Source organism: Osmerus eperlanus, chromosome 11 (genome assembly GCF_963692335.1).
Source record: "Osmerus eperlanus chromosome 11, fOsmEpe2.1, whole genome shotgun sequence".
In the NCBI taxonomy this organism is placed as follows: domain Eukaryota; kingdom Metazoa; phylum Chordata; class Actinopteri; order Osmeriformes; family Osmeridae; genus Osmerus; species Osmerus eperlanus.
In genome coordinates, this window is record NC_085028.1 from 10,441,920 (window position 1) to 10,559,492 (window position 117,573).

At 42.7% G+C, this 117,573-nt stretch overlaps 8 protein-coding genes across 17 annotated transcripts in view; 4 read left to right on the top strand and 4 right to left on the bottom strand.

Annotated features, from left to right (window-relative positions):
• The window catches only part of akap1b (A kinase (PRKA) anchor protein 1b), a 13,122-nt gene extending 1,192 nt beyond the window's left edge, over positions 1 to 11,930 (bottom strand). The window contains exons 1-12 of one of the 2 annotated variants that reach the window (XM_062472473.1): positions 11,746 to 11,930; positions 5,727 to 7,504; positions 5,515 to 5,553; positions 4,998 to 5,128; positions 4,099 to 4,225; positions 3,724 to 3,851; positions 3,258 to 3,435; positions 2,945 to 3,095; positions 2,522 to 2,589; positions 2,294 to 2,367; positions 1,817 to 1,882; positions 1 to 1,611 (exon numbers count right to left, since the gene is read on the bottom strand). The exon at positions 1 to 1,611 is cut by the window's left edge and continues 1,192 nt beyond it. In XM_062472473.1, the coding sequence (XP_062328457.1) occupies positions 1,549 to 1,611; positions 1,817 to 1,882; positions 2,294 to 2,367; positions 2,522 to 2,589; positions 2,945 to 3,095; positions 3,258 to 3,435; positions 3,724 to 3,851; positions 4,099 to 4,225; positions 4,998 to 5,128; positions 5,515 to 5,553; positions 5,727 to 7,479 (2,778 nt within the window). In that variant the 5' untranslated portion in view covers positions 7,480 to 7,504; positions 11,746 to 11,930 and the 3' untranslated portion in view covers positions 1 to 1,548. The remainder of the gene's footprint in view (positions 1,612 to 1,816; positions 1,883 to 2,293; positions 2,368 to 2,521; positions 2,590 to 2,944; positions 3,096 to 3,257; positions 3,436 to 3,723; positions 3,852 to 4,098; positions 4,226 to 4,997; positions 5,129 to 5,514; positions 5,554 to 5,726; positions 7,505 to 11,745) is intronic. The other variant, XM_062472474.1, reaches the window with a different exon arrangement.
• A 2,460-nt stretch (positions 11,931 to 14,390) lies between these two features.
• Positions 14,391 to 71,669, bottom strand: LOC134028604 (neurofibromin). Of its 5 annotated transcripts, XR_009931559.1 has the most exons (59): positions 71,421 to 71,669; positions 68,689 to 68,835; positions 68,331 to 68,414; positions 67,146 to 67,336; positions 66,595 to 66,701; positions 66,207 to 66,274; positions 65,731 to 65,806; positions 65,395 to 65,552; positions 64,972 to 65,145; positions 64,445 to 64,573; positions 64,243 to 64,317; positions 63,953 to 64,069; positions 63,679 to 63,816; positions 63,071 to 63,184; positions 62,753 to 62,832; positions 62,386 to 62,509; positions 61,918 to 62,164; positions 61,583 to 61,656; positions 61,365 to 61,448; positions 60,768 to 61,142; positions 60,353 to 60,492; positions 60,113 to 60,235; positions 59,374 to 59,457; positions 59,042 to 59,158; positions 54,324 to 54,505; positions 53,950 to 54,161; positions 53,684 to 53,845; positions 53,151 to 53,248; positions 52,903 to 53,038; positions 51,125 to 51,187; positions 48,922 to 49,080; positions 48,371 to 48,468; positions 47,915 to 48,061; positions 47,167 to 47,313; positions 46,943 to 47,053; positions 31,281 to 31,713; positions 30,607 to 30,947; positions 30,206 to 30,408; positions 29,573 to 29,766; positions 28,765 to 28,905; positions 27,253 to 27,532; positions 26,610 to 26,824; positions 26,433 to 26,494; positions 26,143 to 26,284; positions 25,786 to 25,887; positions 25,233 to 25,373; positions 24,741 to 24,867; positions 22,071 to 22,202; positions 21,627 to 21,762; positions 21,312 to 21,472; positions 21,099 to 21,221; positions 20,736 to 20,854; positions 20,348 to 20,448; positions 19,607 to 19,749; positions 18,940 to 18,986; positions 17,960 to 18,176; positions 17,169 to 17,306; positions 16,711 to 16,766; positions 15,908 to 15,982 (listed from the first exon to the last, which is right to left on the bottom strand). XR_009931559.1 is itself a non-coding variant. In XM_062472229.1 (58 exons), the coding sequence occupies exons 1-58, from the start codon at positions 71,478 to 71,480 to the stop codon at positions 15,827 to 15,829; spliced, it is 8,373 nt and encodes a 2,790-aa protein (XP_062328213.1). In that variant the 5' UTR covers positions 71,481 to 71,669; the 3' UTR covers positions 14,391 to 15,826. The 5 variants fall into 5 exon arrangements, 4 of the variants coding, with proteins under 4 accessions (XP_062328213.1, XP_062328214.1, XP_062328215.1 ...); XM_062472229.1 differs by lacking the exon at positions 17,169 to 17,306 and having other exon boundaries at positions 14,391 to 15,982; XM_062472230.1 differs by lacking the exons at positions 17,169 to 17,306; positions 51,125 to 51,187 and having other exon boundaries at positions 14,391 to 15,982.
• Positions 28,105 to 34,069, top strand: LOC134028605 (uncharacterized). The gene is made up of 2 exons (XM_062472234.1): positions 28,105 to 28,231; positions 31,815 to 34,069. Exon 2 carries the CDS (start codon positions 32,603 to 32,605, stop codon positions 33,272 to 33,274), a length of 672 nt encoding a protein of 223 aa, XP_062328218.1. The 5' UTR covers positions 28,105 to 28,231; positions 31,815 to 32,602; the 3' UTR covers positions 33,275 to 34,069.
• On the top strand, positions 37,604 to 41,597 carry LOC134029573 (protein EVI2B). The gene is made up of 2 exons (XM_062473734.1): positions 37,604 to 37,681; positions 38,175 to 41,597. Exon 2 carries the CDS (start codon positions 38,175 to 38,177, stop codon positions 39,594 to 39,596), a length of 1,422 nt encoding a protein of 473 aa, XP_062329718.1. The 5' UTR covers positions 37,604 to 37,681; the 3' UTR covers positions 39,597 to 41,597.
• On the top strand, positions 42,609 to 46,084 carry omgb (oligodendrocyte myelin glycoprotein b). 4 transcript variants are annotated; one of them, XM_062473804.1, is made up of 4 exons: positions 42,609 to 42,777; positions 43,009 to 43,102; positions 44,319 to 44,534; positions 44,700 to 46,084. In XM_062473804.1, exons 2-4 carry the CDS (start codon positions 43,089 to 43,091, stop codon positions 45,682 to 45,684), a joined length of 1,215 nt encoding a protein of 404 aa, XP_062329788.1. In that variant the 5' UTR covers positions 42,609 to 42,777; positions 43,009 to 43,088; the 3' UTR covers positions 45,685 to 46,084. The 4 variants fall into 4 exon arrangements, with proteins under 4 accessions (XP_062329788.1, XP_062329791.1, XP_062329790.1 ...); XM_062473807.1 differs by lacking the exon at positions 43,009 to 43,102; XM_062473806.1 differs by lacking the exon at positions 42,609 to 42,777 and having other exon boundaries at positions 42,792 to 43,102.
• Positions 71,670 to 71,802: 133 nt separating the features above from the next.
• Positions 71,803 to 74,207, bottom strand: lyrm9 (LYR motif containing 9). Of its 2 annotated transcripts, none has more exons than XM_062472823.1 (5): positions 74,134 to 74,207; positions 73,233 to 73,388; positions 73,065 to 73,157; positions 72,316 to 72,746; positions 71,803 to 71,989 (listed from the first exon to the last, which is right to left on the bottom strand). In XM_062472823.1, exons 2-4 carry the CDS (start codon positions 73,356 to 73,358, stop codon positions 72,729 to 72,731), a joined length of 237 nt encoding a protein of 78 aa, XP_062328807.1. In that variant the 5' UTR covers positions 73,359 to 73,388; positions 74,134 to 74,207; the 3' UTR covers positions 71,803 to 71,989; positions 72,316 to 72,728. The 2 variants fall into 2 exon arrangements, with proteins under 2 accessions (XP_062328807.1, XP_062328808.1); XM_062472824.1 differs by lacking the exon at positions 74,134 to 74,207 and adding an exon at positions 73,530 to 74,123.
• Positions 74,208 to 78,410: 4,203 nt separating this feature from the next.
• nos2b (nitric oxide synthase 2b, inducible) lies at positions 78,411 to 87,329 on the top strand. Its single transcript, XM_062473913.1, has 25 exons — positions 78,411 to 78,469; positions 78,719 to 78,814; positions 79,219 to 79,367; positions 79,521 to 79,683; positions 79,792 to 79,883; positions 80,277 to 80,418; positions 80,512 to 80,651; positions 81,353 to 81,527; positions 81,642 to 81,743; positions 81,897 to 82,091; positions 82,271 to 82,353; positions 82,731 to 82,875; positions 83,054 to 83,158; positions 83,284 to 83,333; positions 83,441 to 83,615; positions 83,907 to 84,039; positions 84,266 to 84,344; positions 84,587 to 84,777; positions 84,967 to 85,136; positions 85,275 to 85,485; positions 85,602 to 85,689; positions 86,011 to 86,132; positions 86,345 to 86,493; positions 86,718 to 86,912; positions 87,169 to 87,329. Exons 1-25 carry the CDS (start codon positions 78,419 to 78,421, stop codon positions 87,211 to 87,213), a joined length of 3,246 nt encoding a protein of 1,081 aa, XP_062329897.1. The 5' UTR covers positions 78,411 to 78,418; the 3' UTR covers positions 87,214 to 87,329.
• Positions 87,330 to 87,946: 617 nt separating this feature from the next.
• On the bottom strand, positions 87,947 to 111,604 carry nlk2 (nemo-like kinase, type 2). The gene is made up of 11 exons (XM_062473912.1): positions 109,962 to 111,604; positions 100,649 to 100,778; positions 99,784 to 99,839; positions 96,425 to 96,531; positions 96,129 to 96,214; positions 95,415 to 95,624; positions 94,457 to 94,558; positions 92,578 to 92,664; positions 92,111 to 92,309; positions 91,255 to 91,348; positions 87,947 to 90,524 (listed from the first exon to the last, which is right to left on the bottom strand). Exons 1-11 carry the CDS (start codon positions 110,423 to 110,425, stop codon positions 90,470 to 90,472), a joined length of 1,590 nt encoding a protein of 529 aa, XP_062329896.1. The 5' UTR covers positions 110,426 to 111,604; the 3' UTR covers positions 87,947 to 90,469.
• Between the last annotated feature and the right edge of the window lie 5,969 nt (positions 111,605 to 117,573).

Sequence of the window (117,573 nt, forward strand, 5' to 3'; positions counted from 1 at the left end):
GTAGTGTGATTGATGCTATATGCGAACCTTTCCTCACTGCTACCTTGTCTGGTTTGCATTGTGGACACACAATTCACACACAAATCAAGACCTGACACGTTGATTCCTGTACCCTTGACATGTACCAAGTCTAGTGTAAATAGATAACACATGTAGGAGTCAACACAGTGAACATACAGGCGTAGCTGGGTAGATTCCAGGCATATTATCATGCATACAGACAATAGACAAACTGGATTTGAATATCATCTACCAATTCCCTTTTAAAAGCCTGTAGGACTGGGCAGACTCTAAAAGCAATTACTTGTGTACCAGGTTAGGTGGCGAGGCCTTTCTGGGAGTGTGTATTTTTTCTCAAGTGTTACCACAAACACTGCCATGAATTTAATATGCCGACTCCCTCATGAAATCCTCAGAAAGCTGCAACGCAAAATTGGTGGGGCTAGGAAGGGAGTGAATAGGGAACCCTTCCTCTACATGTTCCCAAGTGCCCCCCCCCCCCCCCATGCACACACTGCTGAAGTCCAGCACCTGTAGTGTATGAAAATGAAGTGGCCATAGTGACGGTACAGAAGGTACAGGATCTGTGATGCCAAGCTTAGGTAAAACCCACCATTGGCTCACCCACCCCCTCACCCATCTCCACAGACAAGAGTGTGCTGGATGAGGAACGAGGGCAGGCCTGCTGCAAATTGGACACGGTGCAGAGAAGGAAGCCCGTTCTCCATAAGGCCACAGTGTTGTCAGGAGGAGGCAGCCAGGTCAGGTGAGCAGGCCGTGGCTCCTAGGACCATTGTTCTGCACCCTCCCAATGCGTCCATATCGACGAGGGGCTGGAGAGTTTTCCCGTTCTTAGGATTGGGGTTATAATAAAATCCAAGGCATGGATCAAGAGGTTTGTCTTCACAGACACAACTCAAGAAACCAAAACAGAACTGAGAGCACCTTCTATACCATTGTCCACCGACTAATCCACAGTTGTTGAAACAAATCCAGACAGAACATGACCGTGAGAGCGCTGATGTGTCTCAGGTAGTCTCACTTGACCCTACCAGAAATCCCCCCCAACGGTTTCATTGAAAAACGATTATTATGTTTACTATACTGTGCCAGTGTATAGGTAGTTAGATTTAATGAAGGTGAAGTTAGTTCCCCATTCATTGAAGGTTTTCTTTTTCCTATGGAGTCGGATACATCCACAGCATGATAATCCAGTCAAAGTTGTGCAGAGGCCTGGAGAGAAGTGTCACGGCAGGACGGAAAACTTGGATCAACCTTTATTCAGTTACAATATATAATTATTTTCTTAAAATGTACAAGTACTTTCTTTTTTGTCTTCAAGTTGAAACCAAAACTAAGAAACCAAAAATGGAGAGAAAAAAAGAAAAGAAAATCCCTAATCCAGTGGTTGAGAGTTCTCCTATTGAAATGTGTATGGGGGTGTTTCTGCGGGCGAGGAAGGATGGGAAACTCCAGGTATCAGAGTAGACAGGATCCAGAGGGGATGTAAGGAAAGCGGGAGGGTGGTGGGGCCGGGGACAGCCATGTTCAAAAGCTGTCCACCCAGGTGCCCAGTCCTCTCTCCGCCAGAGAGCGATTCACTGATACCAGCTGGAGATGTACAAGAGACAACAATCAATTAATAAAATGGTGATTTGGTAGCAATTTGCATTTTCCAAGATGTGGTGTGTTTACCCTTGTTAGGAAGTTCTACCTTCCTTTTTACTATAATATGCATTAGGAAATAATGTCAACAAATAATATCAGCATTCAAATATTTATAGATTATGTCTACACTTCTTGATGGCAAACGTACCTCATCTCCAACCATGTTCCACATTTGCACCAACGGGACACCAGTGTTGTTGTCATAGTTCGTAACCTAGAGGAGAACATACTCTGCTTTGTAACTCCAAACCCACAGAAATATCTATCCAGTGGATATGCTTCATAGTTCACTTTTTGAGAATGAATATGACACTGGGCATATGCATAATTGAGCTAGACAAATCCAACATTACTGCCAATAAAGTAGAGACTTTTGCAAGCAAGTTAAAACGACTTGGCTATGGGTCAGCATCATTTTATTTCAAGTCTTAAAAGGGGGATTCCTGAAGACACCACCAGGGGGAAGAATCAATATTGTACCACAAACTGGTATGAAGCGTAAACGGAACTCTTTTAAGTGCCCCCCCCCCCCCCCCCACCCCCAAATCATTGGCTGTCAGACGGGTTACCCATCCAGCTTCTCCCCAAAGCCCCCTGCAATTGTATAATTGTTTCTTTGCATTACCTGTGCAAGCAGCGCAACTCCTCTGGTCATCTCCTCAAGTGCAGTGCTGGCCTCGGTAGAAAACCTATCCTCTCCTGTAGGGTGTAATGTTATTGCCGTGTTAAGACCATTGATGACAGTTTTATGTTCCATCATTCACAGGAATTTACATTGAGATGTACCACCATTACTAGTGTATTGACAAGTGGTTAGTGAATTGTCAAATATTAGTATGGGTATGAATTGCACCTGGTAGAGGAGCGATGTTATCCAGTAACACCTCAGCACCTTGGAACGGTAATGTTACAAAGTCCGACCTGAGGAAAATGATATTCAACAGGACGGATGGTCAGAGCACTGCAGAAGGCACCACAATTCCCATTTTATTGATTGACTTGTCCATTTACCATGGACAGAGCAATAAAATCCACATTATACGTATACAAGAAAGTGCTAAACAAATGATGGAAAATTGACTTCACAATGATAGTTTCACTTTCCAACAGGGAGATACTTTTATTTTTGGGGGATTTCACAAATAGTTGACAGATTACAGCGCAGCACTGCAGCCATGTAATTATTTAGCAACTGACCCTAAAGGCCGAACTCATTTGGCCCATCAATCACCAACACATTCTTGAAATACATTTAAAAATTTAACAAGGCACCTACCTTATTTGCCGCAGGGTGTCGATCTTGACTCTGTCGTATCCGCCGTAGTCTACGTATCGGATCTCCACCTCGCTGGTCTCTTTGAAGAAGGAGATGACCTGAGCTCTCCACCAGGCTCCTTCTACTGCAGGCGCTGCACAGATCAGTCCCACTGAAGTGCATAGAGAGAGGGGGAGACAGATCTGAGTGTGCCATACCCACAAATACACACATCGCCCTCTTCACTCACGCCTCAAAAACAAGACAAAACCAAAAAAGAACCCAAGGATAAAAGGAAACAGCCCCTGTAACACACATCCATCCATGGTCGTACCCTCTGCTGGCGAGGGCAGGGCGGGTGTGCCCGGCTGGGAGTAGCAGAGGAACATCTGCTGATCCAGGCTGCGCAGGACATGGAAGGTGGGGTGCGTATGCTGCTGCACGAACATGTGGCCTGCGGAGACGATGTTCACCACGATCACCTCCACCGTCACCCCGGAGGGCAGCAGGAGCTGGGGACGAGACCATCGCCCAGTCAGCAGGGTTTGTATTTTGAAAGATGCACACATGCATTAAAACCCTGCATGTGGTACTGGTATATTCATTTGACATCAGACTGCAAATGACGGACTTCTTCCTTAACAAGGGAATCTTGCAGGGTGTCTATAACCATGTTCAGGTGACAATTTGGGATAGGAACAGGGTAGGACACAGATTTCAAGGACAGGAGAGGCAATTGTCTCTCTGTCTAATCTTTTTTGTCACTGGTGGTTTGGGTTGGGAAGGTTCTCTGGCCTTACCCAGGAAGTCATAGGGAGCGAGGGGAGTGTGAGCGGCAGAGATGGGGGTGCATACAGGTTGGTCAGGTCCAAGTCCTTGAACTTCTTCCCAATTAAGGACAGCGCTTTGTCTACCTGCTGCTGGGTGCCTGGAAGGGTGAACAGTTAAGCCAGAAAGAGAACATTTTAGGAACTTTGTATCTTTTAGCCATCAACAATATTTTGTTAGAGTAGTATCAGAAGATAAATGATCAAGATAAATGCAAATTATGCAAACAACCCCCCCCCCCCTCATCCTCCTTTGAGGGTTTTGATTAAACCTTCAGGGTCCTTAAGGGTCCTTCAGGGTGAGCAGCTAATAACAGACATTTTGTGATGGAGTGTGGCCTTACTTACCCTCTATGTGGCAGATCTGAAACTCCTGTGTGTATGGCAGGGTGGAGATGTAAATCTTTGCACCCGAGCTTTGCTTCAAGAAGCTCACGTATCGTCCCTGTTTCCCGATTAACCGTCCGACCAGATGCTTAGGAGGAGAAGACAACAAAATGTTCCACGGTTCAACATGGATTCATAAGAGTGGCCTGTCATGGAGACCCAGTTAATAAAAAATACAAAGTTATATATGTTTAACACTTTCATCCAAAGCGCCGAATGAATAGTGCATATAGTAAGTGCATAGTAAATCATCAAGGACTAAACTTGCACTTCGAACAGTACTATAGCAGTTAGTGTTAAGGAACATTGGTATTTTACTGGACACAGTGCAACAATAACTTGATTTCAATTACAGTATTGCATAACATCTGATACCAGAATACACAAGACAGGAGAAGATGCTCCATCAATCAAATTAGCTCATGTTCAGGTCTTCATAATCTTGGCCCTTGTATGAACTGGCGTGGGGTTAATAATGAATCAGCTGAGAGTTCACAGGTCAGACTCAGTGGCCTGGTTTCCCTCAGTCTACTACTTTGAGTGAATCTTGTTGACGTCTGTACATAACTTTTGATGAAGTGTGACTGAAGTTATATGCATTACATTTACATTCAGTCATTTAGCAGATGCTCTTATCCAGAGCGACTTACAGTAAGTACAGGGACATTCTCCCCAAGGCAAGTAGGGTGAAGTGCCTTGCCCAAGGACACAACGTCATTTGGCACGGCCGGGAATCGAACTGGCAACCTTCAGATTACTAGCCCGCTTCCCTAACCGCTCAGCCACCTGACTCCCGGCAGAATGGCAGAATAAGCCACCAAGTGCCCCTGATGGAGCCAGGGTGTTTCGACCAGACCCACCTTTGGCACCTCAATCTCCCACACGATGAGCTCAGAGTTGGCTGCGGGGGTCAGGCTGCTGCTGTTCTGGCTGTCCCCAGCCCCCATGGTGCAGCCACTGTCCACCGAGTCCATGCTGTTCACATCAGAACCTGGACACATGCCAACAGAAAGGTCATTGGTGGAACTGGTATTACTTGTTCTTAAAAATACAAGTGTTAAACAATATGCATTTCTTGTATAGTACTACCCACTCAAACATACACAACACATGTACTGTAGTGACAGAACAAACAGGCTATTATTATTATTATTATTATTATTATTATTATTATTATTATTATTATACACCCAGAACACTAATAGAAAAGCGTTCATCACCAGTATAAAAATGGAGGTGTAAACAAGTGCGTGTGAGTTTGTAGCTGAGGGACCACGTTTGAGGTGCTGTACACTACTGTGAATACCGCCTTTCCATACACAGTACACATTAAATAGGAAAAAGTGCTTGAAAAACTAGAAATGAATCCAAATTCACCTGAGGTATTGTAGGATGTACGACCATCTTTACATAAAACTGACGGGAGAGGAGGGAGACGGCTACAGATCAGTTATGGGGAGCGTCCCCATATCCACATCAAATCCTACCCAAACCCTCAGAGATTACAATGGAAAACCTCTTAAAAAAGGGGGCTGGATTCTAAAAGACTGTCCTCTCGGCTATGAGGCATGAGTGGGATGTGAGCTTACCTCCGGACTGGTCCGTCTCAGCCTCGCTCGCCCCGTGAGCACCGTTCCTGAGGCCCACACAGCTGAGCCTCTTCATCTCACACATGGCTCCCAGCGAGTGCTCCCCCGCCAGCGACGTCACCATTACCACCGCTGACTCCACCACCCCCCCTGAGACCCGTGGCCCCAAACATTCCCCCTCCTCTTCCTGTTTGTCCAGGCTGGCCAGGGCGGGATCCTGAATCTCTAGCGAAGTGCTCGGACAATGGCTATTCTGCGCGTTCTCTGTTGCCCTGCCTCGCTGGCCGTTTATAGGCTCCCACACCGGCGCAGACAGGCACCCATTGGGCACAGCTTCTTCTTCCTGGTTTGCTGACCCCTCCCCCTTTGACTCAATGCCTATGGGAGAGGGCCAACTATCCCTTCTTATTGGCTCTTGCTCAGAGCATGGCTTCCCATTCGCCAGAGGCGTGCTGCTACTGCCAGGCTTGGTCATCTCCGAGTCTGATTGGTCAGTGTCTTGGCAGCAGGTGACGCTGAGAACCTGAGCGGTGGCTGCAGTGATGACATCAGTGATCAGGCCTGCCGCCATGAGCTCCAGCTCCGCTCCGCCGGTTCCGTTCTCCTGGGCCGGGCCTTGGTCGAGCAGGGAGTCTACAGGTGCTGGAGGGACTTGTATACTTGTCATGACAGTGTGCTGGATACCTTGTGACGATGTGTTCGTTTCCAGGATGTGGGGCTCCTCTGGGGCTGTTCTCTGGTCCTGGGCTGGCAAGCACACCAGTGTGTCTTTGGTGGAAAGGGTTGTGGATGAGGAGGAATAGGACAATGAGGGGGCATCTTTCCCTGAGACCTCCCCCTCTGGCTCTGGTCTCTCTGCATTGGCCAGTTCTGCTGCCAGTGGTGTAGCTGAGACCATGGCATATAGTACATGGGAAAGCACCACCTCTGCTTCTGCTGTGGGATGACTGGGTTCTTCCAGCTCTGGCTGTTCAGGCTCTGTTACCAAAGCAACAGCAGAGGGTGGGCTCTGCCCAGCGCTCTCCTGCTCCCTGTCAAGTCTGCTGGTGGCGGAGCTTTCTTCCTGACTCTGTGGAGGTGATGGTGGCGTCTGTGTCACGCTGGTCCCGGCCGAGCCGAGGCAGCTCACAGTGGCAGGGTCCGTCTTCGCTCTGTCGTGGAGAGGGTCGGAGTAGGTTTGGGGGTCGTAGGGGGTGTGGGGGTCGTAGGGGGTGGAGGGGATGTGGGGGTCAGAAGGGATGTGGGGGTCGGAGGGGGGGTGGGGGTCGTAGGGGGTGGAGGGGATGGAGGGGTCAGAAGGGATGTGGGGGTCGGAGGGGGGGTGGGGGTCGGAGGGGGTGTGGGGGTCGTAGGGGGTGGAGGGGATGTGGGGGTCGGAGGGGGGGTGGGGTCTCTCTGCGGTTGCTGATGCTGCGGGTGTGAGGGTACGGTGGACTTCTACTGGCGCTGCTCTGATGGTGGGGACCTTCACTTCTACTTCCTGCTCGCTTGACTTTTTTCCTTTAACAATGGGGGGGGGGTCTCTTCCGGTGATTTGGTGAGTGGAGGCGGTTGGGGACACGGATGCCTTCTCCAACAGGCCATTGCTGCCCTCGGTGGGGGATGTAAGCAGGCACATGGCCACCGCCCCCTCCTCCTCACTGTCGTGGCTGCTGATCTGCTCTTTCTTGCGTGAAATGTACCACCACCAGCCTATCAGCGCCAGCACTCCGGGCAGCGTGTACGGGACAACAGACCGGAACCTCAGCGGCATCTCCTCAGGACCCTAGCAGCTACACCTGGAGGAAACACAGACACAAGGGTGCAGAGGTTAGGCTAGCCTAGGACTAGAAAAAGTATTGGGCCTGACCGCTTTTGTTTGAATGCAGTGTGATACGGAAAACCCACAACCCCTGATTGCGAGAGTCCAAAACATGATCAACCAAACCAATACAGAAGAGAGGCAAAGTCTTTTAAACAATTGTAGACAAGCCATTATCAGAGCTGTGGTCTAACAGGAGGCCCAATGTTTCTGAAGCTGTCTGCAGAAGAGCACATAAGGACACCAGTCCTCTAGTGTTCACAGGCGGATCCTGGTCATATACACAGGATGAGAAGGGTGCGTCACTTTCGACAAGGTTCTGAGTTCATTCTGCCTGTTCACACAAATTTGACAACCAATGGCATATAGACGCAAGTGTGGCGGCATTGTCAAGTTAAATGAATTGCAATTATTGCCATTTTAAGATCTGTAGTTCAGAAGTTTAAATTTGATTTACGATGCCAAGAGTACAGCAACCTTTGATATTTCATTGAATCATTATCAGTAAGTTGACAAAACACAAAATGTGTGTATATTAAATCATTATATAACTTCAAAAGATACAGGCTTTATCTACTTTCCCAAACTAACAACCAAGCACATGACGAGGCCAAACTACCAGTATCACCCGGTGGCATACAGTTACCCTTAAAACACTCAGCAGCATACTGGGCATGCCCAGTTACTCTCACAATGATTGGCTGTGGCAGACAGCCATTCCATATTTAAAAGAGAAGTCCAAGCATGCCTTTCCTTAACAGAACGGTAGAGGCCTTCCCTCTAGAAGGAAGGACTGAATCACAGGGGTGACTGTTGCTCCCAAGACAACCCCATTCCCCACCCTCTAATGTCAGTCGGTATAGCAGGGCTTCCAATGGCACTTAGTCACACACACACACACACGGAGCCAGGACAGAGTACACCTGAACCTGGACTTTGACCTCTAAAAGTGACAAACATGCAGTTCAGTTAAGCAAGCAGGGAGGGAGGCCATGGAATACACAGTTTCAAATAGCTCTATGAAAACTCTTAACTAAGCATTAATGGGAGACAGCTCCTTTCAATAAAATGGCATGCACACTTCATCACATCAAAAAGGGGACTTTAGAGGCTGTGTTCAATATTCCTGGCTAACTTCTCATCGTGAGAGACAGAAATGCACCAGAGGGCACATTACTTATTTCTTGTAACTTCCACAATTCGGGTCAGGAAGGTGTGAGAACTTCAATGAAGTAGTTATGGAACCAAGCTTACATGTCTAAGAGGCTCAAGTTATGACTAGAGTAAAGCAGGATTAGAACAGGGCGATGGATAGTAGACTGTGCTAATGCTAGTCTCAGGTAGGAAGGTGATGGGAAGAGACATGAACGTGTTAAGAGTTCAGAGAGGGAGACATAAGCCCACTATCATTGTTGTGCCCCATTTTACACCCTTATCACAGTTAAAACATGGATGAGTGAGATTGTCAAATAAAGGAAAAGCTGGTCTGGGATACATCTGTCTAAGACACTAACCAAGTTCAGAACAGGAGAAGACACACAGTAACAAAACAGCTACAGAATAACAGGGACACTTTTCCTGGTGTGATCCTCATTTCACAATAACTGTGCGCCAAATGGTGACAACATCAAGACATTTAAAATATATAAGATGAATAATAAGCAAACCAAAAGAGTTTGCAGTGACAACCCAGGTAATTTAAGTTGAATTTACTAGTCAATGGACCCCTTCATCCAAAAATTGTATAACAAAACATACTGTTTTGTTATACAACATCATGTCTGAGTCTGACCAGCTTGTCAGACAACAGCCCATATGACATCAAAATATAGCAACCGTCATGTTATTTAAATTCTCTAAAATCGTATTTTGATTTTTGAAGGTTCCCTGCAAATCAAGTAGTGCTATTTTATATTGACTAACATAGTGACACCAAAGAGAAGGTTATTGTATCAAAGATCAAAACAAGCCTCCAGATAAAGCTGCAAAAATCATTTTTTCCTGTATGTTATGGAAATAGGGGCCTCCTGGAATTCCAACGTTAGGATTCCTGCAGCGAGTTGGTGGTGTTGTGGGAGCAAGGTTAGGGATTAGGGATGGGTCAATCAGATAGAATTAGTCTCTGACTGCCAGGACAACCCCCCCCCCCCCCCCAACCCCCTGTGGCTTCTTACTAGTATCAGCAACCAGTGTGTATACACACACACACACACGACTAGTTGAGAAGCTGTGCGATTCCAGTTTGTCAACAGAGAGACTACATTGCAGGTTAGCATTTCTACTAAGAAAAAAATAATCTTAATTTTACAGACATTTCATGTCTAAAAGGTAATTTCATGTAAAACAATAAGGACATTGCTTCCTTGGCAGAGGAGAACACACCACATGGTTATGCCAGACCTAATATAACGGGTTGTACAGAGGGGGGTAAGCTGCATGTACTACTTCACATTGATGGCTGCGAGGCCGTTTCACAGATTCAGGTAAACGAAATAGTTTCAAGGTGCAACGGTTGCGGGCATAGCAGTTATTAAAACAAAGTCTGGTTGTTATTCCAACGTTCACCTTCGACAAGGTTAGACAAAACGGCCACAATCGTTTGGACTTTAGTAGGCCAAAAGTGTTCAGCTAGTCTATGCACACATCAGACCGCGTGTGGGACACTCCACGGCCTGTGCGAGTTAGATAGGCTACACTCGAAAGTCAAGAATCAAGCTGCGCTGCTATACGACCTTGGGGGCAGATAACGTAAGGGTCACAGTATAAATTGCATGTAACAAACCGTCCAATACGCAAAGCAAAGAGGGTTGTCAAAGCAGCTTATTATATAGCCTCGCTGCACTTGGAACACAGGACAACATTAAACGAACACGACAGGCTCAAAAAGATAACTATCCACCCATGCACGGGTTAAGTTATGTTGCATTCTAGCTAGATCTTACGAGTGGTAGGCTATCCTTCAATTCTAGTGCCGGAATCTGACACCTCTGAGACCCTACTCTGCAATTCGATTATCTAAAATGTACAGTGTTTCCATACGTTCTCATCTGACAGATCTGAGAACCATGAATACAAGTTTCATCCAATAATGTAGACCAGGATACAGCCTCGAGGCTGTGATGAGCTAAGTGCATGTGCGTCCCTACACGATAAAGCTAGCTACTAACATATTAAATAAAACAGCAAAAGTATCATGTGTCACTAGCCAACTAGCAAGGTCTGGTGACAATTTATCTCGGAACAGTCAGCGGTCAACAAAAACTGCTACAAAATATGTCAGAATGAGCTAGAATACAACTTGCTAGCTATGACCTACACTATCCGTAATAAAAGCATGGTAGGCCGCAGCGCATAATGAATTACAATGCATTAAGTTAGCCGGCTGTGTAGACAATCGTTAAAAGATGCGCAGAAATATGCAAAACAACCATGCATGTCCTGTTTAAATGGCAAGATGGAACGTCTGAATTGACAAGATGCAGACTGAATAGAAGCTTGGTTAAACGTGTCCATTGTCGTGGCTAAATCATTTAAGCCTCTTCGTTAAGGTTAGCCATCTTCGTTGAGTTGGAATTCAGTGACTGACACTCCATTTACATCGCTGCGACAGTCACGCAACAAACTGTCCAGCGCTACAAGGTGTAGCCTACCTACATATAATAGAGCATTACAATGATCTTAGCCTATATTGGGTAGCTCGTGACCAAATGTCGCATCTAGGACGTTATGGTCGTGATATATGCTTCTCTGCAACTTGGGCCTCGAAACCTTCACGTTAGCTTGTTAGCTGAACCTGACGACAGGAGAGCTAGCTTGTGGCTTACCACATTCGCCTTTCACATCTTTCGAGCGAATTCAGGCACAATGATGAATCACCGACCCAAAAACAGTTATGTTATTGTGTGATTCATTTATGTGAATATGACAAGCTAGCCGATAACTGCTGGTTTGCCTCTGCCTGTGCACGAAATCAAGCTAGGCTGCTCAATGACATGGAAATGATGTATACTAGAGCTGTGTAGTTACGTAGACTTGACACCGTGTGTCCAACGGGCTACAATTTCGTTCAATGGGTGACATAACCTTATAGTGCAACATTGTATCTTTACAAGGAAATATCTCGAGCTGTCTTGTTACAAATGATGCAGGCTACATAACCAGTTGCCGTGGTCTCAACTGCCCTCTGCTACACACAGCTAGCTTGCAGAGTTCACTTACAGTATGTACGCGTCCTCCACGCCGCCACGATGAATTGAATTATTGAAATATAATGTTAAGTATTTCAGACTGGACTCTATCCCAACGTGTCCCCGTCTGGTCTCTTTCTGTCTTCTCCACGTGTTGACCGACCAAGCACCGGACTCTAAAAACAGACCCAACAGCTGTTAAAGCCTCGCGATAACGGCGCAGACGCGAGTAGAGATTGTAGTCTCGCGGAGTCACACTTAAACGCAGTCAACTTTTACATGAGCAAGGGAACTACCTAGCCTACTACCTTTTTTTTTGGAAAGATGTGTATTAGCGCATCGAAAGTCATCAATCGCATGTTGAATGTCCATTGCAATTAAGCAATTCATACGGTAATCCATATCAGGAAGGCTTTTAAAAGGTTGGTTCGTATGAAAGTGTAGGCTACACATTTGATCCCTGCTACGCCAAACGTCATCCGACCAATCGTTTCGAAACGCTTAATTTCCAATTGTCCAAATTCATGCATTGGTTTAACCCAGACAACCCCTTTTAATTGGCCAACACATACATTGATTATGTGGTCCCATCTCGCACGTTTTAAAAATAAAACTCTTTGGTTTGATAATTTTGACTTTCCCTATCAGATTCTCAATAGACAAGACCATAGATGATGCAGCACAGCCTATTCAACTGGATTAACAAGGAACATATTTTTAATTTTATGAACGCATGCTTGTATAAAGCAGATCAATCATGGACAAATAATTAAAGGAATAATTTAAAAATGTGATATGACATATTCACCAATAATGTGAGGCCTATTATGGGAAAACTGTTTAACAGACGTTAATGCACACATATTACTCAACCAATTGTAACCGTTGTACAGATAATGTTTTTGTGTGAACAATATCATTTTACACAAGAATGGGGATAAAACTTTTATTACTAACACTGGAATCATTGAATTTGCTCGTCATACATTATACAGCAACTTACTGCTTTACAAAAAAAAGCGAAATATTACGATATCACATGTATGTACAGTTTAGTAAATATAGGCTACTTTTTTTCAAAATCGTACACAAAATATTTACAGCAACACATCTTACAAAAAAAAATCCTGACCAACACTCCACATTAGATTTTGCATAACATTAAATCAAACATGCAATGTTGCAGGTTATTTGTTCTTCACAAAACCTTTGACCGTGATTCAAAATAGTGCAAGTCAATCACTCGTGTAAGAAGTTATGGGCACTCAACATGCATCCAACTCACTCAAAGGACTTAATGGAATATGTTCTTGTTGCAAGGTGTACATTTCTCAAGTACGTATACCAATGAGATATTTAACGTATTTTTCAGATGATGAATGGCCAACAATAAGTATAGTGTGGAAGTGTGATTTGGCAAAACACGTTCACTGTGGATGCCACAATACTAACATTTGTACACATAGGAGTCATTACCATATAATAATATATTTTCAGTTTTTGGACCTGAATAAAATATAGAGAAATGCATGAGTAGTGACAAACAATCAGACATACCTCAACACAATCAAAATAGCAGGATGACTGTGAAAAACAATGATGCTAAATCTATGCTTTACTATCCAAGTACTGTTTTGTTCCTGTTACACTGAACAGTTTTTGTGTAAATGATGGATTTAGGCCCAGGCTTTTGGCTCTCGAGACAGTGGTTGGTGAATACAGTAAACATTGTTTAGTCAGGATGTATTTTCTTGGTGACCTATACTTGTATTATGCTCTCTCCTCTGATTGTGTAGGTAATAAATTAGTTTCCCCTAAACATTGTGGGACTAAGTTGCACTAAACACATGTTAAAACAACAAGAGGTCTTCATTATTCAAAGCAATAAACTGTGTTAGATCCATGTCCTTTCACAAACCCTTGGTATCCCAGACAAAAATAAATTTAAACATGCAAATTTAAGATGATTGACCAAATACATCTTAAGTTTCCATTTGTAAAACTAGTTGTCCCATGTATAGTTTACCAACATTTTTATTTTGAGATGAATTCAATGTCCAAGCTGATGATTAAATCAACATAGTCCAAACATTGCCTAAACCATCAATTCGGCATCATGTGTGATGCTGAAGTAAAGATCTTATTTGTTTTATAATTAAATGTTTGCGTACTGCAAAACGTATGGTGCTCTGTGGAGAAATCCAAGAGGTCACAATGTAATTCATACCAGCATGGGGTGGACAAAGCAGAACGCAATACAAAGGGAAGGAAGATTCATACACACACAATTTACATCAACAAAAGAGCATATACCATTGCGTCATCGTCCATATAACATGTTCTGAAAATGTCTTTCCCTTCACATAGTGCAAGCTAGTCTTTGGTGAAGTGTCCCTTGATCTGCTGCAAGGGCATCAGGGATGGATACCCTGTCTTGACGACATGGGAATATATACCAAATATGGTGTATGTAGGTCATTGTGTCTTCAAGACTGAAACTGGCCCATTCCACATTTAGCTTGGTCATAACAAGAAAATGAAACCTGACCATGAAACACCTTTGTGAGAAAAGGTAATCATAAACAAAGAATGGCATTTTATCCACCAGGTCAACATAATCTGGTTGTCTCTATTAAATGAAATAAGACTTGTGCACTGCAATCAAGAATCACAAAGTATCATTACAGTGAATATTTAATCCTCATGTAGTCTTTTATATGGGCTGGATCAGATTTAGTTTGGTGGCCAAACTGTAAACAAATCAAACATACAAAGGTACACACAGGAAACATGATTCATAACAATAAAATAAAGGCCATATACTATTTACAAGTCTGCCTCGTCCCTCTAGTGTTTCTCAGATTATAGTTTGTATATGTCAAGTGTTAAAAAGAATAACTTCATAATTCATAAAGCCTATCTAGCTCTACAGGTTAAATACTAATAGGCAACAGGGTATTGATGATTGTATATTTGACGATAATTAGATACCGTTTAAAATGCAGCTCTTTTCCACATGTATGCTTAGTGTGAACATGTCTTCATAATTAGTACCTGTTCCGTTTCCACAGAATACGATTTTTTTCTTTATTTTACAAATTATACACATTGGAAAACCCTAATGAAGGCACACCATGGATAAAACGTCAACGTGTGAGACACAACATTGCCATATGGAATAGTGTGTGTATATATGTACATATATATATATATATATTTATCACTTTTTCTATATTATATATATACATATTTTATGTACATATCTGGGAAGAATAAAATTGGCAAATTCATACAAATACACATACCAAGATGGTGAGTTAAACAATACTCCATGACTTGTGGTCATGTGACTGGTGGCTCCACTGAATCTTCATGGGTGGGAAAAGGTAACATAGGGTGGGGTTCAGGGAGCTCAGACTGTGGGTATACTGTGGTCTGTATCTTGGCCTTCCTGTCACTGGGACTGCCTCAGCAGTACACATTGAGCCGCACATCTCCCAACCACCGAGTGTAGTGTCCCTCAGGGTCTGGGTATTGTAGTTCTACGTGGAGCTCGGAGTACTAACAAAGATAAAAGGTCTCTGTTGCCCATATGTGCAAAAAATGAGGATCAACACATCCCAAACCTTTGTCATGCATTGCAGCTATTCCCTACAACATGTAATCTCATGTTCATAAACTGTGTGTATGTACACAGATCGTTTTTTATCTATATACACACAGTGTGTATATGTAGATAAAAATCGATAAATTAAAGAATGGCTTATTAATCATCCTCTGCCACACCTTGATGATTTTCAGTACTCTTTGCAGTTAGAAATATCACATAAAAAAACATAAATGGGTTTCTACACAATCATGTAGAAATGTGTTCCCCTGACATCTTTCCCTCTGTCTACACTCTTGCAGAGCTTCTGATAAAAAAAATCGGATCGATAAACGTAAAATGTAGCCAGTTCAATCAATTAAACAATCGTCAGGCAGTCTTGACCATCCAAAAGGAGACAGGTGGGGCGGGGAAGAGGAAAGAGAAAGAGTACATTGAAAAAGTGCAGCATAACGTCTGGCACAGTCGACCAGGGACCTTTGGAGGGCAATGTCCTATCCATCTTTCAGTATTCTGGCTCATACTCTTTTCTTAATGCTGGGCCGCTTGAAGCTTCCAGCGCTGCGCTGTTTCTGCACCTGGCTGGCTGAACCGTGGCGAGTCCGTCCACTGGTGGACAAGGCAGAGCTGGGGGAGACTTGGACATTCTCCTTGTCCACACCTAGAGAAAATGAGGAAGGGAAAAGAGAGAGAGCAAAGAATCAGACACAATGCTGACAAAGAACAATCAATTAATCATTGACAGTTTATATCATATTTATCATACAATAAAGACTAATGTTAACAGCACACTTCCTGTTCCAATCGAACAGCAGAGTTCACAACAGTCTACTAGTGTGATGTCCTTTTCTAATCTAGTCGCTGATCATACCCCTACAAACTATGAACAAAGCTCTAAGATTCAATTCAAAAGGTTTTCAACTAGATAAGGTGCCATACCACAGTTGACCATGTCAGTGACATTTTAACTTCCTCCTTGCTATATGGGTCCCAATGCTTGCTGTTGGCAAGCATTGGGACCCATAGAGACAGAATAGACACTGGATGTTTTAGCTGAGAGGCAGATCCTTGAGGCTCCACCCTTAATCAATGTTAGTGCAGCCTGTAGGTGGCGCCAAGCACAAACTTGGGTCTCCCTGACAGATCCTTGGTTCACTGGGAGACTAAACATCCTTAACATCCTGTCTTCTCTGAACAATCTTTTATTTGTTGATTGACTGCTACTAATGCAACTAATGCTACTAATGCTACTGACTATTTCAGGGGTCTTTTTCACTGTTTATGGCTGTTCAGTTCTCCCTTTTCTGGTAGGACATTTTCTTAATGAGGGGAGTGAAGCAGCACGCTTGACCTTTCTTGACCACTAGGGGAAAAAGGGTAGGGATGTACCTGGGAGGACGAGGAGGTGTGGCGAAAAACGGCAGACTTAGAGAAAGGTAGAGAGGCTTCGCACAGTGAGAGAGAGAAAGCAAGTAATGTAGATTGAGAGAAAGAGGAGAGAATGGTAACATGAGTAATGAGAAACAAAAGTAAAATCTGAAAACTGCATTAAAACCAATAAATCACAACAAGGTGAATATTTGGCATGGGTAGAATGGAAAGATTTTGGCATTACAAGATGTGCAGAAATCATAGCATAAATAATAACACGAAGACAATGCTTATTTGCCCTTTGCTAAGACCAGGATATTGTATATTTATGATCGATATACTGTGTTAATGTCATTATTAACAACTAAGGAAATGTAGTGCTTGTGACCAAGCTATTGTAAAACAGGAAAAAGCTTAGTAGACAAGATGGAATACACAATGACAACAGCACACAGAAAAATGGATATGTAAGTTACCACAACTTGCAACATATAGGCCACAGGGGGGTCATTAGCTTCCCAGGGACGCTCTAAAGTTGGGGTTTGTACCCGATGTTTTCGCTGGCGTCTCGTCGAGGGGCTTGGGATGGGACAGTGTTGGGGACCGTCTATAAACTACACAAGCCCCATTTGGATACGCATGGAAATGTTAGCAGACAAAGCAAGAGAAGAGAGTGACTGGGTTAAAGTTAAAAGTTGAGAGAAGCAAGATAGACATGCGCACACACACCCCGTGTTTGATGGCACGCCCTGCATTCCCACCTGTCTCATTGCATTGTTCAGTGTTGACGTCACATTAATTTTCAGTAAATGAATAGTACTTCCTTGAATTAAAGAACTGCTTTTGAATGACATATCTGTCAAATTACTGCCCGAGTTGAACTGAATTTTAAATTAGGAGGACTTGGGAAATTATTTTCATGTTACATGAAGACTTTTATTGGTATTTGCTATCAGCTCCAAATGCAGTTGCCTGACAATACTCTTAGGACCCCCGAGCACAGACACATCTTTAAGTGGTAAGAGTTGTTAGACTAGAAAACAATTTTAGATGCAGAGTACAAGAGCAAGTTGACAGAAGATATAAAATAGACATTACAAACCACATGACCTAGCTTCTAAGCACAAACAGTAAAAATACCAAAACGTGTGCAATGTGGAGACGCACGTTAGAAGTTAGCCACATCAGTGCAGTGTAACGCACGTGGTCATATATACCAAACTTATACCAATGCGGATACTGTGTGTGAGTGTGTGCGTGCGCTGACCTGGCGAGTGCTGGGAGGTAGCCAGTGAGGTCATGGAGTTGGAGAGGTTGAGGTTGGCGGTGATGCTGAGCTGACTCTGGGTGACAGGTGGGTAGGGGGAGGTGGGGGTGCGGAGCTGCTCCTCCACCCTCTCGTCCTCCGTGCCTGGCAGGTAGCTCTCAATCAGGGCCTCCAGGAACTTCACTATCAGCTCGGCGTAATCCGCGATCTGGGTTTGCTAATGTGTTGACAGGAAAGGGAAAGAGATTAAAAGGGAGATAACGTTGAAAAGGAAGGAAGAGAGATTGATGGAGAGAGACAGTAAGAGGCAGAAAACGAGTGAGACAAAAGCGAGAGATTTAAACACAAAATGCCAATACGGTCCAGCACCCTACCTGACCTACATCACAGGTGACAGTGAATGACAGCTTTTGGCCCGGCCTGAATGCGCTTCCTAAGTATCAACCAAAGAAGACCGACGTGTTTCCTTACCTTTAAGACAATAGGATGTGAGCACTATACAGAATGACAACCTAGAAGAAGTACAGGACTCCTAAGTACCCAATTAGAGCTCATTTTCCTGACTACCATGAGGGCCACAAAATGCAGTCAAGTAACCAAGCCCTGTAGTAGTCAGTAGTGTGATGGTTCACTGGGATAACAGTTAACAGGGAGGGATCATAACAGATCCAGGCTAGGCCCAAAGTAGAGCTATCCTAGAGTGTCCCTTTCCTACCTCACGCAACGCTTTTCTCCCTGCTGCTCAAGGCTCAACACAACAGTCATAAAGACAAACTGAGCTGGCCAGAAGGAGGTTTGGAGGAAGGGAGAGAGGGGAGGACGGTGAAAAGGCTCAATAAATCTCCAGGCAATCGGCAGGCCTCCTGATGCTGGAGGGGGCTGTAATTGCTTAGCAGGCGGAATTTCTCTATGGGCCGCTGTCGGTTCCTGGCTACCTTGGGAAAATGAAAGGGACATATGAAGTGAGCTATGAATCATACCTTTGAGAAGGGCCCGGCAAACCTCCAAAGTCCGTTGAAGCCAAAGCCTGTAGAGGGGGGGGGGGGGGGGCAGAGAGAGGTACAAAGGAAATAGGGAGGGAGAAAGTGAGAGGTATAGAGAGGGAAGGAGAGGAAGGAGTTATAATTATTTGTGAATAATTTTACACCCATCTAACTAGGTAGAACATTTAATATATTATTACAATTTCTTATACAGAAAATATTTAGGTTCAATATGAACATAAATCTCAGATTTATATCCCTTGTTTTCAACCTAAATAAATTGCAATTGACAACAGCAATGATGAGATGTTGGTGTAAGAGAGACAGGTGAGAGAGAGAGCACAGAGAGAGAGAGAGAGAGCACAGAGAGAGAGAGAGAGAGCACAGAGAGAGAGAGAGAGAGAGCACAGAGAGAGAGAGAGAGAGAGCACAGAGAGAGAGAGAGAGAGAGAGCACAGAGAGAGAGAGAGAGAGAGAGAGAGAGAGAGAGAGAGAGAGAGAGAGAGAGAGAGAGAGAGAGAGAGAGAGAGAGAGAGAGAGAGAGAGAGAGAGAAGGGGGGGCGAGGGGGGGTTGAGGAAAAGACTAAATAGCGCAAGAGAGAGACTGTGAAAGAAAACAAAAGAATGTAAGAGATGGAGGAAAAGAAAGGAAAAGAGACTGTACTTTGTAAGTAGGAGGGCTGGTACTGTGGGGGTGACTCTTCATGGTAGACAACGCTCTGGATGATGCCATGGATGGGGTTCAGCAGGTTGGCATCCTGGCACATGGACAGGAGTGTATTGATCTTGGAGTCCAGCAGATTGTGGCTGGAGAAAGAGGGCATTCATTCTGAATTCATAACTGCCAAGTAAAGCTTTAGGAAAATATGTATGCGCTCACATTCTTGCGCACACACATTCATGCATGCATAAATGTATAGGCTGTATATATATATGTATAGCCAGTATGGTCAGTTTAAAAACACAGTCTCTTGAGAAAATATTTCTAGATAATCTAATGATGACAGATGACAGTATAATTTTAACCAGATACGCAAAGACAAGGTTACATGCTAAAATAATCATTAGTAACAATGCAGCTCACTTTTAACCCTTAGATTTATATAATAGTATAATTATTATAGTATAAAAGTATAATTTTTAGTTTGCAAAATCAAATACATTTCCCACCACATCTTGGACATTGTTCCTCATAATGTACCGCTTTAAGATGTCCCAACAAAAATCTACATTAGTTCCCAGCTCACTCAAGGTCCTTCCTTCTGTGCAGTAGTGAGTTATCGTACTTCATACTGGCTTTGTAATATTAGCAGCAATATGCAATGAAATTAACACTTTGTTTGAATCTAAAAGCAAGGTGAAGTTCAGTCTTGCCTTAGGAAAAGTACTTGCATGGTTTACTTACACAACAGGAAAGACTTTAGGGAAGACAACACTTGCTTCAGCCAAATACTCATACAAGATTCTCTGGTCAAAGTCATCTGTCGTATATTTGACCTGGGTGGCCTAAAAATAGATAAACAACAACATAAATGGTTCAAGTAAAACAGCGTTAACTGATTTAGACATTAACAATCATTAGGGAATTTAACTACAGCACTGCGGTGAAATAGTCTAGCCAGAAGACCAGGGTTTGGGACAAATATCAACAGAAATGCTACGTCTCTGTGCAAGCTCTTAAGCTCTGACGTTGCATGTGTCCAACTGTATACATACAGTATGGGAGTATATGCATGCTTTTCTGCATATACCTAATGTATGTAGCTGTGTGTCATTAGAGGAGGTCCACTCACCAGCACAGTCAGCAGGAGAGCCTGTACTTTTGGATCAGTCAGCACCTCCTCGTCCAGGAGAACGTTGGACTCTGATACGGACACCACACGGACATGGGAGTTGCCTATTCTTTGGCTCTCTGAATGGGACAGTAGAATGACAATGCAGGGTCATTCAACAGTCAATTTACTCTTGAATATAGAACGTAACTGCATAGGTACTGCCTCCCAAGTTCCTAAACTAAAAGCAACATCCACGTCCTTTAATACTTCAACTTCCTAATTGAACCCAGTCAAAGTTAAACTAACCGAAATCTATAACATTAGAGCTCTATAAACCCACGCTTAACCAATAACACTAGGCTCAAGCCTGGAAGAACACACCGATCTCATAATTGTTCTCTCCAACACGCCTGATCTTGAGAGGGGTGGTCATGCCGGACTCTGTCTCTTGTCTCTTTGGTGCTTTAGAGTCCGAGATTAGGTGGTCGAAGCTGTTCCTGGTGCCTAAGAACACACGGAACAACAAAGCTTAGAAGAAGAAAAAACTTAAGTGAATTCTAAAGGACAATGGTGTCCAGTTAAGGGAGGCCATACCCAGCAGTTTCTTGGTGTTTGCGTGGGAAGGCTGACCCATGTCCAGGCTCATGGACTTGCGGGTGCGAGGGCTGACCTGGCCCACCGTGGGGTAGTGGTGTGGGGTCAGGTAGCGCTCCGACACTTTGGGAGAAGCCCACGGCTGGTTCTCTCGTAGCGTCCTGCATTGTGGTGGTTGGACAAACCCTTTTATCAACTCATCCCAGTTCACTTTCCCCGACCAGGGCATGATTATGATAAACGTGCTCCAAGTCAAGATGACATTCATAAATACAAATTAAAAAAACAAATGAGAATTTATCTTATTCATTTTACCTGCAGCTTGGGTCACTGTGGTAGAGAGAATAGGTATCCATGGTCACATTTTCAATGGCAATGTCAGACAGCAGGAAGGACTTCCTGTGTTTCAGGTTGCAGCGACTGCGTACTTCCTCTGACACGGTAAGCAAGGCTAAAGACCAGGAGAGAAAACTGTTGTTAGAGCATATTGCTGACTAAGACAAAGGGAGATTGATTTGTTACAACCAATTCCACTGGCGCCCAGATGACTGTATTGCAGTCTTTTAGGCAGACGTGCAGTGGGTTCTAAGATATAGCAAACATCTTAATGACATACCAACGATCACATCAGTTAATCCTGAGTGACAAAATGCCAAAAAGCCCTCATTGACACATCCATATGAATACACAGCTTTTGATAGGCACAACATGGAAGTGTTGACACAACCAAGAAGAGGCACTGGCATCTCTGTGGCTCACCTGCCAGGTAGGCCACACTCTGGGTGTTGACCTCAAACTTGTCACAGTTGAGGTGCTTCCCCACCAGAGCCAACAATGTGTGAAGGATACGCACGGTTCGTGCCACTGTGGTGGGGGATGGGTGTCTGTAACCTGTGGGAGAAAGCCCCCCCACACACAAACACAATCATGTTAAACTGATATCATATGAAATGACAACATTTGTATTATGTTCGAAACCAATGCAAAAAATACCTTTTGGACCCTACTGCGCAAATATATATATACCACTCAAGACAACAAAGAGAGACAACACAGGCCTGTAATTATTATATTAGCAGCTATATTTCAGTCTATAGCATGCCAATTCCACTGCTTGGAAGTCTGGATGGATATCTACTGGGGCCACCCATTCTAAAATCGCATGCACTCACTTGATCTTGATTGGATGACAGTATGTAAACCTATGGTTAGACTATATCAATGTGTTATCCGTGGATCTTTAACTATGGACTATATCTTTAACCAAGTCCCCCTTGTTAAGTGAGCTTGTGGCAGAGTACAGTGATACAAGTCCAGAATAGAAAAAATATCCAACAACAAGAACAGAGCTGCCAAGCTCGGTGTAACCGGTGCACAAGGACACATTGTCAATAGGCCCTGTTTGGGGCCTGTTTGGGGCTGTGACTGATGTGAGACTGCGAAAAGACAGCCTTTCTCTACTGGACAAGTCTGGCAGACCATTTATTTTCTAATAAGACATTCCTTACAATAGGTAAGATCCATGTAAGATTGTGAGGGGAGAAATCTTGGTAGGCACCAGGTTTTCAATGCTTTTTTTAACCTCTGATATCATTACATTTGATAAATGACTATTTAGCACCCTTAAAATACACATTCCTTAATGAATTACTTATATTGATGTATTATTCACTGACACTTACAGTCAGGTCCATAAATATTTGGACATTGACACAATTTTCATCATTTTGGCTCTGTATACCACCACAATGGATTTGAAATGAAACAATCAAGATGTGCTTTAAGTGCAGACTTTCAGCTTTAATTTCAGGGTATTTACATCCAAATCAGGTGAACGGTGTAGGAATTACAACACATTTTATATGTGGCCCCCCCCTTTTTAAGGGACCAAAAATAATTGGACAAACTAACATAATCATAAATCTAATTGTCACTTTTAATACTTGGTTGCAAATCCTTTGCAGTCAATGACAGCCTGAAGTCTGGAACCCATAGACATCACCAGACGCTGGGTTTCGTCCCTGGTGATGCTCTGCCAGGCCTCTACTGCAACTGTCTTCAGTTCCTGCTTGTTCTTGGGGCATTTTCCCTTCAGTTTTGTCTTTAGCAAGTGAAATGCATGCTCAATTGGATTTAGGTCAGGTGATTGACTTGGCCATTGCAGAACATTCCACTTCTTTGCCTTAAAAAACTCTTTGGTTGCTTTCGCAGTATGCTTCGGGTCATTGTCCATCTGCACTGTGAAGCGCTGTCCTATGAGTTCTGAAGCATTTGGCTGAATCTGAGCAGATAATATTTCCAGAAACACTTCAGAATTCATTCTACTGCTTTTGTCAGCAGTCACATCATCGATAAATACAAGGGAACCAGTTCCATTGGCAGCCATACATGCCCACGCCATAACACTACCTCCACCATGCTTCACTGATGAGGTGGTATGCCTTGGATCATGAGCAGTTCCTTCCCTTCTCCATACTCTTCTCTTCCCATCATTCTGGTACAAGTTGATCTTGGTCTCATCTGTCCATAGGATGTTGTTCCAGAACTGTACAGGCTCTTTTAGATGTTTTTTTTGGCAAACTCTAATCTGGTCTTCCTGTTTTTGAGACTCACCAATGGTTTACATCTTGTGGTGAACCCTCTGTATTTACTCTGGTGAAGTCTTCTCTTAATTGTTGACTTTGACACAGATACGCATACCTCCTGGAGAGTGTTCTTGATCTGGCCAACTGTTGTGAAGGGGTTTTTCTTCACCAGGGAAAGAATTCTTCTGTCATCCACCACAGTTGTTTTCCGTGGTCTTCCGGGTCTTTTGGTGTTGCTGAGCTCACCAGTTCGTTCTTTTTAAGAATGTACCAAACAGTTGATTTGGCCACACCTAATGTTTTTGCTATCTCTCTGATAGGTTTGTTTTGATTTTTCAGCCTAACGATGGCTCTTTGGACTTCATATTGAGAGTTGACAGCAACAGATTCCAAACACAAATACCATACTTGAAATGAACTCTAGACCTTTTATCTGCTCCTTGTCAATGAAATAACGAACTCCCTTTATGAGGGAATAACATACACCTGGCCATGTAACAGCTGAGCAGCCAATTGTCCAATTACTTTTGGTGCCTTAAAAAGGGGGGGGCCACATATCAAATGTGTTGTAATTCCTACACCGTTCACCTGATTTGGATGTAAATACCCTGAAATTAAAGCTGAAAGTCTGCACTTAAAGCACATCTTGATTGTTTCATTTCAAATCCATTGTGGTGGTATACAGAGCCAAAATGATGAAAATTGTGTCAATGTCCAAATATTTATGGACCTGACTGTACATCCTCATGAATGGATAAAGCATGGATAATCAGTACAAAAAGGCCCTTTGCCTTAGTCCTTCATTTACAGCTTCTGTGGAAAATTGAGTGTGCTGCCAACTTACCCTTAAGAAGGTGCCCCACCAGGGCAAAGTTGAAGTTGGAGCTGAAGTTGAGACCCACAAAGTGGTCCATCTGCTTGCAGTGCCATTCCAAGGGCCGCCTGATCTCCATGAACACCTCTTCAGGACTCTGACCAGACAGAGGAAGGGATGGACGGGGCAATGGAAAGTAGTAAAGGGGGTTGAGGCAGAACGAAAGAGGAACAGGAAACAGTCAAATGTGAGCAAGCAGGTTCTTCCAGCACGGTGCGTAAAATAAAATGTCTGGTAACCTATAAAATCATGTCTGTATTGTGGTGAAATTGTCAGACTGAACAGGAAGGGCGAACCAATAGGGCGAGTTTCATTCACGTCTTACATCGTCTTACCCACAGGCTACATATTGTGTGTTTGAGTGTGTTATTAAGTATAGAGTTAGACAAAATCCTCAAGTGGCCAAGTTAGTGCTTGTAGACACCAGATTCTCTCTCTAAATTGAGTGTGTGTCTGTTCTACCTTATCATTGAACGCACGCGAGCTGTCCAGCGTGTGGAGGTTTTGCTCGAGCAGGGCCGTCCCAGCTGAGTACAGGTTGACCTCGTCTAGCTGGAGCACAGCCACTGCCACCCAGAACAGAGCCTTGTGCATGGGAGACTCCTGGAACGACATGATCAAGTCACCACCTCTGCACCAATACACAAGTACACACAAGCGTGCGCACACACAGACCGACATCCAGGTCATCCCACACACACACACACACACACACACACACACACACACACACACACACACACACACACACACACACACACACACACACACACACACACACACACACACACACACACACACACACACACACACACACACACACACACACACACACACACACACACACACACACACACACACACACACACAGCCTATTCCAAGAACAGAGGTCCAGATTGTTGGGACTCAACCACATCCAAGCATGGTTTTATGACTTTAATATTTTACTTCAGAAAAGAGAGATACAGTTCTGTAAGGAGTCCAAATAGAACCGTTTGCCATTGGAGTACTGTACCTTGTTCAGAAGAGGCTGCAGCTTAGTCAGAGAGATGACAGTAGCTTCGATTAAAACCTGGCTGTTGTAATTATCAGGTCCCTTTAAGCAGCTCTCCAGACCCTGTAAAGGATGAGAGGAGACAGAGGATTTAGCGGTGCATGAAGAAAGGGAAGGACAAGTCCAACAATACAATGATAACTGCAGAAAGAGATGTGCATTCATGATGGTGTCAGATTATTCTCTGCTGAACAGGACCATCATCTGATACACACTGGGACCTAGCAAAACACATGGTGTATCAGATTAGATACGTTCAAGATGATGAAGTGCTGGTGTGTGCGTGCTGACATCCGTCATTGGACTTCAGAAACATACCCGGTCTATGCTGAGGAGTGGACTGGCCTTGCTGAGGATACGGATGATCTGTTTGATCTGACTGTGGGTCACCCTCTTACTGATGCAGCCAAACACGACTAGCGCCCGGGGCTGCAGAGAGGGGTTGTACTGGAATGCAAACCTGGGGTGGGACGCAAGCGCGCAAACAAAAGGGGACACACACACACACACACGGCGAAAAAGACACCCAGCATAAATGGTAGTGGTACATCGCATTTGAGTAGACAGGTATCATTAGCTTGAGCGGGTAAGGTTCCAAGTGCACATACCTCTGAGCCAGCTCAGTCCACTGGTCCAGCCACTTGCAACCTGGAATGTCCCTCATGCACGCCTAGACAAGAAAACATACAGTTAGACTTTGAGTTTGACTGATCAAGCATAGCGTGTGTTATGTGTATGGTCTCTCTGTCTGTGTCAATGCATCCGTCTGTTGGGACTGTTTCCACCTCCATGATCTCCAGCAGGGCCTCGGTGACCGTCTCCAACGAAGACAGGACGAAGGTCTCTCTCTCGTAGGAGCCCGGGGAGAAGGAGCGGTCACGGTAGCTGGAACGGAAGGCGATGACGGCGGCAGACTTGACCTTGCTGATGCCGAACAGCAGGTAGAACTTGGGCAGGGAGAACTCTGTCAGGCTCAGCCGGAGCACCTGTTTGGTTTCCTCTGAAAAGGACAGATGAAAAAAGGCTCCGTCAGACAATGGAACGCTACACAAAGAAGAATGTATGGCGCTTAAACGAAATCATAAAGCCTCTTGTAAAACCATTTCATGGTTCACTGCTGGAACAACATTCCCAAATTGTGTTGAATATTATTATACATTTTCAATTCAGTAAAGCATGGGTGCAGCACCAGGAGACATGGCTCTGGAAAATGCTATTTGACCATACATATATCCTCAAAAAAACAGCATTCAAATTTTTACCATCTAACCAAAACATTTTTTCATAGCTAGCCAAGATAGACTTTAAAGCTAGAAAAGAAGCAAGACACATTTTCGTATTAAAGCTCCCTAGATGTGTATGTGCATAGCCTAAAGCTAATGCTATCCCAGGTGGGGGTAGTTTGTTAGCCAAGCAATGGGGCCTCACCGCTGAAGTTAAGCTGGGAGCAGGTGCAAAGTGAGTGAATGATGTTGATGACCAGGCCATGCGTGGAAGCTCGGAGGGACAGGGGGCCCGTGGCCACCAGCAGCGTCACCACGTGAAAGAGATAGGGCAAGTGAGCCGCTACGTCCAGGGAGTTGTTGAAGGACAGCATCAGCATGTAGCGTGCCAAGATAGCGATGTCATCCCACATAAGGTGTTGCTCCAGGGTTGGGGTAGGTGACAGGCACGTCTTGTCAATGATCTTGCACATTCGACCAATCACCTAGCCCGAAAGCACAGACAAGACCAATGAAAATCTGCAGTTAAAAACCCCTCCCATCACACGTCTGTACGCCTGTCTCGTATTTAAGACCAGGTTGGATGCACATCAGTCTAGAATAATGCTTTTCGTTTACAGTAAGGATGTATGTTGACCTAATAGCAAGCTAAGAAGAGAAACATTCTTTGTCAAAAGGAGGCCATTGGCTCAAACCTTGGGTGTCAAAGAGGCCAACATGAAAATACAATATCTACATTGTTCTCAAAAGGCTGGCCTGTCATGACATCAGTAGTGGCTGGCTCATGCCATCCACACAATGCCCACCCTATTGATTTAAGTGTACACTATCAACAAGAAATAAGATTAGGGTAAATGCTCACAACAATGAGTCTAATCTGAAATGGGTCCATTGGCCCTTAAAAAAAGATTTGCAGTTGGGATGCTTGCCGATTTTGTTCGCTGCTCCTCAGCAAAACATCTTCACAATGACTACCATTCACTGCCATGCCTTACAGTGTATCCCATAATAGGAGCAAGGGTCTGGCTTACTATTGTGTGTCTGGTCTCTGTGTGCTGTGTTTGTTTATTTCAGTAGGAGGGAGAATTGGGAGAGTGCACACCCAGACAGATGATGGGCATTGAGTGGATGACTTTCAGTTGGGATACTATAAGGAAAGAGACAGGATTCTGAAGCCGAAATTGGTAAGAAAGGTTACATTCAATTTGATATGAATATCTGTGTTAGTGTTTCTTTCAGTTCAGGGGTTTTTAGAAACTAATTGGACTGATCAATCACTTTGTCATTTAAACACCAGGATTTTACTAGACTTAAATCTAAAAGACTGATGTGTTTGACATGTTAACTGCAATGTTCTCTGTATAAGAGGAGTAATGAGTTTTTGGAAAGAAAGGCAGAGGCAATCCAGAGTTCATTGAGGACAAGGACTGACATTTACATTTAGTCATTTAGCAGACGCTCTTATCCAGAGCGACTTACAGTAAGTACAGGGACATTCCCCCCGAGGCAAGTAGGGTGAAGTGCCTTGCCCAAGGACACAACGTCATTTGGCACAGCCAGGAATCGAACCAGTAACCTTCAGATTACTAGCCCGACTCCCTTACCGCTCAGCCGCATGTTGCCTTACTCTGCATCAATCTATACAAAACATTTGTGAGTGGCCTTCAGAAGCTGACAAAGTCCTAGCATGTCCTGACTGAGATGATAGAGATCTCACCTTGCTGGATACCAGCTTGACATTCCCAGAGGCTAGAGCTACAGCCGTGTCCGCCATGACCTCAGCCTTGATGGAGCCCAGGCCGCCCGTAGCGCTGGTCTTGATGAAGCTGTCCAACACCACATCCAACAGGTCTGTAATCTGAGGGCACAGTGGCTAGAAGTCAACATCTCACACCCACTTGGTTCTACGAAGTTGTTTAAGTGAGTAGTCTGCTTAGGGTTCAACCTTCCTTCTGCCAAAAACTTAATTGTGCGTTATTCAGCTGAGTCAATAATGTGGAATTATTCTCCATTGGGTTATTACCTGGATATCTGCACTGTAGTCATCTAAAACACAACACATTAATTCAGGGGAAAACTGTCAAGGGAACATCCCATTTTTACAATACCTTAAATAAAACCTTAATGGAAGCTGGTGAATACCAACAAATGAACGCTACAACTGGTAAAGAACCCACTATGTGCCTTTCAATCCATTTGTTTTCTTTTCCATACTGTGCCAACACAATGACCATATCTATCCGTTCTCAGTATCTTGCTTCACCATGATTGCCTTTCTTTTCACTGGGCTCCAAAGCTTCTATAGTGCATTGAGTAAATTCTGTCAGCCGAAAGATATACAACTAGGGGTTGCGATACAAAGTTTCAGGATGAGGACATCGGTGGAAGTCTCTCATATCCATGGTTATAAACTTTCCTAAACTAATAGTACAGCATGGCCGACAGGCAGGAAATTTAGCTGGTCTTAAATATTTGCCTTAGGACAACTTCCCTCTATGGTGTGTGTGAGGTAGAGGAAGCCTGACCTGGCCTAGGCTCCCCCAGATCTTAGCCTGGATAGAAGGGTACATCTGCTTCTCATTGATGGTCATTGTGATCAGCTTGTCCAAGATTGCGGTGACGCGCTGGCGCTTGGCGTCATCATTGTGCTTGCAGAAGCGCACCAGGTTGAGCAGCCAGGGTGTCATGTACTCCAGACACAGGTGTTTCAATTCAATACCTGCGCACAAACACAAGCTCAATTTACTGAAAAGGGTCAGAATGTGGAAAGTTAATAGGATTCCTTTGATGTATCATATCACGTTTACGCCAAATGACAGAATACAACAGATACAAATGCAATGTATTGAGTCCTTATTTCATGAACTGTTATTGAAATTAATGACATTTCATTTATTTCATTAACTGTCTACCAAGCCTTACGACTGAGACTTGGCTTCTTACACACTGATGGACAAGACAATCAAACAGTGTGCATAAGATTCTCCAAAATGGGAAAAGTGGGTGTGTGTGAGTCAATGTGAGAGTGTTGACATGTATGGCTTTGTAATGCAAAGACTACAAAACACAGGAAGTGTGTGGTGTGTTCGAGTGGGAGATGAAAAGAGCAAGTTAGTGAGCAAGTGAACACATGGCAATTTCACAGGGCGTGTACGCACTGGATTTGCTGAAACCAGAGATGCACTCTTCCAGGAACTCAAGAGTGAGATGTGGCTCGTTGGCAGCTAGAGTCTTGCTGATAGAGACTATGAACAGTGTGTTGTTGGCTGGGATACACAGGCCTGAAGTCTCCAGCAGTTGGCCCTCAATCTTCAGGTTGAAGGTGCAGGTTAAGGCACAGAGGAGGTTGTACGCAGCAGACCTACATGGATCATCCAGTTCAAACAAAACCATATTAGCCTGACACAGAGGGGAGAGTTAGATTAAGAGTGTATTTCACAGATTAACGCTCTAGAAAATTGAACTATGGGAGCTTAATGGAAATGGTCACAATCAATCTTCTGACAGTCTGAGGCCCAGCCTCCCCTTCCCTCAGACTAATACCATGTGGCTGACTGACCTGAGACTGGGGTCAGAACTACCCAGGTTGAGCAGGGCAATGTTGAGCAGTGTGCCCGGCACATCTTTGGGCCTTATTTTGGTGTGCTGAGGAATGGAGTCAGGCTGGGAGAGCTCCCAGCGGGTTCGGATGTGGATGATGGACTGAACGATGGCGTCACACTCCTGGTGCATGAAGGTGAGCGGCGTGCCCTGATTGGCCATGGTGAGGGTGAACTGGCTCTCATCCACCAGGCAGATCTCCTCAATCTCAGAGGCGTAGTAGACGTCGTTGAGGAAGACAGGTTGGCCGAGGACACGCGTCCGCTCGGCCGAGGTCACCTGGACAGCAGTGGATCCCACCTGAGAAGGGTGAAAAAAGGAGGAGGTGGACTTTATTTTGGTTGATTGAAAGACAAGGCCATAAGAAAAGTCTGGCCAATAATCCCACAAAGTTGCGTTACTAGTTGCCTGGTAATGAACTCCGTATCTTTGGTTATAATACATTTATCCTCATTTTATTTGGTTAAAGCTAATCCAGGCCTTAATAGATGCAATGACATTGACTCCACCCCTGAGACTGAATTAGTCTCTCAGTTAGGTATCATGAGGAGAGAAAGTGATTAAGGACACATGTCTGGCTCCCATTTTATTGCCTCCCACCCCCTACCCCAGAGCCCACACTAAGACACCCACCTTGATGGAGACCTTGGTGTCCTTGTGGGCCAACTTGAGAGCATTGTGGAAGACTTTTAGGTCTTCTTCCAAGGCTAGCGTAGCTGCGGGCAGTTTCTGCTGATCGGACTCCACGTGTTCCGCCAGCCTCGCCGGTGAGTCGATGAACTGCAGCCGCTTGCTGCCCTTCACGTTGGTCAGCAGCCTCTCGTGATACTTGGTGTACTCCCGCACCCAGGTGTTGCAGTTATAGACGTAGACAGCTGCCACATTCTCATAGGCGAAGCCGGGGAAGACCACAAACCAATTGGAGAGAAAGTCCGTCTTAAAGCGGTTGCTGGGACCTACGTGCGTGAGATCCACCACGATTTCATAGGGCTTGGCGTAGTAGGGCTTGAGGGTCAGGAGGACATGATAGATCAGCAGGTCACCATTGATTTGTCCGGTCTTGAACCTAAAGGAGATCAGGGGTAGGCGGACATTAGATAGGACTTAAACCAGGATGAAATGAATGTAACAATTCAAACTCACACTTCTTTCTTTTCTTTCTTTTAGTATGTGACAAACATCTGTGCTACAAATAAGCAAATAAGGTTCAAGCAGCCACCAAAATAACCTGACTCAAGAGACCAGAAGGACAGCACAGGAAGTGTATGTGTCTGCCAAACAGCTCAAGAGTGACTTCAGTCAGAAGTGTCACTCACTGATCCTCACATTAAACAGGTCTGATTAAGACTTCAAACTTCTATCCTTCACACACACACACCCAGCAATCCACCACTTCATATAAAGGTAAGTAATGCTCAATTAAACCCACAATTACATACATTAAATCAAGTTTAAAATGCTATGTCTCATTTTACTCGATGTGGATGACACACCTAGTTAGATTCAATTCACGACTCAAGAACTAACATTTTGATATACTGTAAATTGGGCTGAGCCACCTTACTATTTTAGACATTCATAATTAACGTGTTTGTCCTTGATGTACACAACATTCTTTACATATACCACTTGGATTGGACTTTCAAAAAGGTTGGAGGTAAAGTACCCTCGGATATGGGCTAGGGCCAAAAAAATTAGATTAAGTTTGAGGAGAGGGAATTTAAATTTTACAACCAACCTTTTGAAGATCACTAATTAGATGTAAATTCAATTTAGCTTAGAAGATGTATCTGGGCTAATTAACATTTAAATTTGACAAGCACACAGTTTCTACTAAACTCCCCTTTGAGACAAAAAGAGATGAACAGATTTAAGATCATCCACGGACGCATATAAGCATTTGATTATTGACAACCCTCACAATTGAACAAAATGTAACTATTGTTTGTGTACTAATGTTCTTTCCTGATCCTTCAGGTACCATGGAAGGTTCTAAATTAGCTCTCTACGTCTTCCTTTTGGTACTAAGCTTCCGCAGAGCCCACTTGTCAGCAGAAGTTACCTCACCAATTAACAAAACGGAAGCACCAGAAAGTGATTCTACATCAGCCCAGCACGAAACCCTGCCATCAACTGACACCCCCACTGATGTCACTGGCCCAGGCTGCTTGATCGACCCCCATATTGGTGTGATTGCTGTGGCCTCCACTGGAGGCCTGATCCTCTGCTTGATGGTCTCTACTCTGGTGCTAGCCCGCCAGGTGTGCCGTCTGCAGAGACGAGTGGAAGCTCCGCGGCCGTCACGCAGCAATGTTGACCTGGCGAGCGGTGAGGGCTACTGGGGCAGGGATTTCGAAGAGGAGGGGGGGGTAGTGGGGCCCTGCGACACCAGCGTCATGTTGCAGGAGGTGAAAGAGGACAGAAAGACGGTGGAGGAAGAAGGGATGGAGGAAGATAAAAACGAGAGAGAAAATAAAGAGGACGAGGGAGAGGCGAGGCCAGCCAATAAGATAAAAAATGTGGATTCTGGACATGGGGAAACGGCTATGCAGATGCAGAGCTTCAGCTCCAGGGATTCTTGTTTGGAGGTCCCTGAAAATCTGGAGAACATGCCCCTAGTGGTGTGAGAGGGCATCAGTACTCCTTTAGCTGAGATAAAGACCTGTAAAAATGATTGTAATCTGCAGCAAACAGTTTAGCCCAGCTTGCTACATGGCAAAGTATCCAGTATTTTTTGCATGATATGAGACTTTCAAGGGTCTTTCATCCTAGTATGAGCTTCTTCTGTTTTTTTTTAAAATGTCATTAACATGTAGTCTGCTTTGAAACTTTTTAGTAGTTAGATTGTCTCTCTTTTTAAATCATAAAGGTCAGTAGAAAGGGCGATAGACTGGACAGGGTGGTGGGGGAACTAGATTTGAATCAAGTGAATGGAGCATCTCTGCCAACTGCACAAGTTAATTACCCTTGCTGCTAAGGTTCAGGATCTTAAAAGGAGGTGAGTGACTTGTCATATGGGTACGCCCAGGCAATTTAAACATCATAGCTTTAAATACTATGGATATTTGATTAACAGATGGGGGCAGGTGGGGGGAGTTTGTTCATGATGGTAGGCATATGTATATGCATTTTTAAGTATGGTAAAAAGAACATATTCAAAACAAATGTAAGGACCATGCCAAAATGATTATTCCTTAGAGTCAAGATGAAAAAATTCCCCAAGCTTTTGAATTTCTATTGACATATATGGCTGGGCAAAGCCATGGAATTCAGCCTCCTTGTTGCATCAATTAGTCTCTGTTTCACATTACACAAGCTGTTTAAGAACTCTTAACTCTCTTAACTGAGATTTTGTATTCTCTCTGCATAAAAGTTGTTCTTTTTAACACCCAATTCCAAATAAATTGCTGTTATGCGTAGTATTAATGGTTTTCTTATCTAATCTCTATGACGTAAACGTCCTTTTAAGTTTTTCCCTTCTCGTGATATTTTCATGCATTTAGCCTACTCATTGCATTCATTCATGAATAAAGAACCCCCTTTGAAGATTATTCTACGACGTTACCGGCAGTAGAAGATTGAATCGCGATTCAAACAGTACCATCTTCTAACTGAAAATATGCCCCCAAAAACGTAAATAAGCTTGACATTTATTTAGTGGAAAATCGCTTTCATGAAAAGCTCACTGGTAGCGATCATTAAGTAACAACAGTATCAACGCAAAGTGCGCTATCCCTGTGTGGAGAAGCTGCCCCGGTAAATTGTACTACTACAGTACAGTAGACTACTGCTGTGTTCGTCTTGGTAGCGATTGCGTTGGCTGAATTGGATTTAACGTTCCGTTGTACGGTTTAGGCTGAAATTAATTATTTTCATGAACAGATTGACAAAGTTTAGGCTGTAGCAATGAAGTTAAGGTTAGCAGTTAGATAGACTTTTGATTTAAGTAAGGGGAGTGCCGAACATGTTCTGTCGCCGTTTGACTTCCTACAGCTGTGTAGATGTTTTTGTAGTGTCTCGCGTAGGCTACAGCGTTGCAGTGAGCAACACTGGTTTGAAACCACAGGTAATGATAATTTCACCCACAAATCGTTTACTTGTAATGTAATGTCATAATAAATCCTACAACGAAAATGTATTTGTGAGGAATGTTTATTTTAAAGATTGAAAACAGATGCATCATAGACCACTGTAGTATGTGTTGCCCGGGCAACAGAGGCTAATGTCATGATGCTAATGCTTCAGTGAAATAGTAGATTACCGTTTCCAAAAGTAGATGTGGGCCTACTTCCTTAATAATATCAGCTAATATTGTACATTACATTTCATAATTGTGTTTCACATCACAAAGTAAAATGAGTAAATAGTTATCACCCTGGCCTCTTTGCTTGTGGCGTTCCTGCAGCTGCCTTGCAGTAAAGCTATAGTTAGCCTAGCTATCCCCCAAGTTAACAGATGTGAAACGAATGTTCTGCTACAGGTAGTCACGCGTGTTTTCGTGACGTTAGTGACGTAGTAACGTCAGTGACTGTGGCTAGCAAATTAGCCACAGTTAGCTTCACTTTTCACCACAAAAACGCAATTTCTACTTAAACCATGCAACGGAACGTAAATAAAAATACAACCAACGCAATCGCTACCAAGACGAACCTTTTGACACCGCCGTTGTGTATGTAGTCCAAATATTGACTGATCCTTAGGGGGGCGAAAATAAACAATAATAAATATATATGTGAGAGAACAAAGGTTGTGCCCTTGCCGAAGGCAAAGCACACCCAATAATAAATAAATATATATGTGAGAGAACAAAGGTTGTGCCCTTGCCGAAGGCAAAGCACACCCAACTAGAGAGGGTACAATTTCTGGTGAAATTGTAGGGTGTGCTTGCTTGCGTCGGTTGCACAGGGGTCAGTTTTTGGATGACATTTTTACAACTGATATTTCTGTATATTTTATATGAAAATGCATACTTATTATTCATAAAGATTACATAGATTTAAAATATTTTTTTTGCTGCTCATTTACAACTGAAAATACGAGTGAAGTGTAGAATGAAATAGATGTCTTCTCATTTCCCCTGCAAGAGGCAGCCTCATCGTTGAATCAAAACGAATAAATTTGGCAGACCGGTGTAAAAATTGACCTAATCTCTATGACTTAAACGTCCTTTTAAGTTTTTCCCTTCTCGTGATATTTTAAGGAATTTAGCCTACTCATATTGCATTCATTCATGAATAAAGAACCCCCTTTGAAGATTATTCTACGACGTTACCAGCAGTAGAAGATGGAATCGCGGAATCGCGATTCAAACAGTACCATCTGCTAACTGAAAATATGCCCCCAAAAACGTAAATAAGCTTGACATTTATTTAGTGGAAAATCGCTTTCATAAAAAGCTCATTGGTAGCGATCATTGTCAGTAACAACGCCAAGTGCGATATAGCCCTGTGTGGAGAAGCTTCCCCGGTAAATTGTACAGTACAGTACAGTACACTACTGCTGTGTTCGTCTTGGTAGCGATTGCGTTGGTTGAATTGGATTTAACGTTCCGTTGGTACGGTTTATTTTCATGAACAGATTGACAAAGTTTAGGCTGTGGCAATGAAGTTAAGGTTAGTAGTTAGATAGACTTTTGATTTAAGTAAGGGGAGTGCCGAACATGTTCTGTCGCCGTTTGACTTCCTACAGCTGTGTAGATGTTTTTGTAGTGTCTCGCGTAGGCTACAGCGTTGCAGTGAGCAACACTGGTTTGAAACCACAGGTAATGATAATTTCACCCACAAATCGTTGACTTGTAATGTAATTTCATAATAAATCCTACAACGAAAATGTATATGTGAGGAATGTTTATTTTAACGATTGAAAACAGATGCATCATAGACCACTGTAGTATGTGTTGCCCGGCCAACAGAGGCTAATGTCATGATGCTAATACTTCAGTGACATAGTAGACTACTGTTTCCGAAAGTAGATGTATTTCCTTAATAAAATCAGCTTATATTGTACATTACACGTCACAATTGTGTGTCATATCACAAAGTAAAATTAGTAAATAGTTATCACCCTGGCCTCTTTGCTTGTGGCGTTTCTGCAGCTCCCTTGCAGTAAAGCAGTTAGCTTAGCAATCTCCCAGAAGTTAACGAGCTGCGAGTTTTCGTGACGTTAGTGACGTAAGTAGCGTCATTGACTGTGGCTAGCAAGTTAGCCACCGTTAGCTTCACTTTTCGCCACAAAAACGTAATTTCCACTTAAACCATGCAACGGAACGTAAATCCCAATAGAAGCAACTCAATCGCTACCAAGACGAAACCTTTGACACCTAGGTTGTCTATGTAGGCCAAATATTGACTGAGTTTTAGGGGGGCAAAAAGAAATAATAATAATATATATGTGAGAGAACAAAGGTTGTGCTCTCGCCGAAGGCTTGAGCACACCCAATTAACACAGTGCAGTATGAAACAGGTAGCTGTGGAAAAATATGCTTAAATTAATTGTTCATATAGTGTTAACAAAATCAAGTATATCCTCTGTAATGGCCTCCTATGATAGCATTGAGTGTTTTAATATAGTGAATTAAAGATGTCAGTGTCGTAGCTGTAAAAGCTACGACACTGACGACTGAAAAATTTCACTCTGTTGACAGATATAGCTTGTTGGTTACAGGTCCTTAAACTAAGATTGATTCAATTCACTGCTGGGACCACATGTACAGCATGTGTGTGTGTGTGTGTGTGTGTGTGTGTGTGTGTGTGTGTGTGTGTGTGTGTGTGTGTGTGTGTGTGTGTGTGTGTATAAGGCTAACTTTTGTGTAGGACATTACCGGAAGACTGCAAAGATCAAACAAAAAACTGATAATCAAGTGTGAAGTTTAGGGTCTCTTTTTTCCGGTTTCACAACCGCTTTCACAACCGTTACTTCCTGTAAGTGGAGCAACAGTGGGTTCCTTATTCTGACAGACTCGGGGCCCTATCCGTAATTAAACTGCTGCTTTCAGAACAGTGAGCACAACTATGACGGTGGTAAAACTAGTTTAGGTAAGTTCAATTTATATTCCTAATACCCTTCCCTTCTAACGTTTGCAAGTATTTGGTTACAGTAACCTTTCCTTTGTACTTTGGCCATGATATATTGCGCTATATATGTTGATGACCCTTAATCCATCTACCGGTGGACTCAGTGGTAATGATAATTGTAAGACAATTTGTGTGTATGAACAATGTAAAGCTCTTTAAAAGTGAGGAAAGTGTTATTTTAATTGTGAGCAATTTTATTGAATTTAAAATGCACCCAAAATAGCATAACTGACTTGTGAAGTAGACCAGCTTGAAAGTAAAACATGTTGGTATGGGCACAAATTATGTAGAGGAACAAAAAGGAAATCAAGCCTTTATATTTCACAGCAATGCCATTTTGCTCAAACTTCCTTGAGCTTAAACATTTATAAAACAACTAGCATTATGAAACAGAGATATCATGCATGAATGCCGAAATTTCACAAAACATTTCCTTTCTTTATCAAACACCCAGATGCATCATAATTCTGAGAAGACAACAATGGAAGGATTGCACTTTGCCTTTGTTCTGGTTCTGTGGATGCTGCCACTGGGATTGAATGGCACTGTGACACCTGAACAGCTCACCCACTTCACCAGTTCAAGGAATGATGAGGTCATTTTAACTGACCAGACAAAATCATTTACATTGGCCCAACAAAACACGAAATCCACACACACCCTGAAATCCAGCCAAAACCCTGAAGCTACAATAGAACTGTCGACTCAAACTTGGATCTCTGACAACCGTTCAAGGCCAATCATTCAAACCAGACCAGATCCAACCACTCCAGGGATGGAATCATACTTCAACACCTCCACAAAGACAATGCAACCCAACACAACCAAAGACCAATCAGGAGTGACATCAGTTGTGGTTGTGCGAGGAGAAGACTTGAAGAGAGATTCAAGTACAACAGCCAGTGAAGGTCCTCTCCCAACCACCCCATCACAAGTTTCAATCCCGGAAATGACGACCACCTCGACAAAATCCATTGATGAACAACCAACAGACCAGCTTGCTGCTACAACCTCAGACTCCACTGACCCTAGTTCAACATTCATGTCTGAAACAAACCCTACAACACCAACCACAGTGAGTAAGGCTGTTGACATGACTACCAGCACCAAGGGCCTCATCACTCAAGTGGTCAACACAGAGATGACGGTAATTGTTTCCACTACCACTGCAGTCACAACAAAAAGAGAACCAATTGATCGACCAACAAAGGCAACAAATCAGAAAAAACCCAAAGAGGCGGGTAAGCACGGCACAGTGGTGGCGGTACTGATTGGTGGAGCAATAATAATTATGATGCTCGGTTTTGTCATCATCTTCATGAAGAAACGAAGGCTACAGAGAAAACAGATAATGAACACAGAATGGGCTGGCCCCTCCCCTTTCCTGGACGGTGTAGTTGATGATGACGACAACGGACAAGTCCACTTAAGAGGATCACAGCGTATTTCTTTAGTGGGATTCCTGCCTCAGAGGTTGTCCACGAGGCTGTCTTTGCTTCAGGAGACAAATACAGACTACAACATGGAGGATATTCCACAAAGTACATTTGGAAGGGAGTTAAGTGCTGGAGAGGTGGAACCAAGCAACGAGACCAAATTGGGAGAAAAAAAAATCGAGGATAAGGAATCTCCGAGTTCAATCTCTCCAACGATCCCATCAACCGACCATGACAATGATGACCCCAAGACACCTGCTACCACTGAAGACACAGCCTCAAATTCAGACCACTTACTTGTTCACCCTCTTTCACCACCTAAAGACTCTCTACCTTTGATGGACATTGACCTGAGTCCCCGTCCTGATGCCATCCCCAGTGTACCAAACACGGCTGGTGCCATTATTCCCCCTGCTCCCCCTTTACCCATGTCCACGTAAGAACTATCATGACAAAAAATTATGGTGGTGTCTCCGTGGTGTCTGCTTTTCCCTGTAGCCACAGTCCTGCACCTGAATCAGCATTTGTTTGCTTTGCCTAAAAGTGAGACTTATTTTCAAGTAGTAGATAAGAAGTGCATTTATTGAGAACAAGAAAATGTCTACTGAGATAGGGCTGTCAATTGTTTTAGTCACTAGACCAAATTAGAATGTACTGCATACAGGTCTTAGTGATGTGCCTTTAAATATATTTCAAGTTTCTGAGAACTGAAAACGGGAAGGCAACACACAGCAGATGGAAATGACAAACATCCACCCTTTCTCATCTGCCAAAAAACCACAATATATGACATGAAGAACTGCAACCAAATACCATTTTCTCCAACAAAAGAGAAAGATTTACATATTTATACAAAACAAATGTACTGAAATACCAGGTGAGGTTTATATGGTACACTGCTTTATGCTAAGCCTGGAACATTCCGTAAAAAACCTCTGTTGCGAAGGTTCAGACCACAATTCATCCCTTGTGGATGGTGCTTGTCAAACGCCACTGCCTCCCTCCTCCAGCCCTGCAGACCAGATACCAAACCCCAGCACCTGCTTTATCCTCCTCTATAAAGTCTGTCACCCGGAAGATACAGCAGCTATCAATTCAGAGCTCTCTCACTCTCTTCCCCTCTTCACACTCTCTAAGAGAAAAATGTACAGACAAGAAAATCAGGAACAGAAAAATAACTTGAGACCTTGTGTTGTTTCTCGTATTTGTGAGTGCCTGTGCTTATATCTAAGTAAATGAGTGAATGAGAAAGGGCAGACAAAAGCATGAGGAGCAGCTAAATATAAAACCACGAGAGAGTAAAACCACACAAGTATTTTCAGTTTAGACAACGTCTAACGTCAATGGGTTGTCTGAACAACCCATTGACTGCACTCCATTCTATTCATTCAAACAAAGGTGATCTAGTTAATGAGCTAGGGCATAGTGGTATGACTAACCCAACATTTAACTTTGTTCCAATGTAGGGGTTTGTCACTTTAAGAAAAGGTGTGAATAACTATTTCCTTCCTGAAAACGAACAGTTTATGAAAACAACATTTCAACTTCAAAACTCATCTATTCATATCTGCATCTCAATCGGAAGTAAAACGCTGATATTGGTTTGGCACCAGTAACTCTTCTAGCACTAGTAACTCTTCTAGCCCTAGTAACTCTTCTAGCCCTAGTAACTCTTCTAGCCCTAGTAACTCTTCTAGCACTAGTAACTCTTCTAGCCCTAGTAACTCTTCTAGCACTAGTAACTCTTCTAGCACTAGTAGCCCTTTCCTCTACTGGCAAAGCTGCCTGGTGTTTCTATGCAGTTGCACACTTTTGATTGATGTTGCCTCCTCCTTTATGAGTTGCCTTTCTGAACAGATGATTGTGAATAGACCACCAAGGTCTACTGTGTAATCTAGTCTGGTCCATAACTGAACCATTTAGCCTGCAGTAGCAGCAAAACCAGCAGACTGACTCCACCACATGCAATGCATGGCCTTAGGTAACAAAATGATAACTCGTCTCACCGCAAGCTGGTCGGTGGTCCAACACAACTATCCTGTGCGTGTGTGTGTGATTCCATGAGGGGAAACACGCACACCTACACAAAGATACATGTATGAGAGACAGGACTGTAAGGTTGGGTGGACTGTACCCTCTGGTCTGGGTGAAGTGAAACACGGAGCATTGCAGAGCGGAAGGAAGAGGGAGTGAAGTAGACATTTGAGTCACAAGACATTCACCATCAGTGGTCTTGGATATCTGGCACTGTGTCAAAGAGTGGCATAAGCCCTGACAGTAAACCTATTGCTCTAAATTGTCCCTTTGTGTTACGACTGAATAATTCTGTATCTGTCTTTTTGTAATTATGCTATTACAGTTAGGCTGTTATATATTGAGATAAAAATTTAACAGATACGTAACCGATACGTACTGGGATCAATAAAGTTGTATTGTTTCAATGTTGTATATTTCTTAGGCAAAGGTATGACCATTACGAGGGCACAGTCATCATAAAACTACCTCCTGGCTCAGCACATTTGACCGGAGCACAGTTTTTATTACAGACTGGCAAGAGGGTTCCTGCAGATGGAGGGAAGGGAAGAGTCCCGGAGAGGCGAAGGCAGACTACCCCTCAAAGATAAAGCGACACGCTATGCTAGCCACACTAATGTTCCTAAACGGAGGGAAAGAGGGATGTTAAAACCAAAGTTGAACTGACAACGGTAGCTGGTAACTACCATTCTGTATAAACTTGAAGAATGGAAATGGTGTGATGGCTATTAGTGCGGCAGTAAACGGAGAGACAAATTAAGAGTTGAGACGTCGTCAAATAAAAGCATTTAAAAATAAACGGCTCAATGTAACAGTGTATTTTGATGTACAGGAAGGGTGTGGTGGCATCAAGAATCATGTAGAATGTAACATCTGAACACATGTGGCTGTGTTAACTTGCAGAGTGACTATGAGCGTAGTCTGCAGTTGCAGGCGTCGGATGTAAGACAGCTTCCCTGTTAAGAGGGGTGGGGGCAGTGTTTGCCTGTGTGTGCGCGTGTGACAGAGGGGAGAGAATGTTCGTGCCTACTGATTCAGAACAATGTCACCCAGCTGGGTAGTATCAGCTGCAGAGTGGCTGCCTGTACCTAAACTGTACTGGGTACAAGGGTGTGTGTCTTTGTTCGTGGAGGTTTAAAAGAATGTTAAAATGTCCCCATGTGAGTCTCCACTGAAACATGAGGACAGAGAGAGTGTGTAAGAGTGAAAGCCTGGATAGGTAGAGAGACTTCCTTTTGTGGAGTGCACGGATCCTGACGTTAAAAAGATTGGAGTCAGCAGCAGCTTTCCTCCTCCCTACCCTCGCCCCCCCCCCCCCCCGGCCCCCCTCCCCATCAGCAGCAGAGTGGGCCGGCTCTGTGCTGCATTTATCCCTCCACTCCTCCCTCCCTCTTCAGCTCCCAGACGTTCCTTTCCCCCCCCCCCCCATGCAGTGCGCGTCAGGAGCCTGCAGAGGAGCGTTGTGGAGGAGGCTGGTGCTATTGAGGGCACCTCGCTCTGCCATGCCAGGACGAAGCCGGCAGGACGGCTGAGAGAGAGAGGCTGGCTGCACACCCCAGCACCAACACAGAACTAGCCCCGAGCGAGGTGAGAAAGGGGGGGGGGACAAGGGGAAAGGACAGAGAAACACCTTTGACAGAAGAGGAGAAGACGACCGAAAACGAAGTGAGAGGACAGGATCCAGAGTGACAGATATTGAGCCAGCCGACAAATCAAAAAGGAAAAAAAAAAAGAGAAAAGGAATTCTAGTAAGAGTAAGTAATGAGGACAGATAAAAACCTGACATTTAACTATCCAATCATTTTCTCTGCTACGCAGCTTGAGAGAACAGCCAGAAAGGAAAACAAAGGTGAATAGAGAGAGAAAGGACAGGAGCATAGAGATGACTTTCTGAAGACATGGAAAGGATCAGGTGAGTGATATACAGTTCGGCATGGAAAGAAAAACTGCGAGGAATGCACTCTCGTGCCAACACATGCGCACATGCATACACACATTTACAGAGCTGTGATTAGTATTACCACTTTGGTCCAGTAGACTGCAGTAGGATATGTGTCTACGCCAGGCTATGCCTGTTTATTACTCATCTCCAGAACCAGACACCAGAATATGCATCCATTGCCATTTTCAATTTGACACGTCATATGTACCCCATAAACAAATCAAATGTATTTATGTTTTGTACATTTTATACCTTGTGCATTTTGGTAAAGTATGTGATCCCAGTAAGATTAAATCACAGTGTGATATGACCTGAAGAAGTTTCTAGAAAACTATGCATGTAACTTGCGACAGAGGTATCTGGTAGCACAACAAACAATCCTGTGCTGCCCCTCGCATGCTGTATCCAACATTTCAAGATTTGACTATGTGTGTGTGTGTACCACCCTAAATTTATTCAGCCGGCGCTCACTGCAGTATTTCCGAGCTCCCCAACTCTCTGGCAGGAGCTCACAGTCTGACTAGGACCCTTGTCAACTGCATCAGAGCCATTAAACCAATCAGATTGGTCTGATCCTAACCTAAAGCACTTAGCATTTAGCCTAGTACACATTGTTCAATTTTCACAGTAGCTGCAAATGATGTGGGAGGAAAGAAGAGGAAGGAAGAATAGAGGAGGTGTTCGTGTAGCAGAGTTGATATATTATGTTCTTTAAGATTGATGGACTGACCCTAGCTCTTCCTGTCTTTCGGACGGGTGACGCACACGCAGTACTAAAAGACCATTTCAGTCTTAGGCAGCCACAGGATTGATTAACCCAAGTGTTTTTCTGCTGTGCCTGGGTGCTCACACAATTCTATTCCTTTTTTTAAGCCATGCGATGCTATTGTGTCATTAATCTTTACGTTTGTAGTGCCCAAAGCTATAAGTTAACCTCAGTCAGGTAATGGCTTCTTACAGGTTGTCACCGCATTTCTTGCCTGTTAAGAATATATTTAGATTTTAAGTGGAGGTTGAAGCAATTAATAAATAAATAACGTGAATGAATACGAAGGTCCAAAGAATCAGCCATTTTGGACCGATAAAAATTTCCTTTTTCTGGAACAACTATCGACATGATCTGTATCTGTACACCCCCAAAGCTTCCAACAACCTCCAGCATCTTTCCCTTTCTTTATCATTGCAGAGCCCTCGCCATGCCCCCCCTCAACTGTGCCCCACTGGCCGGCCTGCTCCTGCTGATTCTTTCTGGGTTCCTGGGGGGCTGGGTCCTGTCCATCTGCCCCTCTGTGTGCTCCTGCAGCCGGGGACACCGTGTGGTGGACTGCTCCTTCCGAGGTCTGACCCAGCTTCCTCCCGGTCTGCAGCACAACATCCGCTTCCTCAACCTCTCCCACAACAGGTACAATTCCATCAGCATGTACCCACAGATATGCTAACCTTGAGATGGAGAAGGCCTGTGGGCTAGGGAGGAGGGTGCACCATCTTGGGTAGCTGATAACATTTGAACTACCTATTGTGTAAGTGACATCCAATTAATAAAAAAGGAATTCTTCTTTCTGAACAGCCTACCCGGTCTTGGGGACCAATTAAGCCACTATGCCCACCTTCGTACCCTGGATGTGTCCTACAATCGAATGGGCCACCTGCCCTCCTCCCTGCCTCGGGCCCTTTGGGACATCCGTGCAGCAGGGAACCAGCTCCGATCCCTTGACAAAAATGACACCGCCTACCACTGGAACCTGAGGGTTCTGGATCTGTCTGCCAACGAGCTGGAGAGGGTGGTCTTCATCAACAACACCCTGCCAAGTCTTCACGCGCTCAACTTGAGTCACAATCGGTTTTGGACAGTCCCCACAAATATGCCTCACAATCTGGAGAGTGTGGATTTGTCCCACAACTACCTGGTTCAGATCTTGCCGGGCTCGTTGGACCGTTTGCCCAGGTTGAGCCGGTTCTACCTGCATGGCAACCGCTTCTCCTGGGTGGCAGAGGGGGTTCTGGATCGGCTGATTGGCCTTGAGTTGCTGACACTAGGGGATAATCCTTGGGCTTGCGAGGAGGAGGAGAACATTACTAAGCTCTTGGGCTGGGCTGAGCACACCCGTGCCATTGTTTTGGGCTGTCCTTGCTACACTAGGCCGACCTGCGGACAGGCCCACATGGTGACTCCCGGGGGGGAGTGGCACTTTGCCTCTTACACAGAGCCCCCTCTGGGAGCTGATGTACGGGACTTCAGCCACGATGATTCCCCTGTCAGGGCTGCAGTGGTCACCTCTGGGTACCTGGCCAAGTCGGCGCTGTTAGAAACTGGAATGTTTGCGGGGGGGAGAGGGGGTGCAAACGGTTCAAGGGACCAGACGTTGGATTGGACTTCAACATCTTCCTATTGGCTCTCCACACGTACAAGCACAACAGGGCGTCCACGTTCTGCCACCAAAAAGCCAAACATGGGAAGCGCTAGGAGTGAAGGATATGGACTACATTACCAGATTCCACGTTTGGTAAACTTCAACCTTTTAGTTGCAGTGGCTGCCTTGAAAGCCGTCTAACTCATCTTTAACAGGATTGTAACTGATGCATTTTGGAAACAGGAAAGCAAATGAAGACTGATGGGGGGGAAAGAGTTGTAACGCTATAACATTTTATTAAAAAAAACTGACTGTTACTGCCTAAGATGAATATCGTCATGTGTTTTCTCTACCATCTTCCTACAAAGAAGCCGTTCAACTCCAATTTAAAACTTGATTATGTCGTAAAAACTATGTCCTTCAAATTCCTACAAAATATTTAGGTGAAGGTACTGTAGCTAAAAATCATGACAGATACTACTCAAAAGCGCTACTGTTGGTGTGGCTAAATGAATGCTCAACTCTGTATAGCTGATGCTTGTCATGTGACAGATGCTACTGCATTTTATGGTTTATATGAGATAAAGGAAAAAAACATCAACATCTGGACAGCATTTCTGTGTGGTTTGGTTGGAGTTTCTAATTTGCGGAAAGTCTTTTTGACATGGAATCTTATCTAGATGAGATCATAGGCCATTTCCTTGGCCTCTGCTTTCATAGATACAAACACACACAACTACTTGTTATGCACTAATGGAAATTTAGGGTCAATGTCGACAATTCCTTCTAATCTTTACAGCCTAGACCATTAAAATAAAAAGAGAGAAGACACTTGAACTAAGAGACTTTGATAAGTTGCCATGGGTGAGGGGGGATATTTATATTAAACCTCTTCATATCTTCAGTGATAACACAAGTTTTAGACATGTTGATTCGTGTTTTTTGTAAGTATTATTTTGCCTGTGGTAGCTCAAGTCTTTTAAGCAATATCTATTTATAAAACTGCTCTGCATAAAGCCACTACCCCTAAAAAGAGGATGTGAAAAGGCTTGCAAAAATTTACCTCTAAATATTGACCTTTATCTACCTCACATACATGCTTTTGAGGGGAAAGCTCTCTCAACCTAATGAAGGAAAAAAGGGACAGTACCCTTAAGCCCTATGAAGACTTTGGTTTGAATATCTTCTCATTTTATGTTAAATAATTTTTTATGCAAATATTATTTGCATAACTCTTTCATGAATAGAAAAAAAAAGGATGTCCTGCACTCCCAAAATGTGTGAAGCTAAAGTGAACAGTTGAAAACTTTTATCTTGCAGCAACTTTATTATTGTTTAAAAATACAAAAGATCAACATCCATTTCAGTATCATAGAGTTAGCAGCAAGTTGTCCCATCAATTGGGTCCTACAGAAACACAATAATTCAATAGAAAGTAAAAACCTTTGTCAGGTTTTACCTGCGAGCAACGTAGTAGAAGACAGGGTTTCCAGTCTTGGAAGTGCCAGCTTGGTAGAAGATGTTAAGGGTCTTCAAGGCCTTGAACTCCTCTTTCTCATGCACCTGGTGCCTAGGAAAATGAGCCACGATATCAAGCACTTTTAATAATCTACACACGCACCAACAGATAGGATTTTTACCAACAGTCCACATCATGGTGTTAAGGGTATAACAAATACTAACCTTGTCATGAACTCCTCAAACTTGGAGCTGGTGAGGTTAAGGCTAGACCAATGAGTGTCATCTACCGGCTTGTGCTCAGGGGGACCCAGGTAAGCAAGGAGGGTGGCCATTTTGTCAAAAGGCCGCCTGCCTACAGCCTTGTGGTCTCTGTAAGGAAAAGTGAAGAGACAATCAAAAAAGCTAACAAAACAACCATGAAGATATATGGCTAGGTAGCTTCCCTATTTAAAATAGTTTGTTTCCATGAACACAATTTTCATTTTTGAAATGTAATTTAACAACGTTACATGAGTATATTATTTTTCAGACAATATGATTTGATCTGCCACTGTGTGTCACTTTCAGATATAATTTATTAAAACCAGGTCCACACTTATCTAGTCTACAGTTGTGAGGGCAAGAGAGAGACAAAAAGTACAAAACTCATATTTGACTCATTAAATCAGTTTACAATCCACACTAACATTCTTCCAAAAACATAAAATATTGTTATAGTTCTTAAGTAAGTTAGGCCTGACGATAGCCTCATGGTAATTACAATATGTTAAGAATAGTAAAAAAACGTTTCATTTTGTAAGTATTTTGCCAGCTGAGACAAATACAAGGAAACGCCAATAAGATGCGGACGTGTTGAGATGATGGGAAATTCTTTTAATAGCTTAGTGGCTCGTGATTTGGCAGATATTAGTGAAAGTCATTCATGTGTGCACACATGTATACTTACATGTGCTTATTGACTTGTACTGACCTGTTGCTGGATAGATACTGGCCTATCCTCTCCTGATTATTCCACAGTAGACGGTGTAAGGCCAGTACATTGCCATCACTGATAAAAGACAGGCTGTGGTTTACTGAGTCACTTGGTGGAGAATCAGATGCGATGTCCAAAAAAAACCTTTATGAGAATATGGATGAAAAGTGGAAATGTTCAAGATTGACAACATGGCTTGTTTCTATTCTAGATTGAAACCACCTGCTCAATTCATAAACTGAAATTCCATAAGCCCTGTCAGAACACATTATAAAACTAAGGCAATTATCAGCAATAATTTCAATGCTAATTTGAAGTACATTTTCAACAGCACATCCCAGGTGTATGAAGAATGGTAAGGTCTATGCTTTCAACAAGCTTTTTTTCCTAATGAATGATTATCAAGCCACAACTTAAATGTCTTTGCTAAAAACAAAAACATTGATGGTTTACCGACTAGCTGCATCAAAGTTGCTTTTCACAAAGTCATTAAAAGGCCTCATGTGCTCTTCCTTGGTGAATAGGACGTGGTTGGCAATACTCTGCAGAATCTGGAAGAGAGACAGAGAGCAAGCTTTAAAACATAATGAAACATACATTGGGATGTCTGTAGTGTCATGCATAGAAACACTGAAGTCAAATAAACTCAAATGATGAGGGGATCAGGGGGTCAGATGGCTGAACGGTTAGGGAATCGGGCTATTAATCAGAAGGCTCCCGGTTCGATTCCTGGCCGTGCCAAATGACGTTGTGTCCTTGGGCAAGGTACTTCACCCTACTTGCCTCGGGGAGAATGTCCCTGTACTTACTGTAAGTCGCTCTGGTTAAGAGCGTCTGCTAGATGACTACATGTTAATGGAAATGATTGTGAATGGAAGGATGTAGTTTAACAATCTATAAATACAATACAATTAAATACACAACCAAAATCACAGCAAAAGTTAACCTACTCCCACATACGTTCTCTGCATAAAATAGTTACCATGCAACTCAAACCTGTGTACCTTAGACATGAGCTTGAGGCCTCTCTCTATCCTGGGCAAGGGCTTCTTGTCCAGGATGCCCGCCTCGTAGGGTGACACAATGGCGGGGTTGATGAAACGCAGGAACATGGCACTGCCTACTGCACCAATGCTGTTCTGGGGGAAGCGCTGGCTAACCACCTGGAGTGTTTTTTTGGTGTGTGGGGGGTGGGAGAAGGCGGGAGGAGAGTGTGTCAGTCATTTTGGTTGGGCTCAAAAACAAACATGAGGGGCCAGATCTCTTACCAAAGCCTTTTGTTTAAGCCAGCAAGAGCACAACAACGACTGAATGTGAGAACAGCCAGAGAGAGAGAGCGCATGAGAGAGTGCGCAAGAGAGAAAGGCAGACCGACATTAACAGAGAATAGACAATACGTCCTCAAACTGGAAAGTGAGGATTTAAGAAAATGTACAGGATGCCAGAAGGGAAGAAGAGAGTAGGGGGGGCATGATAGAATGCCCCCGCCCACAAATCATGACAGCAAACGGTCAAGAACAAATACGGTGAAATGTGAAGCCATGACTTGGAGAGGTTTGCAGCAAAATGAACCAACATGGCTACCATCTATACACGTACAGAGCTAATGTTAAATAGGAAAAGGAGTTTGTTTGTGTGTATAGACACATACCACAAATAGCAAATTCAGTCCACAAAACTGGTTCAGCAACCAAGCTACCACTAACATGCTTGAGTTACACAAGGTCATACACCCCTTTATACACACAAACACAGTCATGTTCAGTATAACTTCAAAACCAGTGGTGTGACGGAATTTGCAATCCATCAAGCCTATTCAGCGTGAGGAATATGGCCACAGCATGTCTAATCCCCATGACCTCAAAAACGGTTCAAACATGCACCCCTTGAAGGCTAAGAGAAAACCAAAAGATCAACATAGCCAAGTAAAGGAGTTAGATGTATAATCTGTATAAGTGGGATTATACAGAAGCCTCTGTCAGTTCAGTCATCTTAAAATATTATTGTGGGGAACTCCCTACTTCTCAAGTAGAAACCAGAATATGCCATGACAGCCTAATCCGTTTTATTACCTTCAATAAAAATAATGATACAACGGATAAAATGATCCAATTACTTTTACCTTGTGTAAATTGTGCAAATACTGTACGTAGCTAGTCGCTGTCATATACACGGTGATGTGTTATACGATAACACTACCACAGGATATAACAGGGTGAATATGCTCAAGTGTCTGTACTGCTGTCTGTGTCTGAGAGCGTCGCTAGCAGAGAGCAGTGATAGACCTATAGTTAATAAAATGCAAGACCTGAGGGCAGAAAAAAGAAATCAATTTATGAGCAAGCTGTTAATGGTCATGACAGAAAAAGTTGTGTGTGTGAGTGAGTGAGACACAGCGAGGGACCCCCTGGGGACCTTGCAGCAGGCACCAGCAGCACAGGCAACAAACTAGAAATAGTTAATAACCCTAAAACAGTCAATAATCTTATACGTTTATATGTTCCTGTCCCTTTAGTTTAGCACATGATGCATTGTAGCAATGCAGGTGAGACAAGTTGCTCAAGTGCACCATTGCAAACTGGCCCCACCTGGGAGTCATCTGTTGGCTACTGATGCCCACTGCAAAAAAAAACACCCAGAAAGTTCAACCTCTTTTCAGTATGTATTTCCTCCCTAACCACCATGCTCCCACAACAATACCAGTTCCCTTTAGAAGACACCAGGGCATTTTATCCACATCGCTATGACTGTGTCTGATTTCCCCACTTCAAGTCTATTTAATGTCATTTGGTTGCCAAAGTGTTTTCCTTGTGTTCAAAAACTGAAGGGGAGCACAGAATCATTCAGACGTGGATCAAACGTTGGTAACAAATTCACTCCTGGGGTGCATACAAGACAACTAGAGAGACAGAGACCGCAACAGAGAGCCACTGGTTTCTTCTTTGTTAATAGAAAATGGAAGCAACTTGGCATTGATATTAGTACGATGATATCAAGAAAATATCGATACACAGACTTGATGTGGGGGAAAACGTTTTGGGCAAATTAAAAAGTCAGCACCAAATTAAACCATTCAAATAATGAAAAACCAAATGAATAGTTTACTTCAAAAAAAAAAAAAGAAACGTTTTTTTTTTTGTTTTTTTTTGCTTTAGATAAATAAAATAAAAAAAGTGTCTGAGGGGGAAAAAGGTGCTCTGAACTTACTGCTTTTTTGTTTTCCTTTTTCTCTTTTACTGTGGCTTTAGTCAGTAGAGAGTGGCAAGTAGCCTACAGGACAGAGATTAGCATAAACATGGTCACAGTGCCAGCTACACACACAACGACATAAAGGGCATATGACAGCATAGCCGTATCCACTGCACAGCATGGCGTGCACACGCGTGGTGACAAGGACACCAGGCAAAAGCACCTTACTGCACTGTCAGTCTGTGTCCATCTGTGCACTTGACTTAAGCAGAGTGTGTTAATATGCATTAGGATCATATACAGTGTTTGATACAGTTATCAGTATGAGTTGATCTGTGCATCTGCCCAGAGTAAAGGTCTTAACCTGGCTTCAGAGTATAGGTTTTTAAAGTCAGTAGAATATCAACTTTTTTTAGGCTCGTCTACCTTGTGTGTGAGTATACCATGCATTACAATTTGACATGACACACTGATGTACCATGTCCACACTCTGTGTTTATCTTGCAGACAGAGCCCAGAGTGTGACTTCAGTTAGAGAGAGAACGTGCTCTTTGTAAGAGCAGTGCAGAGCAGCGGGGGTGGTGGACTGAGTCTTTTCACTAAGCATGCAAATGTAACAGTCTGGAAAAATGTGTCTGTGTGTGTGTGTGTGTGTGTGTGTGTGTGTGTGTGTGTGTGTGTGTGTGGTGAATGGCTAGACTTCCACAAGGGTGTGCTTTCAATGTGAGACTCACACAGGTGAGAGGAGGAAGATGACATTAGGTTATTTTCACTAGCCTGTGAAAGTCAGTATATCTAGGCCACAAGCACTCCCCAAAAAGAACATTTGAAGACGACATCAACAGGGACGCCTTTTTCACAGAAGATTGTTGGAGTGTGTTTGTGTGTCAAAAGTTATTAGTCTGCATTGGCCAGCTAATCGGAATCACATGTAGTTGACCGGTAGATGAAAATATCAAACGCCCAAATGTCCGGTAGGAGATAATACCAAATAAATTAAGTACTAGAAACATAAATAGTCTAATATTGTGTGACCTATAAAATATATTGCCAAAACAACTTAAACATACTTCATGTAAAAGTTTGGTTTTGCCTCCGCTGTTACGACAATGAGAAATGAATATGAGTTTGGTCTTGTGACAAAACATTACGCAAGATCAAAAGCCTATAGCGGGCCACTCTGCTCTGTATTTTAGCGCAACTTCGAAATGTCAAACCAGACATTCCTCGGCGATAAAAATCCATGTATCATTTATTCTTCCATTATTCAATTGAGAATCGAAACCAAGCCGATTTAGAATATTGAAAGAAGGAATGATACACGGACTGTTGTAGCCAATATGTTTGGTTTGTAAAGTTTGTGGAAAAGGTTGCACAGAGGCATTCTGCAGACAACTTTTAATAAAATACATTTGTTGGACAATAGTGTTTGTTTTATTACTGGTAAATGTAGGCCATTATATGGCTATTTAAAACATATGTCTGGTAGTTGTTCTACATATGAATTTAGGAATATTAATGTCCATAATGGCAATCAAAAAAGAAGTCTAGTGTAAACTCTGGTGTGCGTGTGTATGTTTACTGGAGTAAGTAACAGCAGTGAGTGAAGTGGCATCAGTCCCATTGGACATTTAGCCACATGAGGGCAAAAAAGTTTTTAAAAGCGGTAAGGCATAAACACAAACATGCGCTTACTCACACAGACACACAGGGAAGGACACACACACTAAGGCTGTGGGCTGCGTGAGGGGTGGTGTGGCCAGAGCAGTGTGCTGTGGCGTCAGTCTGGTACGTACCTGGTACAGACAGTGGCACACACTCCGTAGCTGAGGGGGAAACTCGCTGGATGAGTTGATGATGGCCAGGAAGAAGCGTTCTGTGATCTGGAGCAAGTTCCTCTGGTTCTCCTCCAGGTTCTCCCCTTGATCTAGTCTGGAGACGGAAAAGGGAGGGAGTGAGAGGGGGGGAATGTGTGTTATAAAACTGTGTCCTATGTAACATGAGAGCGCTCAGTACTACTGGTTTGGGGGGGATGGCACCCTACCTGGTGGGGTCTACTTCAAAGCTGATGTTTTCTGGGGTGGTGATGACCCCTCGAAGCAGAGGCTCTAGAAGCTTCTGTAGGTATACAGCACCATACACCTGACAGAGTAGGAACAAATGAATCACAAGTTACTCACAGGTGCATCGACATCCAGCTAAGATGGCAATAATGAGTGTAAAAGAGTCTCCATCCTATGCATAACAGCAATGAAAACACATTCTGGCCCAGGAGATGTGCTAGTTAGGCTCGTTGGAACACTCCTGAATACATTTCCACTGTCTTCTGCAGGTTTTAATGATAATCTATTTTGTAATGCTTTTGTATTGGATTGTTCATCAAACAAACTTTTTGGTCTTTATTGTTCACAAAGTTTTTGGTCTTGGTTCACAATGTAGCTACATATGGATATCTACGAAAACATACAAATAAATACAAAAGCAACCACAGGCTCTACAGTACTTCTTGTATTTAGATATGAATAAGACAAACGTCAGTGACTAGATGTATCCAATAGGTTGTTGTGGTTACTTTACCTTGAAACAGAAGGTCATTATTTTACTGGCCAGGCTGTTGCCTCTGAAGAGCGTCTGCATGGAGTCCGCCAGCTCCACCTCCTTGGAGAACATGTTCCACAGCAGCTGGTAGAGCAGGTGACGCGAGTCAAACAGCGTCACCAGCACGCGCGCCAGCTCGTCCTAGACGACATGAAAAAAACACATGAGCAAACAACACGGTGCCATGGTGTTGGAGGCACGGCCGACGTGCAGGACAGATCGCTGGGGTGTGGCGGTGTACGTACCCACTGGGAACCCGGCACCACGTTGGCCAGTGCCATGGCGATGGGCAGCTCGCCCTGGTCACCCATCATGGTGACCAGCTCCACCAGCCTCTCGAAGCGGTCAGCCAGCACCGTCTCGGCCAGAGTGTCAAACTCCGTCCCCTGCTGCAGGATCTTGGTAAGCACCTCCATGAAGGTGGCCCGTGTCTGCAGATCCTTATGGTAGCCCAGACCTAAGAGAGATAGAGGGAGCAAGAGGAGGAATGTGTGTGTGTGTCAGAAGGTGGCGGGGAACCATATTTAATAAGCCTTCAACATGGGGCTTTGCCTCCATAGCTGTTGTGAAACACAAAAGCCCAAGTGGTTCGACATTGAATACTCGTGCAGCTGCCCACCTATGGAATGCATGAGGCCGCTGTCCACGTTGGCGTTAAGCAGGTTGGACATGGCGAGCACCGTGCAGTGGCGCAGGGAAGCCAGACGCCGCGACATGCCCCTCTTCCTGCCACCCACGGGCTGGCCCTCGTCCTCAACCTCGCTGCAGTCGTTCAGCAGGTTCATAAACAATGTGAAGTACCTGGATGTGACAGGACATCAGGGTTTTTCCTGGGTCAAAATGGGTCTTCGGTGCTCCCAAAAAAAATATATATATATATGCCATTTAGAACATACTTTATGAGTGTAAGGTGTCAGGAGATGAAGTTCAGGTGAGACAGGTAGTGCCATGTACCAGACCGGAGGTGGACTAATCCAGCTCGACCCAGGTGATTCAATTACGATTCAAAGGTGTACAATCCAATTATAAAACGATAACTGACTAAATATATTTTTAAAAGTCGGATTATTGAGTTTTCTGCATCAATTTATAATCGTTCAAGAGAGAAACGCGGTGCATTGAAAATACATTGATTAGAAAGAAGAAAAAAATAACATATGTTCTTTTCTTCTTTTTTCTAATCAATGTATTTATTCAAAGGTGAATAAATACATTGAAATAAATCTAATCTAATAGCTAATGTAATATTGCACATATTTTCGTCCTATTTCCCCTAAAGCAATGAAGTTAGGCTACTTAAAGACACCTTACACTCATAAAGTATGTTCTAAATGGCATAAATGCTGCCAATTAATAATTGACGTAACAACTTATTGTAAATGGTCAGTAGCCTAGCCAAAGGTAGGCCACTCTGAAGCATGTACACTGCCTGCTTCATTTGATCTTGATAGGCTAAGCATTCTGTAGCAAATAATAACAATAAACCCACTTTTTATTAATTAAAACTACTTCAGCATAATAATGCACCTAACAACAGACGTGCAATTTAGGTAGCAGTGGAAGAATACAAACAACGAAAATCACCAGTTAACTTAATTTAAAGTTGCAAGAACTATAAACTTATACAATAACAGACTTAAATGAACTGACAACATAAGTTATACGACTTATAGTTCTCAAGGACGCACACACGCAATCTCAACTGCGGTGTGAAGCGCGTGTCCGTGCTATTCTCCGACATGCACTCTAACAGTGCGTTCACACTGCAGCGGAGCGGGCGGCGCGCGGCGTCGGCTTCCAATTCATTTTCAATGAAACCAGGCGTTGACGCTCGCGTAGGGCATTGTGGGAAGGCGAGCGGAGCGGAGCGGAGCGTTGCAAGTTGGATTTTCTCAACTTTATGTAAATGAGGAGCGTGAAAACGCTAGCGTTGGCCAATCGGATTGGTTTCTTGTTTCTTGTAACGTAGCAACTGTTCGTCATGGTAAACATTTCTAGGTTTGACAATTTCAAGATGGAGGAGAAACTTTTCGTATGTGTCTGCACACCCAGTTCTGTTCGGAACAAAGTTACTAATGTGACGAGTCTGAATTTAAAGATTACATTAAACTAATAATGCATGGTGCATGGTTGCCGATGTCGTCATTGTTCCTAGTGTGTTTTTATAGCCTACTTTTAAATGTAGTCGTCACATTACGTGACTGTTCTGTGCCACTGCTAGCTCGCTAGCCCAGCCTACAAACGACTGGTTGAGTGACCGGTGGCGTAACATGTATTCTACTGTAATCTTGCACTAGTAAAATCTTGCACTTACATAAATGTTGTGTAAAAGTGGTATTTTGATCGATATTGTGAGTACATTAACCCAAATCTGCACGCTTGGCCATGACTACAACAGTGACCTTAGAGAACTACAACTCTGTATTAACTTGTCTAACACGCCCCCGAGCGTGGTGTACTGTGGGAAGGCAAGCGATGCAGAGCGTTAAAAAACGCTGCAGTGTGAACGCACTGTAACAGTGCGTTCACACTGCAGCGGAGCGGGCGGCGCGCGGCGTCGGCTTCCAATTCATTTTCAATGAAACCAGGCGTTGACGCTCGCGTAGGGCATTGTGGGAAGGCGAGCGGAGCGGAGCGGAGCGTTGCAAGTTGGATTTTCTCAACTTTATGTAAATGAGGAGCGTGAAAACGCTAGCGTTGGCCAATCGGATTGGTTTCTTGTTTCTTGTAACGTAGCAACTGTTCGTCATGGTAAACATTTCTAGGTTTGACAATTTCAAGATGGAGGAGAAACTTTTCGTATGTGTCTGCACACCCAGTTCTGTTCAGAACAAAGTTACGAATGTGACGAGCCTGAATTTAAAGATTACATTAAACTAATAATGCATGGTGCATGGTTGCCGATATCGTCATTGTTCCTAGTGTGTTTTTATAGCCTACTTTTAAATGTAGTCGTCACATTACGTGACTGTTCTGTGCCACTGCTAGCTCGCTAGCCCAGCCTACAAACGACTGGTTGAGTGACCGGTGGCGTAACATGTATTCTACTGTAATCTTGCACTAGTAAAATCTTGCACTTACATAAATGTTGTGTAAAAGTGGTATTTTGATCGATATTGTGAGTACATGAACCCAAATCTGCACGCTTGGCCATGACTACAACAGTGACCTTAGAGAACTACAACTCTGTATTAACTTGTCTAACACGCCCCCGAGCGTGGTGTACTGTGGGAAGGCAAGCGATGCAGAGCGTTAAAAAACGCTGCAGTGTGAACGCACTGTAACAGTGCGTTCACACTGCAGCGGAGCGGGCGGCGCGTGGCGTCGGCTTCCAATTCATTTTCAATGAAACCAGGCGTTGACGCTCGCGTAGGGCATTGTGGGAAGGCGAGCGGAGCGGAGCGGAGCGTTGCAAGTTGGATTTTCTCAACTTTATGTAAATGAGGAGCGTGAAAACGCTAGCGTTGGCCAATCGGATTGTTTTCTTGTTTCTTGTAACGTAGCAACCTTTGGTCATGATAAACATTTCTAGGTTTCACAATTTCAAGATGGAGGAGAAACTTTTCGTATGTGTCTGCACACCCAGTTCTGTTCAGAACAAAGTTACTAATGTGACGAGCCTGAATTTAAAGATTACATTAAACTAATAATGCATGGTGCATGGTTGCCGATGTCGTCATTGTTCCTAGTGTGTTTTTATAGCCTACTTTTAAATGTAGTCGTCACATTACGTGACTGTTCTGTGCCACTGCTAGCTCGCTAGCCCAGCCTTCAAACGACTGGTTGAGTGACCGGTGGCGTAACATGTATTCTACTGTAATCTTGCACTAGTAAAATCTTGTACTTACATAAATGTTGTGTTAAAAAACGCTGCAGTGTGAACGCACAGTGCGTTTACACTGCAGCGACGCGAATCGCTTGCCATCGCTCGCCTTCCCACAGTTCACCACGCGCGGGGGCGTATCAAACAGATTAATGTAGAATTGTAGTTCTCTAAAGTCACTGTTGTAGTTGTCATGGCCAAGTGTGCAGACTTGGGTTTACGTACTCGCAACATCGATCAAAATACAACTTGTATACAAAATACAAAACTGTTTATTAGACATACACGTTGACATGTGTAAAAACGTTTTATTATAGTACTCAAAGTCTCTGCTAATCTGTCGATACGACCAGGGAGTTCCAGCCGGGTTTATAGTAGTAGCCCGGCTGGAACTCCCTGGAACGTAACTTTGTTCGAGAGTACAAAGTACAAAAAAAACACCAGGAGCACCGACAACGTCGGCAAACCTGCGCCTGGCCTCATTCTTTTTATTAATGTCTTTGTACAAATACAGAGACGTATCGTACAGGACTGGATATGCAGCCACACAGGCGATTCGTTTCTCCTCCATCTTAAAAACTGAAAGCTAGAAATGTTTACCATGGTTGCTACGTTACGAGAAACAAGAAAACACTGCCATTGGCCATCGCTAGCGAAAATCGCTCCTCATTTGCATAAAGTTGAGAAAATCTCAACTCGATCGCGTCGCGTCGCTACCCACAATGCACCACGCAAGCGATTCGCCTGGCTCCATTGAAAATGAATGGAAAACATGTTGTCGCTCGCATCGCGTCGCTGCAGTGTAAACGCACCGTAACAATCGGTGCTGATAGACGGCCTAAAATTTTGTACAGCCTGATTTCTGATACCGTGGCGGCAGAAATTTAGCCATAGAGGAAACACTGCACTATATATTATCATTCCAGGTTAAGAATACCAATGGAGGCTGCGTTGGAAATCGTAAATCAAACTTTTGTCAGCATTTTGAGTGGAAATTTCATTAGCATTGGTACAGGTGTATTCGTGCACGTCGGGCTGGCCCTCGCAGCCATTCTGTCCATTCGCGCACCTCACAGTTGCGTCTTGATCAGACAAGAAGACACGCTTATCAACTCGATTACTATTGATCAAAACAGAACGAGGGTTCGGCTTATGGTACTTGAAACATACTATTGAGAACCAATTCGCTGACATGCATTGCACGCGTGATGAACCCAGCTTTTATTTTATTTTTTTTAATCACAGACTTTTTTTTTGCCTTTGGCGCTCAGGATTTGTCATTGGCGCTCGGGAAAACGGCTTTGGCGCGCGCCAAAATGTTCTCTATGCAGGAAAAACCCTGGACATGCGTGTTCGTATGTTTACTGTTATCAACATTGGCATCCATCCACATGATAGGGCAGGGCCGGCGCAAGCACCTTCGCCGCCCTAGGCAAGATGTTTCAACAGCAAGGCAAAGTTGATGCATATCAAGGAAGTGGACGAGGAACAGGAAGGGTAGAAGGTGTACTGACTTGAGGAAGAGTTGGGACTTGGCCTCCATCAGTTCAACACCGTCTCCCTCCTCTGGCTGGAGAGGCAGCCCTGCCAACAAAGACACCACCGCCTCCATACTGGCCTGGTCCAGGTCCCTGCAAAACACACACACATAGAAACACGTAGACACATGCGCACAACACCCCCACACACCCCTACCTCGGTGCATGCTCATTAGCAAACTTTGTCTTTTTTTATTTTAATATTTGGGTTATGAACCTGATCTATTCCATAACAAATGACATGAATCCTATTTCCTGATATGACAGAAATGGGTTTTGCTCGACAGGTGAAAGGTTCCAGCCCGTACCTGGTTAGGCATTTGATCCCATCGTCTGCAGCATGGTTAGAAGTTCCCATCACCCAGTCTGTCAAGTACTCCACCATCTTATTCCTGGGAGGAGATCCACAACAACGCTTGCTAATGTTTAACAACTCCAACACATCATTGGTCATGTATATGATGTCATCCATGCATCCTGCATGGATTGGCACCACTGTACCTCTCCGGTCTCCTTGCACCCTATTGCCCCGCAAGGACACTTAGATCTCAAGATGCCGGCTATCTGGTGGTTCCCAAAATTAAGAAAAAAACAGATGGAGGTAGGGCGTTCTCATATAGAGCAAATTTAGACAAATTTGTGAAATACAATTCTAAAACTTGTCAGTAGGGGTGGGAATCACAAGGTACCTTGTGATTCAATTACGATTCAAAGGTGTACAATCCAATTATAAAACGATAACTGACTAAATATATTTTTTAGTCAGATTATTGAGTTTTCTGCATCAATTTATAATCGTTCAAGAGAGAAACGCGGTGCATTGAAAAATCTTTTTTTTTTCACCCAGCCCTACAAAATAGCACTGACAATCAGGCAGGAAAATATTATTTGCAAGTAAAATAAGGTTAAAATCTTATCATGTGACATATTTTCCTAAACTTCTTCATATTCTGTAGATGAGGCTCTTGAGAGGTCCAAGATACCTGGGACCTGGGTCGAGCTGGATTAGTCCACCTCCGGTCTGGTACATGGCACTACCTGTCTCACCTGAACTTCATCTCCTGGCAGAAGGACAGGTCGTCTCGTCTCTCCATCATCACCTCCACTAGCTGGCACAGATTGGTCTTTATCTGGATGGCGTGCACCATGTTGCCGAGGATACGCACATACCTGGGAAAAGCAAACACGCAAGTTAATTTCAGATTCAACCCCTCAAATCAGTCCAGTACAACCAATAGGATAACTGGCTTTAAGACCCCAGGCGTGTGTGTGTGTGTGAGCTCCTACCTGACCAGATTGAGCATCATGGTCTCTATGCTGGCCTGGCCCAGGTGTTCGGAGCTGCCCTCTGTGTGGCTGTCCAGAAGGTTCTTCAGGATGGCGATGGTCTGTTCCACAAACTGGGTGTTGGTGTCGTTGATGGGGACCTGTGAGCGCAAAAACCCGTCTCACTTGAATACTACTGTAGGGTCATTGTAAGCAGTGAAATCTTCAATTTATCCTAAAATCTCATTAATCTAAAAACACTGTTTAAAATGTAATAAGCAGGCCAAGGACAAATCAAGTTAGACTGATTTCAGAGTTTACATATTTAACCTACATAAATACTATGCCTGTTCTCTAAAATGCTGTACAGGTTGTATGGTTGTATGCTACAGAAAAACTAAAGATGGATGGACAGGCGCCCCCTAGTGCCGCTCACCAGGCCCTGCGTGTCAAAGAACCTCCCGATGCTGTTCTTGAGCTTGTTGAAGAGCATGGGGTAGAGCGCTGGGCTGAGCTCCAGACCCAGCAGATCTTTGACGTTGGTCCGCACGTGCAGGCCGACCCGCTCGTGCCCACACACCAACAGCGCCAGGAGGCGGTCCAGGAAGCTGCTCAGAGGCGTTTCATTGGAGGAGGAAGAAGAGGCGGCGGAGTTTGCCGACACCTCGCAGGACATCACGGAGATCATGGAGTGTTTGCGCTCTGTCATGGGGCCCATCGGAGGGCTGTAGGTGACTGGACCAGGGGTGTTGTGTTGCTGGAGACACACCCCACCCAGGGCACACAGGAAGCCGGTCATGTTGATCCACTCCTGAGTGAGAGGACGAGACAAAAAGAAAAAAGACCAGCTTTAAAAGTAGAAGAACGGTAACCTTGGTCTGAAAAAAGGAGAACATGTCTGTGTAGGTTTAAGGTCAAGACCAGCATGAAAAAAGACTAGAAAAACATCCTTTCTATGCAAACTGTAAAGTTGTCAAATGAAGATGAACATAAAGTCTATAGTGTAGGCAAAGGAACCTAAAAGCATTTTTACCTGACCATCCTCTACTTTGTTTTTCGGCAAGTTAAGAATCTGCTTGGTGGCCTGCTCCCATTTGGCATGCGTGTCCTCCCATGCCTGGGGATAGAACATGGAAACACAACTGGAACTCAACAAACAAAACTAAGAATGTAAACGACAATCGTTGATTCACCAGATCGAGATGTAACTGAACTGTGTGTACTGTATCAAGAACATGCTAGAATATGTACCTTAGTGTTCCCAGAGGTGGGGTGTTCGATCCTCCTCAGCAAGGCCATCACTCTCTTCTGTAGGGTGGAGCGGCCTTAAAAAAGAACACATTAAAAGGTACAGTGTTTATCTATACTTTAGTGTATATTTGTATCTATTAACCTTCACAGGATACAACACTTAATATAACAGTGACTGTACACGTAATCAATAGTCTTTTCTGAGATACCCGAGTTGAATTAGGAACTAGGAATTATAATCTAGGTGTCTTTTTGGAAAACACTTTACCACAGGATCATGTGGACTTCACCTACAAAACACAAGAAAAGGCATCAATTTAAAATGAAAAGCTTACTGGTCGCCATCATGTTGCTGACCGAGGCAAACTCGCAGAAGGTGGCATAGTTGGGCAGGATGGTCTGAACGGGCACTTCGTCTGCAGAGCAGCGGATGTCAGCCTCCTCACAGAGGTGACGGAAGCAGGACATTGCCACCAGCACTGCCTCTGCGTCAGGGCTCCAGAGGAACAGGTAGAGGCACACCTCCAGCTTGGTTTGGGCCCTCCGGCAGATAGGAATGCAACTGCCATGGGTGGCACACTCCTGAACAAAATAATACCCATGTACAAATGTACAATGTACACATGTACAATTTTGAAACATAGAGACAAGCATTTTGCACCTGCCAACAAGTTGATTGGCAGTGCCAACACCTTTGGGAACAATTAATCTGAAAACAACTCAGAACAGTGACGTGCACAGAAAACTCATCCTGATTGTGAAAAAAGTCCCACCCAAAACGAGACTTGGTTAGGAGTACCCACCTTGTTCTTGAGGAGGAATTTGTTCCTGCAGATCAGGATCTCCCGCAGCCATTTCAACACCTCTGTGCTGTTGACTAGCTGGTGACTAATCAGCTTATCGCAGATGGTAGAGAGCACCTGGGAGCTACAAGGATGCCCAGAAGCCAAGTGTCAGAAGTTTTTACATAAGCCAGTATCTTAAGAATGCTGCATCAATTATATCATCTCGTGTTTAATTATTTTATGAATGCCATTTATACATTTGAGACAAAGTCTTTAAGGTTCATTGAACACCGACTTAAAACATGTCATTCAGTGTGTTCTCAATGCTTTTTTACAAGGTGGAGCTTCCCAAATGAACGAGACAAGCAGAGTTGTGTGCTTGTACCTGATGTCCCAGAAGGTTTCAATTGGGGCATCAGGGTTCCACAGCTCAATGGTTTCTGGCTGGTGGAGGACTAGCAGAGCCTGAGGAAACAAAAGAGGAGGGACAGAAGAAGAGAAAAACAAGAAAAAGGAAAGGATGAGAAACAGGTGATGAGAAACAGAGGTAGAGAGCACCATGTTTTTTTTCTTTCTCTTTCAAGTATTTTGTCCCTGTCTCAACAGAAATGAGTAACACCAACAGGAGAAACTGACTAAGCATAGGGCTAGGAATATAAAAGACAGAATGAGTAAGAGTAGAAAGAAAGAGTGGATGTCTGACCTCCATGGCCTCCTGGGAGAGCTGGGCCGTGTTGGCGAAGGGCACCAGCTGCACAAGGCCAGTGATGAGCTCCACAGAGCTGCTCTGGATCTCCTGAGCCTGCTTCCCTGGGTTCTACAGCAGACACGCACACATACATATGCAAACACAGTAATCCTAGCCATTAATGTCAAACAGAACTAAAAGAATTCCTTACTAGAAACACCTTCCAAGGAATGGGTACATTTTCACACATGAAATATGACTTTAGCATCAGCACTAGCACAGCCTTGTATGATTTAAACTAATCTGTAAGTAGTTAATCCGAGCATTTAAACATTGGAGAATAAACAGCTTTAGAGATGTTGACAGAGTAGACATGAAAAGGTGCAAACAAGCACTGTTTGTATTTCTGATCCCTTCTTATTCCAGCCCAACACTCATATGAGAGAACAGGACTCCTAAAAATGGGTCTGGACTCTAAGATTCCTGATGAAGCTTTATCAGTTGATGGTAAATCGAATCATTCCAAAAAGGATTTCAAAAGCATGCAATGGAATTGGGGATGGATGGGGAAACCATCCAGTACTAAGGAAAAGATCACAATGTTTCAATTCCAGCAGACTCACATGCAGCATCAGTTTGGGGTCGGCGTGGATCAGCTTGACCAGGGCGAGAAGGAGGCACTTGTAACTGCGTGTGTCCAGCTCTGTGGCTTTCTCTTTGAACTTAAGGCTGGTGGTCATCCTGTCCTTAAACGTCAGACTCTGTCACAGGGGGAGACCGAAAGCTACTTTTTAGAGGAGCTAGCAATTTTCAAAAGAAGGCACCAGGGTTTGTGTGTGTGTCTTACCAGTGTGTGTGTGTGTGTGTGTGTCTTAACGGTGCGTGTGTGTGTCTTACCGGTGCGTGTGTGTTGGGGCCTTGTGTCACTCTGCTCAGAGTCTCTGAAAACATGCATCTCAGTTCCCCAGAATAGCAGTACACAGCGTCTATCATCGGCCACCAATCCAGGTGGGACTGAGGGGAAAATGAGAAAACAGGTGAAAAATAAGAGGTTTAATTATATGTGATAAAAGAAGATTAAGTACTGTTCTGACATGAACAAATTAATTCCATTATGGTATTATTACAAAGTTGATGTTTATGTAGCGTTTTTCTGTCTATTAAAAGCTAAGTAAATGCACAATTACATTGGTGATGATCCTGTGCAGAGAGTTGACCAGGACGAAGTGAAAGGTGGAGGGGGAGGAGGACACCAAACACACCTGTGAAAAGGTTTGTTCCAGTTGGTGCACAGCAAACACAGACGGTACATGTGGAACAGCCATCAGGGTGTATTTTCTTTGTGGCATTTGCTGGCAATAGAGCTAAGTGTTGGAGGCAGAGGTCTACCTTAAAGTGCTGGTTGTTGTGGGGGTTGATACGGAAACAGGATACGAAGCAGTCAATCATGAGGTCCACGTCGGCGCTCTGGCTGCCCGCCCCCCGTGAGAAAGGCTTTGCTGGGTTGAAGAGCAAGGCCTGATGGGACAGGGGAGACACGTGACCTCAACACAACACCAAGTCATGTTAAATGCACATACAAGGAAAATTGCGTATTTGAAAATAACGGAGATGGTCAAAGTCAACAAATATACACAAATAGCATACTTGTCCATTTTCCATTGGCACACATTACATTCAAACCATTTACAGAATTAGATTAACTAGTGCAGTGCCCATGATGCAGTCAATATTGAAGATATTGGTGACACAAACACAGATTCCTGGAATCATAGGAATTCTTGCAATCTCTAGCTAATTGTTCCACAAAACATCCCACTATAAAACTTGCACAGACACACAAAGACACCTCGCTAGGGAAAGCTCTTGAGGAGAGTGCTTGCATTGCCTGGAGGGCGCTGGAGTGCTGCTCTGACCTTGAGGTCCACCACGATGGACTGAACCAAGAGGAAGATGACAGAATTATCCTCCCAGTTGATGTAAGTGGAGGCCTTGCAGAGTTTGACACAAGCGATGGCCGCACTTTCCGTGAGTTGCTTGCTGCCACCCTGACCTGCTAGAGCCTTCCGTAAGCTGTCCATGAACAGCTTCTGTTGGAGGGAACAGAACCAGTCAGAGTCAGCATTACAATAAATGTAACATGACTAGATAACTGATTTTATATCAACAGTCAAGTGGACTTTTTTTTGCGGGTGTGTGTGTTTGAGTGAGAATAGAGAGTCGAGTATCATTTATTGAGTGAGTAAGCGAGTGAGTGAGTATTAACTGAAGAGGTGGGATGGACTCATAAAAACAAGGACGTGTGGTCTCTGAATGCCCATGTCTATATATTCTCTCACTTTATTGGCCTTGCTGTCTTCCACCACCTCTCTGGAGATGGTCTGTGTGATCTCGGGACAGAGGACGAGGAGGATGATCTGCAGGGGCCACACTGCCGCCTTCCTCTTGGCACTTTCTGCAAAGCTGTCAACGAGGTCAAAGAGCTTCTCTGCAGCGTCTGTAGCGGGGTGGGGGGGGGGGGGGGGGGTAGGGTTAGTAATAATAATTTCAGCTACTCAATACAGTCAGCTGCAGTATGTTCCGGAAAAGTGTAAAACCACATTTACGCAGTACTTTTTGCTATGTAATGTGGTTTAACAATACAGATACAAAATTATATATGGGCCGGTACTCACCAGCCATGTCTGTCTGTGGTCTTTGATAGAGTCTTGTGAACTCGTCAGGGTAGTTCTCTACCCAGTTCCAGAAAGCCTGAAGGAACACACAGACCTCACAGTTTGAATACAACAAATAACAACGTTACATAATAACCATTAAAAAGGGACTTCCTTTTTAGGGACAGATGGAAGCATGAAGGTCTAAAAGCACGTGACCAAGTAAGGTTTTATGTAAGAGCAAGAACTCTGTAGATTCTGAATTGTTTTAGAAACACTTCATGGAATTTATAGGAGGCACAATGCGGTGCCAGTCATGATTTGTCTAAATCAAAACCAAAATAGATGAATTGATTCTGGTTTGAAAACTTCTTCAATAAAGGGTTAAAGTTAGCTTTCAAGTAGCCCTGTCCAACTGACATCAACGAAGTGAATAAATATCTCACTAGCAGGCGTCAGTAAAAATATAACACCACAGATGTAGGTCTTCCCTTTACCTTTTCTAAACTGTTAATGACGGCAAGTTGTGCAGGTTTCTTGAGGGCTTTGAATTTTAGAACAGTTTCTGGAATACAGCAAGACAAAAAATAGACACGTGTTTGTTGTCTTTAAAGCATACTACCAGCACAATTACCAATACTACGGGCCTTAGTATTTCTTCAAAATAAATACTAAGGCCCAACTTCCCAGACATGGATTAAGCCTCGCCTAAAGTAAGAGAATTCTATGAAGTTCTCCATTGAAAAAGTTTCGAGTCTAGGACTAGGCTTAATCCATGTCTGGGAAACTGGGACAATGTTTAAATTAACTGTTAAACAAGCCCCTTACATGCATCTTTAAATCAGGAGCATGTGCTGTGTAAGTGCTATGTGAGGGTGCAGCTACCTTGGAGCAGTCTTTTGAGCTTGGAGCAGTCCACATTGATGTACTGCATGAGCTCTATGTCATGGACATCCACAGTGTCTTCTGAGCAAACTGTCAGCTCCTGAAGTCTAGGATCAAAGGAGGGAGACAGGATGAATTCTAGAAATAGCAGTTACCGCTAATCCTAAAAATGACAGTATCTGCTTGATTAGGGTTTAAAAATCTGAAACAACTCCTGTGGGGACGTAGGAATAAAAAGGAGGAGTAAAAAATAAGTAGGTATTCTAGAAAGTAGCTTCCTGTAAGCAAAGAAGGTATAGACACAATTATTTCCCCCACGTCACATTAAAAGGATGTAGCAGACAGAGAGATACAAAGATAACAAGGTGCTTTTTGGCATGAGGCTGACATGAGCTCTGCAATGGAGGAAGGCATGGCCGAAAAGCATTTGTGTAAACTGTACTTATGTTCTGACTACCTTTCCATGACAACAAAGACACATGAACACATTAAAGTGACTTGCTCCCTTTTTTTTCTTCTTCTTCTTCCTTGAAAAGCTAACAGTTGGCTACCTGGTGGAAATGCGGCTGAAGACAGCGTTGAAGTGGTTGCAGCTCAGGGAGAACAGCACCCCAGAGGCGGAGTTACGCAGCTCTGTGGCGTGCTGGTGGCCCTCACGGTACGTGTGGATGAAGTGGCAGATCTCTGGGAGGAGTTGCTTTACCAGCATGGCCTCGTCCAGACGCAGACAGTCCTTAGATTGCTGTTGAGAAACAGGGGAGACAAACACAGGAATTAAGAGAGAAACACATGTAATTAAATACGCATGTTATAATATGGAAGTAAAACTAAACACTGTAAGAAGGTGTCAATAAATAAAAACATCAGTGAGCTCTGATGCCCTTAGGATTTCTCTCTTTCAGGGCATCCTTCTGGTCCAAGAATGCCTCACCTTCCACATACTGTACAGCTATAGATTGATGGCATTAAAGTGGTTTGAAAATGCCACTTCTCTATACCCCCAGTCACGTATTTCTATCATGAGCAAATTCTAATATTCACATTCTGAGTTCAATACCGTATATCAGCATCCAATTTCAAGAGGATGACATCAATCCTCACAATTGAGACAAAATAACAGTGAGGTGTGTGTGTGGGGGGGGGGGACCAAAGAAAGGGGAGAGATTTAGGTGAAAGCCCACATCCAGGACGAGAGCAGCTGGCGTCCATCTGATGGCAGGCTCTAACGAAAAGCCAATACAGGAAACTCCAGAGGATCCCCATTGGAGGATCTGGAAGCTGGAAAGCACTAACTCAAGCAGAGGAAACACCTGCAATTGTAATCTTTTACCGAGGGGTCTTCGAGGCGCGTTTCAGTGGAGTGAGGGGGAGCGTGAGTGATGGTGGTTTAAGTGCATTACCAGAAGTCTGTGTCTATGTCACAAGACTATCACCAGACTTCTGTTTTCTAGCACTTTTAAGAGATTGGTGAGTTGTGGACAGTGCGTTTAGAGTTTTTAAGCTCAGTTTTATGGGAAGGTACCCTCTCTACAGACAAAAGGTTGCAGTGAGTAGGTATAGTATGGACATGGAAGTTAACATATGAAGGTAGGAATATGACGGAAAAGACCGGCTGCATCTAACTGAGTTGACAGGACACTCTAGCACATTAACATAGTACAGAAGGAGTGCATATTTGTAATAACACATTCTCTTTTGGTTTTATTACTAGAGCAAAATATGTTGGCAGTCCTCACCCCTGCCAGGCACTTCTCTAGTGTGTCCAGTATGATCAGTTGAGAGAGGTACAGGTTCTTCTCAGCCGTCTCGCCAAATATCCTCTGGAGAAAGATCGAAGAAAAAGAAGAGATTTATTCATCCTCACAACCCTTGTGTATTAGAGACGAGGCATGTGAACTAGCACAAAATAAGGCCCTTTTGTGATAAGAGAGGCATTGTATAGTCTATATAAATCAGCTGTCTTCTAAAGTCATCTACAGCATCTTATCTTTAAGCAGTACACTCATTAAAAATGACACTTCTGCACACTGGTCCACATGTTTTAAAATAGGCCTGTATATTGTAACAACTCAAAATATATAAGATATATATTACCATATTGTTGACATTTTTTAGAATGTTGGTGAGGCCACTGATTACAAGAGAGAACTTGTACTTTGAAATGTTGATCAGACATTCCTTGTTGTGCTCTGTGCTGACTCTGGTGTGGGTGTTCTGGATGTTCCCTGTTTTGATGGGAAGCTGGAGAAAAGGGGGACAGAAAGAACATTTGAGTCAGCTCAGACTAGGATCTTGCCAAGAATCCAGTCAGAAAGAGTATATTAATGAGTACAATTAAGCTAAATAGTTTTAAGTTGGCAGTTGACGCAAATACAAGTTTGTCTGCATCTCTTTAAGATGTGTTGAGTCCATTGCCCAACCCAACATCCCACACAAAACACACTATACGAAGTGCCTGAGAGTCAGAGAGACAATGCCACACCTTGTTGGACTCCCAACCATTATCAGACTGGGGAGTGAGGACCAGGCCTCCTGCAGTTAGAGAACAAAGAAGTCCTGTACTCTAACCATTCCCTCTCTCCCTACAACCCTAAGCACCTGTACACCAGGCAGCAAATATCCCACATACATTTGGCTCCCACACACACAATGGGGCCAGTAAGGCTAGATGACGTGGGTAAGAGGGGCCCCGGTGAACTTGGCCAGCACTGTGGAGTCTTAGCTTGTGTAAACTAGAAAACACACCAGTGCTTAAGACAGTAGTATTAATGGAACATAAATATTTCCCTCTTTCCACCCATCCCATAAATATTTGTTTATATTGGGAGTCAGGTGGCTGAGCGGTGAGGGAATCGGACTAGTAATCCGAAGGTTGCCAGTTCGATTCCCGGTCATGCCAACTGACGTTGTGTCCTTGGGCAAGGCACTTCACCCTACTTGCCTCGGGGGAATGTCCCTGTAATTACTGTAAGTCGCTCTGGATAAGAGTGTCTGCTAAATGACTAAATGTAAATGTTATATTTAGAACATTGGCAAGGAAGCTTGTGCAGTCAAAAGCCCAACCATAAAGACACAGGTCAGAAAATAAGATTACACTGAAAAGGTCTGGCATGACAATAATTACTACAAAAGTGAAAATGTAAGCAGAAGCAAGAGAGGCTTCATTTCCTGACACTACTGAGAATTTGAGGATGGAATTAACAGTATCCATAGACAGACAATCTAATTCTGGGCACCAATTGCACCCTATTGACATAAACCAATACACGCCCCTTTAGTGGGTTTCCAACAAAATGAGCTTAACATGAGAGGTGCATAAGTACACTTTCATTTAACTGTAATGTTCCAATCTGAGCCAAGCTGCTTATCCTGGATAAAATTGCCACTTGGTGGTTGAAACTAATGGCCAATGCCCAGCTAAGAGTGTGCAGATATTTCCTTTCAAAAGACAGGAGATACAATGGACTATTTAACAGAAGCAGGTGCCAAGGTTTTGCATTAGAAGTAGTTTTGTGGGAGAAATTAACACTGTTGAATTGAAGCTTTTGACAAAGTTTGGGTAGGAATGGGAGAGATTTTTGTGCAAATGGACTTGAGCTATTGCATCAATGTTTTATTTTCTGGTCACTTGCCAAATAGTGAAGATGATGTCCCAAATCAGGTTAAGAAAAACTCTCTGAAAATATGTTAATTAAACTTGTGCCAAAACAGCAGTTAAGTGACATTGAGCAAGGATCATTTTCTTTATCATGATCAGTCACAGTGCATCAATGATTCAATTGTGGTTTTGACAGGCTGTCAAACCCATTCTTATACTCTTCCCTAAACAGTTTGACCTACAAAGCTCAAAACTGCAGAATGGTCAGTACTTGAAACCGTGTGCTCATCAGTTAATGCTGAAAAAGAGCAGGGTCTCCCAAAACAGAAAGATCAGTACATAGCCTACGTCTCCAGTTGGTAGAAAAGATACAAAACATGTGGCATGCTATTAAAGGCCTGGACTCATGAAGGCCAAAGACGTAAAAATATCGAATTTGGGAGTGTATTTCATGAAATATTAGCCTGTTGTCGCCAGACCAACTCGCAAATAAGCTCGCAGATTCGTCTAGTTCACAGGCTAATGAAATACTGCATGAGATGGAACCGTGAATATTATTGTAAAACTATTACTACAAATTTGGATGCGTTCTAAATCGAATGACACCACGAAATGTTAGCTACATCATTTTCTTAAGGTTTAAATATGTGAAGTTTGAAAGACAGCAGCATAGCTACAGTTGAGGTCATCTTATTATGGCAAATATATTTATATCCCTTTTCGTGCCCGTAATTTGCACATCCGTGCTTACTTTGAAGCTTCAAATACAACAAACAGAATTATGAGGTTCTTGTAGCTTGCAAGCCAAATGATTCGGAGTCACGCCTCGATTGTTGACAGAGTCTGGTTAGCTAGTTGGCTAGTACACAGCAAAGGAAGTCAGTTAGTGACACTTCAAATTATCACGCACTTCATCCCTTGTCGGTTTAGACTAACTAGCAAAGTATGTTACGGTGCTTATTCTCCCATTTCAGCAGTATTTAAAATGTTTGCATGATACTAATGTAAATACGACAAGACGGTTATACTACCAATCTGCTAACTGCTAGGAATCTAGTCGCATTGTTTGCAAACAAGCGTTCATCGTTTCAAGACAGTAGTTTGAAATGAAATGTAAGACAAACTGGGATTCGCGTGCTTGAAGAGTCTTACGATTTAAAAGTCAGTTGTTTCAATTGCAAGCAATACGCTTCATCCAAGTTAGCTAGCTGGCCAGTGTTCAGCTTACCTGCTCATCGAATCTATTAATCACGGCCTGGACCCATTCCACTGGTTTATGTGCCGCCATGGCCGAGCGGAAACTGCGAATGAGTTATTGCAATTCCAATATGTAGTGCACGTCCCTGTCCAATAAGAACTTAAACCGATTCCAAACCGCTGTCGGGTAACGACAGAACGGGTTGGTTATTTTCCCCTTAAAACAGGCTTTACCATGCCGCCGCCATGACACACACCGGAAGTCTTCCCAGTGAAACTGATGAGAGTAACGTTAGAGTTCACTGCGCGTGCATTCTAGCATCTGGATCTATCTGGATAGGAAGATCGCCCTGGTTGTCGGATCACCCATGTTAGCAGTCTGCATGAAAAGTGGAAGGACAAAAGTTGAGGTTTATAGTGTTTATTGACGCTTGTCTGAAAATGTCCCTGATTATAAAGGTTACATTTAAAGACGCACCACATTAACATAATTTTTTACTCCACATAGGCTACCTACAACTTTCAGACTTATATGAATACGGGGGCATTACGGCCATCGTGAAATTGTAAACATTGGTAGGACAATTAGCTTCATTAGGCCTGGTTTCTGCTTCAATGTCAAAGGCGTCTGCGTAGGGTCCGCGGACGCCGCACAGGCTACGTGCACCAGCTCAAAAATCTCGAAGCGCGTAGTTGCGTGTAGCTACGCGTATGCAGAGCCGCACAAACGATGATTGGTTGGATGGGAGAGAAACGATGATTGGTTGGATAGGAGAGAGGGAGGAGTTACAGAGTTGGGATTTCCGATGTTGTGCCTTCAAATGCACCCCCACCTGGAAAAGCACCCCTTGCGGGAGGCTCGCACAAACCACTGGAATCAAAATGTGAAAGATTTTGTCTTGTTATCGCAACCAAACGGAGGGGACATCTGTTTCACATTGTTATTTTTTTATTAAGAGAATAGAAGAACGTAGGTTGTTTGTATAAATAAATTATGTTCTCAACACAAAATCCTTTAAACTCGTCATTCATTATCTTATTATATATCTTATCTTATATCTTATTACCCACCGTCATGTTGCAACAACTTTACCTAATTCAAAAATAAAGTGAAGCATTTTCTTTTAACCTTCGCGCTGTGGGGGGTCTGAGACAGAGCGAAGGTTAAAAGAAAATGCTTCATCTAATTTTTGTATGAGGTAAAGTTGTCGCAACACGACGATGGGTCACAATGACCCGAAGGTTCAATGACACACAAGGGATGCACAAGGGTTTAAGATGGGTTAAGGTCTCACACGGAGGACGATCCAAAAACTTCTTATCTTGAAGATTCATGACCTCATTTCTTCTTTGTGTACTGGAAAAGACAATCAAATGACAGATATCACAAACCAATACCACATTCTGTATTAGGGCATATATGCTTAAGGATGTCCCTTTTTAAAAACACTATTGACATTTGCATAATTCCATAGAATCATACAAGAAATTAGACTTATGCACTCTCAATTAAAAAAATCTCAATAAAGAAAATTCTATTGTTTGTCAAATCTACCCCTAAATCGTGGTTTTCCAGAAATCAAATGTGAAGTTATTTCTAAAGGTAATTTGTGTCTTACAATCTACTTAAGATGCTCAAAAACAGAAGGAGGAAGGCAATTCTCTTCAAAATTACTTTATCTAGAATCCAGTCTGCATCAGCTATAGCTCTTTGAATTATAAGTTGAATCCTCTCATGGTCGTCTTCATCAACATGACTATTGTAACCCTGTGTTGGAAAGCAAAAACAATGGTTAACTTTGGTTAACCATTGTTAACAAATTGTATGAGGATCATTTCTTACCTGTCTTATCGCATGTCGATAATGTTGTTGCATTGCTGTTTTTGGCAATAACTTACAGCATCTAAGAAGGTAGCGATAGAGCTGAATTGGGGTTTGGACCATCTGAGCTCCTTGTAACGGGGACATTTTCCAGATGTGATGACTATTTCCAGGGTTCTGTGGAACCCCATTTAGTTGTAAATTTGACTAAAAAATAAGTGAACAGAACACACGCTACAATCTAATATCTATCATCACTTATATATTTTTTTTCTTTAAGCAAGGGCAACCCAGCACATTCATTCAATTATAAATTACCTAACAAAAACAATTCGATTTGGCTTCGAACATTTCGGGTCCCACAAGGACAGTATCCTAACTTTCGCTTTGCCACAGTGCAGTGGTGTTGTGCCGCAGGTACGCATGGCGGGAGGGGAGGGGGTTCACAAGTACGAAATGTAAACAAAGCTAAGGCCTATTTCTTTTCTCATTTCTATAGTTATGAAGGTAAAGGCGTAGAAAATATTAGTTACTTTACAAATAATTTCTACTGAAAAAAGGAAGGTTAAAACGTAGACTAGGCTACATGTTATTCTGGTTTCGATGGCTATACTTCGTATCTTCACTTTGGACGATCGGGTTTTTAAGATAGCCTACACAACGTTATTCAACGTTTACGTCCTGTTTTACACAAATTATCATAACAATCTTCGTAGATAACATCTATAATCAGAGAAGTAGCTGCTAGCCTAGTTTTGCCGTTTTCCAGGCAAACAGTCCCTCCTATCTTCAAAGCTCAGTTTCTGTCGCCCCTTTCATTGGATAACGTAGCTGTAGCATAAGGTTAATCGCATAATATATTGGTTGCATAGCAGATGTATTTTTAAACAATGCAAAACAATATAACATGAATGATATATACCGAAGGAGGTCGTATGAGAAGATGGTTATGAAGACATTAAAAAACATTGTGCATCATCCAAACTGACACTGAAGAAACCCTACCCTTTGAATTAGTTCCCCATGGTGTGGATTGATTTTTTCTCGTCAAAGCTCTCTAACTTTTCTGTTCAATTTTCAATGAGAATTCAAACACGTAAACTAGGCTATAACACAGAAATTCTCCCCCGAATTCTAGTCAGATTGGGAGATTGTAATTCCAATAATGTAGGAAGGCAAACAATCTGTTTAACTAAATTATTTACTGCAAACCTTTTTGAATAGACACTATATAAGAGAGAGATTTTAAGGACATCAGTCACATTGCATAATTCAGATTTTCACAACATTACACACATTGCATAATGCTGATAGACATGCAACAGCATTGTTTCTGCCATTGTGCCAAAACCTTTACACCACAAACAAACAATGTTTTGTCTATATGCCAGTCAGTCAGAATCACCGTCAACACCCTTGGTCTTTTGGGGGATTCACAAAGGTCCAGCTTGATTAAAACCTCCTTAAATTTAAGACCACTCTTCCTCAATACATTATTTGGTGCATTTGCACAAACGATTCTACATTTCAAAATTTTAGTTTAGTTTGGATTCATGTGAGATGTATTTTTCATTTAGTTGTGGATAAGACCATACCATAAATTATGATCTTTGTCATAAAGTCAGTCAAAAACAAGAATGAGCTAGATAATGTTATGGTAAGTTGTGCAGTTTACTGATGAAGGCTGACTTATTGTCTGTAGAAACTAAAGAGAGTTAGATGTATCACCTTTTCTGGTTGTTATCCCACAGGTATTTCTGGAAACGACTCTAATCTTTCTACCTATCGTCACTCCCCCAGAATTCCATCCTCTCAGATACTGAATCCCTTGGCTAATGACCTTGATAATTCCCCCTCTATCTTGCTACCTGTTACATAAAAAGACCATAGCAAAAGGCTCCTCAACAACAACCCTATGTGACATTTCAAAAGCTATGAAATGACCTTTAAAAACAAAGGGACACTGTCTACAGACATGATGAACAATGGCAGAAATGTTATGTGATCCAACACTCATGGTTTGGCCATATGAAGGGCTGACGTAGATGAAATAAGAAATGAATGCCTTTCCTTCGACTGACAGGTGAAAATATGTACCAGTTGGATAGAAGGATGCAGACTGTGGTCTCCTCTCATAAGACAATGAGCTGCCTTCTCTTCAGAGGTCTGATTGCAATCCCAGATCTGATAACATTTTTAGAACAGAGACACATGAATGAATAGAGTACAAGGGCCTCGTGAATAGTAAACCATAAAGAGATAAAGAGCTGAAATGACTTGACACTCCAAAAGTCCCTTCTTGTTATGGTGTCTAATTTATTTTGAATGTGAATATGATGATTATGTCAATTCGATGTCATATTTTTCAGTCACGGAATAGGGGACATGTCTGATCAGAAGAAATCTACAACTCAATTAGCAAAGTGAATTAAACATGAAAATGCATGGTAACACTTAAAACAAAATGTCAACAGTTCAAGTTCAACTTTATTTATATAGCACATTTACAAACAGCCACACGGCTGGCCAAAGTGCTTCACAGAGCATTTGACAATTACACATACACCATAAAATAGAGTTCAAAGAGCTAAAATAGGAATTATTAAAAAAGAAAGTGATATAATATATAAACCATAAAATATAAACAGACATAAACCCCAGAGCAATCATAAAAAGGCTAGAGAAAATAGGTGGGTCTTTAGCCTGGACTTAAAACTAGAGATGGAGGGTGCCATCCTAGTCTCCAATGCAGGGAGTTCCAAAGTCTAGGACCGGCCACAGAAAAGGCACGCTCTGGTCAGATGAATGAAGACTTCTAATAGGAGATAATAAGAATGAGCAGCGTGAGTGGTCAACATTATTATTACACAACCAGTAGGAATCGGACCGGATTATAACCAAATGTAATCATACACATACACCACACACCCTTGATCAAATGTACTGACATATCTTGTAGAACTTGTACTGAGCCTGTACAAGTTCCCAACTGCATAACATGCTTAAGATATTACGCAATCACATTTATTTATTTTAAGGCCTTTTGTTTTGTGTATGAGATGATAGGCTACGATTTGACATGTCCATAACTATGTTTGTCCAAAAACAACAGTAAATATGGACCTCTCCCATTCACTAAATGACGCCCATACAGTGCCCTGAGCACTTCCAGAAGTCTTTCCTACCTGTCTTCAGTAAGGTGTTATTGAGGTAATAGCCATGTTGTGTTGCTATAATTGGAAAAGGAAGCAATAAATCATGTTATCAACACTGATGGGCTCAGACAGGTATTTTCCCAAAGATTCTGTGTTTTATTTTTCATGATGATGCTTGACATTACATTGCATGTCCTTTAATAACTTGGTACACTGGGGCAGGTGATATTGTATTCTGGACTATAAAGGCACAATTCACAATTCTATTAAGTCTGTTCAACACACAGATCATCCTCCTGAGAAAACACAGGAAAACACATACCTTTGACTGTTAATGCCCTTTTCACGTGTAAAAGAAGTTTTCCGACGACACTGTGTTTCTAGATTGATACGATTTGCCGGATTGATACAAATTATTTATTCGAATATTACAGCACGAACCAGAGTACTCTGTTACCAGTCAAATACCGGAGGACCCTATCAGAGAGTCGTCCGCCAGAGTGGTGAAGAACATCACATACACACTGCCTTATATAAACTTATACATATGGTCATGCTATACGGTCAACAATCAATGTAGCTGTCTCTGTGATTGGCTCACTCCCTTAAAGAATGCAATGTATCAACCTAACACAATACAGTGACAGGTAAGACAACAGAGCCTCAGGACCAGGCTCCTTTGATGTTACATTTCTCCCCAGAGTAGGAGAAAATAAAGCTACATGAGTTGACCATATCAAATGGTAAAAGTTCAAATAGCTGCTTCAATAGAACCTATAGAGGACAGAAGGCCATATAAGATGCTTCACCCATCCTCCAGGGTAAACCGTCCCACAGAGCCGTCAGCACCTTGCATTCTTTTGAACTCAACTAAATTATCTCCCCTTCCTGTGTCTTACCAATGAACATAGAAGCTTATATTCAAACCTTTTTTAAGACACATTAATTTTACATACATAAGCACAACATTTCCTCCACACAGGAAAAAGGAATTGAGCCTCAGAACATGGGTTTTTAATTAATCTAAAGTATAACCAAAAATCATTCGTAACAAGCATCTTCCAGACCAAATTAACCTATAGGTAGGGATGAGTATTGATAAATTTTTAACAATTCTGATTCCTGCTTATCGATTCGATTCCTTATCGATTCTCTTATCGATTATTGGGCAAGGGGGGAGGGGGGGGAAAGAGCACAAACGGCTTTATTTACATTAATTTCTTTTATATAATTTTCTATAATGTTGCACACCATATGTATACACATTTACATTTTTCCGTTGCTCTTCTACACTTGTATTAGCTACGCTAGCTTAGCTATAGAATCTTCCATTTTCAGCCAAGGTCAAATCATATAATATGACAGTGTCAAACATCGGCCATTCTGTTAAACAATTAAAATGCGAAGTTTAATAAAGGATTAAAAATCGATATGTTCAGTTTAATAATGGGTTAACACGACAACGCGAACGTTTGCTGATAACACACGCCCTCCGATAATTAACGTGAAGTGATCAATAATGGGAGACGAATGCCGTAGCTAAAATGTATGCTTAAACGACGGGACAGAAGATAACTTGATCGACTATACACAATCAACTGATGAGTATAGGCTACATAGATGGATGGCGTCCAGTGTGGCGAATAATGAAATAAATAAACACAGGAATGTCTAATCGACACACAAACTTTACAAAATGAGACACCGTGACTTTTGTTTCCCTCTATGACCACATTTTAATTACGGAAATATTTCCCTCGAGACCTGCCCCAAAGGCAGGTTGTGGTGAAGGAAGCTATAAAAGGGCACTGCCGGTTACTGTCGCCTACAGTAGTTAACTTTCAGTTGTGTGGTACACTTGACTTGAGGTAAGGTATTGCCTGCACTTGTCAAATTGAGAACTCCTTTATTTAGTAACGCATGTTTTCGTTAGTTGTTGATTGGACATAATTTTATTTGATTTTATATATAATTTACCCCAACTGCTGTTATGTAAATGTTCTAACTTCATGATGCATCATTGATTTCATATGGAACAACTCATCTTGGCAGATGAAAGTGCTTCAAGATGACAAAACAAAATCTCTGCTGGCAGAGCCAAAGGTAAACAAATTGATGGAAACAATATTATTATTATTTTTAATAGAAAATGGGCTCATACACTTCAGCATGCCATAACTGCCAGTCTCTAATTTTCGGTGTGGTTAGAGCCTGGCAGTTATGGCATGCTGAAGTGCCATAACCAGCCTAGCCATAACATGCCTATAATCTTGTTATGATCTTTATCATTATTATCATAATTATTATTTTGACAATATAATTTGATGATCCATGTTGTTTTTTTGTTTACAGTTGGAAACGAGAACCAGATGTCCGTTTTCATTAGCAATCAACAACACCCAGAATGGCTCACGCTACCAGGACACGCTGCACAAGCGGGCTGTCAAGGTTTGCTCAGACATGACAATGTTTACATTTTTTGATTGATTGCCGGCAACTCAAGCAGAACTAGATTATTATTGCATTTGCCAGCGACAACTAAGAATCTTCATTGACTAATTTTAAGTAGACTTTATTTTCATAAACATGTAGAATTTAATAGATAAGTGAAATAGTCATCCTTCACTAATATGAGTGACAATGTTAACATGACAAAAAATGCACAAAGTTTTTTCTTATATCATGTAGAATGTGATTTGTTAAAATGTACTCAACTGTAGACAGAATATGCACATCTTAATTAGAATTTCCTTTCGAATTTTCTCTCACACATTATGTACCACAAAATTCATTTTTTTAAATTGTTTTGAGAACAGAATACTATTTCATTAAACTTTACATTTTGCTTTCAGAATCAGCCATGTGAATCAATCATTTGTCAGGGTTCATTAATGACTCCCAAAACATTGATTTGGAATCCCAAACTGGCTCCAACTGCTCACAATGATATACTTCCCCAGGCTATTGACCTAATTAACCAGTACTTCAAGTCCAAAGTAAAGTAAGTATCTAGACACACTGATTAAGGCCAAACCAGACTGTATATTTCCTTGCACTGTTTACTTTATGCACTTAATGTATGAATCAAATAATTTAGTCTTTTGAGTTGACCAATCTGTTAGACTTAAAGTTATTTATTAATACCAACCGATAGTCCCAAAACTGAGGACCATCTTGCAAGATTGGAAACTATTGTAATGGAAACTGATGTCACCGGAACATATGAGCTGACATTGGAAGAACTGTCGTTTGCTGCCAAACAAGCATGGAGGAATGCTCCAAGATGCATTGGTAGGATTCAGTGGTCTAATTTACAGGTGAGAAAAAGTGTTGTCTGTCGGTCTTGGGGAAAGATATGTTTATTGGTCTGATGATGCCTTTTTGTGTGCGATGAATACATTTTCATTTTTTTTATTGTTTTACAGGTTTTTGATGGCAGAAAGTGCACAACTACTCAGGAAATGTTTGATCTGTTGTGCAATCACTTAAAGTATGCCACAAATGGCGGAAACCTAAGGTGAGTTTTAAAAAGTATTTTTTGTAACAAAAGACAGCTGTTATTTTGAGCTGATAGCCTTAAACATGTAGTCTTGATAATCTTAGGGATAAGATGTGTAACAACTCCAGATGGACTGTCCACAAGAGGAGTAGACAGACATGGTTTATTGCCTTACATTGCTTTCTTACAAGGATAAATGTTTGGGCATTCTTAGTGCAAGAACACTAACACATGGAAAGATTAACATTTGTTAACATTCTTCTGTGAAGATATTTCTGAAATAGGGTTAACAAATATAATAATTTATTGGTCTGTCAGGACAAATATGATCCGTACAGTAAAGCATTCAACAAACTGGTCTGACAATATATTTTATATTTGACCTGTCTTCCAATATCTCTTTCTTTTTAGGTCGGCAATTACCATTTTCCGTCAGAGAATGACTGGTAAGGGAGATTTCCGGGTGTGGAACAGTCAGCTGTTGAAATATGCAGGGTATGGAATGCCCGATGGAAGTATCCAGGGAGATCCCTCCAGTCTGGAATTTACTCAGGTAATTTTTTGCCTGAGCTGAAATAACACAGTCTTTATTCTATGCAATGGTTTCCATACAATACAAAATAGATGTTCCGCTGTGCCTTCAAAGATTTGTATCCAGCTTGGATGGAGACCGAAATATGGCCTCTTTGACATGTTGCCTTTGGTATTGCAAGCCAATGGAGAGGATCCAGACTTTTTTGAAATTCCACTGGATTGTATTCTAGAAGTTGCCATGGAACACCCACAGTGAGTGACTTTTACCCTTGGTTCCACATGACATTAGCTTTTTATTGACACAGAAATTTTATAAATGTGATGCTTGGATATTAACAGAAAACCGAGTTCTAAAAATGTATGTGGGAAAATCTATACAGATTTCTTTATTATCAGAGCAAAATTGATGGTCTATTGACATAAAAGAGAGCATTTTGTGGTAGCTAGTTAAGTTGGTACAAACAATTGGTCGGTCTGTTTTCAAATAAAGGCAGCTTCCAAATCTGGCACTTCAGACCTCAATGGGAATTCTTGACACTGTATAAAACCTGTCTGCATTCCACATCCTTAGCATGCCTGTCCAAATAACTCCCCAAATCAAGCCAAGGGTTTTCTACTTTATTGCACAATAATTCTAATGACCAGTCACTGGTTTCAATACTAAGTAGGATAAGGTGTTTCAAGTTTCTTGTGAATGAGAAAAGAACAGGATCTCAGACTGTATGTGTACCCCACTGCAGTTAAAAAGGACAGAATTAAGGGGTTTGAACTTTCCCAATAACACATTTTTATGAAATTAGCTTGATATCAGGTAAATTGATTCATATTTAGAAACAGATGCATTTTAGCAGGGAACGCATAACCCTTTTACTATTGGGTTCAAATTATAGCAAACTGACACTCAATACGAGACTCTTCCTGTATTTAAACTGCTCCTGTTTTTTTCCCCTCAGGCATGAATGGTTTAAGGACCTTGGACTAAAGTGGTACGCTCTTCCAGCAGTTTCTAGTATGCTGTTAGAGGTTGGCGGACTCGAGTTTTCAGCGTGTCCCTTCAACGGCTGGTACATGGGCACAGAAATTGGTGTCAGGGACTTTTGTGACTACCAACGCTATAACATTCTCGAGGTAAGGTTCTGCATAATACACCCCTTTGGGATGTGTGTGCCCCCCTGTATGGGAACAGCCGCAGTTGTCCAAAAGTGGAATCGCAATTGAGGACTTTTTTGTTGATTGGTGCAGGAGGTTGGCCGCAAGATGGGCTTACATACTCACAGGCTGTCCTCGCTGTGGAAGGACCAGGCATTGGTGACCATTAATGTTGCAGTGATACACAGTTTTCAGGTTGGTAACCTGTGATATGACCACGAGTTCCACTAACCCTTAAAGGAATTCCTTATCACCATTTGAGGGGACAATAATCTGTGTGAAGGTCATGATTGTCAAAATTCTTAAATGCACTTCAAGAACATGCATTTTTTTCCTGACTGGATGCAGAAAAACAAAGTGACCATCACTGACCACCACTCCGCGGCAGAATCCTTTATGAAGCACATGGAGTCTGAGTACCGGCTCCGTGGTGGCTGTCCCGCAGACTGGGTCTGGGTGGTTCCCCCCATGTCAGGTTCCCTCACGCCTGTCTTCCACCAGGAAATGGTCAACTACATCCTCTCTCCATTTTACTACTACCAGGTACTGAGAAACTAGTTTGTGTTAACTACATCTACGAACTGTTCTTATACAGTATATAAACAATCAACTTCTGCAAGGCTGTGTAAGAACAGTTATGACAAAGTAAATTGATGCTTTTACTAGATACAAAACAATCTAAGTACAAAGTGTATACCTGTACATTATATTTTGGAACCTAGACTGACCCCTGGATCAGCCATAACTGGAGCGATAAGAAAAAGTTCATGATCAGACAGAAGATCAGCTTCAAAGCTGTGGCCAGGTAAGGTGCCGTGGACAAAATTGTGATTTGTATTAACTTTTATGGAATGGCCATGCATTTTGAAGACAAAGGAATCAGGATGAAATAATAAGGATAACTTACTGAAGCTATTCCAATGTAACATGTGAAATGCTCCCACTTGTAGCTCTCAGTAACTCAGTAATTCTACAACGAAAATAGGAACACTTACAACTAAAATACTAAATGGATTGTGGTTGAATGGCTTGCTTGTCTGAGATCAGACAAATTGAGGAGACCTGAGGGTCTTGAGAGAAAAAGTGTTAGTGATTTGGGTTTCATTATGATGAGCAGTGGTCATGTGATGTGTAATGTTGGGTGGTGTGAGATGGAATTACATCTGTCATACCATCTTGTAGGGTCGTCCTCTTGTCTTCAATCTTCATGAGGAGATTCCTGGCCAGCAGGGTGAAGTGCACAGTGCTGTTCGCCTCCGAAACTGGAAAATCACAGACATTTGCACTGAAACTCCACACCATGATTAATGGTGCCTTCAACTCCAGGGTAAGAAACCATTTAGATAACATCTTAGTTAAATGATCATTTATAGGGTCTGATTAGAACTCAAAATAACAAGAGGCTCATAACAAGATAACATTGTATTATTGTTCTTATACTGAATTTATATGAATGTTTTCTACAACTACTTTTAAAATCAGTACCATTTCTTAATACATCTCAGATGCTTTGCATGGAAGACTATAACATCAGTGACATAGACACAGAAAGCCTCTTGATTGTGGTAACCAGCACTTTCGGAAATGGAAACCCTCCTGCAAATGGAGAGGTGTGTATGTGTGTGTGAGTGTGTGGTAGAATAAAAGTAATTTCCTCCATGTCTCAAACAACCCTAACCCTACACTAACCCTAACCCTCTAAAACAAAATAATAAATTATGTTTTTAATCCCTAGAGTTTTAAGGAGAAACTTTTCTCCTTGCTGCATCTTAGCAAAGAGTTGAGGTGGGTATCAAAAGTACAGTTTGCATCCTTTTTGATTTACCATAAAACAACTGAAAGATATGTCTGTCTTTTGATTTTGAAAGTATTTTCTGTCTTTGAACACCCAGATACTGTGTATTTGGGCTTGGCTCCCGGATGTACCCCAAGTTTTGTGCCTTCGCTCACACAGTGGATAACAAGCTGGAAGAGCTGGGTGCTCTGCGGCTAGCTCCCATTGGAGAAGGGGATGAGATGAACGGACAGGAGGAAGCCTTCTTGGCATGGGCATCTGTGACTCTCAAGGTTGGTAAATTGCAGAGGGATTCTTTTAGAATTATTTTAGAATCCTATGCGGATGATAATGCATTGGACAAAACCCTTTAGTGTGAATACAGTACACTTGAGTCAAATATCATAATTTAAATGATATATGGGTAAGTGATTTACTACCTTTCATGATTGGCGCTTGAATAGTAAGTCTGGAAATAGTTAATACACCCTATTTAGTCCTTATATTACATCTGGCTGCTTGGTGAATGTGGAAAAACAGATAAAGCCATTCATTATTTTATCTGTCTGTTGTTATGCATTTAGGTTGCCTGTGAAGAGTTCAACATCCAAATGCAGCTGAGCTTTAAGCTGCCAGGGGCGGATCAGCTTTGTGAGTCATGGGAGCCCATGAAATATCGTGTTTCCCATGAAAACAGCCACTTCGACCGCTGTGCAGGTACCCACTCCGCTTCAGGGAGTCCAATCTAATAATATCCACTCAAATGTCTGAACTGTCTGGATGAAGAGGAAACCACAGGGCGTCTAGAAATTCCTCTATCGTTTTTGCAAAGGAGATGAGGATGTCCTTCTGTTTTCTTAAAAGTTAATGATTATCTATAGAGGTTCTGTTACACGTATGTTTTTTTCAAGTTTGAAACAAAGTATTTATCTTTTCTCTCTAGCACTGGCAGCTGCCCATTCTAAAACAGTGCTCCCCATGAAACTGAAAAGGAGACATGATCTGCAGAGCTCTCATTCAAGGTCTGCATTTGTACCATCGCAACTGTGATTCAATTGGTTTACAGATATCTAACTGTTGACAGTTAAAAGCATGTCCAAAGCTAATCAGAATAAGACATACACTATTCCTCTGAGGAATAATGTTTTTTGGCCCTTTGTTGGCCCTAATGTAAAACATAAGGGCAGTGTTATTATTATTGAAATAAGATTGGTGACCAAAAACATGATCGTGCGGGTAAATGGTTAATCCTCTTTGTTTATAGTCAGTCCACTATTCTAGTGGAGCTAGAAATTGAAACAAGGAATGATTTCTTGAGCTTCTGTCCTGGTGACCACGTTGGTATATTTCCTGGGAATCAACTACAACAAGTGGCAGGCATCCTCAAGTTCATCCCTAATACTCCCCCGACCAACCAGAGCCTTTGTCTGGAATATTGCAGTGACTCCTATTCTGGTAGAACTTTTCTTTGGTTACGAAAATATTAGTATGCATTCAGATATATTTAAGAGTTTGATAATTGTACTATGTAAGTACTACTAAAAGTAGAAGTTTTAGAAAAGGGGTGGTCATTAACTGCTTTGGAGGGATTCAGGAGTGAATAAAGTATGCTGGTAAGATGCTGATTTTTCTATTCTCCTTTAGATAACAAGAGAAACTGGGCCACCGTGGGCCGTATCCCAGCATGCCCTTTGTCACAGGCTTTAACATACTTCCTGGATGTGACCACACCCCCCTCTCAGAATCTACTCTACAAACTTTCTCAGATAACAAACCAGGAGGAGCATTGCCAGCGCCTGCTAACTCTGGCGACGGTAAATTAAATCAGTATTTGTTCACTCTTCCGTTCCAGAATGGCCTGGAACACCTACGTATTCAATCATGAGAAGATGCCATTTGAAGACATCATGTACAAAATGTTGTTTTAGAACATTTTTAGTTTTTTTGTTTAGGACATCAAGGAATATACTACATGGAAGATGTTCAAGTGTCCTACGTTCCTGGAAGTCCTAGAGGAGTTCCCAACCTTGGAGCCATCAGAGGCCTTTCTCTACAGTCAGCTGCCTTTGCTGAAGCCCCGCCTCTATTCGATCAGCTCCTCCCTCAATCTGAATCCCAATGAGATCCACATCACAGTTGCTGTGGTAAACTACCATACCGAAGGTAGATAGATACCTGGATGGATATGTTTATACATCAATAAAATCTGCCTTTAGCAGAAAGTGAACACATTATGCGTGATGAAATAGCTTTCAGCTTATGTGTCCTCCTTTACACAGATGGACAGGGTCCTCTTCACCATGGGGTCTGCAGTACCTGGCTAAACAACATCAATGAAGGAGACATGGTCCCCTGTTACATCCAAAGGCATGGGACATTTACAGTGACTATCTCTATGGTTACACATATTATGTTAGAACACTAGGATCCAAGTTCGTGGTTTATCCTTTTGAATAATAAAACAATATACAAGTGGGGCAGATCAGCATGATAAGTCTGGGTCCATCCCAATGCTGCTCTATCCCAATGCTGCTATATCCCAATGCTGCTCTATCACAATGCTGCTCTATCACAATGCTGCCCCCTTGAGGCAAATGCCAGTTGTACTGATTGAATGTTCTCGTCCAACTTTGTTTTGCAACCCTCAAGTCATATGTAGTATTTGTTTTGGTTGGTGATTGGATACAGCTCCAGTGGATTTCATCTTCCTGCAGAAGGCAGCGCCCCAATCATCTTAGTGGGGAACGGAAGCGGGATCGCCCCCTTCAGGGGGTTCTGGCAGCAACGACTGTGTGACATGAAATGTCCAGGTAACTCAGTGTGTGTATTTGCCATGCTGTAGTGTCCGTGCACCCTTGTGGCAGTTTTAATCCTGATTCTAATGAAACGGTACCAATAAATGGTACCCTGGGTGAAGAAAATAAAAAAATATATCTGAATGTATGTTATGTATAAATATACATAGTATTAGAAAAACAGTAAGATGTTTGACTATACATGGTCCCTGATTGGTTTATTTTAGGATTCTCTGGCACTCCGATGAACCTGGTGTTTGGTTGCCAGACTTCAGAGACAGACCACCTGTACAAAGAGGAGACCCTGGACATGACAAGACAAGGTGTTCTGAAGAATGTAATATCGGCATACTCGCGTCAGCCAGGACAACCTAAGGTATAAAGCATGACTTTTGACCCTTCGGACTTCACTGTTTGGTAACTGTTAAATTACCAAAAAGGTATTATTTATTTTTTCAATTGAGGATAATTAATTTAAGGTAATCAATAACAATAATCAAATTGTAATCAAATTGTACACAGAGCTTTATGCTACTGGTCACTTCTGCTGTCCAGACTACTGCTTCTGGTGTCTAAACATGGCCTCTGATATCTAAATAGGTCTACGTGCAGGATATCCTGAGGGAGAAGATGGCCGAAGAGGTGCTGAGAGTTTTGCACCAGCAGGGGGGGCACCTCTACGTGTGTGGGGGGGCGAACATGGCACATGGCGTGACCCTCGCGGTGCAAGACATCCTGTGCAAACAGCTTGGCATGTCCAGCACTCAGGCAGAGGACTATGTGACCCAACTCAAGGTTGATCTCTCTCCTCCCTCAAACTGTACATTATTACACATTTCAAAGCAAACACTAGAATCCTTGTTTGCAGTTTGCAGGCAGCTAATCTAAATTTGGGTTGTTAATCTATCAGTTGCTAATGTAAAAAATAGAAGTATGTTTGATAACAAAATTGTAGGTAACTGTGAGCTATGTAATTACATAGCAATGGCCATACCAAATTTCATGATGTCTGAGGTTAGAATTCATACTGATTAAAATGTTGCACTTTCAGATCAAAAAGAAATACCATGAAGATATATATGGAGTCAAGATTTAGAAATGGGATGGCTATGAGCTGCTGAGGATTTCAAGGATGTCACCAATGATCTTGATATATGTGGAAGACTTGTGGGGACCTGCTGTGTGTCAGTTTCTCAGAATTTTTGGTAACAGGGTAAGATCTTGGGTTGCCCTTAAACATTTTGGATTATTAATAGACTACATTTAATTATTAATATTGTTTTTGTGGGTGATACATTTTTGGGGGGTTTACTCTTCCATTTATGGTGAACTGTCATCAAACCTTCCTATTTTACTTCTACATCAATTTTAACTCTTCAAGATATTCTGATTTACTTATGGATTTAATTGGATTGTTTAATGAGTCAAGAGACCACTTTAATTAAAGAGCTGAGGACCCTGTCTTAACGTTCCATATATAATGACATGTTGTCCTAAAATATTTTATATTGTCGATTTTACATTTGATGTTTTATTTGTATTTGTTTACACTTGACAATTGATCTTGACATGTTATGATGCAAAAAAATCTAAATCAATGTTTGAAATGTAAGACGTTTGAGAAAATAAACTTGTTGACTTGCAGAACTACAGTACATTGATGTGTTTCCTACAGCACTAATGTACTGTATATCATTTCCCATACGGAAACACTTTGAGAACTAAACTTTGAATTTGTCTGTTTGTCAATAAATGTCAGTAACATTAACAGAATCAAACATGAATCAGAAATCTATTTGAATGAACTTCAAAAACCCACACACAGCACCTTTCTTTAAATGTCACATTTAATGATTTTAACCACTGTACTTCAAATCTACACTTTTTTCCCCCAACACACATTTGACCACATTTGAGGAGTCAATCACATCCCTTACATTACCTTGGCTTTCAAAGTCCTCTGAGCAGGACGATGTTTCTATATCGTGTTTTGTATTCAAATGACTTCAGTTTAATACTTTGTATAAATGTCAAATATCTTATAAAAACGTGACTACATAAGTAGTACCTATGCAAGTTCTGTCAAATATAAGGTCAGATTGGTCTCTCTCAAAGCTCAAAGGATTTGTCTAAAGTTTTGATTAAGGACAAATCCAAGATAAGCAACAGTGCGTTTGTACTTCATTCCAACACAAAAATGTCTTGAGGAATAGGAAACTACCATCTCCACACAAATATATTACACAGGCAGTGGGTCATAACCTATCAAATATGTGACTCAAAGTTAACTAACAGTCTGGAAACCCTTGGCTATTGATAGGGTCTATAAGTACAAGGATCTGATATGAATTTATAGAATGATTTGTATTTGAAATGTATGGGGGGAAAACAAGTGCTTTTTCATTTCAATACAAAAGGTTGAAGGGACATTCAAGTTTTTCTAATCTCCACATTAAAATGATAAACTTGTGGAGGTAAACAAACCAGGTCATTGAACTCGAGGTAGAGGCCAATATTGTGAATCAGTTATATACACATATACACAAAGCAGTGTTTCTCTAAGTGACCATAATAAAGAAAAGGGCTTTTACTTTGATATATCAACAGCTCTGCAGTACACACAAGACACAATTAACATAATTGGTTGTGTTTTTTCGTTTGTTTTGGGAATCATTTTTTTTTTGAATCATTGGGATTTCTACACATGAAGTGCAGGGAGGCGGGAATTAAAAAAAGACAAAAGAAAATATATACATTTATATGCAAGTCTTAAAAATAAAATAAAATTCACAGCCCTAAAAATGTGCAGGCTATACTCCTATACAGCAGTACTGAGTTTTCATTTCTTTGTGTTTTGTAAATTTGTTTAAATCTTTTTTTATTTTTATATATTCATGTATTTACATGTGATATTCTGTGGCTCGTGAGAAACATGCCATAGAATGTCAAGGAAAATGAAATAGAAAATAATAATCAAAAATATATTAAATAGTATTCTTCAGAGTTTTTTTTGTGTATGCCGACATGGTGTTCATGTGAGTGGGATGAAAAACAGTGAACGAGAAGACGACCAGTCTTCATTCCACTGTGTTGCCATCTAAAATATGATTGGCAATGTGAATCTTCTACACCTCATGTGTCTCACTCCAGTCTTTTACACGGCAGAGCATTATCTTATGCAAGTCACTACTCTAGTTAAACATACTTATATTTGCGTGAAATCTTTCATGTACTGTTCACCTCTTGTTGGATTCACACAGGAATAAATTAACATCCTCAACAAGGAATGACCCTTTTATATCATCAAATCTCTTTTTTGGAAATATCTCGTTCCTGCTACAAACGTCTAAAAAGTAGTTTGGCTAGTCTGCATATACCGTGTTCCCATCTGTCCATATTTGGGTAGACTTTGTCACAATGTGGATGGCAATATGGGACTATAGATAAATATCATGAGAACATGGGACAGAGGATTTGCAGAGAATGACTGTCCCGTAGACTACAAGACCATTGCAATCGGTCTCTCAAGAGTTTTCACACCTAAAACAAGCGTTGCAAGCTGTCAAGCAGCTACCCATCCTGCTTGCTCTGGTCTGCATCCCGTCTCGGTGCTTCAAACCACAACCACATCCTCCCTGACAAGTCTCTCAAGTCTCTCTGCTACTTCCGTCCATCACCACTCCCCCCCTCCCGACCCAACTAACAAAAGAGCACAGAACAGCAAAAATAATCAGCAGGAATAATAATTGAACAAAGTAAACAAAATCACCACTGTCTAAACTATTCCAACAGTACAACACAAATAAATTAAAAGATTATGTCAATTAAAAGCTATGGTTGGTGTGTGTGTGTGTGTGTGTGGGGGGTCTCTGGGTAGGACAGGGTCATGATACCCTCTCTTTCCCTTCATAAATAAGTGATGAACTATGAATGTATGGAAATGTACATGAGCCGTGTGTTGCATTCTGGGGTGGGAGGCAGATCACGTGGTCTCTTTGTAGCCTGCAACACAAAATCCACGAATGGAGCCCTACACCAGCCCGTTGAGCTGCATGTACGTTTGTGTGCGTGCGTCCTTCTCACACTTTGCATCTAAACATCAGTGCGATCAAGCAAACTTGCATACACACATGCCTTCTTGCGACCCCCTTCCAACCCAGCTAGCAGTGGTTGATTCTTCTCTGAAATTTCATTAGTTAGTATTACAGTACACACACAGTGGACTTTACCAGTCCTAGACTCCAGTGAAATGCTACACAAGTTTGGTGGGGACATTTTTTGTTCCCACTAGTCCAGTGTGTGCAGGAGGGAGGGGGGGGGGGGGGGTTGGGCAAGAGTGGCCATGATAGCAGCTATTCCCACACCAAGGGGGATGGGGGCATCTCTGAGGGCTGTGCCACCGTGGAACTGGAAGAGAGGTGAGAAGAAAAAACAAACAGAGATGGACAAGGTTACTTCACTGCACCAGTTTACTGCAGAAGCCTAATTAACTAATGCACATTAACTAATGCACACAGACTATGCCCGAGTAACTCTAAAAAGTACGGGGATGGAAAGACAGAGGGTGACTTTTGTAATAATTAGAGTGAAATTCAAAAACAGGTTCATTTTAGAGTATGACGACACCTTTATACAGACGCTTCATTTATGGGCGCAATGCTTTTGGATATTGAGAAACTGTGAGCGAACAGAAAAGATGCTGGCTCCGCAACTACCACGCAGAGGCAGCGTCGTATCAGCATTTATTCAGTGGAAATTAAAACCCTCTATATAGTGCTGTCAATTTCAGAGTTGTAAACTAGTCATGTGTGACATTTGATTTATTTAGAATGAGAGGAAGGATCTTTCTATATCCACAACTCGACAGTACACTTCCCCTATTTTCTGATGGCTTTTAATTAAGTCTCACTGGCACTTAATGTCTGAAGCATATCTGATGAAATAGTAAATGAGCCTCAACATCAGATCACAACACATTCTGCATGACCTTCCAAAACCCATACTGATTCAACTCCCTTTCAGTTTTATCAGTTTATGTGATAAAGACCTATTTACTTCAAGGTTCTGGCTATTCATGTAATTTCAGGCACCTTCCTGGTGGAGCAGCTTGGTGGTAGAGTAACACAAGGGCCTTTACCTGATAAAGCTTTTGAAAGCTGCTGATTGCGGGTTGATGCAGAGTGGTACTCGATTTCCTTTCTGCTGCTCCAGGATGAACTGGTGAATGATCTCTGTTTAAAAACACACACAAAATATCAACAAGGTTTTTTTTGTTCCTAATGCGGGAAATGCCCATCACCTGACATGCCATTGCGGGGGAAGGGGGGTGGGGGTGTCATAGTGTTCCTGCCTGCTCCCTCCCCACCCATGTCAGTGGTGCCTCCATCTGTAAAGACCTTGGAGTTCACCACCAGTGTCGCTAATCTCTCGGTTGAAGTAAGGAGCATGTGATAGGAGAGAGGGGGAGGTAGAAAGCCATATTTATTTCAGGCCTACCCCCTGGTGTAAGTCTGTTCTTAGCTGGCGACCTCTCTAATACTTAGTGACAGAAGTGACCCCCAGTGATAGGCCTACCAGCAGACAGATGGGGGGGGGGGGGGGGGTGCGAGGGACAGAAGGAGAAAAACCAACTATCCAGCATGTGATTGGCACGTGATCCCTGAGCCTGATATAATTCAATTAGAACAGGTTTCATCTTTGTGCGGTGGGGTCCAGCAGGGAATCCTCACACATCATGCACTTCATTCTGTCATCAGTCGAGTGATATACAAGAGAGCTTCCGGCTGGCTTAAGCAAATTAAAAGCTTTCTGCCAGCAGACTCAAGAACAAACAAGCATGTTGGTCTAAGGACTTACTGTATTCTAAGAATCCCAGATTCCAAAATCCGTTATCACATCTGGGACACTCATTCCTGGATGGTTAAAACTGGCGTCAGCTGGCCAAATGAACAATTAACATCCTGTTCTGTGGGTCAGATGACTGTGGGCCTCACCTTTGACCTGTCGTACGGATGTCAGGTTCTTTTCGAAGCCGTCGTCAAACTTGGGGTTGGTGACAGGTTCAAAGTCACTTGTATAGACGCGGCCAGAGGAGGTGGTGTAGCAGCACTTGCACATGCACGTGTGGTAGCGTAGCCGGCCCTCGTCCAGGTAAGGGTGCGCAAGGGCATCCTTCGCCGAGATCCGCTTCGACTGGTAACCCCAAAAGACAGAGTTCGAGACTTCAGTTAAATATGTCCACATGGACCCCACATCTAATTGTCTGTTTTCTATTCAAATGACTTCCATTCAAAGACCTTATAGACTTCACCCTCATTTATAAAAAAAATCAATTAGAAACATAATTTAAAAAAAATCTAGCTTGAGTCATGCTAAACAATTACAATCTAAAACCTTGATGTCAGAGCAGTTGGAATATAAATAAATCAAGACGACTGATTCACAGACGTCATTTGCCCACCGGATCGAAGACCAGCATCCTGCAGAGAAGATGGACCGCTTCATGGGTGGCCTGGCTGGAGAGGGTGTAGAGTACAGGAAGAGATGGCTGTGGAAGAGAAACACACAGCAGGGTCAGGAGGAGCAGGAAACCAGCTGGCAAATACCAGCTGCATCATCTTCCTTATCATATTACACATATCAAACCTTGTGATGTTAACTTTTTTTTTTTTTAATCCTTTCTAAAGAGGTTTACCACCCAAACAACAATCATCCCACTGCGTGACACTGAACACAAGTAGCTTGGATTTATGCTCAGCTAATCAAGAGTAGCAATGCCAAGACAATCAGCCAGTTATTTTTAACTTTCCAAAAAAACACACATTTGATTTAAAATGTAAGCATTAGCAATCATTTGTTTTCCTTGACTTTGTTTTTGCAGCTAAAATGGAGGCCAAAGGTATAAATTCAGCTGAAGCTTTGTCACCTATAGCTCGGAGATGGGGGGGGGGGGGGGGGTCATCAATTGTAATCCCTTAAAACAAAATCCTACCATTAACATGTTGAACCTATAGTACAGGTAGTGTTCTGCGTAGCCACACAAATTATTATCGGCAAAACGACTAACTCTACAATAAATGGGAGGATGTAAACAAATACCCAGTGGCTTGACATGGATAATGAGTCATTGCTTTGTGTGTTTAACGTGTTACCTCTCCATGTTGCTATGTGAGCGGGTGTATGGATGTGGGAGCCAAGCGTGTGTGTTGGGGCCCCTTCTGAATAGGGAGCGTGGTAGCGCATGGACGCATTAGTGGGCATTAGCTTGGGATTAACAGTGGATGGCGTTCTAGTCAGGGAGTGGTGATGGGGGGTGCCGGGGAGGACACATGATCCAGACAGCCAAATGAAACAAATGATGACAAGAGACACTGATGACATAATCGGCACGCCGTTTCAGACATCCCCTGGGCATCGCTCTGAGGCATGCTGTGCGGCAGAACAAAAAATAAACGAGGCTTGGCTCAAAAAACAGACAGTCACTGGAGAGAGTTGGAGCTTGACAGGAGACTGAATAGTGTCTTTATTGGGAAAGCGCAAAAACTGAGCCAAGTTGTCTCAACTTTCCGAAAAATTAGGACAACAAATATCCAAAAAGATAGAGTGAGAGAGAGAGAAAGAAAGACAGAGAAAAAAGGCAATAGAATAGAGAATAACAATTGAAGAGAAAACAAGAGAGGCAGACAGAAAGAAAGATTTACAGAAGAGAGGGAGAGAAAGAAATAAAGACGGTATAAAAGTAAATAAGAAAGAGAAAATCCGACTAGGCTGGGGGACATGCTTTATGATTCCAGAGAGAGAGAAGGTGGTTTTGTAGTCTGTGCTTCAGTATAACACAGGGAGTTAGAGCCTTTATGAGCAGCAGGATCTGTTCCACACAAAGCACAGGAGGACAGCAATTAACAAGGCATGGTTTCCGATGCCGCACAGCCACTCAGTACCCTATAATTCATTAAACATGCTTCTAAGGCAGACATATTTGCCTCTGGGGTTCAGCTTAACCACATACATCAAGCTTCCGTGTAAGCAGGATGTGTTCTTGGCCCATGCGTGCAGGTTGTTAAGCCATATAGGCACTGCAGAGTCAGCGCCTTGCCACACTGCACCATCAGACATCTATATTTGCTGGGATCTCAGTCCTCACATGGTTGCTATTGTTGTCGTTGAAACAGACAAGGACAGAACTTTCTTTGTTGTTGAACACCATCGCCATTTTTCAAACCTGTAGAGTGGGTGGGTGTTGCTGTGCCAAACCATGACGGACAACTTGTGTGTGTTCTATTCTTTTGTATGGTTGTTTTTTTCTAGACCAGGGTGAACGGGGTCAGCAGGTCACTCACTTGTTTGTGGGGTCCTCTCAGGACGTGGGCTCTGGCCCCCTCACATGCTGTCCTCATGGCCTCAAGGGAAGGGGTCCCTAACAGGTCGGTGATCAGATCCAGCTAGAACACAAACGTGTCAACATAATAGTCCCATCCAGCATACCAATACTCCCACTAAAAAGCATAACAGATTACACAGTGACACACAATTGAGTCCTACACACTTTATACATAAACCCAAACACATACATTTACATTTAGCAGACGATCTTATCCAGAGCGACTTACAGTAAGTACAGGGACATTCCCCCGAGGCAAGTAGGGTGAAGTGTCTTGCCCAAGGACACAGCGTCAGTTGGCATGACCGGGAATCGAACTGGCAACCTTCGGATTACTAGCCCGATTCCCTCACCACTCAGCCACCTGACTCCTCTGACATACAGTATAATGCTCAAAGGCAGATAGACACCAAAGGGTCTATCTACACCGAAGGGTCATTTTTTGGGGGGGGTAATGCATGACAAAAAATATCCAGACTATTTCTAATTCATCGTATGACAATATATGGTATAATTCAGGCCAAACTGAATTGTATAATTCAGTTTGGGCGTCTTTTCTCATTGACTCAGCTAATTCTGTTTGAGAGGAAGGGCAATGAGGGTCTGTGTTCACAGCCTATTTAGTGCTTTGGTCAGAAACATCAGGCTTCATTGGTCATTAAGATCATTATAAATGTTTTCTAATGAGTGTCTTGTTGAACCACCTGTCCACAGAAAAACAATGACAGGGTTTAGGAAGGGGCATGAACACCACAGCATGTGCTCTCATTCAAGGGAGGATACAAATATTTGCCTGCATTTGCACTGAATGTGCACAAACAAATCGTCATTCCTTTTCTCAGAGCCCTTTCTTCAAGAAACAAGCTACAAGATGAAAAAACATTTAAGATGGAGGTGAGGCGCGTATAGTTAGTTACCTGCTGGATGGGACTCTGGGCTTGGAAGAGGATGCGACGGCCCAGAAGCTCAGCGAAGATGCAGCCCACGGACCAGATGTCGATGGCGTTGGAGTAGTGGCGGCTTCCCATGAGGATCTCTGGGGCACGGTAGTACTGCGTCACCACTTCCTGGGTCATGTGACGTGATTCGTCCAACTCCTCCACTCGTGCTAGGCCAAAGTCACAGATCTGACCATGGTGGAGGAGGAGGAGAAGGAGGAGGAGAAGGGGCAGAAGGTGAAGTAACTTGATTAATGCCAAGACAGGCACATTATCTTTTTTCATTTTCTCTAACCTCCTATTTTTATTCCATCCATCCATCTGCCAGTCGCTTCCTGTCATTTCCTGTCCCTTACTCTCTCTGACTCTTTTGCTCACACACAAACAAACAGTAAATGTGTGGGCGACCACACATGCACAGACAAATGCATAAAGAGTCTATTAAGACTGCCAAGCTGAAAATAGCCCAAAATGCGTGGGGGCCATTTTCCCCTTTGGGAAATAAGAATTAGAACCTAAATGTGTAAATGTCTCATTAGCACGTTCACCAAAGCCAGGGAGCAGAACAGGCAGGATAACTCATCTTCCATTTTTACCCAGGGCATAAAACCACAGCAGTTTAAATCAATCATAGGTTGATTTCATGAAAATCTTAATGCTATTTTTAGTAGGCATTTCAGACTAAACGCTCACCTTAAGTACACAGTTGCTGTTGACCAGGAGGTTGCCAGGTTTGATATCTCGATGTAGAATCCCAGCTGAATGCAGGTACTTCAGTCCTTAAAATAAAATTTTACAAATACAGAATTCGATCGAACATTAGATATACATACCATACAGTGTCAATACATTTAGCTCACGCAACACCACTGTAAAATACAGTCCACTCCTCTCCTGTTTAGCAACTGTTATGTGAATATTCAATTCACAGCCTAAAGTTCAAACAGAGTGTTTGTTTGATTTGTGTGTTTGGGCAGCACAAACTGTACCTCTGAGGATCTGGTATAGAAAGACTTTGACGTGGTCGGAGCTAAGGGGCTGGGGAGACACGATGATCTTGTGAAGGTCGCTCTGCATCAGCTCTGTCACCACGTAGCTTGATGGGAGGGGGGGTCAAGGGGAAATGACACCAGAACAAAACATGGCACAAAGAAAACACCTCTTTGAGAAGAAAGACACAATGGGGTGGGGTGGGGGTGGGGGGTTAGTTTTGTTTTGCAGATAGTGTGAAATCTCAAAAAGGAGACTGAAAGGAACCGACAGCAGTAGCAGCATTCAAAACATTTGATAACACGTGTACAAGCAACACGGTAGGGTACGTGCATTGTACTCTGCCGCAAAATACTCTTATGCAAGTGCAAAAACAAGTCTGACACTTCAATCGCGAAACGTGAATGTGTCAATGCAACAGGGGCCGACATTAAAAGGAATCAAGATTGATTTGAGCGACCCTTTAAAGAAAACACACTCCCAAGTGGGCGATGGTTTGATTTTACCATGCCAACCACCATTGCAAAGAAACAGGAAATAACATAACCATACATGAAGTAGAACACTTTCCCACACACACTCAACTGCATACAAATACAGCATTCAATAACAACCGTACACTGCAGGCGTTCAAACGTTCAACCGAAAAATGCTGGAGCCTCGTCCAGGCCCATTTCGGTTTCTTATCTTCGTCTGGCGACAGCAAATGAGATAGTGGCCAGTCGATGTTGTGTGAGAGAGTCTCACTCCACAGGGAATTTGGAAATCGGTCGCTGGCCTCATTAGAGCCTGACAAACACAGAGGCCCCTCCTTGGGCACTCGGGCGCCCTGGGACACTGTGAAGTTTGGTTCTGTCATGCCTGTATGCGCACGTATGCACACAGAGACACACAGACACACACACATTTAGATTGCAAACACAATTCTATAACTGTGCCTCTGATCATTTGCTTTGCTGTATGTTACTTTGGAGATTCTAAATCACTGACAGTGTCATTGACAAGTAAACATCAGTGAAGACATATCAGACAAATTAAGTCTCACCTCCCACACCATCATTTCCTGTCAGTCTAGCACGACCAATAGCCGTACAGCCATAATATCACCTGTATAAGTGGCATGTGGCTTTCAATCAATGCCTTGCTGGCAGGTAATGATTGCACTCTGCCATGGCTGGAGGCTATAAATATATAAATAGCCAGTCTGTTGTGTCAGTCATACTTGGAACAATGAGCTTAAACGGGGATGTGCGTAGGGAACTGATCTAGGATAATACAAAATCAGTGCCAAGATATTGCATAGAAGCTTTTAGCCAGTAGGGTGAGAGGAATGAGTAATGACACCACCGACCCTCAAAAGAAAATCTCAAACCTGTCATATAGATTAGGGATAACCCCTATTGACCCACATTTTTAAAACCAAGTATTGCTTTAAAATACACTACTTTGTGGAATTGGGTCTGAGAGGCAGTGATTACTGTGAGTCTTTGGTAGAGCTTCCTTGTCAAGTCTCCATGCATGAAGAGGCTCAAACTATTAAGACCCTTCTCGCTTCCTCATTCACTATCAACCCTACACACCCAGCAGTATTTCTCAGTGTAATAGGAGTGAAACATTTAATAAGAAGGGAGGAAAGCACAGATACCCTGTAGGTTTCTGGATGCCTACTTGTGTCTGTGGCACTCTGCTGGCTCACAGGAGTGAGACGTTGTGCCTGTCACAGGCCCCTGCTCTGGGCTCGCTGGGAGACTGTTAGAGGGAATCAGCAGTGCTTCCATTCTCCTAGCTGACAACACTCTGGTAATACAATGTATCTCCAAACGTCCTTACTCACTTTACTGTGTTTAACGTGGTGGCAAGATATACTACACTTGTTCATAATTGACTACAGGCTGACAGTTCAATATGCCACCCTTTCCTTGCATCCAAAAGCATTGTTCGGTCATGCATACTGTACTCGCTACTACATTTGCTGCTGTTTGTTGACATAAACAAAAAGCTCAAATAAATTGTATGTCTTTATCAAGGATCACATTCCATGCTAATTAACTTGCTTATACAGAAGCAGAGTTACACAATTAAAAACAGAACAAATAAGTAATCTAAAATTAGCATCCTTGAAAAACAAGTCAAATTGCTACGCTAAGAAAACAAGATTTATTTTTCTCTTTTGTTGGCTGTAAAGTAAATCTCTGCAGAACCTGCCAAGACATACATCTTAAAATAAAAAAACAGTACTGATACCAAAAGGGTTTGACGAGAGGCTGCAAAAAGACCAAGAGGCAATTTCCGAATGGGGTGTGTGTGATTAGTATGATTTAATTAAATGCTAGATTAGGAAAAAAAAGCCCAAAAAGCCTTGATGCTCCATTCTTCCACTTCTTAAGCACCAAAAGAAAATTATGAAAATACCAAATGAACAAAAATGGGAAATAGTGTCAGCGTTTTATAAGTCAACGTTTTCTAACAAAAAAACTGGAGCACTCAGGTCGTATACTGTTTTATTCTGCCTTTAGTGAAACACACTTGTGGTCTACAGCTAATCATGACATGAAAACACCAAAAGAAACAATTAGCAGGAAAACCTCCTCCACAGTGGCTTAAGGATGAGGGACTTTGCAACAAATGACTGCAATTCCAACATCATAACGCATTCTACAGTCACCACAAACACCACCCACGTCACCACCAACGGGATAAAAGTGACAGACTGAGAGTTGTTCTGATTGTGATAGGGGAAGGTGCCCGAGTTAGCAAGCCAGTATCTTGGTCTGGGATCTACTGCTGGGGCTCAGACAGCCTCAAACTCCATACGGGATCCAAGCCTGTTGGAACCCGTAACAATGACCAAATTCAAACCTCCATAGCAACAACACAACCAGGTCAAACTTAATCCATGGGGAGGCCAGTCTATCCACTCTAATCTGTAGAGCCATGCAGACAGATAAACTGATATCAAGCAGAAGGATACAATGGGGTGAACATGCAAGGGCACCTATGAATTTCAATGGCAGTGGAACACCCACAGACTTAAGGCCCACTCTGTAATGTGAAAGTACCTCATGAACTTCAAGGGACAGAAAACGAGGCACACAGAGTGCTCTGATTTAAACAGAATTACCTCAATTAAATAGAATGACGTGGTGTTTGTATATTCGTCTTTGTCCTGTCCTTTCGTGTAAACAGTGACGTAGGTCAACCGTTGTAAATTTGGGCTCCCATGATCAAAAACAAACAAAAACCTCACCTAGAACTACTACATGATAACTCCAGCAAAGACAGGAAGACATTGCTCAAAACGACAGGCATTGGACTGGTTTCATCCCACCAGCTGGGTAAAGGCAGCAATGAAGGATACATCTCCTCAAAGTAGTCGATGTGGGGAGGCTGAAGGATGTCCAGAGCAGAGAGTACCTGGGGAGAGAAGAAACAACCGCAGTTTGAGTTTCTTCAGATCCCACTTCCTTCATCCCCTTTTCCTCCTGTATGTACACAAATCATATGGTCTGGTGACATGGCATGTTAACTGCTCTGTTGTGGGGAAACACAGAGTAATCAGAGAATACTTTGTGGAAGGAAAGAAAATGCTTTTTGGGACACTCAAACTAGTGCCCTGAGCTAGGAAAGGCAACCAGAAAGCTACTGGGAGCAGAGAAAGGGTGGGGTGAGGACAGGAGGTCTGAGGACAGGAGGTCTGAGGACAGGAGGTCTGAGGACAGGAGGTCTGAGGACAGGAGGTCTGAGGACAGGAGGTCTGAGGACAGGAGGTCTGAGGACAGGAGGTCTGAGGACAGGAGGTCTGAGGGCAGGAGGTCTGAGGACAGGAGGTCTGAGGACAGGAGGTCTGAGGACAGGAGGTCTGAGGGCAGGAGGTCTGAGGACAGGAGGTCTGAGGACAGGAGGTCTGAGGACAGGAGGTCTGAGGACAGGAGGTCTGAGGGAAGGGAGGCAGGTATGACAGAGCAGTGAGGAATGCTGCTGTAAGGCTAGTCACACCATGCCGTTACCAAGGGGGCCTTACCGTTAAGACCGAAACTGTCAATAAATTATTATTCGATGATATTATGCAGCTGGGTCTTACTTTCATCTTAACCAAGCAAGACAGTTGGCCAAAACCAAGCAGATTTGTGAATTATTGGTGCTTAGCTGAGGTGAAAAGAAGCACTGGCACTCAGGCTCCAGGACTGGAGAAAAGGATAACAAAACTGTTTTGTCCTACTCACGTTATCATGTTTAAAAAAACAGAGCATCTTCAGCTCGCGGAAGACCCTCTTGCATGAGACAAGGTTCTGGAAGACGTTGGGCATCTTTTTGAGGGCGACTCGCTTTCCATCCCTGGGGTCGGTGACTGACCTGCAGGATGGGAGGGAAGGAGCAGAACATGAGTAAGGCTGAATGAGTCGATGCACTTTTGCCGCTTGAGCAAACACCGAACAGCTGAGACTACGAAAGGGCTTGTCAGGTCACTGTGCCGTCAACAAGGCTTTCAGTGTGCTACACCAACACTGTCATGGAAACGGGTGGCTAAACTGGCACAAGTAATCACTGATATTGAGTGGTTTTCACCAGAAACTGAGAGAGAGAGAGATCATGTACTTTGTAGCATGTGTTGGCCTATGCAATACGTAAAACAAATGGATACCAGCGGTGAATTCTAGAATCACTACACCTCGTCACTGTTTGTTATGCTGTTACTGCAAATATTTTGTTTAGGTGGTTTAGTTAGTCTCCAAAAGTGATGTGAAAATCAACCAAATGTGCAGTGCAGGGGAGCCCATGTTTTACTTATGTGCATAGATGCTATCATGTAAACAAATATATGGAATTTTGATCACCTAGTTTCCTCAATCCAATTTAGTACTCATTAGCAGAGACATATTCTCCTGAGCTATGTTGTCCTCAAAATTATGAAGAGCTCGAACAAGACAATATCTAAAACAAACTAGGCAAGGGGCTGCTTTACTAGCTGCAGGCTTATGAAGCAGTGGCACACAAAAGGCAGCCTGCGCCTTTGAAATGGATGCCTGAGAGGACAGAAGCAGCACTGTTTGGCACTGAGAGCTAGTTAGCAGTTTCCCCTGCCCCTTTCCTTTCCGTAATTAACCCACTAAGCCAGGCATACTCACCTACCCTCCACACACTCTCCCAGAGACCAGAGAGAGAGCCCTGCACCTCTGCACCTTTCACAATCCCAGACTAAAACTGGACAAATTGAATTTTTAGGGTAGTGTGCGTATGTGGTGTTCTTTTCTTTCTTTCTCTCTCTCTCTCTCTCTCTCTCTCTCTCTCTCTCTCTCTCTCTCTCTCTCTCTCTCTCTCTCTCTCTCTCTCTCTCTCTCTCTCTCTCTCTCTCTCTCTCTCTCTCTCTCTCTCTCTCTCTCTCTCTCTCTCTCTCTCTCTCTCTCTCTCTCTCTCTCTCTCTCTCTCTCTCTCTCTCTCTCTCTCTCTCTCTCTCTCTCTCTCTCTCTCTCTCTCTCTCTCTCTCTCTCTATCTCTCTCTCAAGGCTCCTACCTTTGTTCACCCTGTGCAGGAATGCGGTTAAATTAGAACAGGCAGGAATTAGACCGTGCTTGCATAATGAATCAAAGCCCCTTAGATATGGCAGCTCAAAGACTGGAGGGAGGAGAGGGTGGGGGGTGGAGGTAGCCTTTTATTTAAGCACACACAACTACTCATCAAAGGTCCGTTGAGAAACATTCACCTGCTGTCAACAGCCACACCTGCAGCAACCTCAGAAACCAAGACAATTAGATGACTTATTAAAAATAACATCTACATGGACAGACACAACCACAGATATACCTTCTGTTTCAACCTCTCCCATAACATCAGTTAGGGAAAAACTTCCAGTTGGGGAACTTGTGGAACCAACTACAAAAAGAGTAAGGTGCACCTTTTTGTCTCCTGAAGATGGGAGGTGGGTGATCTCTGACACATCAGTGCAGTATTTCGGTGTATGGCAGATCGACTCTTGTTGAATGTTGAGCAGATCTGAGCAGAGTTGTGGCTATTTCCAAAACCCTCAACAGATTTGGGTCAATGACCTAATTATACTGAAATTAAAAAGTACTATATATATATGACATGAGAAAGTGCGGTGCTGTGCTGCTTTCTATACCAAAAGCAACTTTAGCCTCCAAGCCTCCCCCCCCCCCCCCCCCAACACATACATGCAGACATTTTGGTGTCAGTTAGATAGTATTAAAATAAGGCCCAAGTTGGCAATTAGCTAGACCTGCAAAATTATTTATTTTTTAAATCTTTGATATATCTGATTAAAGATAATAATCTGCAGGGAGAAAATAAACAAGGTTAACAATAGTGTGTGTGAGAGTTCACACAGCTTGTATATCTATCCGGGAGGTTTGAATATTTTGGAGCAATAAAGAAGACCAAAGGTGCAACTTGGAAGAAAAGGGCAGCTGACGCACTACAATACTTCGTCGGACAAAACTTGCCATCAAAGACCGTTTTTGAAGAGAGCATGCCAGTAACGTTGTAATAAGAGGCAGCAGTAATACTTTCTTTGTGGAGAAGTGGATGGTTGAGGATAATTATCGCCAACTGCCAGCCATCGGTAATAGCAAAGGCCAAAAATAGGACATCTGTCACACTCGCCACAGTCTCAAGGTCTGTGACTAGTACTGTGTCTGTGACTAGTACTGTGTTTGTGACTAGTACTGTGTCTGTGACTAGTACTGTGTTTGTGACTAGTACTGTGTCTGTGACTAGTACTGTGTTTGTGACTAGTACTGTGTCTGTGACTAGTACTGTGTTTGTGACTAGTACTGTGTCTACTACTGTGTCTGTGACTAGTACTGTGTCTGTGACTAGCACTGTGTCTGTGACTAGTACTGTGTTTGTGACTAGTACTGTGTCTGTGACTAGTACTGTGTCTGTGACTAGTACTGTGTCTGTGACTAGTACTATGTTTGTGACTAGTACTGTGTCTGTGACTAGTACTGTGTCTGTGACTAGTACTGCTTCAGTCACATCAAATAATGGGATTGATGATTACCTACATCTAAAAGGATGACATCAGATAATGGATTACATAAATAATCGGTATATTTTAAGATTAAGCACTTCTTTGTATACCCAGCCAATAGGATGTCCCTCTCCTGAGTCCTGCTGAGTTACCGGGCAGACTTGTTCTGCAGTTGGGTCCAGTTCATGGCCTGGTTGGTTTGTGCACGATTTTAAGTTTTACAAGGACATTTACAGCTAAGGTCAGGGTAGGAGCGCCAAAAAACAATAAAACTCACCTCGCAGAGGCTGAGAGTGAACGATTAAACCAACTACACTTTTTGTTGCTGTTGCTGATTTAACACTGGGATAACAGAAACAAGGGATGCCTCTATCTGTCGTCATCACAAATAGATTCTTGCAATGTATTTGTATTATTTATTGTACTCTTGTGGGACCTTGTAAGATCCTCACTCCTCAGCACCAGTTTCTTTTAGCGCAGTTTGCCGCAATGCTTCCATCTGTTTTTTGTTGATATTTGGACAGTCTGCTTTCTTCTCTATAATATGTTCCATTTTCACACATTCAGCCAAGCTGACACGCAATTTCCACATTTGGCTCTAATCACCTGACACTTCACTCCCAGTTTCTTTTGTATCTTACTACACACCTTGTGCCTCTACCGGCTTCCTTCTCTGGCCTCTGACAGACAGGAGACTCTGCTTTCTAGGAAATAATGGGCCCCATTAGCAGCACTGCCCTGCCATGGAGAAGTGTAAAATTCTGCCTGCAGTGGGTGTGAGGGAGCATGCATGTGGGGAGATAGTACAAGGTCCTCTATGGGAATATGTGTGTGTGTATTAGACAATTATTGAGTTTGTGGGGTAGAAAGTGAGAATGTTTGTCACACGTAATCTGAACGTATTTGTTTTTTGTATGCAATCACTCTCTACCAAGTGCCCCAGGGTTGAGCCTTCTACTGTAATTAGGGGGGGCGGGGGTTAGACACTGACTGGGTTGGTGAGCGGTAGAGGGCAAGCCCTCCCTGGGGAAACAACATGTGTCATTAAGCTAGAGCATTCTGGCTCTCTCCACCTCGGTGCCCTGCACCATCCAAGGTAAATCTCCTCAAATAGGATGAGGCCAGATGGCAGCAGCTACTATGGTCTGAGGAGAGTTGTTCAGAGACAATAAGAACATGAGCCTGGGCTGTATGGGGCTTGAGTGTTAGGAAAAGTAACAGCAAAAGACCTCAATGTGAAACTGAAGTAGAGGTAGTAAAACCAAACCGTCTAAACTATGAAATTAATATTCCTGGTGATGACAAAGAGGGAAAGATTAGGCTACATCCGCTGCTGCTGACTCGAGCCATGAGGAACCGTTTCAGCACAGATCTGAGTCAGCAGAACATGGCCAAGGGGGCAGGGACACACACAGAGGCACGCTAATCCGCAACTCGGCCCACCAGTGAAAGTACCCACGTCATAGAGTTGACTCCCTGGGTCTCTGAAGACCAGGTGTTTATCTGACATCAACCAGTAAGTGCATTGAGAGGGTGCAGGAAGCAAGCAGAGGAAGGTGTCAACCCCAGATAGGCTACCAAATCCCAGGCAGCATGAACACACCAAAGTCTCAACACTCTTTCTGAAAAAGTACCCCTCTGACAGCTATTTAAGAATCTTGTTAGACTAGAGAATAGGAGCTCACTGTGGAATATTCTAACACAATAGAAAATTCACCAGAATTTTCATTCAATAAGACAACATAAGAAGAAGTGAAAATAGCCAAAACTGGGTGTTTGGGGCAAACATGAGCATGTGGAATTATTTTGTGGGATACAGTACTGTTGTTGCAGTAATGACACATCTTTAGCCATTTCTCTGACAAGAGACTCAATAAAGCACAGACACACGGCAGCTGGAGGTTCTGCTGAGCGTGCCAGAAAACGTTTTTATCTTGTTTGCAAACTCCCTTCTGACAGCAAAAAGAAGACACGCGTAAGGGTAGCAGCAGACAGCTTGGTTGGAGAGCTTTGGTAATTGAGACATGGGGCCTCTCTCTCTTCTCTCTCTCTCTTCTACTCCCCTCTCTCACTTCCTGTTACCCTTCAGTCTCAAAGTCTCAAAAATCGATGGCTTTATCTGACATCTCCAACATTTCCTCACAGGATGCTAGAATCTATTGAGACCCCAACCTCTCTCTCTCTCTCTCTCTCTCTCTCTCTCTCTCTCTCTCTCTCTCTCTCTCTCTCTCTCTCTCTCTCTCTCTCTCTCCATCTACAAAGCTGGAGTTGGACGTGTTCCTTCCTTGCCATGGCAGTTGGGCTGACTATTAAGAGCCCCTGTTTGAAGCACATTGAGAGCTGATGCCTCATGGACATTCCTGGAGCCTCTCCACTGAAGACTCTGAATGGCAACTAAATACTGAGTCATGCCAGCTGGTTGCACGCAAGCGGTAGCTGCTGGCAACACTTCGATATGCATAAGCAATGTCATAGGACTGAATCACATGCTAAGGTGGGTTCACTTTTCCAAAACACGTGGACCAGAATGACAGGTCTGGGAAATGATAGAAAGAAAGTGGAAATGTTATCGAGGAACGGCGGAACATTGCTTGGCACGGCGCACTTGGTATTTTGTTGTACATTTTCTACATTTTATTTTGTTCATTATGTTTACTGTATGCACCTGCCCACCAAAGTAAATTCCTTGTTTGTGACCACTTACTTGGCGATTAAACACTATTCTGATTCTTATATGGGTGAGCGAGTGACTTCCTGTTTGTGCATTCCCCTCACAAACCAAAGGACTTGACCACTCAAGACCTTTGTCTATACTCTCTTCTTCAAACACCTTGTGGTGATCTCTAAAGCATTCTCCCTATTGATGCTCAAAATCAAGAAAACTGGAGAGGGCTAAAAATACATGTGAGGAATGTCCTCAAAATGACTAGTGCTGGGCCTTTAAATCCAGAGACCATCTCTGGCACACAGTGTTTATAATTAACAGGCTCATTTTCGCAGGTTGAGTGAAACACTGCGTCACACATTCACTGCTCCTATAGCAGAGACAAAAGACTCCCACTCTGACTGACATTTTTACAGCCAGATAGAGTCTACACTAGCTTTGAGACTCAACAGATCTTACATTTTAATCCACGGCTGTCAGGAATGATCCGGAACTCCCAATTCAGAGTTGGAAAAAACGACCATCCATACAGTAACATGCATCAAATAAATAAATGACTTGCATTTTCCATCTGGACGGTGGAGACTTTGCACCACCTAGTCCCACCCATGCCAGTTAGCTCGCTGGTCACTGGAAACAACATTCCAGTGAACCGTGGCCTCTGGAATTGTTTCTGTAACGCTGGTCTGATTGGACCAGCGTTGGGGCATGCAATGTAAACATGCATGCCCCATTGTTTTAGATGGGAATGCTATCAAAAAATATATTGCATTTGCTCCATTTATGGTAAGGACTGTTTGATGTATTCAAAGTATTCAATGTCAGTGGGCACATTTTAAATGCATACCTAGTTGTATTTTTGGGGATATGAAAACAAAAGTGTATGCGTTAAATGAGTGTAAAATAATCAATTTTACACTCATTACAGATAGACAAGAACAGCTGACACAAAGAGTTGTTCAGAGGGAGCCTTCAGTTTCAGGTGACTAAAGGGTTAACCGGGCACCTCTGACAGTTGGTCAGGTATTCCTCTCAGCCCATGTGCCTGCCAACTGCAGGCCTCTTAAGAGCTCCTTCTGACTGCTACGGCTGCTGTAAAAAGCCTGGACTGTCTGCAAGCCTTTTAAGCTTTGGGTCCTAAAAGGCTGAGGCAGTCTGCACATTCATAATAGGTCCAAAACAACAAAGACATCACTATGAATGAGCCCTGGCAAGACGCTGGCTATCTTGACGTAAATGGAGCATTTTCTGGCCAATATGGAACATTATAGTAGTGCACAAATAAAGTATTTTAGTGCACACATTCAGGGCTGTGTGTTCGCAAGTCGGGATCATGTAGGTATCATAGGTCACCCTCGGCAAGGCATTTCATTTGTGTTGCCCCTGGTGCCAACGCAGTTGGAAGACACACTTTAACATAGTCATTAAACTTTATCCAGCTTGGTTATAAATGTTATGACAAGGAAAAAGTTACCACTGTGTTCACACGGGTGTGAAGCTGGGACCGCCGTAACTGTGACTGGGTGAATAACTACAGGCCGTTCCTTGGCATTACCCACATTCATACTATTACAACTTGACATTTCTAGTCCTTTATTACCGGCTGTAATATGCACTATTTGTATGTTACTTTGGATAAAAGTTAAACACATATAAAATGTAAACGTTAATAACAAGTCAGCGTACTTGTAAGTGGGACCTGAAGGACAGTTTATTTTAGTAAAAAAAAAAAGATTTCTCACAAAACCTTGGAGCACAAATTAACATGAGTGATAGGACTTTGTTACCGCTACCCTCTTAATCTAAGGTATAGAGTCTGTTTAGTTAGGAGAGCTGAGAAAAGAGAAAAACTAGTCTCATTGCTGTAACTTAGAAAGCTAATAAGCTGTAAAATAACATCACCCAGACTCCCACACTTACAACAAGCAACCTCCTATGTCTTGACTAGTCAAAACACAATTGAAGTCTATGTGCTTACCATAATCAAATTTTACCAAGAGTACAGATACAACCTTCCACCCCTCGAGCACAAGCACAGACGCATACACATTGACACACAAACAGACACAAAGAGACAAAAGACCCTGGAGGCAAGATAAGTAAAGGGAGGTAGGTACATTTTACTTAAGACGCCAAATTCCACCTGGGCTCTAAGCTGGTGAGCACATGACAAGCACTCTATGCAAGGGAAAAGCCAATTTACTTCACGTTCCACGGCTGCACGCATCAGTGGGCACTTACCACGCCAGAGTGCTTTTTCTGAGCAGTGCTGCTTTGCTGTCAAGCAGTGGACCCGAGACCCCAATGCTAGTTTTCTACCTGATTTGGACACCCTTCCAGTTAACTTATAACCAAGTGAGGATTGTGTGAAAGTCATAAATGCTTTAGTGTATTAGTCAAACTAAACAGACAAGATAGGCTACACACTACCTTTGAGTGTCAAAACAATACCAGCATATTTTTACCCTCAATATTAATGAATATTTCTTACAAAATGATCAGTGTGTTGGCCTGTCACTTCTTTAATTTGACCAACAATCTGAAATTGTACAACTGCCAACTAATTGCATCTTAATACATCTGCTACATATGGTTCTACAACCTCAAGCACACCAATGTACAAATTCTGCCTAGTCCATGTCTGATGATGAATAGTTTTCCACCTATAGTCTCCTTATACCTATATTTATATATTTGGTTTTGGGGGACTTGTTCTAAACAAACTGCTGTGTCCCTTACTATACTGGTCAAACTATAACACACTGTATTACATTTCCTAATAATGATGTGAAAGCAGACAGAACAGTACGCAGAGGCTTTTAAAGGGGGAAGGTTGGCGGTGGGGAATATCTCTGAGCTTCTCAAGAACTTGGTGCCTCCAGCATGGGTCTATAAATACTCAGGCGGTCAGTGGAGCAGATTAAACGCAGACAACAGGAAGGGGTTTTGAAGAAAGGTCAAGCTGTGATGACAGTGGCAGTGAAGCTGGTGTAACTAGCTGACAGCAGAAAAGGGAGGGGGTGATGGGCTGACCATCCTGGCTGCTGGTGTCCACATGAAATAGGGCAAACATGGAACATTATCTCTGAAATTAGCAGTGGTAAAAGTCAGCCTGATGGTCTACTGTGTCTCCTCTCCTCTGAGACCCTTTCATCCCTAGAGTCAGAAACGTCAACACTCCAATATCCTTTAGAAATACATAGCATCATGGGAATAACCAATATGCTGGGCATAACTTCTTGGCTGAAAGTGGTAGCATACACCAAAAAAGCAAGGGAATGAGCTTCTGGATGCTCTTGTTTTGTTTCTCAGAGTTTTTACCAAATGCCTGGGGATCCCTGAGATGATTGGTTAGGGAACAAGGCTGTATTGGTCACTAGCTGACCACCCACCTGTAACATAGGTGTTTGCTACACCATGCTGATAATTGATATACTTATTAATAGCAACAAATTCATTTCTCCCCACTCAGCCATTTTTCTGTCCACACAATAGGATATCCCTTCATAGGTTTCACTTTATACCCTGCATTGAATTGGTATAAAGTAATTTCCTGTGCCAGCCACATGCTGCTACATTTATATTTAGTGCCACACACTGCAATACAAAATTGGAAATGGGAATACAAAGCTTTGTGGACATTCTGTAACAAACAATATATGCAAACTTTGTAATCTTGGACAGACCCCTCCAATTTGTATAAATACAGGTAGATACATTTCTTATGTGGTCAGCTACATTTAGACTATACAAACTTATACAAGTTGGGTTTAGGAAACAAAGTGCATGGACCAAATGGCTCCGTTATTGCTATAGTTGCCTACTATAGCCTACACTCCTGATTCAGTAGCCTAACTGAGGAAAACAAAATTTGAAACTTACCAGACCACCCCGAAAGCTCCATATCCAATGGGTCTATCCGGCTCAATATCCAATTGCTGTGGTAAGTGGTGAGGGTGTTGGTGATGGTGGTGGTGAGCTTTGACAGCTGCTGCTTGAACTTGGGCAGGTGCCGCAGCTGCTGCTGGACCGGGGGCTTGGCCAGGGGCTGGCGAGGGGAAGTATGGCTGCTGCTGGCTCGGGTTCAGCATTACCGCCGCAGCAGCGGCCGCCGCTGCAGCGGCGGCTGTGGAAGCGTGTTGTTGGACTGGGTGGACAGCGGCAGCGGAGCCAGGGTGCTGCAAGTGATGCTGGCCCGGGTGGTGATGGTGGTGGAGGTGGGGCGGTGGGAGATGCGGTAATTGGTGATGATGGTGTGGATGATGGGCACCAACTGCTGATGCGCCGCCGTTATATGCAGCCATCATTTTAGCGGCATTGGTAGCCGTTGTACCGCACAGAGCCATTCACTCAATAAGAACCAAAAAGAAATATACAAGTGGATAACAGTGTGTCGTTAAAATGATGCTACTAGTAAACAGGCCTAAAGATAACTACACAATATCTGGGCAGGTGGATTACAACTAGTCGCCTAATTTGGCCGGCGCCTAAAATCAAAACAAAAAGTCTTGAATGGGTTACAAATTAAACAAACATGTCTGTATGGCCTATTACAATTCTATGAGAGCAGCACTCACTCTCGCTTACGGCCTTATCGTTACGATCTGACCTACTTCTTTCATTTTAATTGTCTTGTGCATAAATCGTTACCAGCGAATATTGGTAAGCTATAATTAATAACCTGTGTAAAATGTAGTGCACCTGTTAAAATGATTAAATGAAAAATGCGACAGAAAAACCCGCACCCCCCACAATAAATAAATTATCCGCGGCCCTAGATCTCCCTCATGTTGGAAGTGGCTCGCCCCTTCCCACTGACGGAACTCGATCAATTTTCCCTCCTTTAAATGAAAAGGGAAAACGATCAAAAATCACATGGGAACTAGCACATTCATCTTTTAAATCTCAAGTTTGCCATATTGTCTGGTCCAGCACCGCTGTTGTTCCCACCGCCTGTGCTGCATTCAGTTTGCAGAAGTTAGAAGGCTTTCGGTCACGCTATTCCTGCTGGTCTGCCACTTGTTTCAGGCGTTAAAAGTAGCCATGCAAGACTTCAAATTTTACCGCATTGACTTCTTTTCCGATAATAGCCTATATGGCGAGCAGGCTAATAATCTCCAAGAACGTGTAGGCTAGTTAATGTAGACCCGAGCAAACCGAGGTGTGTGATTTGCCTTTTAATGCCGTCAACAACGTCTTTTACTTGCGTGCTGCTGTTTTGCAGAAATCCACATCATTTTGATATAATTAGCTATCTCCTTCCTGGAACGAGGAAAACAAATTATTCCAAGGGTAACCTAGTTTATAGTCAACTTATTTTCCCCATCGAATCCAGTATGTTCAGCGTGCTCCGCACTTTATCTCCTCAGGCAGCACAGACATCAATCCAATAAAGGTAAATACACTAAAATATCAAAACAAAAACACCCAAGAACTCCGTTTATTCAGAAATGTCGGCTGACTACCTCCAGCCGGATGGTGCTGCCAGGACCTCGGAAGAAACACGCACAGCCTTGGCTTCTTGGGTACCCAACTAGTCTGCTTGTAATGGCAGGTCTTAGCTCCAATCAAAATAGGAGTCTTACGTTTTTAATGGCGCTAAGCCAATCAGTTAAATCCAAAGAGATATAGGGGTGTTACCATAACGTGCAACGTCAGAATCACTGGAAACTGTCACCATTGTGGAGCACGAACCCTGTGGACCGCCCTCTGCACGTGAAAGGGAGGCTGAGCCAAAATGGAGGGCAAGAGATGTAGTTGCTTGAAGAAATGTGGGTTGTTACTTAAAATGATTGACATTTAACGTAGCCAATAGCACCCTAGGCTACGTCGCTACATGAAGATGGGGTTATGAAAAGGGCACGTGCTTGTTCAAGGCTGATACAATTGTGTATTGTGGACTACCAGTTGTTTCATGGTCGTCAGTCATGGCTGTAAATCTTGTGTCTTGTGGTCCGAAGCATATGTTTCGACTAGGATTATTGTAAATTAGGACAATACAATACTTTTATTGTCATATATATATGTATTTTTTGGTGGTGGTGGGGGAGGGTTACCTTTATCTGGTAAAAAAAAACCCAGACCATTCCTTGGCAGGCACTAGCCACTGTTAGAACTGGACACTGCTGGTACTTGCTTATCTGCTGTACTTTATGCACGGTTTAAATGAATACAAACATTGCATAAGTAACCTTACCTTATTGATAATAACCTAATAAAAACATTAATCAGGAGTTGAGATTTAGAAAAATCACCTGTGAGTTGACTATGTGCATTTAGTCATTTATATTTATATTATTTATATTATTTGTCAACTGTTTAGATTTGTCTGTCTCTAATGTATTACTATTGTGTAATATAGTGTGATCAAAACCATGAATAATAGCCTCCATTGTTACTTGGCTTGATATTTGCGTATATCTATATGCCATACATATAATCAAAGAAACCAGATAGCACTGACACCTCTTTTTACGGTAAACAAGTTTAAATGTTTCCTGCTGCTTGGCCACTCATGTTTAATGAAAAAGCATATGTGGACCCACAGACACTGAGTGTAAAATAATATGTACATGTTTCAGAAATATATAAACCAGAAAACAAAACACTGGGTCCATGCAATTACAATGACTCAAAACAGAATATTACATTCTTCTTTCCATATATGAGATTAATATGAAATTAAACTATCTATCTGTCTCTATAAATCTAAGAGAGAGTGAGAAATATGAGAGTGCATGAGAGAGACAGAGAAAATGAGAAAGAGAAATTCACTTTTTTCTTGTCCTCTCCATCTTTAAGTGACAGATCTATTTTTGGAGGACCAGAAGTCTGTTTTTAGTAGTTGTCTTCCCAGCAGTCTTCACAGGCAAGACTGGTCAAAATGATGGCAATATTTATTACACTGGAAAATAACAAGCTCCCCTGTGATGTGTTTATGCTCAAATCAATCATGGCAGCACACACTAAGTGAACTTCCATAACAAGTGAATGAATAGTGGATCATTATGTTGCCTCTATATTTACTCTTAACCGATTCTCAGTGGGGAACAGCACGTTCTGGCTATAAGCACAGAGACAAGTATTAATTAATCAGTAATGCATTTCACTGCTCAATCCTCATATGAGTGGAGAACAGCATGATACTGTAGCCTCACCGGCCACTGAATGTTTTATGGTGGGATGCCTTGCAATTCTTTTGATGTGCAAAAATATTGAGGCCATGCAAAACCAGTGGCCATGTTCATTTCTATTATGGATGCAAAAGTGAGAAAAACATTATTATCTAAGGTACTGTTAACATGTAGAGCATGTTACATGTTTGGAATAAAAACTTTTATGAGGAAGTTGCTTCAGAAACCAACATGGGAAAAAATATCTAATGGCTGCAAATAGAAAATTATTTAAAGGGACACCTGTGAAAGGAAGTAGTACAGAGAGATACATTCTACTTCAAAGGATTAACATAAAATATGCAGATTATGGCTATGAATAGTTTTCCATAATAATATCACAAGCTTATTTGACTAACAAATCACCCAGAGCCACTTTGTATATTGACAAGGGCATACCATGTTCCACAACCCAAAACATCAAAAGCAGTCCTTATTTCTAGTCCCAGATAAAACAAACCATTATTGCAATTATATAATGAAATGTAATATTTAAATTTATATTCTATAATGTTTAATTATATGTACAGTATACAACATGAACCAATCAAACTCATGTCAGTGGTATGTAAACTTTTGTGGGATATTTAGAGCCAGTAAATTAGGGTAATAGTATATTACAAATGTATCAAAAATGTGTACAATAGTTATAGAACATGATTTTTACTGGATGAAAATATCTGTGCAAAACTTGTGTCTTGCATCTGGTGTATTCAATGTACTGCTATTACTTGCTACTTACTAATGTAGGGTCACCAGATTTATCCATAATGAGGGGGCATGATGTTTCATGTGGTTAATTGGAAGCTCTTAGCTCTTTTTATGGACCACTGCTGGAGGTCAGTCAATACTGCATTGTCTTGACTTGTTTTGAATATTTATGTTACTACTTTGACATCTTACCTTACCAGGTAGAGAACATGCATTTAATAACAAGTTACACAAAATACGGTATTTTAGGAGCAGGAAGTAAAGTTCATATTCAAAAGTCAGATTTGGAAAGAATATTGAGTAAGTTTGACCCTTTAGAGTATCTTACTTTATGTGTGCTTTTAAGATACTTTTTAGCACTCTCCTTCAAAGGCTGTTTCAGTTGGATGTTGCTGGTGTGATTGTTAAGGTTAAGGATTGTCTTCTCTTGTTGGTAGGTTCTCCATGTGTAGGTTAAATTATCACAGATCAACAACAAATGCTTTGGGACACCTTAAAATGTATTTCCTGTAAACCTGTAGTGCTGCCAATTAAAGGCAAATTAAACTGGACTCCTGATCCTCACTAATATTCAACACTGCGGTATAAATGTTTGCAGAGAAAATAACTTTAATAGCAGTCAGCCTGCAGCTGCTTGTTAGGGAGGATGGCATTTACTTACAATATCTCAATTAAGCGTGAAGGTTAAGTTCTTTTTTGAAAAATGGGTTGTGCCAATAGAGTCCTTGATTTATTTGTGATGACTGATAATTGCTAGTGTCATGTTACCTTTCAATAACACTGGTATGGGATGTTACAAAACTATGTTGTCAAGGTTGTTTCATCATTGTTGTCTCATCAATCTGTCTAACTTCCGGGTGGGATTTTTCATCAACTCGTGCGATAGGCCACATTATCCTAGTAGTCTGTAAAAAAAAGACTTAACCCTTGTGTTATCTTCGGGTCATTCTGACCCATCAGTCATTGTGACCCACTGTCGTATTGCGACAAATTTACCTCATACAAAAACAAAGTGAAGCATTTTCTTTTAACTGTCGGGCTGTCTCAGACCCCCCACATTGCAATGGTTAAAAGAAAATTATTTGTATTTGTTTTTGTATTGGGTGAAATTGGGTAAACACAACGATGGTTCGTTGTGAACCTTTGGGTCATGTGACCCGAAGGCAGCACGAGGGTTAAAGGCCCAAGATCCTTCTGGTATAAATGAATAATGTTGCTATGCTGACTATGCTGTTAATTACTGACACAGGATGTGCTTGTGCTGATAGAGTGAAATATTAGAGTGGATTTTGTTCCAATTTGAACAGTATGACCACAGTAAAACAAGGCTTTTTGTGCCATCATAGCAGTAAAGAACAGATTCAATTTCTGTAACCCTTGTGTTATCTTCGGGTCATTCTGACCCATCAGTCATTGTGACCCATCGTCGTATTGCGACAACTTTACCGCATACAAAAACAAAGTGAAGCATTTTCTTTTAACCGTCGGGCCGTCTCAGACCCCCCACATGGCGAAGGTTAAAATAAAATGCTTTATATTTGTTTTTGTATTGGGTAAAATTGGGTAAACACAACGATGGTTCGTTGTAAACCTTTGGGTCATGTGACCCGAAGGCAGCACAAGGGTTAAGAATTAACAGACAATGTAGAAAGTGTGTTAGGGGGATAGAAAATACAGGTAACTATTAGGCTACTTATTGTAGCTTTGGTCAGCTTGCTGTAAACAACCAGGCAGGAAGGAAACAATGCTTTTAATGACCTGTCAATAGGCATCTTATAATGACTGCCTTGGGGCTAATATAAACATCACAGTGTCTCCCCCGCAGTCTACCTTCAACAAGGTACAGGACCCCTGAGATTGTAAAGAAGCATCGTAAATTTTGTGGAGAAATACTTTGAAAGCCACCTTTCTCAGAAGGTCACTTCTCTTTTAAGCGAATATACAGTACAGTATATAGCCTACTGTATTACCCAGAGATGCCTTAAAACAACACCTTCTCACCATGACAAATATGAGACATTTCAATCTAATGCCAGAGCTGATGCCTCATAAGGTACACTTTCCTAAATGTAAAACCAAGCCCTCTACATTGCAATATGTGAAAAACATATGTATAAATGGAAAGGGGGGGGGGGGTGGTTTGGAGTACAGAACAAGGCTCAAACAAAGGACTTGAATCAACAGCGGTCACAGGTGATAGTTGTAAAATATTTGTGTTCTTTTTCCCCAGCTTTGAAGTTCTGTCCATTGTGTGTTCATGTCCTGCAGGCCACTCAGACCTGATTTATAGTACCTATTCATTGAAGACACTGAAATTACACTCCCTACCATTATTAGAGCTAGAGAATAGCAGAGTAGGATGGTTAATAGAACCCAGTTAATTGTGCCACTAAGATAATCTGTTGTGTGTGTTAACATAAGAAAGATGCCGATTAGTTTCTGTCGCACCCATCAATAAAGAATAATGAATCAGACAGCCTAGATGTTCTACAGAAAATAGATTCCCCCAAAACCATTATAACGTCTTGATACCACATTTACAAGTACATGTCACACCTCATCATCACAAACCCACATCCTATTGTGACATTGAACGTTTGTAAAGTTCAGATTAAGACACAATAACAGCAATGATCCCTGCATGACTGGAGGGGGAGGTTTCTGAGAAGACACACTGGTCCCATCTGCCTCGAAGGCACTCATAAAACCACAATCCACCATTTCTTTGAGGCCAGCCAATCACATGGCATAAAATGCCTTTAAAATGTCCTTTCCTCCCTCAGAGTGACTAAGTGAGGTTGAGATAAGTTGTTGTAAAGACAGGGATGCTGGGTGACTACATGTCACAACCAGCTCCAGAGTACAACCATTCAAAAGGAGGAGCTTGGGTCTTCTAGCTCAGCACAGGAACATACCAGCTCAGCTTCTGAAGGTCTGTGGAGTCAGTCCCAGCTATAATCTGAACTGGTCTTATCCTTAAAAAAAGTATTTAAGGGAGTTGGGGGGTATGAAATATGAGCAGTCTGGCCAGTATCACGGAGTCAGAGTTTTCTGAGGAGGAGGTAGAGGATAGTCGAGTGGAACTTGAGGAAGACAGCACCAGTGGAAGTGGTAGTGACTCTGGTTTCGGGCAAGCTTCCCTAGAGGAGGTTGGTGTCACCGCCAGCTGCCGAAACCATGCTGCAGTTGTAAAGAGCTGCGGACGCCTGGTCCGCTCGAAGGCACACCGCGTGGCTGCAAACGTACGCGAGCGCAAGCGGATTCTAGAATACAACCAGGCCTTTACCGCTCTGCGGAGGACTCTTAAGCACGACCTCAAAGGTAAGAGGCTATCAAAAATTGCCACCCTAAGGCGTGCTATCGACCGAATCTCCACATTGACGACACTCCTGCACAGCAATTCACGGGCCACCCCAGACCAGGGATCCTGCCCTCACGCGGAGAAGCAGCAGGAGCTCAATTCAGAGCTCAGAAAAGAAAAAGGGTTTCAGATCCCACAAGGCACCGGTCAGGACACTTCAAATTTACAGCTGTCACAGCATCAGGAATCAGATCAAGAGCCTCAGGAACTCCTGCTCTCCAGAGACAAGGAACACTCCAGCCTCTCCTGT

What these genes read in the sequence shown, in the direction of transcription:
- LOC134028605 (XM_062472234.1), top strand. Translation starts at nt 32,603, where the DNA reads ATGTTCTTTCCTGATCCTTCAGGTACCATGGAAGGTTCTAAATTAGCT.
- LOC134029573 (XM_062473734.1), top strand. Translation starts at nt 38,175, where the DNA reads ATGCATCATAATTCTGAGAAGACAACAATGGAAGGATTGCACTTTGCC.
- omgb (XM_062473804.1), top strand. An exon ending in CTCAACCTCTCCCACAACAG is followed by an intron (nt 44,535 to 44,699) that starts GTACAATTCCAT and finishes CTTTCTGAACAG; the next exon opens with CCTACCCGGTCTTGGGGACC.
- LOC134028604 (XM_062472229.1), bottom strand. Translation starts at nt 71,480, where the DNA reads ATGGCGGCACATAAACCAGTGGAATGGGTCCAGGCCGTGATTAATAGA. An exon ending in AAAAGGAAAACAAAAAAGCA is followed by an intron (nt 49,081 to 51,124) that starts GTAAGTTCAGAG and finishes AAAACACTCCAG; the next exon opens with GTGGTTAGCCAGCGCTTCCC. An exon ending in TACCTCCCAGCACTCGCCAG is followed by an intron (nt 16,767 to 17,959) that starts GTCAGCGCACGC and finishes CACTGTGCGAAG; the next exon opens with CCTCTCTACCTTTCTCTAAG.
- lyrm9 (XM_062472823.1), bottom strand. Translation starts at nt 73,358, where the DNA reads ATGTCCCCGTTACAAGGAGCTCAGATGGTCCAAACCCCAATTCAGCTC. An exon ending in ATCGACATGCGATAAGACAG is followed by an intron (nt 73,158 to 73,232) that starts GTAAGAAATGAT and finishes TTTCCAACACAG; the next exon opens with GGTTACAATAGTCATGTTGA.
- nos2b (XM_062473913.1), top strand. Translation starts at nt 78,419, where the DNA reads ATGAAAGTGCTTCAAGATGACAAAACAAAATCTCTGCTGGCAGAGCCA. An exon ending in GGTAAACTACCATACCGAAG is followed by an intron (nt 85,486 to 85,601) that starts GTAGATAGATAC and finishes TCCTTTACACAG; the next exon opens with ATGGACAGGGTCCTCTTCAC. An exon ending in GTCAGCCAGGACAACCTAAG is followed by an intron (nt 86,494 to 86,717) that starts GTATAAAGCATG and finishes ATATCTAAATAG; the next exon opens with GTCTACGTGCAGGATATCCT.
- nlk2 (XM_062473912.1), bottom strand. Translation starts at nt 110,425, where the DNA reads ATGGCTCTGTGCGGTACAACGGCTACCAATGCCGCTAAAATGATGGCT. An exon ending in ACAGCAACTGTGTACTTAAG is followed by an intron (nt 95,625 to 96,128) that starts GTGAGCGTTTAG and finishes CACCATGGTCAG; the next exon opens with ATCTGTGACTTTGGCCTAGC. An exon ending in CCCAGAGTCCCATCCAGCAG is followed by an intron (nt 94,559 to 95,414) that starts GTAACTAACTAT and finishes TTTGTGTTCTAG; the next exon opens with CTGGATCTGATCACCGACCT.